The sequence below is a fragment of the Styela clava genome, chromosome 4 (genome assembly GCF_964204865.1).
Source record: "Styela clava chromosome 4, kaStyClav1.hap1.2, whole genome shotgun sequence".
Taxonomy (NCBI): Eukaryota; Metazoa; Chordata; class Ascidiacea; order Stolidobranchia; family Styelidae; genus Styela; species Styela clava.
Window position 1 is genome coordinate 3,732,834 of NC_135253.1, and position 124,890 is coordinate 3,857,723.

At 34.1% G+C, this 124,890-nt stretch overlaps 8 protein-coding genes across 20 annotated transcripts; all 8 read right to left on the reverse strand.

Moving 5' to 3' along the window:
- Positions 1–2,101: 2,101 nt before the first annotated feature.
- Positions 2,102–14,688, reverse strand: LOC120327154 (epiplakin-like). The gene is made up of 26 exons (XM_039393576.2): positions 14,636–14,688; positions 14,338–14,439; positions 14,157–14,243; positions 13,963–14,046; positions 13,636–13,719; positions 13,421–13,525; positions 13,211–13,306; positions 12,641–12,997; positions 12,374–12,509; positions 11,917–12,043; positions 11,666–11,823; positions 11,118–11,567; positions 10,337–10,727; positions 9,952–10,061; positions 9,107–9,247; positions 8,791–8,926; positions 8,357–8,490; positions 8,027–8,195; positions 7,480–7,561; positions 7,071–7,266; positions 6,295–6,457; positions 6,029–6,157; positions 5,509–5,700; positions 5,009–5,150; positions 4,384–4,453; positions 2,102–3,370 (listed from the first exon to the last, which is right to left on the reverse strand). Exons 1-26 carry the CDS (start codon positions 14,654–14,656, stop codon positions 3,126–3,128), a joined length of 4,107 nt encoding a protein of 1,368 aa, XP_039249510.2. The 5' UTR covers positions 14,657–14,688; the 3' UTR covers positions 2,102–3,125.
- A 575-nt stretch (positions 14,689–15,263) lies between these two features.
- LOC120325800 (uncharacterized) lies at positions 15,264–26,063 on the reverse strand. Its single transcript, XM_039391964.2, has 21 exons — positions 25,918–26,063; positions 24,289–24,389; positions 24,022–24,070; positions 23,846–23,904; positions 23,390–23,764; positions 23,029–23,191; positions 22,417–22,556; positions 21,631–21,720; positions 21,460–21,549; positions 20,859–20,936; positions 20,553–20,645; positions 19,952–20,035; positions 19,642–19,737; positions 19,103–19,258; positions 18,840–18,916; positions 18,409–18,518; positions 18,171–18,311; positions 16,509–16,644; positions 15,908–16,041; positions 15,459–15,648; positions 15,264–15,366 (listed from the first exon to the last, which is right to left on the reverse strand). Exons 1-21 carry the CDS (start codon positions 26,012–26,014, stop codon positions 15,264–15,266), a joined length of 2,562 nt encoding a protein of 853 aa, XP_039247898.2. The 5' UTR covers positions 26,015–26,063.
- A 7,379-nt stretch (positions 26,064–33,442) lies between these two features.
- Positions 33,443–35,948, reverse strand: LOC144422242 (uncharacterized). Of its 2 annotated transcripts, none has more exons than XM_078112229.1 (5): positions 35,692–35,948; positions 35,020–35,087; positions 34,772–34,837; positions 34,322–34,411; positions 33,443–33,822 (listed from the first exon to the last, which is right to left on the reverse strand). In XM_078112229.1, the coding sequence occupies exons 1-5, from the start codon at positions 35,931–35,933 to the stop codon at positions 33,647–33,649; spliced, it is 642 nt and encodes a 213-aa protein (XP_077968355.1). In that variant the 5' UTR covers positions 35,934–35,948; the 3' UTR covers positions 33,443–33,646. The 2 variants fall into 2 exon arrangements, with proteins under 2 accessions (XP_077968355.1, XP_077968354.1); XM_078112228.1 differs by having other exon boundaries at positions 33,446–33,822; positions 34,322–34,417.
- A 148-nt stretch (positions 35,949–36,096) lies between these two features.
- LOC120326258 (uncharacterized) lies at positions 36,097–38,979 on the reverse strand. Of its 2 annotated transcripts, none has more exons than XM_039392518.2 (6): positions 38,693–38,979; positions 38,426–38,556; positions 37,754–37,821; positions 37,506–37,571; positions 37,056–37,145; positions 36,097–36,557 (listed from the first exon to the last, which is right to left on the reverse strand). In XM_039392518.2, the coding sequence occupies exons 1-6, from the start codon at positions 38,801–38,803 to the stop codon at positions 36,382–36,384; spliced, it is 642 nt and encodes a 213-aa protein (XP_039248452.2). In that variant the 5' UTR covers positions 38,804–38,979; the 3' UTR covers positions 36,097–36,381. The 2 variants fall into 2 exon arrangements, with proteins under 2 accessions (XP_039248452.2, XP_039248451.2); XM_039392517.2 differs by having other exon boundaries at positions 36,098–36,557; positions 37,056–37,151.
- Positions 38,980–42,964: 3,985 nt separating this feature from the next.
- LOC120326931 (uncharacterized) lies at positions 42,965–46,291 on the reverse strand. Its single transcript, XM_078111880.1, has 6 exons — positions 46,098–46,291; positions 45,838–45,968; positions 44,980–45,047; positions 44,378–44,443; positions 43,848–43,943; positions 42,965–43,368 (listed from the first exon to the last, which is right to left on the reverse strand). The coding sequence occupies exons 1-6, from the start codon at positions 46,206–46,208 to the stop codon at positions 43,193–43,195; spliced, it is 648 nt and encodes a 215-aa protein (XP_077968006.1). The 5' UTR covers positions 46,209–46,291; the 3' UTR covers positions 42,965–43,192.
- Positions 46,292–50,627: 4,336 nt separating this feature from the next.
- LOC120327072 (reticulon-3-B-like) lies at positions 50,628–65,678 on the reverse strand. 9 transcript variants are annotated; one of them, XM_078112019.1, is made up of 13 exons: positions 65,471–65,677; positions 63,467–63,559; positions 62,987–63,019; positions 59,808–59,879; positions 59,333–59,620; positions 55,951–56,073; positions 55,414–55,614; positions 54,127–54,165; positions 52,614–52,628; positions 52,034–52,241; positions 51,707–51,845; positions 51,483–51,552; positions 50,628–51,131 (listed from the first exon to the last, which is right to left on the reverse strand). In XM_078112019.1, the coding sequence occupies exons 1-13, from the start codon at positions 65,580–65,582 to the stop codon at positions 50,971–50,973; spliced, it is 1,554 nt and encodes a 517-aa protein (XP_077968145.1). In that variant the 5' UTR covers positions 65,583–65,677; the 3' UTR covers positions 50,628–50,970. The 9 variants fall into 9 exon arrangements, with proteins under 9 accessions (XP_077968145.1, XP_077968144.1, XP_077968148.1 ...); XM_078112018.1 differs by having other exon boundaries at positions 54,127–54,168; XM_078112022.1 differs by lacking the exon at positions 55,414–55,614 and having other exon boundaries at positions 65,471–65,678.
- A 9,523-nt stretch (positions 65,679–75,201) lies between these two features.
- Positions 75,202–77,766, reverse strand: LOC120326316 (diacylglycerol O-acyltransferase 1-like). The gene has a single exon (XM_039392578.2). It carries the CDS (start codon positions 77,719–77,721, stop codon positions 76,243–76,245), a length of 1,479 nt encoding a protein of 492 aa, XP_039248512.1. The 5' UTR covers positions 77,722–77,766; the 3' UTR covers positions 75,202–76,242.
- A 2,591-nt stretch (positions 77,767–80,357) lies between these two features.
- On the reverse strand, positions 80,358–118,001 carry LOC120325749 (serine/threonine-protein kinase MRCK alpha-like). 3 transcript variants are annotated; one of them, XM_039391894.2, is made up of 38 exons: positions 117,794–118,001; positions 117,286–117,413; positions 116,000–116,136; positions 115,267–115,358; positions 114,190–114,369; positions 112,049–112,197; positions 110,877–110,970; positions 109,091–109,291; positions 108,916–108,986; positions 108,132–108,401; positions 106,517–106,683; positions 105,679–105,855; positions 105,011–105,191; positions 103,885–104,011; positions 102,733–102,865; positions 101,729–101,975; positions 100,597–100,827; positions 100,164–100,311; positions 99,396–99,499; positions 98,723–98,811; positions 98,295–98,611; positions 97,121–97,246; positions 96,308–96,446; positions 95,484–95,614; positions 94,301–94,480; positions 93,544–93,823; positions 92,634–92,874; positions 91,877–92,046; positions 91,176–91,283; positions 90,790–90,870; positions 90,053–90,238; positions 89,329–89,452; positions 88,468–88,585; positions 86,986–87,093; positions 85,099–85,229; positions 84,441–84,555; positions 83,800–83,947; positions 80,358–83,123 (listed from the first exon to the last, which is right to left on the reverse strand). In XM_039391894.2, exons 2-38 carry the CDS (start codon positions 117,387–117,389, stop codon positions 83,023–83,025), a joined length of 5,706 nt encoding a protein of 1,901 aa, XP_039247828.2. In that variant the 5' UTR covers positions 117,390–117,413; positions 117,794–118,001; the 3' UTR covers positions 80,358–83,022. The 3 variants fall into 3 exon arrangements, with proteins under 3 accessions (XP_039247828.2, XP_039247827.2, XP_039247829.2); XM_039391893.2 differs by having other exon boundaries at positions 97,121–97,249; XM_039391895.2 differs by lacking the exon at positions 86,986–87,093 and having other exon boundaries at positions 97,121–97,249.
- Between the last annotated feature and the right edge of the window lie 6,889 nt (positions 118,002–124,890).

The window sequence follows — 124,890 nt, forward strand, 5'->3', positions numbered from 1 at the left end:
CTCAACATATCTTGGATTTTTACGCCTACGCCTGTTACTTCTTTTCGTAGATGCAGGTTTTTAGGAAAACGCCCTGTCAGTCTAAGACCTAAGTGCTTTCAATATAGACTCAAGCTATTTTGCTATCACGCCCAGTCAAGTGTAGCGAGGTGTGCCAGATCATTCCGTAATGTTAGTTTAACCCTAGCTTGTAACTTGGTCATATGTCTAAGTTGTTACTTTAGTAGAAACAGTACGGTTGTTCAGAGTTCATAACACTGTATGGTTCAAATATCATCAAACAGTATCAAGCCTTAATGTTTTGAAATGAAAGGTAAACGTTTTATATTTGACTAAACGGCGTATTTTTTGCCGGTCCGTGAGACATTTTGTTGTTTCATTTTTATAACAGCATAATCGCTTGATTATCAAAAAGACGGAGTTACATTGGTTTATCAGACGATCTGTCTTTTATCTTCAAATTGAGCATTCGACCGGCGGTTTCTTCCCCGAAAAGTCATCATACTTTTCAGGTTCCGATCAGTCGCGAATTGTCTTCGCCATTCTCGTAAAATTATAAAAACCTACACACATTCCTTTGGTCCACATCGCGTCTACAAAAGTGAACAATAAGTATAAAAGTTACATAAGTATTGTCATCTTTAGACAACAAAATAGACAAAATAGTATTGCTCGTTCCAAAATTTACACAATCACTGAATACTGCGTGAATTTACTTGAAATTTAAATCGAAAAAAAGATTAGCGAATTATTTTACCTCAAATGTCTGACCCAGATTATTATTTGGTAGCAAGTAAACTCAACTTTTTATTCAAATAAAAACAATGATTAATAACTTAAAATTCTGTTTTGTTTAGATTTAGTTGAAGCAGTGTCTAAAGATAGCCTTCCTCATACCAAATTAAGCTGCGAGACCTCCCACTTGTTTAGAACGAAATGAATTAGTCACTTCGTTAAACCCAGATTGAAGTTTGAGTCTAAAAAGCAAATTCTGTTACAACTCGAATTAGGTGTTGTATATTGGGTTGTTAAAAAGAACTGAGAGCGTCCGGCTCCAGATATATCATGCTTGGCAATTGAATATTGACGTTGTTATCTCCATCCAGTACTAGCTTCTACAATACATGATACAACAAATAAACAGAATCATGTGGAAAATTTTTCTAAGGCCCGCACACAATTGCATTACTCTTGCGAAACATCGTTGTCGACCCGCTCAAAAATATTTAAAATTCTGGGTAACCGTTTGAGTCGTTTTTTTCGTGTTTTGTGATTTTTTATTGCATGACCAGTAACAAAACATAAAGTTTGTCCCTCAAACACAGGTCGTTATTTCATCTTTCAAGCAATTCGATATTTTGTAACCGATCGGTGAGCTCATTTTATTTGATGTTTCCGGCCCGCGGGGGTAGAGATGTTGGGAAACACTGCTCTGGACCATCGTCCCCCATGAGCCAACCATGGAAGGAAATGGAGTTCTCACGTCCCGAAGCAGAACTAACGGCTTTAAGGAATTTTCAGTCAAAAGTCAAATAAATTCCACCAGAAAATTTCCAACTTTGTTATTGTGTTTTTCTAACTTGTTTTCTTGACTATATACTAGCTAACGTACTTAGCTAGCGTTACCATTTCATGACCAAGCAAATGGCATGCTATTCTCAGCTTTCATATCAAAACCACAACCGACATCAATAAATAAGCAATTCTGAAGTTCATTAATCATATCAAAAATAGACGAACGAAAGCGATTTTGTGAACTGGAAGTAATACTGTGCATTCTCCACAAACAGGATAATATTTAACAAGTTTCCTCAAATTAGGGCGAATTCTATAAATAAAGAAGATATGGCATTCTTCTAGTGCTTCGAAATAACAAGAATAAGAAATTAATAGACAGCACCGAAAGTGTCTTTTTCCAATCTTGAGAGTATTCATTTCCACCTACGGAATAAGATTTAAGAAGCAACACTTATCCTCATTACAATATAATACAACGCCATCTCCGGCAATGAAAATTACGAAGTTCTGTACACAATTCTAAAGCTCCTGGTATCACATTACTCTCTAAATAAAACTATCAAAATAATGATATCATTTAGCTTTAATACACTGGTTTATTCCATGAAACACATGCTTCAGTGATTTGAAAAGTTGACAAAAGAGTACAGCAGTTATATAGCATATATATAATATAATACTACTGTGAAAGAACAGTAGTAGTTAATAGTAGACGTGTGGAACATTTAAAAATTGTGATTGACTTATATGTTAATCTCTATATTCCCAAGTCCCCCTCCATACATCCAGCACGCTCGGGGTCACGCTTCATTCTTGAACCCGACCTAGCTTCTCGTTATTTGCCCTCTTTGAAAAGATTAGTCGTTTTACTGAAGGGGGAGACTGCTTCTAGAGTTCTCGCGACTTAATCTTATTTAATTAAAATGATTGTAAGTATATGCAAGTGGGAGGTCGACTAAATGTAAAAGAATTAGGTTTAATATTGGTTACGGATCAAGTATATTAAATGATAGTGGATTTCAAATAAAAACAGAGAAAAGAATGCATTACTATTGTTGATACAGGTAAATTGCTTTGTGGGTACAAATCATGTAGATCATAGATAGTGGCAGCCGTAATTAGTTCCTCTGCAAAAAGCTGATTAATATCATACAGAAGCGACTGCTGTATTTCAAGCATGTATAAGAAGAATTATCAATATCGACATTAGACAACTATACCAGCTTATTTTGAACTTATTTACCAATACGACACGACAAAATGTGCAAAGTTAGTTATTCGCGTACAAGAAGATTTTATCCACCGGAGACAATAGGTAAATAATTCTGATAAAACGTTTTTTATTGATATCCTTTGAAAATTCTGCACTGAAATATGTTGTATAAACAAACTTTGTCAATGAATTTCGAATCATGCTTGGTATATAATTAATTAGCCAGTATTACCAGATACCAGGTACCAGTATTCTAGATAATTTCAATTAGAAATTAAATTTAAAATAATAAGATTAAAATATGTAGGTTAAGAACGCGTATCAACAATAACGTCGGCACTTCCAGGCAAGGAGAAATTTTAATGTGAATCCACCCTTAGTTGAAGGACACCAGTTAAACAGCTTCTTCGTAGTCGCCTTGTTGTGCCAAAAGTTGACGCGCGGTAGCTTTGTCAATTAGCTTTCTTTTTAACGCCTCGTTGATGTCGATTTCTTCATTAGTATCGGGATCAACGATGATCACTTTCCGACTTAAGATGGATGGTGACGAAGGAGAACTTCCTCCAGAGTCCATTGACGATGTTGACATTCTGCTATCTTTGGTGCTCTTTGATTTCTTAGTTTTTCTTGTTGATGATTCTGTTTTAATATTATTCAAGCGTTATATCCCTGTTGAAAATATGCAGTATCCACTCGCAATATACGGATTATGAATACGTCTGACATTTTAAACAGAGACATGGCCAAACACCATCAAATTTAGTTAATAGTAATCGCAATTACAGTTAGTTTCAGTTATATAGGAGTTACGAGCACCACGTTCACAAGTTAACACCAAACCAGTTGAAAAAAAACAACTTAGGATTATAGATTAGTCAATTCACAATTTTGATTCTTTATTGTGAAATGCAGGGCAGGGCATTGGTACACGCTATTCGGTTGTTTGGAGTGCTGTATGAAATTAAATTCTAGTGTTTGAAAATTATTGTATTATAGGAGGTAAACACGCCGACTATTGCTTCGGTAATATGCATTTCTTGTTGCGATTTTATACAGCACAGCGAAATTAAAAAGCGAGTGATATCATATATCAATGAGAGTGACTCGTCACAAAATAGACATTTTATATAAGATATGAAATGATGTGATAATGGATTATAACATTATTTATGCCTCGGGTCATAACGTATCATATAAAAACAATAGGTTGGGGGATGTAAAACACATCTAGATGAATATCATTACTTTAAGTTATTGATTAAAAAGTAGATTTTTCAGATTTATGTTGCCACATTTTAAAAGCGAGAAGTGAAAAATGATGGGAGTGATTCCAACTTTGCAAGTTGTATGTACTACATATTCGCAGTCACGGCATGTTCGAATTCGTAGAGCAATTTTCTTTCGGAAGAATTTTAGATACGATTGTAACAGTATGAAAATAGTCGATTAGATACATTGTTAAATTAGTATTTTCATTCATGAAAACTATTAAAGTTATATTCAATTCCTGAATATATCAGATATTATACTGACTCCAGTTTTGTATTTTTGAGTCATGCCATTAACGTTCAGTGTATTTATATATGATTATCTATGAAACATGCAGGATGTGGATGAAAACATGAGTAAAAATCCATTTTTTCTTCATTTACCAGATTTACTCTCAGTAGAAACATCTGTAGAAGTTCTTGAAGCACTGACACTTCTCGTAGTTGTCACTTCCTATTTATGGAAAAATGAAAAAAAAATTCACGACATAAACATTATGGAAAAAAATTATTGTATCTTTGCGGATATATCATTTATAATTTCATCCAAAAAGTGTCAACTAAGAGAATATCATCAATTCTCTTTGGACTCGGTGCAACCTGAAGATTGCTCTAAGAATCAGTAGGAAGGGAACATTGTACTGCAGTGAACCTAACACGCGAAGTTCTTTAAAAAATGATAATTCCAAATAATTATATGTATATATATTATGAAAAATTTATTTTCATTAACATATAACCGTTGTGGAGATGACCACTGATTTTGTTATATCGATTATTTGTTCCTATTCTTAATTAAACATTTTACGGCCGAGGCTTAGTATTTGATGTTTGCTCGATCACCACAAATTAATTCAAGGAGGCCTTATACGAAGCCTTGAAAACGGAATATGTCAGCTTACACAATATATAATAGCATTTCTACAAAGAATAAAACTAATCTGTGGATCATGTGTATTGATAGGTTGCTATTTGATGTTGAAAAAATAATATTCTTATTGTGCGGTACCTCTGTAGTTATTCTTGCTGGATTTTCGGACTGCGATCTGATTTTACTGGCATGTTCTGGCTCAAAAGGACGAACATATCCCGTCACTGTGCCCCCTTCAACCATCAAGTATAAAAGACCGGTGTCTTTATCAGTGACGCATCTGCAAATACCAAAACGAAGATGAATAAATCAGCACCCTTTTAGATTGTAACTTCAGTCATAGATTTCTATTTTATGAAATGGCATGCCCTTACTTTTGATGGTTACTTTAATTAAAAAATTTCATAATATTCAATAATATGGATGATGACTTGAAAAAATATTTATAGATGCAATTTAACTTCACTGTAATGTACGGTCTATATATTTTTCGATTTTTTTTTACAAACTATAATCTGATTTTAATCTACATTCATGATAAGCCAATTGACCCATTCACTAAATATATATTTCAAAATTCAATAATAAAAAAATGAAGCTTAGAAATAATATTAGCAATAGTTTCAAATGTTACAAACCTTCCCATCAATTCAGAATAATTCAAATTTTCTCCAGTTACAGGATCGAAATAGCTTTGTGTTGTTTTATTTTCAAGATCTTCTGCAAGTTTAGCATCAACCAATGCTCGCTTCAATGCAACTTCTGGTGTTATGCGTACAGGGCTCTTGATGTCAAAAATACCTCCTGTTGCGATTTGAGCCTCAAGCAATCTAAAATAAAATAATAAAAATAAAACATTGTCACATTTGGTAATATCGCTTGACTGATAGTTCTCCCCATCCTTACTAAATAGCAACAAATCTTCCATATTTCATATACTAACATGAAACAAATGCCTCTAATAATAAGACTTAAGTTATTAGACAGTTTTATCTATAAAAGTTTGCCTTCAGCGAAGTCTATCACAACAATCAACCAAGCACGAAAAAACTACATCACAAATTGCGAATCTTTTCGAAGGCTTGTTGTCACATTCAGCTCATTGCAATCTGAATTTCATTTAACAAAATGGGCAATAAAATGAACTGTGTCAATTACCTTATTCCATGTCTTCGAACCACAATATGGCGATTCATAGCTTCACACAAAGATAGAAGTTCTCGTTTGAAAGGCTCTCTGTAGCCGGTAACAGCACGGTGAGCTCGTTCTACGACATCTTTAAATTCCCTGGATTCAAAAATAAAATATTGGAAAGTGAAATAAATAGATCGGTTTAGAAACCCTAAAGTATCGCTATTTATAATAATACAGATTTTGATGTGTTTCTACTGTGATATATACATCACATATATCCAGCATTCTACCTGTCGATGATTCCCGATCTAATTGCTGTTTCTATCGTAATTACTTTTCCAGTTTGTACATCTATGATTTTAGCACAACATGCTTGAGCTTCCAATAGTTCAAACGCTGTTCCTCGTCTGATCAAACCAGATTTGGCAGCTTCGTAAATACTGAATCGCTCACCTGCAAAAGTTCGTATAATTTTATTACACTACAAAGTCCCATAGGTAATGATAAGGTATACTATACAATACTCTTGATTATATGGTATATAAGGATGTAGTGCAGTGATATTAGAGGTTTACAATATGTTGAAAACGAAATTTTGTAACATGAGGTAAACCTTACAATTGATTACAAACACGGCTGTCCGTGTTAAAAAATTCACAAAATAATAAAGTTTTTTGAGTAAATCAGTTGTTCTTTATCAATGCACTCATTGATATTATTAGATCTCCCTAGAAACCTTCAATACATTTATTTCAACAAAACAGAACATCTGATTCTCCCTTCGTGTTCCTGAGTACGGGTTCGATCCCACCAATAGAATTTAAGAAATAGTCATTGAGGGGTTCAGAATTACAGTACTAGTTTAAGGGTACAAGAACATAATTGCATGGTATTTATAATGATAAATATTAATTTTGGTGAATACATGGTGAGACATTACAGCCACCACAAGCAGATGAAGAAATATCTGACCCTAGATCGTTAACCTACAAATCCAACGTAGTTAGATCCATCGCTCCAGCAATTTCAAAATAAAAGTGAAATTAATAAACAATACTCAACCTACCAGTATCTGTATTGATCACTCCAGCTATGGGCATCGTTCCATCTACAAAAACTCTTAATTTGGCAACCATATTATCTATCTCTCCTTGTGATACCTTCCCTTCTTCTACTCGTTTTGCAATGGACTCATCCACCCTCCTTGCCAATACTAAATCGTGCAATGTGACCTGGCGCCCTGTTCGTGATTGGAACATTACCTGGAAAGATGGACGAATTCGAAAAATATATATGATCAATTATAATGTTGTAATGAATTTCTGTTCAATTTCATTCTAAAATTATATTGATTCACTTCGTTTACTTCTATGCGGATTATTTTTTCTTAGTTCCTGCTGAAAAAGTTGATTATGATTCCACTGAAGTAAAAATACTTTACTAAATAAAGTTGCTCGAAATATCGAATATGTTACCTTTGACCTCTTTGCGGAACTGACAGCCCGATGCGACCGTAGTGGTAACAATCTCATACCGGTATCAGAGTCTATAACACATCTGCCAATGAAAAACAACAATTTAACCTGATTGTTATTAGATTATGCGAATCTAGTATTGATTAAAATTTGAAAGAGATTTATTTAAATTGAGTATTGAAAAATAACCTGTTTAAGTGAAATATTTCTAATTAAACCACGAATGCATTCAAAAAGAAAGTAGTTTATAATGTAATTCAACCTTACTAAACGATAAACACACATGAATTATTGGTATTCTATGTAGGAATTCCCATTCTATGTGCTGCTATATAGGAAAAATCTGGTATGATTTAACTATTTTGATTTTTTTTTCAATTCAGTTTCAAAATTGTATCTTGACCGAAAGACTCGATGAACAGATATTACAACTAAATAGAACGCGCACACTCGTATAAGATTGAAATGACACAAAGCAAATTTAATAGTATATTTGTTTTTTGAAAACCTTCTCCAAATGAGAACTCCAAAGTAGTTATGGTTATACCTTTCCATCAGTTCCAAGTAGGTGAGATTTTCTTCGGTATTAGGATCAAAGAATCCTCTTGTGTCATCACCAGGATCCTCCAGAATCTCATTCATTCTTTGATCGAACAAACCTCGCTCGTATGCGACATCTACTGGCAAACGATGGTTTGCATTGGGATCGATGATTCCTGTCGTAAAGCAAAATGAATTATGAAACGGATCAGAAGCAAGTGGTTAATCTGTGAAAATTCACTAACGTAAATCTCATAAATCATTGGAAAATTTATTGAGTAATAATTCTAGCACATAATACCACCGGTCTTGAGTTATGTATAGTATATTGGCATACCTCCCGTTGCTATCTGGGCTTCTAGAAGTCGAATTCCGTGTTTTTCAACGACGAGTCCTCTCTTCATCGCTTCGAATAAAGAGAAAACTTGAGAGCTCAGACGTGTAGTGAAGCCATACACTGCTCTCTCCGCTCTGTAATAATTTCTTATAATAGCTTACTGAAGACTAACTTACTTTGATATTTCAGTGTAGATTAGGCTCTTATATTATAACAACATTTCTTAAAATTCGACTTGGGGGCATAAAAATAGATTCAAATAACGCAAGTGTGCGCAACGAGTACCGTAATATTTGTATTTAAGGCCCGCCAATAAAAGTGTCGCAAAACAGTACAGGACAACACGTGGAGAGCATATTCAGCATGACTATCGGAGCAAACAGTTGTCTACCGAACGACCTATGTATATATACAGTAATGCCATTTGTGGTCACCTTGTTAGCACCGCTTCAAATTGTCTGTCGATTAATCCGTGTTTGGATGCTTCCTGTACGGAATATCTTGCTCCAGTTTGTGGATCTAAAATTCTTCCAGTTGCTGCCTGTGCTTCCAACAGGCTAATAGATGTCCCTTGATATATAGGAAGTTGGTATATAAGTGTTTATGGGTCTGAATATATTTATATGTGTACATATGTGCACAATATGTTGTGTTAATTAGGTTGAATTTTTTAAAGATAACTTTATAGCGTTATCGTTTTCTAGTTAACCTTTAATACAGAAAGGGAAATGAGATGTATAAATATATTACCCCGTCTTATGAATCCTTTCCTCCAAGCAGCATAAATTGAAATCTTTTCGCCACTATCTGACAACAAAATACCAGATATTGGTTCAGCTCCGACCAAATATTGCTGAAGCTTCGCTTCTACGTCTTTCTCCTCAATTGTACCTGTAAATTGAACAATTATTATCAAGTTGGATATATACGTGGTGCGGCAATACGTCCATCCTTTTTATTTAAGTTGAAGATATTTGAAATCATAGAACAAGTCTTAGCATAAAACATTTAATTTGATTGAGAGTATATATCTTGTAGTGCAGTTGCCATAATAATCAAATTAGCTGCCTACATGGTAACAAAATACCTTACCACAATAGACCACACATCTGACAAAATATCAATCACTTTTAACTGGCTTTACCTGTCCCGAATCTAAGTATTTTTAATTTAGCTGAAAATGAAATATTCATAGTTTTGACAAATCCAATGGGTATTCTGTTGGTTAACTTCAAAAAACTTGAGAATAGTTGATACCTACCTCACTGTGTCTCTTGAATGTCATATCTCACTTATACCAACTGTCCCACGTGATGATACAAGTGAGACAAGGGAACAAGTAATGCAAAAATGGGGGGTATATGTTGCGGAAGTGATTCATGCCAGAAAAATGGGGCAAGTAATACAAGTGTGGGATAAGTATGCAAGTATGAGGCACGTAAGACAAGCGGGACCACGTGGTACACATGGGACGCGTGAAACAAGATATACAAGGGGGAAGCGACATTTTTGACACACTCCTGCTACTATATATATAGTTATACTTATTACTTGAGTAGCGTAATAGTTATTTTCATTTTAGTTTATGTGTTTACCTTCTTCAAGCTCTTTGACAGTTTCTTGAGAAACAACTCCAGATGCAAACAAGTCTTGTAGAGTTGCCTGTCTATTCCATCCCGATTTGAATTTTATGTCTTTACTAGACCTGGTCGGTCAGAAAACATAAAAAGAGAATCAACATAAAACATGAGATTTAATATCTTTTACTATTTCAATATTTAAATTGGTAAACCAGAATTATTTTATATAACAAGCGACATTCGTTCTGCTAAATTTTGAACATCAAAGTTTTAAATATTGGCCCATGTAAATGTATGTAATAAATAATATAAAAGTCATATTCCATACAATAATCAAAAGGTGCTTTGAATATATATATGTTCAATGATAATATATGCCATGAGCTTAACAACACCTTACCTTTTTCTCTGTAATTTGCTCTTGAAAGTTTCCGTCGTTGTTATTATTGTAGTTGTAGTAGACATACTAGACAAAGAATCTTTTGATTCTTCTACAATTACATCTTTCGTTGTTTGTACATCCATTTTTTCATCTTCGGCACTGCTGCTACTTGAACCGGGCTTCTTGGTATCGGACTCTTCTACTTTTACATCAAATTCAACAGGAGAAAATTGTTGAGAGCTCTCGAGCACGACACTCTTTGTAGAAATTTCTCTCGTTTCTATATCAACATCCTTTTCAATCATCCTTGTCATTTCCGAGCGGATCTTACGTTGCCGTTCTTCATCAGAAGAATTCGGTTTCTTTTGAATTTGGGATCTTTTTATTGCGAACGAATCGTCATCATCACCTAGATTTAATATTATGAATAAGTCTATTGATTGATAAGATCTATTAATGTCAAGTACAATACGTGCAAAAATGCCGATGGATCGTTTTGAAAAACTGTTGTTAATCTCGTTGGGATCGTTGTTGTTGCGGTGAAATTTTTTTTTTCTTAGCAGCTAATGGACTATCGACTTGAAATTCCTAGTAAGATGAAAGCTATTAGTCCTATTAGTCCCGGAATGTCACCCCAAATTGTGCTGGTTTACTTGATTCACGGTCACACATTCATGTAAATTTCGGTACAATTGTTTTAACTTTTGGCTAAAATTTTACTAACAATGCCGTGGCCATACAAGTAATATTGACCTTCACGTCCGTGTATATCTGTGCATTGTTTTCTTATGTAGTTTACCTGACATAACTGGTGTTTTAACCAATTCAATTCTCGCGGAAGATGTTTCAATTTCTCTCGTTGTCTTTTTTCGTATTCTTCTCTCGTCTGAGGACGATTCGGATGCTGATGTTCTCGGAAGAGAAAATTCCTCTTTTCTCTCTCTGGATTTGGAACGGGAAGGCGATATGACGTCAAGGCTTGTGGATGAACGTACGCTTACAGAAGTCTTAGGTCCGCGACCGCGTTCTTGAGATTCGAGCGGGAACAAAAGCACTCCTGTTTCAACATCAGTTACACAAAGAGACACAATCTCTTGGTACGACATATTCTTCTGTGTGTTAGGGTCAACGAAGCTCTTACTGTCGTCACTCTTATCGTAGAGCACATTTAGAGTATGCTGATTCAACAACCTTCTTCTATATGCAGCTTCAAGAGGCAGCCTGTGATTTGCTTTAGGATCAATAATACCTGCAATTGGAACAAGGGGTTAGATATTTCGAAATCAGGGGTTTGGATGGATGGTTTATAACTCCGTGAATGAATTCTTCGGTTTAGATTCGGTTTACCTCCTGTGGCCAACTGCGCTTCTAATAGTCGAATTCCTTGGCTTTGAGTAATAATTCTCTTATCCATTGCTTCAAAGACGGAATATACTTCATCACTAGTTCTTGTTGTGTAACCGTGAACAGCTCGCTCTGCTCTGGCTAATGTTGCTTCGTATCCACTGTAAGGTTAAAACAATGATAGTAAAGATACGTCGAAAGAATAACTGACAAAATTAGAAATTTGGGAACAGCAGTTATCTGTACAAGTTTACCTGTCAATAAATCCTTCTTTGTATGCCTCCGCCACTGTCATGGTTTTACCAGTGTAAGGATCAACAATATTACCAGTTGCTGCCTGTGCCTCTAACAATCCAATTGCTGTACTACGGCGAAGTAGACCTAGAACAAAATAAAATCGAGAATAACAGTAATAATTGAGCAAATAAATAAGAAACCGCAATTTTAAAGCATAGAAATATAGAAAAAGGGTAATAGAGATCTCGAAAAAATCATATATTAATTACCCCCAATAATATTTGAGATAAATAACAACACAGATGAAAAAAAATTTGCAGTGATAAACTATTGTAATTTCTCAAGTTGATATGTGGCCAATAACAATACATACAGTAGTTTGTAAATTGGCGAAACGACGTTTTCCGAAATCTTACCGTACTTTTATCGGATTCCTGAATACTTAATAAATATCTATTGTGTTATGCAACATACCTCTTTTCGCTGCTTCAATAATCGAGATCTTCGTACCGCTTTCAACTAAAAGAATTCCTCCAATAGGTCTATTGCTTGTAATATATGGAGTTATAAGTTGCACAACAATTTCATCAGTTGGCTCCATCTGCCCTGACTGAAAAAATATATGCACACGTTTGCGTTAGGTACTCAGACTTACTTATCTGAATTGCGATTTCTGTTATGTATATACAAGGGCCCTTTTCTTTTTTAGGTATAAAAACCATTATATAAATAAAGCCTCACTTCTAGTTTCATCCTCGTGTTTGAATCGATGATTCCGGCATCATGTAAAGTTATGAGATCGACCGTTTTCCCCCATGATGTCGTAAATATAACCTTCTTTGGAGGAGGAGGCAAATCGACTGCAGTTTCTGTCTTGTAATGATCTTCCGGTGCGATGTCAAGTGAAATAGGTTGTAGATCTTGTTTGCGTTCGAGATGTGCTTCAGACGTCACCATTTTGATGTCTTTCTCGTCTGTGTCGGTTCCAGTGGCAACTAAATGTTGATCAATGAGTTTCACGGCAATGTCGCGCTGGGTTCGTACACGGATTCTTCGCCTTCCTTCATCTGATTCAGACAACGATGAAGAAGCCGATTTCTGCCAAAAAATAGAATTTGTGTCTGCTTGTCTTGAACAAAAACATTTGTGAAAGTGGGTTTTCAAACTAACAAAGTTGAAAGATTCTTAAAAAAAGCCTAAATTCACCTACAATCTAGATGATGTGGAAAACGTGTTCGTATATTATTGCAAGTCTTTTGAACAAATTTGTCTGTTATGTCAACATAAGTAATTTGCAATACGTTTATTTACCTGTATTCCTTTCTCATACAAATTAATTACTTTTGGTTCAACTGGTTGTTCATCTTCAGATGACGATGAATCGGATGACGTTGTTGATTCCAATTTCTAATGAGTTCAAAAAGCAATATAGCATAGAGAAGCTTGCATAAACGATTTGAAAATATTTTACAATGCTTGTATGTAGTCGTTTTGCTTAAATATTATACCGCGTTCACTCACCAATGTTTGGGTTTCCGCATCAGCCATTCCCATTACCATCGGATCTTGTGGACCACGTATTACTTTTGGTTTCTTCTTTTGTGGTGTTTTGGTTGTTGGAGCAACCTTGAGCAAGATATCAATGTAATCAAAACACAGCCCAAAATTGTGCGAAATATGAAATTGTGTATTTTGTAAGCAGTAATATCTAGGCGCAATTAGAAATAAATCTTTACCAATGTCTGAGTTGATGTGGCAGAAATTGGTGACGCATCACCCTCTGTTCGCGAAGATGGGCTCCATGGTCTGGGTCCATATCTCTGAAGACAAAATTGGAGGAATATATATAAAAAAAAAAAACTAAATTCTATTCAAATATTTGAAGCAAAATAATTAGTTTGAAAATTCACAATGAAAGTCGATTTTGATTTCCGATGCTACGTCACTCTAATTATTTACATCATTCTACAAAGAATATATAAAACAGAAAATATAGAGTAATGATAAAAAGTAGATGGGAGAAAGTAGGACCTTGCTTCACAAATCAACAAAAATAAATATACCGGTTGTCCTTGTGCTTGGGAAGCATATCGTTGAACTATTTCTTTCTCAGATTCAGAAGATGGCATCGAACTGGATCTCATGCTCTAAATAAAAGTGTTCGGTGATTTGTATTGAAATTTTGATATATTTTCCATAAAGGTGTTTTCTACCAATGCCAAGAAATTTGGAAAAAAATAAATAAAAATTTTCTCACCGATTCGCGTTCAATTGTTGATGATGGTGATGGTTTGTATTTTTGTGATCTAGGCACTTTGCGTTTCTTCTTTTTATTAGGAAAATCCTAAATAAATGTAATGCAATTTAGGATACGCAGAAATGAGATAGACTTATTATGAAAAAAAGTATGTAGTACATAATATATCAGAATATAATACCGCTGTTTGTGTTGACATCTCCCCAGTAATAACTGAAATTTCCATCTCAGCTTCAGATGATGACGACGATGAGGACGAGGATGACGATGATGACTTAGCCATCTGAAGAAAATGCGTGTTTGTAAGGAATGCATGCTTTCGAACTTATGGAACATAACGTAACCAGTGGCTTAAACAGATCATAACAATTTGTCAATATTACTATATATATATATATTTATTTTCTATTATTAATGTTAGTTGCTGCCTGTTTTGTGCAGAGAATTATTGAGCATATATTAATATACATCCTAGTTACCTCAGTTTGAGTTCCCTCCATCGTAACTTGTGCTGGTTTTGGCTGAAATGAAATAGTTTTATTCTTCATATTCATGTGGAATTATTCCTAAACATCAAAAGTCATATATGACACTGATTTGTACATGCGATAGTACAGGGTACAGGTAGCGGTCCTTTGGACCACGGTTTCCTAAACTGGGGGCCGCGAAACCCTGGGGTCCGTGATGACTGCACATGGGGAACACAACGATATGAAAAAAGTCTGAAACATATACAAATAGATCATAATATTATCGCATTGCTGTTAACCAGCCAATTTTTGCGTTAGTATTATTGATTCAGACTTTCATGAGTTTTATTTCGTCAAGGGACACATTATCCTTCCTCGTTGGTTAAGCACAGAGATTGATACGACATAAGATGGGAGACCGCCAAAAATAAGATTCACAAATAAAGGTCCGCGACCCGAAAGTTCGGAAAACCTTGCTTTGGACAGCAAATAAAATATATTTACAAACCGGTGCTACAGTCTTGTTAGCATAAGGCCCAATTGTTTCTATTTCTATTGCCTAAAAACAGTTGTAGGTAAAGTTCGAACTGCGTTTTCCTGTTAGACCATAAACATGTTATAAAAATTTAGTTTAACATTATGCGGAGTTAAGAAATACCTTGGGTTCAGTATCTTCCCATGCTGAGCGACGGGCGTATAAAGGTAGTAATCGCATTCCTGTGTCTGCATCTTTGACGCACCTGGAATAAGGAAACATTAGGAAAAGATTGTCCGCATTATAATGCTAAATTTAATATCGACTAATATGCAGAATATATATTGACCCAAATACCTTCCCATGAGTTCCAAATACGTGATGTTGTCTCCGGTGTTCGGGTCAGAGTAGGCTCGTGCTACATCTCTTCCAGCTTCACTCCTATTTTCAGGATAATCCAACATGTTTGATGTCTTTTTATCAAGCAATCCACGCTTATACGCCACATCCAAAGGCAAACGGTGATTCACTTTAGGATCAATAATACCTAAATGGAAGATATGTGTTTGAGAAAGTTGCGTCAATCATGGGAAGATGGATGCAGGAGAGTCAGTATAAAATAAATCTGGAAACAAAGAATAAGACAGACAAAGAGACATGGTCACTATTTCCGAGGTTTCGAAAACGGCAATCCCTTTTCCCCTCAAATAGCAATATCAACGAATAGAAACTTTACAAATTATTTCCAACAAAGGCACTTTTGCTGTCTATGATCAAAAGGATATAAAACCAGACACGAAAACTACCTCCTGTTGCGAGCTGCGCTTCCAACAAACGGATTCCGTGTGATTCAGGTATATGCCCACGCTTCATAGCTTCGAACAATGAAAGAACATCGGATTCTGACTTGGTAGTGTATCCACACACAGCTCTCTCGTCCCTGAAAATAAAATAAAAATAAGTTCATCACAGGGTTAGAACTTAAACCAGGTTTCACTCGTGTTGTTCAGTTTCAACAATTTGCTTAGAATTTGAAAATCTCAAGGCTTTACAACTTGAAAACTAATGCATGATATATTTGAGAAAACTTTTAGTCTGGAATCCACAAAATTTGCAGACATTGAAATATAGAATAAAGTTTGTCAAAGTGCGAATAAAAAGTTCGACCACTCGATCAAGATTGCTGTTGTTTTTATTGGATTGTTACACGTGATGGTTTATTCTAGTAACCTTGACGAATATTCTATTCAACTCAAATGTTAAAAATCACATTCTTTAATATTTTCGGTTATCTCCAACAGCATTCAATAACCTCAAATGCCATAATGCACATATACTGCAATGGGCAGCAAAAACATCAAAGTGAGTTTCATTGACCACGTCCTAAATGAGCATTTATATTATTACCTTGCCAATACAGCTTCAAGTTGCTTATCCACTACTCCTGCTTTTGTAGCTTCTGCGACCGAATAACGAGCTCCTGTTTTAGGATCAACAATTCTCCCGGTTGCTACCTGAGCTTCCAATAAAGCCATGCATGTTTCTATAAAGAGAAGAAAAGTAAGTAATAATGGAAAAAAGCAACAACTTAATTTTAAATTAAATATGTGTTCGGCAGTATACGATCGACCCCCAATATCCCTCTTTTTGGAAAACTGGAAAATTTGCCAATAACGGTGCAATTGCATTTTGCTAAAATCGCCGATTGTTTTCGTCAGCGTGACGTGTTATTTACGCCGGGTACGCTTCACGTTGATGCTTATTCTCTCTAAATCACAAATTTCCCATAGATTTGTGCAATGATAACAATGATAATTACTTTATTTTCGTACTCGCACAGAATTGTGAATCGGTGAGAGTTATTATACGATCATCGGCGGCGAGATGCTAAAGACAAATGAAGAAGTGAATCCGCGACGCAAATATTTTGATTGAAAGAGCAATATAAAATACTGAAAATAAAACCGTAAATAATATATAACAAATATAAGTTTTGTTGTAGGAGGCCCGCGACACTCTACAGACGCTTCTCTGGGCATTGAAAATCGCAAAATTTTATGTACCTACCGCACACATTATGATTGGTCGGCGTTCAGAGCCATATCGTCACTAAAATCAAACCAAGTCAATTGTGCGCGGGCTTTACCTTTTTACTTATTACTTCAAATTGTCTTCGAAAATTTTCATCCTAACAATATATACAAGGTTGGAAACGCGTCTTTTTCCCGAGTTGTGATGATATATAAGATAATTAAGTATATTCAATCAATTTTTATTGTACTGAAATAAATTTTACTCCGAGATTTACAGCAGATTTTTCGAACGGTTTTATCTTTAAAATAATCTGAGTGGCAGCATTGCGATTGAGCGGAGTCAGTGTTGCAAGTACAGCTCAGATTTGTCGAATACGCAAAATAGCAAAAATACCGATCAAAACAAGATATAATCGGGCAGTTTACCACACATTTTTATTTTTTTTAATGTCCGCGGTTTGCCGTGGTATTTTTATTGTGGTGATGCTTTTATTTTTTTGACGCAACCGCAGGTTAAATTGAAGAAAATGAAATAAATAAAGCAAGACATTTTGAATGTGCCCGTATCGGTGATGGATTTATTACTTTGCACAGCAGAAAAATCATTTTTCGTTGAAAAAGCGGCTCTTTTAACTAGTGGCGTGATCGCAGCGTAATGTTTTTCATTTTGAAGTAAGAACCGCAACCGCGAGTTACGTTGGACACAATTAAAGTAATATATAAGGACATTTTAGAATCTCGTAATTGTCATGGATTGAATATCTTACGCGACAGAAAAAGCATTATACGCTGAAAAAGGCGACTCTTTTAACGAGCGACTGTTTCAGACGGAAATGGGAATTTTCGATTTTGAACCCCCCCCCCCTCTCTTTTGAAAATTCTGGCTGCGCGCGCGCCTGTTATGATCCAGAGTTGGTCTTTATTGTCAATTTCATTTCTACATACTGCTTGGGAGAATGAGCAGTATCATCTAACTTACTGTTAAGTTTAGGGTTCACATTTAGGCTTACTTTCTTTAGAAAGTAAGCAACGATACCTTGTTTAAGAAGACCTCTCTTCCAGCCATCGTAAATTGAGAGCTTTTCTCCTGTTTCTGAAATCAAAACTCCAGCAACCGGTTGTTCTCCGCAAAGATATGGCTTTAGTTTTATCTCCGCGTCTTTATTTGGAAGAGTACCTTAGAATAAATCAAAATTTGATTTCATAAACAAATCACACCTTATGTTATAGTGTCGATGTTAATCTCAAAGAATAATCCAGTACTTATCACACACCTTTGCGCAGTCCTGTTAACGTTTCATCTGGAACCAATCCTGCTGCATATAAATCTCGTAATTTGGCTGGACGATTCCATGCTGATATAAATGTAATATCCGGTATTGCTCTACATCAAATGAAAAAAATTTTGGAACCGTTATTGTCTATTGAATTCCAATTTCTAGGGATGTTGTAGCAATCAAAGTTTAGTACTAGTGGCATGTACTAGTAAAAAAAACATACGAATCAGATTTTATACTTAACAATATTATGTGTTATTGACAAAATTGAAATCAATTGTCACAAAATAATCCGAATATAAAGTTAATGGTTCCATGTATGTACTTCAAGATGACTCAGCTTCGAGTTTTACTTTCGGACGCATCATAACACTCAAATGTTAACTGGCCTATTAAAAGTAATACATACGACCTATAGGAATACGTACTTGCCCTTAATACCAAGATCCACGTCGTCACTGCTGCTGCTACTACTTTCTGGGGCTTTCTTAGCAGTGACGTCATACTGAAACAATCATAATATTTTAAACAAATGTTATATTAGAAAACTTATTTTTGAATTGAATCACTTCACTTTGAATGACTTTACTTTGTATAACTCACAAGTAAGTCTCATCTTATACTGGTTGATACAATTGCAAATGACCTGGATAATTGAAGAGACTATAGATACAAGGGTCAAATGACTTACTGCTTTGACTGGTGATACATAAAGTTCTTGCTTTCGTTTGATAGAATTATCGGAACTGGACGACGATGAGCTGGTAGCAGACGATCTTCTCTTCTTCCGTTTGATTTTGTCTGCCTCGCCTCCCGATTCAGAGCTTGAAGACGAGGAAGATATTTTCTGGGCAAAAGTTATTATGTTATTTTATATTAAAACGTTGCAAAATAGAATATTGAAGTTAGTTGAAGTACTCCGGAGTAACTTGATCTGAAAAACTTCATCCTCGGCGGTTGAGTGTATTTTTTCACAATTGGACTCGTGAAACATTGGTGGCCTTTTCAACGTGATACTTCATTAAACTATTTGGCCAGCATCGATACGTACTGATTTTAATTGCTAATTTCAGCTTATTTTATAGCCTGCCTGGCTAGCCTCGTTTTTCGTGCTCAGCTTCCTGATGACTAGTCATTGTTAGGAAGGAAGTCGAAACTTATGTTTCCGCAAGACTGAATTGTTTATAATTTATATGTACCACCCCCTTTGCCTCTATGCCTTACACTTACGGATGTCTGTGTAGCAATTGGATATTTTGCAGAGGTCGGAGGTGTACTCTTGGTTTTCTTCTTTCTCTTACTTCTCTTTCGAGTTGGGGGAATATCCTTTTTGTAGTAAAGAAATTGAACAGTTTATTTTTCAGATGAGGTAACTGAAGAAATTAATTTGTTATTGTTGTTTGCATTTAGCGCAGTCGCAGCTAAATGCACAAAATTTAATAATCATAAATTTATTATACACTTAAATAAATTGTTCAAATAAAAATGAAATAGAGGTAAAAATAAATTTCTAGCGACTGAGCAATCTATACATACGCACCGCTGTTTGTGTCGATATATCGTCTCCAAGTCGCTTTGCTTTTTCATCGGAATCAGAGTCGGAAGACGACGATTCAGATGATTTCTAAATAAGGAATACATTTTTAGGGAACATAAGAGTATTTCAAAATTACCCAATATCCTATAATTTCACGTAATGGAATATTTATATTAATATTATATATATATATATATAGTCCTGTAGAGTGATCCATTTGGAGTTTTTGTGGATATATGATACTGTGATCTGATATGTGGTTAGTATAAAATTTACGAAATCACCAACTTTATCGACACATTCATAAAACTTGTAAGCGTGGAAAAACATTCATCCAAAATGGACGAAACACGGAATATGTGTTTACACTCATCCATTATATAATTCAACTTTATCATAATTTAGAAAATTCTGCAAATTAGCGTACAGTAAGGATCTTTGATATATGTATATAATCTATTTGGCTAGATAGTACTATATTTTAAGATTTAGCACTGCTGTTTTGCGCTTCTGTGAAATGTTTTGAAAAATGGAATACTCCGATTTTTATGATAAATAATTCTAGCATCGTACTTCACATAACATTGTTCTATTTATATTATACCTTCGCATGTTTGTCTTTACCCACAATCACTGGAACGATTACTTTATCTTCGCCTGACGATGACGAACTAGAACTTTCACCTGGATGTCTCTTCTGAAAATTTTATAATGTGTGCGTAAATATTTTAGTATTGATGGCATATAACGCTAAAACAAACTTCATCTAAATATTTCAATTTGACTTTGTTTAATTCTTCAATATAAGCAGCGCACTATATTACAGTAGCTGCTTATCTGAAGTTTGGAAAAAAGATATATGTGTATATTTACTGACCACATAATTTTAGAACAAAAACAGTTTGCATACCGGTTTTACCACTATAAGTTCACTTCTTCGTTTTTTTGTATCATCATCATCAGATTCTGAACTGGAAGACGACGGTTTCTAAACAATCGATAAATATATTCATAATATTTTTGGAATAGTAAGGAGAGAAGGTCGATAATATCGATATATCAAAAATATTTCACGAGCTTGCTCTCCTCAAGGGTTTTGACAAGCAGAATTCATAGAATTGCGCCTAATATATATATATATATATATATATATATTGCTTCATAGCTTTAGAATCTTTTGTTTTATGTTTTATAAAAGGAAGCAATGATGAAATAGTATTATCATTTCAACATAGGGCGTATTCAAGACAAAGATTTTCATAATTTAAATGATTGAGATTCTTCAGTAAAAGAATCCAAAGCACCCGGACTTAATTTTTACAGAATTATATAAGAGTAAATAATTATATCGCCACATACTGTATTGATAGGAAATTTCGAACTTAAAATGAATTATATATCCGCTCTTTAAAGGGGAAAGCATTAAAGGTGTCTGAATGCAAGACACATCATCTCGATAAGCCCAAATTGTTTTACTCGACAACCATAAATGTCACAGCCAGTCACTTTACCCTGGCTTCTGCGTCTTTGGCTGCAACAACTGGTATTATCTTCTTCTCGCCGTCTGATGACGATGATGAGCTTGAAGACATGCGTTTTTCCTAACAGATAAAAAAAACATTACTTTACATCAGCTTAATTTTTTAGCATGTATTTATTTAAATGCAGTCTATCGTTCCTACTTTATCTTTTTTGTCTCTTGTGACAACGATCGGCGCAGTTTTGTCATCTTCTCCAGATGATGACGACGAACTAGATGGTTTTTCATTTCTCTAAAAATGATAACTTTTAATATAACAACCACTAAAATGCAATAATGGCTTAACAAATCATTTTATTTCAAGGCTTCTCCACTTCAATCCACACAATTTTGAAACTTTTCACAAGAATTTAATTATGTTCAAGAATTCAAGTAAAAAACATAAACTTAATCACTACAATGACTTGGGTAATTAGCCCAATCGTATAGCCAATCAGTTTTGCTAAACGTGGGGCCTATCAGCATGAATCTAATCTTAGGTGCAAATCAGCAGATTATGATTACGTCGAAGTTTACTTATATTTGGTATTTAATTTATATGCGAATGCATTTACACGAGGTAGAAGAAGCGGAAACTGCGAGTATTACACATGACACATTTAATATTAGGCATCCTTTTATCTTTGAAAGTTGTCAATCCATATCTACAACTTAATATGAGGATCCATGTTCAATCTAAGTATTGGCAGTAATTTTTATTAAAAGTTTCTCAGAAACTTCTTAATCTCAATAATAGTTGCACATATTATATATAAAGTATTTATGTGGGTGCAAAAAAATTGAGTTGCATATAAGCCAAATATGTGCTAATTGTAACTGCTATGATAAAGTTGATTAAAAATATTCTCAATTTTAACAAACGCTACGGCAATTTGAAATATTGCTGTTGAATCAGGTACAGTACTGATTTTTTTTGCTCTTTTCTTACCTTTCCATCGGATGGTTTTTTTGTTCTTTGTCTTGGTTTTGGTGGTTTCTTTCTGACATCTGCTGTCGGATCATATTCATCAGATGACGATGATGTTGATGATCCTGATTTTCTCTTGTCTTTTGGAGACCGCTTGCGAGCTGTGATAAGAAGCACATTTGCTTGATTATTGTGTCGCCTATCTAAATTCATGTGCTCAAACATGAGTTGCTGGAACACCACTTCAGGATTTATGAATTCATACCAAAAATGTATACAGCAGTGATTTGTTGTAACTTGTAACGTCAGTCACTTGTAATGTTAAGATAAGGCTTCAGTGCGGTAGGTAATGTCAGATGGACGTCGCTAGATAAGATAGTTATTACTTTTTAACGGCAAAAGTATATCTCTTGACAGAATATGGTTAAAGGACGAATTTTTATGAAGTCAAATGTAAAAGAAAACCCCATATTTAACCAAGTTATCACTATATCTAGTTATGCAATATTACAGTTTTGGTTTGCAATACTAATATAATATGTACACGTATTTCTGGATACGATCCTAGTTATAGGTGGTACTGCCATATCTGTCATTAATTAATGTGTAATATTATTTGCAGAAAATTCCAACCTGCTACCGGCACTATAAGTGCGTTGGTGTCCTTTTTGTCCTCTCCTGATGAACTCGACGAGGAACTTTGTTCTTTCTGCTCCTTCGGTTGATCCACTGCTGCCAAAACATCAGACACAAGATCTGAATCATCAGATTCTTTCGGTTGCTCGTCACGAATGATCTATAAAATGCATCATATTTGTGTTACAAGTTGCATTTCTGAATGCATACTTGAGAGAAAAATGTCACGAGTATTTAGCCGGCGAGCACGAAGTTAATTAGGTTATATTTAAAATTAATTGGATTTTTCAAAACTAAAATATGGCTAGGTATTGGAACTACTTTGGAATAGTTATTCTAATTTACCCTGAGAACTTACACGAGGTTGTAACGGTGGCATTGGTTCGACTGTGTCTTCATCGCTAGAGCTCGACGAAGAAGAAGAGGAAGAAGCGCCAGGCATTTTTGTCCTCTTTCCTTCTTGCTCGGAATCAGGCTTATCTCCAAGCACCGCCACGGATTGTACATTGTCACCATCAGAATCCGAAGACGACGACGACGACGTCGATTTTCCGGATGGTTTTTTGTCTGAGCCTTTTTCATCCTTCTTACTTTCTTTGTCATCATCTGATGACGATGATGATGACTCGTCAGGACCTTCTGGGGCTTTCTGTTCGAGTTGGCCAACATCAACTGCACGTTCTCGTGGCTCCACCTTTACTTCTTTTAACAATCCGTTCTTTTCAGGCTCATCCTGAAATCGATTAACAAACTGGGGTTAAATAAGCATTATCAAAAATTCCCTAAATAATTTTCAAAAATATAGTAACTATACCTCATTACTGTCGGATTCGATATTGACCTTTACATCATTCGGTTTGTCATCTATAGAATCTAAAGAAAAAATTTGATTCAAGTGTGAGTAACGCATATTTCTCTCGCGTATAATAGAACATACATTTGTACATAAAAACATTTTAACATGACATGAACTACAAAAAAAAATCTCACCTTTTTTAGCTGGAGAGTATGGTGGTAATATTGTCCCGTTTCCATCCTCCTAATAAAAACATACAAAGAGAAATAAATATCGACAAATAAACACAAGAATCTGCCAAACTAATCTGGGATTTCAAATTGCAACATATTGAATAAATAGTAGGGCCCGTACACCCGTACACTATACTTGGATGTGCACCAATGCATGAAATAAATACTATTGACTATTTATAAGTCAAAACATGGATATTAGAAAATACGTGAGATTTATAAATATACCGGCATGGTAAGTTTAACATCTCCGTTCTCTGGTGGTTCAGGATATTTTGTCGCAACTTTTTCATCTGGAGTCATGGATCCCTTTTTTGGCTGTTTTCTCCCTGAAGAATAATAAGTTTGCACATTAAACACAAGAACAATGCTAAAATATACAAACATGAAGTCGAAAACGAATAGTACCGATATATAACAGTACTTTCATAGTAGATTATCGGTACCGCACTCTTCGCTACTTCGCCTGACCACTATGCGAACGCGGAACCGCCACAAGGTGCGCAATTTTTATTTTAGTGACGTCATAGCACACAAACAATGACTATCATATAACCCACAGAAATTTAGGAAATGAATTAAAATAATAGCCCTCTAACGACAAAACAATCTTCAACCACTGAAAATTTCAAAGCAATGGGTCAGATTTTTTCATAACAACAAGTAGAAAAGAAATACTAACAACATGATCAACAACAACAACAACAATATGACAACAAAATGATCCATAAGTACTCGTATACTTCCTAACCAAAAATAAAAGGCAATAAAAATACTACCGAATGTTTTTTATATATATATATATATATCAGACTGTTCTACTGAGAACGATTGTTCAGCGTAATGAAAAAACAAAGTATGGTAGAGTTTTGTTTCCAAAAACAAATTCTAACAATCAAGACTAACCAAATTCACATTTGAGCTCAATGAATACACAGTAAAAAGATAATTTGTGTCTTTTTGAAATTTCCATAGCGTTAACAAATCTAACCACCTTATTTATAATGAATTTTTAAATATAGTAAATTGAAATTGGTATTGATGAACATGTAAAGTAGGGTTGCCAACCGTCCTTTATTTCAAAGAACAATCCTTTAATTAGGCTTTTCGGTCCTTGTCCTGTTTAGCATTTAGAAAATATGCTAATTGTCCGTTATTCTTTCCAACGACGTTTTGCCCGATAGTTATAGTACTGTGTTTAATATTGTTCCGTTCTTGAAAAATTGCCTCGGTTTATGTATTTGCAAGCTTTTAATTATTCTTTATAATTTCGCTTTGGTCCGGCTCAAATAGCCAAAGAAATAACAATTTCATTAACATTGTTTGGGTCAATGTTAAATAAACAATAAATGAAAAAAAAATGGAGATTGTTTTAATATATCTTTTTAGCTTGTATATAGTTTTTATTTCATTGTTTTATATTGTTATTTCCTGCAAGTTACAAAATAAATGATGACGGTAATCTATGTCCTTTATTGAAACTTTCCATAGTTGGCAACCCTAATGTAAAGTAATGAGAGCAATTATATACTTCGTTTTGTACGATACTATACGATGGCGTTTCTGCAACGCGCTAGATATATTTTTATCAAACGGCGGCACAGTAACGTCCCGAGGCATGATGTTAATTCAGTTCACATACAAAATAGCAAACCACTAAGCCACGCGAATGCTACGAGTGATTCGAATATTTGAAGTGTTTTTGTAATTTACTCTTCGACTTGATTATGAGAAGGATATCATATTTACAAAAGACAAAAAATATAAATAAATACAAAAAATTTGGAAGTTTTTGGAAGAAAATAAATAAAAGAATACACAACAACAATATCAATACAAACAAATTCAAGTACTCACTGTGTCTTGGTCGATAGAGTAGATATCCAACCAATCCTGATATTCCTAGCATTAGTAATGCCAGAATTACAACAACTGCAATCACCCAACCCTCCATGATGATTACTATGGAGCCCTATTCTGTAGGCCCAGGGCCTATTAATTGTATTAATCCAACTGTCAAAAACATGTGCAATAAAAATTATTCAATATATCTACACAATGTATGTTCGTTCCCCCATGTATGCCCTAATCTTCCTAGAAGTTACTTTCTAAATTTCTGCCAGTATTTATGAGTTCAAAAAACGAAATCATTTTTTCATATATATATCGGTGTGAAAGTAAAACCAATTTTCCAAAATTGTTGGTAGAGACTTTTGCTATAAACACAAAATTGGAAGGAGGGTCCAATGCCATCAATCGCGATTATATTGTTTGCCACGCGTTGTAATATAATTGTCCGATACAATCTCAAAATTGTGATGAATAATATATATATTTTATATTCAATTTGATTCAGTAAATTATTTTGAATTAAATTCATCAATCCATCTGAATCCTATACAAATATTCTTACATTATCTGTTCCAAATGTCTATGATTAGCACATGGCGTATTAAAAATAAGATGTTCTTGTACCCGTCATTGTTTTAATTTTATTCAAACAGGAATCAAAATCCATTAACTCGTAATGTTTTATTCCAAATATTTCATAAAAAGAAACGTGAGAAATATTTGCTTTATGATGACCAATCATATGATCAAATTCTGAATAACAAAGCAAACTATAGAAAGTCATACATTTTTGTGTGATCCCAGATTTGATGCTGAATTTATTTTCGAAAGTGGCAAATAATCACATGTTTCGCCCACTTACTTTATTTTTTAATTATAAATGTTTTTTCAGCACTGATATTTACATTATACATTTGCTTATTAAGAGATTAACATCTTCGTATGATTGCGTAAGGACTTCAAGCATAAATTATCTCTAAATACAACAACTTTAGTATAAAGCGGCAAAATTAACTTGGTTTTAAGTATTTTGCCGATGCTCACTTATAAGTTACATATAACTCACTTCATCTCTAAAATAACTGTGTTCGGAAATAATTTACATTTATTTTTATAAACATAAATTCAAACTGTTTTTGTTATTCACGCATTCACAAGTTAATCAGTTCGATAGCTTAAAAGACAAAGAGATAAAAATACACTAAACCGTACCTATACAACCGTTTTCAGTATCATATCCTGTCTTTGAACATGACTTCATTATCTAACACTACTTCGATATATAACTGACTTTACACATACATTATACAGTTATTATATATAACTTGAATTTATTTACATATATAGAGAGAGATTTTTGTGCGGGTGAAAAAACTAGTTATCATTCACATAACCCCATAGTATTTAAAAACAAAAACAATAAATCAAACAATTCTTAAAATATATACAAGGTTAGGGTTTAAAAAACAATCTTGAACTTTCTTCTCATTTCAGATAAATATTTACACTAACTTATATACATAAAATTTATATATATTTAATGAAAACATCATCTGCTAAGTAACCTGAATTCGTGAAAATCTTCAGCACAAATCTGAATAACTAATTTTCTGCCAATTTTAATTTGACCATTCTTTGAATATAAAATGTTCAAAGACACGCCCAACTTTTTAGCAAAAAGTTCGTTCAGGAAAATTGATCTTGAAAGACCTATAACTTTAAAGCGATTGCCCACGGGGTCTGCTAGATTCTCTCGCCCTCTTATCTCGGATAATTTGATCTCTGAAACCGATTAAGCCTAGCCCGTGAATGGAATACACCACGCGAGTGCAAGTTAACTATTGACCATGTTTGAACAAATATAATATCCTCGAATACAATATTCGAGAAAGCATCTTAGAAAATATTTCAGGTGATAAACGCGATATGTTTTATAAGTAAGGCATCAAAACAATCCATCAAGCGCCTCGAGCTATGCAAATCTAAAAGTTTATGGTTTTGCTAAGTTTAGACTTAAAATAAAATCAAGAAAATATGCGACATGTGATATATTTGGCTTTATTAATAAAATATCAACAACAACCCACGTTACATATACCTGATCCATTCAAATCCTTTGTTATCCAAGTTTAATTTTCTAAGGCCACGTTACGCGTACACATACGTACAATTAATACGTACAATTAATTAATTAAGTTTTGTCAATTAAATATTTTTTGCTTGCATCATAGTTTTTCAATGCCTCATTGATATTGAAGACTCAGGTAATAGAAAAGTTGGTAATAAGAAGAACCCTATCTTGGAACTCAATTTAAATTTCTTTGTTTTAAGATTGATTATTCTAAATTGATCTATATTGTAGCAAAAACTTTACGATTTTATCACAAAATAATAAATTTCTTAGAAATATAAAAAATTCAATATTTTCTAACCAAGTTTTGTTTTTCAAAGATATATATGAATAATTTCGAAATATTCACTCATTTAAATAGAAATAAGGTGAATCATCAGACAACAGACGTGAAAGAAAAAAATGACCAAAATACATTCCTATATATTCGTGTAATTTCATTCTCTCATCCATGTTACAAAACGCGTTTAAATGGAAGGTAATTCCGATTTAAATACTTTCTCACATGTACCAAATCGAGCACAAGTAGCAGTTACATGGAGATATGTTGCAATGCTTATAGTGCCACATAAACTCGCCTAATTATCATTTGTCTAGACCAGTGGTTCTCAAACGCCGGTCCGCCGAATAAATTCCAATATTAATATAATATAAGTGAATTGCAAAATACAAAGTATTGACAGCATGTACATTCATTTTGTGATTTTCTACCTCTTATTGATTCGTAGTACCGGTATTCGTCTAACAACCAAACTTGGTGAGAGGTCATCTGCCCATTTGAACCCTGGACAGCTGAATGTTCGTTAATTCTATAACCTCATAACGGCGGCCAACGTCATAACGGAGGAGTTTGATAGCACATACCGCAGGGGGCGGCATCCTTTTGTCGCTCGCGGGCCAAAATTAAGGGTTGCAAGTCTTGGCGGGTCACACACATTTTTAGAAAGTTGAAAACCGAACAGATGGCGGATGAATCACAATTTATTCACACAGTCACAGATCAGAAGTTGAAATTATGAAGACTGCAACAACTCGTGAACTTAACTCTCTACTTAATAAAAGTACAAATGACATTTAATGTGAAACTTCTGTTGCATCACGTTTGATAGTTTCTCGACATCAGACAGCATGCTGGATGAAGCCAAAATTGAAATATCTTTTAAACGGGCATCACTAATCCGAGTTCTCAGGTTGATTTTTGTAATGTTCATTTTCGAGTGAGTTTTTCCCCATGGTTTGTCAAATTTGGATAGAGTTTTCCTTCCAGAAGATACTCTTTATAAAAATCAAGCAGTGATACATCTTTCGAATAGAATATCGATTTTATTTACCCATTGCATTGAATATTTTCTGCGTCATTGAACCCGCTGCACCGGGCATCAACTTTTTTGGGTTTTGTTAACATTTGTCTAATTATAATTACATTGTAAGTATATAAAAAGAGTAGCTGTTCACTAAATTGTCATGTTATAATATAATTTAGTCTACACATATCTCACAATAATTTCTGTTACGTATAGTCGTATAGAATATAATCGTGAAAACAGCCTTTTTGTCGCTTGCCGACCTTTGACATACCGTGTTTCCCCCGAAAATAAAACCTACCCTTAAAATAAGACCTAGCCTGAATTTTAAAAATGATTTTAATATGAGCCCTCCCCATAAAATAAGACCTAGTTAATTACGAGAATTTTTTTTTTTTTTTTGATATAGTTACTTTAGTCGATAGCAAGAAATCTCTCCTACACGTTTTAAATGATCGATAATCTATGTTTTGCAGTTATTATGAATAGAAAACGTGTTATTTATAGGTAAAAGGCTGTCGGTTTTCATATTTTGTATACTTGAAAATCTCGTAATACTCTACTTTGTAATTTTGTTTTTCATAACTAAAAGTATGAGACATCCCCCGAAAATAACCTTTAGTGTTATTTTTTTAGGAAAATTGAAATGGGACCCAATCTTATTTTCGGGGAAACACGGTAGTACGGTACCTGATTGTAAACTTCGCAGTTCGCACGTTTCGTAATTTGACAGTAGGCCTATAATTTATCGAGGTTTGATAGCAAAATGGAGGCAAACAAACAGCAAAGTAATATTCAGCTCTTTCAAAAGAAACCCAGCGGTGAAAACCAAGTCACTGGTGTTGACAGGACAGAGGAAGAGAATCGGGTTTAAGACGTATAATATCAAAAATACAACAGCAAATTTCTCTTTAAATTGGATTATCTTATTTTGCACCGCCTACTTTTGTCGTAATTTCATTCTTTTGATTATGTTTTGGGTTCATGACATTTTTGGTTAATTTTGAAAGTCCGCCGGTCCGCAAAATTTGTTTTGAAATTTTACCGGTCCGCGAACTGAAAAAGGTCGAGAACTCGAGTTAGTGACTCAACTCTCGAGTCACCTTTTACAAAAACTCGAATGGATTTGAGTCTTCTAAACGAATATTCCGAAAAAATACGATTAAGAATGACAATTGGTGTCTATCGAAATAAATCGAATCGAATTGTAAGACTCTCAATACATGATTGAATCATGGTCAGGGTTTCTTAATAATGTCAGTTTAACGCTAGGTGGAAGTTTCAAGCTTTGGTGTCAATGTTATTTATTAATATTATATTTCTCTGTTCATACAATCTATTATGCCTCGAACTCGGTTTTTGACATTAAACGGCTTAGGCTTATACACAACTTCCCGACGCCCCGGGTCTGTTCAAGGTTTCAGGAAGTTACATAAAACAAGGTTTTCCTATTTTGCTTTCCCCGATCCTGATTGATTGCAATTAAATAAATTATGTGCATCTTCAGTTTTTCCAATATATTTTATCCTGGGTATCAATACAAGTGGAATTAGAACGTTAAAAATCATGATTCATCGAGATTTTTCATGACTTCTCTGTATCGTTTACTCAGTTCAAAATTGGTTCTCACTTTTAAACTATTAATTGTAATTGGCCAACCGACAAAACAACCTCTTTGCTTACGTGAAATCAAAATTTTGTGAACTGAAAAAATAAAAATGAACATTATATAGATACAGCAATATTCATCAACCGAATTGATCGTTTTAATTCTTGATTAAATGAACATACATCAGACTGAGAACATACAATTTTGCACCGCGCACATTGTTTCATTTCTTCATTCAATACATAATTATTCTATCAAAACAATTGTAGTCGGATCACGAGTGAGCTCTTGTTCGCGAACACATTCATTCTTCAACACCATCGCTGAAACAGGCAGCTCGTTCGCAACGAATGCATCGGGAACCATTTGAAGTTGTTTAATTTGTAGGGTTATCGCCATGACAAAAGCATTCCAGTCTGAAAAAAACGTGAACTATTTTACACGAATTGTCGAGATTAAGTATTGAGTGCACAATTGTTATTTCGTTTTTGAATGGTGCACACACAGTGTGTATGTACATGCAACAGCACTCAGCAGTCAATAGCTATAGACGTGATATACCGCTCGACAGCGGCAACAATTACTTCGCCGAAATAGAAAACTAAAAATGCTGAATAACATCGTATCTCGAAACAGGCTTTCGAATAATTCTACTACCCGTAGAACGTAGCCAATTAATTGACGCATTGCATTACAAATGTTATGAATGATATATACTAGTGGTATAAACCTAAAATACTTATGGTAGATGCGGAGGTAAGAGGCACGTCTTCTCTTGAAACATCTTCTCTGATGTTTAAGTTCAAATCATATAATATTTTCAACAATTGAAGATTGCACATTTCTCTGCAGCACATACATCGCTACAGATACCACGAATCCAGTTTTGAATCATGTTTATAAAGTATCATTATCTCCAAGCTATAACTGACTCGAAGTAAAGAACAAAAATGAAGTAAATTTCATAATCCGTAAGAAAAGCCCATTCTGACATCATTTGTAAAATTAGAGTCGGAGCCGCAGTCAAAATTTTTTTGTGGAACCGCAAAGGTTACGGATTTTGGTAGCTTTATACGTATTAATGACTGCTTTTTCAGAGCATCATGCGGAGTGGAGATGTGAAAAAATGCCTTCTGTTGCAACCTGTTTGAGTCTATGGAGTCTCTATACCAGTGGTTCCCACTTTTGGTATATCGCGGCACACTATTGAGCCCTTTAAATATTCGCGGCACACCTATCACGAAACATGAACATTTCTACTCATAAAGCCATTTTGCTTTGAAATAATAATAAACGAAAAAAATCAGATAAAAGGAATTTTATTCATGTAAATACAACAATACCTTGTATTTAGTAACAGGTACAAAATAATAATGGTGAATGTCAGTAGGACTGTTATGCCCTGTGCTTCTTTACTACTGCTGCAATTTGTAGACAAATGTGAGGGAGACATAATCCTAACTCTCTGAGAGGGAGACACTCTTAACGCAGGCGAGGGGGTGGGGCAATAATTTCGTCTATATTTGAACACATCTTGTTTACGCTTTACAAAAGTATCATCTCCGAAACGTACGATGATCGAGCGCAAAGAAATGGTTAATAGTTATCGGTATTATGAGTGTTTTCTTACAATAATGTACACGAAAGCGCCTTCGGAGCACATATCATTGCAAAAGATGCGCGGCCGTACGGGCAATATGTGGTCCTCAAACGCACCGCCTACCACGCGCTTCGGTTTTGCGCGCCCTTCCCCGTTCAACGTTACGCCCTTATTATTACAACAGGTATTCTCACTTTTGCACAATCTAATTCTTTTTTGTTACAATTTGATATGTTTCTCTTATTGCCAAAATCATTCAGCAGTGTTATTGTCGGCACATGCGAGAGAAATAAAAAAAGACAAACAAACTGTATTTCATTACAACAATTGATTATTATCGCTGAAAAACACTAAATTGGTTTAAAGCGGATATCTATAAAGACGATATAGTTGACCTTCTTATGATTTTACTTTTCGCACAATAATTTGTTACCTTGTTTGACATTTTCAATTTTACGAAACGGTGTTGGCGCGCTTTTTGCAAAATTTAGAATTGTAACAAGACCCAAATACGAATTTGTCGTTTCTGTTTGTTAGCAAGAGCCGTGGAGTAATTCTCGCGGAGTTCAACAGATTGGAAATTGGAATCACTTGAAATATATTCAAAAAAGAAATATCTTCGCGGCACACCAAAATCATTTTGCGCAAGCTAATGTGCCGCGGCACGGTGGTTAGGAACCACTGGTTTACCTCATACAACTGTATAATACGCGCTTCCCTAACCACTATCCCAGTTGCCATTTTTGTGTCCAGTATATTTTGGGGATACTAACATTTTTCTACCCATCCCATGATGCATACGACAATTACAACATTTTTTTTAATCTTTTTGCCCATTAACATTTATTTAATTGCGAAAAGTTCAATATCCTACAAGTTAAATTTCTATTTGTAATGATCAACTAACTGAACGAAGGAAAACAATTGAATTGATATAACAAAAATTCTATCATCAAAAGTTCTTTTGTCTGTGTAAAGAATAACTACCATGAGAAGTAAACAGAGACGTTGAAAAAATGAGTTGAAAAGTCTGTAGATGACTTCTTTAACTTCCAGTTGAATGAATTAACATAAAAGTTTTTTACTTCAAATCAATCCATCAAAACAATCGTAGTCGGATTACGACTGAGATCCTGTTCGCGAACACATTCATTCTTCAACACCATCGTTGAAACAGGCAGCTCGTTCGCAACCAATACGTTGGAAATCATCTGAAGTTGCTCAACAGTAATCTGTGGGCTTGATGCCTTGACAAAAGCACCCCAGTCTGAAAAAAAGCGTGAAATATTTTATGCAATACTAAAACCAAGTTATAGATGGCAATCAGAGCAATTAAGATTATATTATCGTATCTTAGTTTTATAATAAATAATAACTAGATCGATACCGACTTTAAAACAGATCATATATCTGACAGCATAAGCATAATCAATCTTTTAAAGAAAGATTTTCCTACATCTTAGTGTAAAGATCGAGCTTATCATCACAGTGTATTATGGTAGTGGGTGTTTGCGTTGTCGAATTAATGTAACTCCCCAGCCTGCGACAAGTTTTTAACAAATGGAGATTATAAAAAAATACCCGGCAACGCGAAAAAATGAGTTCACCATATGAATATTTGTTAAAATATTTAGCTACTTACTAAATATACCCGACAAATACGTTTGCATTACCCTTTGCGGACATGAATTTTGTTTCAGAATGCCTAATTAAATATTTTCAAAACCATGTTTTTATTCAAATGAATCCTCAATCCCAGCGTTTACCTGATTCGAAGTTAAGAACAATAATGAAATAATTTTCATAGTCTGTCAGAAAAGTCCATTCCGCGTCAAGGTATTTCTGTGTTTCTTCATCTAAAACTGCGAGAATAAAAATAAACTTTCTAAAAAAATTGATGACAGAACCGAAAGAAATAACTCGTGAATAAGAATCGAAAAATCGTGTTTACAAATTATCACTTTCATCTGTATTTTGGAGTTTCCGTCATTAAAAAAGTTCTAAATAAATCTGATTGAAGCATATTATGGTGTGATTGTTTTCCCAGGACCCTAGCGAACTAAAGTATATATGCACTCCAAGGTATTTTTTGGCAGAGGATAGTTCCATACTACTATACTGTCGTAAATGTTGATTGAAGTTCCGAACTTATCAGCCAGTATTTACTAGAATCAGATCAACATTTGCATTTAAGTCTAAAGAATGTAAGTACAGACCTTGCTGAGTTTCTACTTTTCTGTTCTGTTTTTCGAAGTCATCATACAAAGACTGAAATGTTGGAACTTGAAAGATAAAACATAAACAATAATAGATAAACATTTTTACGAAGAAAGTAAGCGACAAAGATTTACGAAGGTTTACGATTTACTGAGTTTGCGAAATCCTTATTGACTTCAAGCAGTTGATATTTTATATCAATATTTCAATTAGTTACTGAAGCATTACAAAATTCATCCATACTCACCATTATACTCCAAAGCTCGATAAAATTGAGATCCACGGACTAGGCGAAGTCGATGCGAATTAATTCGTCTGATATAAAAAAGAGGGTTTGAAATGTAAGAAGACATTTTGCCAACAGGTTGAGAATAATCGAAATGTTGTCTCAGTTTCATGTGATTGACCTTTGGTTTTTGATACTTAGTATTTATTCATAGATAAATATACCTCTAATAAATAAATATATCTTCTCAAAAACCTTGATAATAAGCCACTCACTACCATACAGATGAAATTAAGAGTGCTTAAATGTAACTAAGAATCAATATCGTGATTTGGAGATAACTAGAATTCTGGGAACGTAGAAAGTTCAACTAAAACGTGAGTATATTCTTATTTCGAATAGAGCGGATTTTCTGTTTGGATAAAAGGCAAATAAATTAAATATCATTATTTATTTTTCGAAGTATAGTCAGGACAAATAAAACAGTCCAGCATGTGTATTGAAATTTCTGACATACAACTTCGCTTCAATTTATCCAATTCTATACAAAGGGATCTGTATATCACACGGAATAAGTATTAATTTTACGATGGTGCATTGAAATTGGAACTAGGACAGTGTTGCATACTACTACTTTAAGAGTATTTATCTAAAACATGAAATTTAACTAAATTGCGTATTTGTATTATTTACCCTATGCTTGATTCCCATACGGCGGCTGTTATTTCGTCTTCGGTAACTGTGAAATTTTCAAAATTCCAACAACCAAGTGGTTTGCAAAATTTAGAATTGTAACAAGACCCAAATACGAATTTGTCGTTTCTGTTTGTTAGCAAGAGCCGTGGAGTAATTCTCGCGGAGTTCAACAGATTGGAAATTGGAATCACTTGAAATATATTCAAAAAAGAAATATCTTCGCGGCACACCAAAATCATTTTGCGCAAGCTAATGTGCCGCGGCACGGTGGTTAGGAACCACTGGTTTACCTCATACAACTGTATAATACGCGCTTCCCTAACCACTATCCCAGTTGCCATTTTTGTGTCCAGTATATTTTGGGGATACTAACATTTTTCTACCCATCCCATGATGCATACGACAATTACAACATTTTTTTTAATCTTTTTGCCCATTAACATTTATTTAATTGCGAAAAGTTCAATATCCTACAAGTTAAATTTCTATTTGTAATGATCAACTGAACGAAGGAAAACAATTGAATTGATATAACAAAAATTCTATCATCAAAAGTTCTTTTGTCTGTGTAAAGAATAACTACCATGAGAAGTAAACAGAGACGTTGAAAAAATGAGTTGAAAAGTCTGTAGATGACTTCTTTAACTTCCAGTTGAATGAATTAACATAAAAGTTTTTTACTTCAAATCAATCCATCAAAACAATCGTAGTCGGATTACGACTGAGATCCTGTTCGCGAACACATTCATTCTTCAACACCATCGTTGAAACAGGCAGCTCGTTCGCAACCAATACGTTGGAAATCATCTGAAGTTGCTCAACAGTAATCTGTGGGCTTGATGCCTTGACAAAAGCACCCCAGTCTGAAAAAAGCGTGAAATATTTTATGCAATACTAAAACCAAGTTATAGATGGCAATCAGAGCAATTAAGATTATATTATCGTATCTTAGTTTTATAATAAATAATAACTAGATCGATACCGACTTTAAAACAGATCATATATCTGGCAGCATAAGCATAATCAATCTTTTAAAGAAAGATTTTCCTACATCTTAGTGTAAAGATCGAGCTTATCATCACAGTGTATTATGGTAGTGGGTGTTTGCGTTGTCGAATTAATGTAACTCCCCAGCCTGCGACAAGTTTTTAACAAATGGAGATTATAAAAAAATACCCGGCAACGCGAAAAAATGAGTTCACCATATGAATATTTGTTAAAATATTTAGCTACTTACTAAATATACCCGACAAATACGTTTGCATTACCCTTTGCGGACATGAATTTTGTTTCAGAATGCCTAATTAAATATTTTCAAAACCATGTTTTTATTCAAATGAATCCTCAATCCCAGCGTTTACCTGATTCGAAGTTAAGAACAATAATGAAATAATTTTCATAGTCTGTCAGAAAAGTCCATTCCGCGTCAAGGTATTTCTGTGTTTCTTCATCTAAAACTGCGAGAATAAAAATAAACTTTCTAAAAAAATTGATGACAGAACCGAAAGAAATAACTCGTGAATAAGAATCGAAAAATCGTGTTTACAAATTATCACTTTCATCTGTATTTTGGAGTTTCCGTCATTAAAAAAGTTCTAAATAAATCTGATTGAAGCATATTATGGTGTGATTGTTTTCCCAGGACCCTAGCGAACTAAAGTATATATGCACTCCAAGGTATTTTTTGGCAGAGGATAGTTCCATACTACTATACTGTCGTAAATGTTGATTGAAGTTCCGAACTTATCAGCCAGTATTTACTAGAATCAGATCAACATTTGCATTTAAGTCTAAAGAATGTAAGTACAGACCTTGCTGAGTTTCTACTTTTCTGTTCTGTTTTTCGAAGTCATCATACAAAGACTGAAATGTTGGAACTTGAAAGATAAAACATAAACAATAATAGATAAACATTTTTACGAAGAAAGTAAGCGACAAAGATTTACGAAGGTTTACGATTTACTGAGTTTGCGAAATCCTTATTGACTTCAAGCAGTTGATATTTTATATCAATATTTCAATTAGTTACTGAAGCATTACAAAATTCATCCATACTCACCATTATACTCCAAAGCTCGATAAAATTGAGATCCACGGACTAGGCGAAGTCGATGCGAATTAATTCGTCTGATATAAAAAAGAGGGTTTGAAATGTAAGAAGACATTTTGCCAACAGGTTGAGAATAATCGAAATGTTGTCTCAGTTTCATGTGATTGACCTTTGGTTTTTGATACTTAGTATTTATTCATAGATAAATATACCTCTAATAAATAAATATATCTTCTCATAAACCTTGATAATAAGCCACTCACTACCATACAGATGAAATTAAGAGTGCTTAAATGTAACTAAGAATCAATATCGTGATTTGGAGATAACTAGAATTCTGGGAACGTAGAAAGTTCAACTAAAACGTGGGTATATTCTTATTTCGAATAGAGCGGATTTTCTGTTTGGATAAAAGGCAAATAAATTAAATATCATTATTTATTTTTCGAAGTATAGTCAGGACAAATAAAACAGTCCAGCATGTGTATTGAAATTTCTGACATACAACTTCGCTTCAATTTATCCAATTCTATACAAAGGGATCTGTATATCACACGGAATAAGTATTAATTTTACGATGGTACATTGAAATTGGAACTAGGACAGTGTTGCATACTACTACTTTAAGAGTATTTATCTAAAACATGAAATTTAACTAAATTGCGTATTTGTATTATTTACCCTATGCTTGATTCCCATACGGCGGCTGTTATTTCGTCTTCGGTAACTGTGAAATTTTCAAAATTCCAACAACCAAGTGGTTTCTGTATATGAGGCACGTCGACAACATCGAACCACGTTTTTTCATTAACCTGAAAAAAGACACAAATTAATAACTAGTCTTACTTCAATACACTTTTTGTCTTCTCTGAATTAACATTTGAGTGTGTATATTTCCAGGCAACAAAATGTCAAGAAATAGTGCAAAATTTCCTCTTTGAGATCTACCTTTTGCCAATCAATATCGTCCATCCATGATTTTTCACATGTCCTACAAAAAGCATGTGTCACATAACACATAAGCACTGCCACCACAGTCAATTCGAACAAGCGAAACATTTCGTGTCTGATATTTTAACCTACTTCTCTGCAACAATTAAATAAAAAATTGGCGACTGATAGTCGATTTCGTAGTTTCTGCTCCGGAAAGCTTACAGTTCAGTAGCGTCTATACACGTGCAATTAAGGGCAAGCAACAAAGCTGTGGTCAACTACTAAAGCAGACAACTGAGCAAGTCAACGCTAAGTCGAATATGGTAGATGCCGGTGGTGAACTATTTATATACGACAAAATGTTGGAAAGGAAATATAACGCATCATGAAAAGTTTTCTTCATTCATTATCTTTCACAACTTTTACGATCGATCTGTTCTGATGAATGACAATACTGCTTCGCATTACATTCCTACTATATTTGACAAATTGGTTGTTTCCGTTAGAATCCGTGAAGTTTGTATCTGTCAGGTGTTTATAATTAATTTTGTACTGATAACATTACGGTATCAAAACCGTTTCCTATGTCACTATAACATGCTACAAGGCAAAAATGAACACTGCAATCAGCCTGCAGTAAAAATCCTTCCCATTGGTTCCGATTTAATCGAGCGCAGCAACCCTACATTCCAAACAGATTCAGAAAAGAAATCGACTTCAGCATTTAAAACATTACGCATCTTAATTTCTATAGTGTTATCTACAATTAAGAATTAAGTTAATTATACAATTAAGAATAACAAACCGAGCCGATATTAAAAATCAAAATATGAGCATAGGGGCTGTGCGGATTGTCCCAGGTAGAAAATATTCGGGTAGTTTTTCACGTAAATTTTCTAGTCATTGTTATTCTGAAAATATATTGTTGCTCAATTGATTTTATATCGTAATAAAATAATAAAAAACATCCAAACCAGTTATGCAAAACCAGTCAACTTCTGAAAATCATAACAGAATATTATTCCATATCGCGTTCGATTCACAATTGAAACAGGGTGGTATTTTATTACTTGCCTAAGAAGAATGCCAAATATTACATTCGTACAAAACTATTCTCGCAAAAATTAAGCAACGGGTAACCCATACCTGTTCTAGAAAAAGCCGACCAGGCAAAAAAAATTAAACGCCAAAGAGGGTAGGCTATATGCATATAGTCATTGTGCATTTAGTGAAAAAACACCGTTCAAATGTTCAGATTGCTGAATATATTTCTTGGCGTTACTTAATGTATGCTCGAATCTAAGTTATATGAAATATCGGTCTCTATTTATTAAAATGATTTCCGAACGCGTTTTGCTTTTTATTTTCTTTGCAAAATCAAGACAAGTAGTTTCCACATTCAAAATCTGGAAAGCTCATTGCAATACTGTTTTGAATTGGAATTTGTGGAAGTTGTCGATGTTAGAGTCGGAATCGCAGTCTGAATTTCAAACGCTGCTGGTTAGAAGCATCATGTGGAGGAGTGAATATGTAAAATTGCCATGGTCATGCGACGGTGACTGACTGACAAACAAGGTATTCGAGCGGGTTCTTCGTACGTACCTCTGGCACTCTATTGCTATACCGGCATTGAAGATAGCAAAGACTTGCTATGCCTTTACATGCTTTATCTTATAATATTACCAACAGCATAACATAAAACAGTCAAGTATATGCCATGAATGAAATGGAAATTAAACAGTACCACCAAGTCCGGCGAGCACCACGCACAAGACGACAGTTTGAAACTGTTTTCTCACTTTGTAGTACAGTACTTGATCCACGTCGAGTCTCAGGAACGAAATGTCAACGCAATCATCTTCTTCAAGACGACAGTTTGAAACTGCTTCCTCATTTTGTAGTAGGGGCCTTCTTGATCTACGTCGAGTCTCAGAGAAGAAATATCATTTTAAGCAGCGACCAATTCATCATATTATATCGATTGTGATTCTGATTACAGCATGCCTCCAGTTCAAAGCATTCAATTTATCCTTCAACATTCCAAAAACAGTATACGTACATTTTTAAAACAAATTTAACGGAAACCTATATATATGTATAATAATCAAACAGGTAAGTCAAACATCATTCCAGATTCTTTTTCACGTGCCTGACTTTTCTTTACATGATCGTTTTTCGTAAAACAATACATTATAAAAGAAATTGTGTATTAAAACAATAGCGTTTATGTTGCTCCACAGAAATATTGTGCAGTGGACCACTTGTACGAAAGAATATGTACAGAAATACATGTTCTATAAAACAAGCGTTTTTTACCAGTTTTGTATGAAATATACAGGTTTTCTATTAAATAAATTCGACGGCAACAAAATATAACAATTTTCGTCAGAAACCTCTCACTGATCCATAAAATACGACAAAAGCACATCACACTGTCAACAGATCACCTTGATACAAGCTGAAATATCGTGCTGCAAAATGAGGTTTGTTCTTTTCGAAAGTTTCAACCTACTTGTGTACTTTTTCTTAACTTTTTTCAATTCAGAAATATATCGGGATTGTTTAGTCAAAATCCCTTTCCCATAAATCCCAAACCCAATAGTAAATATTTTTGTATTGTTGCTTGTTAAAGTCTCCTTGAGCGTGAATGTGAAAACACGGAATAGAAAATGTGTATTTGTTTCTTCTATTTACACTCATTATGCAATTCTCCTACGAAACGAAGTATGCAAGCACTACTATAATATTTAACTCGAATAGTTGCGATATTCACTACGATATATATCACGTTAAAACGTACTTCGAACTGAACGCTCGTTTTCATTGTGTGCGGTAAAATATCATCATTAGTAAGATGTTGGACATGACAAGCTTATAACAACATGTAACAAAACTTGAAATTAGGAATTCCCAGATTTTTCTCAAGATTTCCTGTTAGCTTTAAACGTGTACAATGAGAAATCACTTCATTGTTTTTTATTTTAGTTTTTAGTCTGGTGCTATTTTTCAGTGTTTTTGATATATAACAGAAATGTGTATACACTCATAATACACTCATTTTAAATACTTTTTTCGACACTAAATGACTTAAAATTATTCAAAAAAGTGTTTTGTTCCTAAATTGATATACCAAGTCGATTTAACGAATAGGCCCTCATATGTAGTCACATATCATAAGCTCATTGTACTGTTATTGGTGAGGACATTTACAATCCAATTATATATACAACGATAGTGTGACAAAACTGAAAATTTTAAATGCAACATTGACATCAATATTTTGGCTGGGAACATTTGTAGGGTCCTATGTAATGAAACGTGTGCAGACGAAAAATTCAGTTATTTTTGGTCCTTTTTGCCTGGAAAAAGTGGAATTCGCCGGATTCCTCGGGATAGCCAAGCAACAAAAACGTCATCAAGATCGATTTTCTTTTTCAGAATGAATGAACTTTGTTTCTGTCACCTTCTGAATATAATTTTTTTCAGAATGCAATTTGGTGTCCTAGGTATCTCGAATAACTACTAGCATTATTTATTGAGAGCTCTAGCCTTCTTTACGATGAAAGTTACAAATACTTATCTATTTGTGAAACTCAGTACAGCTTTAAGCTAAATTGATAAAATATCAAATATCTTTAGTTTGGTTCGAAGCATGGCCTTCGAATGGTAGAATTTCGAATGAGTCTACGAAAGGACTTTACAAAACCTTCATGTAAATGTTGCCATTAGAATTATAGATATCTCATAATGAAAAGTTCATGTTAATTTATATCACAAAAAAAAACATTTAGGAGTAATCCCCTCTCCCATTTAAAAAAAAGCAAAGTTAAAAGAAAACAATATCATTTTTCTTCAGTTTTGGGCCGTAACCAATCAGAAAATAACAATAGGAATAGGAACAAAATGAGTTTTACACAGTGTAATTCTATGTTGATTAGCTCGTGTGTTTATCGCATATTATTCTGATTCCCAATGGACAATATTCCACGTCCTATCTGTTTATTTAAATCAAGTATGAATGATTATAAATCCATTGACAAACAGTTTATACCACCAATTACGCAATGTCAAACGATCCAAACATCTGAATCGAAGGTGTTTTTTTTTAATTCTAGAGTGTTTTAGAATTCAGCCTTGCAGATGAGATTTAATTAACTGTTAAACTCATATAACCTAATATGAAGCACTATCCTGACCACTATTCCAGTTGCCATATTTGTGTCCATTATAATTTGGGGATACTAACATTTTTCAACCCAACCCATTATGTATACAATTAAAAAAAAATTTTAACTTTTTGCTCACTAACATTTATTTAATAGCAAAAAGTTCAATATCCAACAAGTTGAATTTCCATTCGTAATGATGATTTGAACGAAGGAAAACAATTGAATTGCTATCTTTTTTCTGTGTAAATATTAACTACTATTCCGACTAATGACTTCTTCAACTTCCAGTTGAATGAGCTAACATGAAAAGTTTTGCACTTAGAAAATAACTTTGCTTGATATAAAATTATTCCATCAAAACAATCGTAGTCGAATCACGACTGAGATCCTGTTCGCGAACACATCCATTCTTCAACACCATCGTTGAAACAGGCAGCTCGTTCGCAACCAATACGTTGGAAATCATTTGGAGTTTCTCCACTGTGATCTGTGGGGTTGAGGACTTGACAAAAGCTCCCCAGTCTGAAATCAATTTAAATATATTACTTTGTGAAGTAGCCCAAAACTGAATGATAGTCTGAACTATTATGTTTTCTTATCTCCATGTTGGTTTTATATATGCTGATAACGATAGGAAGAGTAATATAAAAAATATATAGCATAACAATATTCAATTTTATACAGACCGATTTTTTAGTATATTTTAGTGTAATGGTCAAGTTTATATCATCATGGAATGTGGAACAACAAATTGCAAGGAGTGCCCGCGTACTGAAATGATTAACATATATAATTCTTTAGCTCTAAAAAACGAGTTATTGTTACAAACACAAATTTGAACAACCATCAAGTTCCGTCAAAAATCATTTAATCAATGTGAAACTTTGTAAAATGCTTATTTGCTGAATACAAGACGATTACGTTTGCATTGAATTCTGTCGACAAAAATTTCATTATAAAATGTTTCTAACACAAATTTTATTCAAAGTAAATCTTTATACCCGATTCGAAGTGAAGAACAAAAATGAAATAATTTTCATAATCTGTGAGAAAAGTCCATTCCGCATCAAGATATTTCTGTGTTTCCTCACCCAAAACTGCGAGATAAAAAAAAAATTGGGAAATTGCTGATGACAGTACGGAAATTAACTAACTGTAAAGACGTTATATGTAAAATGTTATAAATAAAAAAAACTATAAGATATAAGAACTATAAAAACTATACAGTAGTTTTTTTAAGTTAACAAAATTCAAAATGAACTACAACGTAGGATTTCATAGATTGCCGGAACTTCTAAATCCGACAACGATCTCCGACTTTAAAAAATCTTAGTTTAAGAATAGGGATTCGCTATATTCAACATTTTCATTCCTACTGTTATTCCGAGAGTTTAAAATACCACTCATACTCCGTAGCCAATTAAATAAGGTGATAAAAAATGATTTTTGCGTTGTTCTCTTTCAATTCATCGAATTTTGACAAACATCTCGCATTAGTAAATGAATATTTAGAAAATGTGTTGATACCGACCTTCCTTGGATTCAACTTTTCCGTTTTGTTGTTCGAAGTCGTTGTACAAAGATTCGAATGTTTCAACTACGAAGTTATAATGTAAATGAATTATAGTTTGATTGCGTATATGGCGAAAAATATATAAAAAAGAAAAAGATGGTTTTCAGTGAATCAGTAGCCAAAGTTGCTACCGTGTTTCCACGAAAATAAAACCTAGCATGAAAATAAGACCTAGCTTGAATTTTAAAAATGATTTCAACATAAGCCCTGCCCTTAAAATAGGACCTAGTCAATAACGCGATTTTTTTTTTGACGTGGTCGATAGCAAAAAATATCTCCTAAACGTTTTAAATGATTACTTATATTTGACTAATCTATGTTTTGCAGGTATTTCGAATAAAAACGTGTTATTTATAAGAAAATGGATATCGGTTTTCATATTTTGTATATTTGAAAATTTCGCATTTCTCTACTTTGTAATTTTATTTTTGGTAAATGGAAATATAAAACATCTCCAGAAAAAGAGCTCTAGTGTTATTTTTCGGAAGAAAATTGAAATAAGACCAATTCTAATTTTTAGGGAAACTCGGGGCAAAGGTAAATAATTCATTGATACTTACTATTGTACTCCAAAGCTCGATAAAATTGAAATCCACGGTCCAAACGTAGTTGATATGAACGGATCCGCCTGAATTAGGAAAAAAAGATAGATAGTTTGGTAACAGTATGGAAAATAATCAAAATCTTGTCTGAGAATGACCAATTGAATGAATTATTTTGATTGGATCAAATATTAGTTCTTGTTATCATCTATACTTATCATGAACATTGTAAACATATATAACAATTATTCATAAGTTTCTATTTAATACGTTTTCCACACGCTGAGTATTAGGCTTCAGCTCTGCATCCCAGTGGCGTCGATTTGAGTCGTGTTGAGGACATATATTGGGCATAGAGGAGATAAGCAAACCGATATTTAGACTTTCTATGGCAAAGACATTAACTCTGATTTTATTTATTTTAGAATAAAAATTCAAAATGCCGACAAAGCCAAGTCGTTTAATCACCTTTCGCAATATGTTCAACAAGATTTTAGCTTTTGTTCCAAGCTCAACAAACACCAGTACGAAAAAACTTATTTGCTATAAATTGATTTACTCTTGATGAAAAATTTCAGAGACAACCAGCAATTAAAAATTAATAATCACAACTTCCCACCAAGAAATAATTTGCACCAATATAAAAAAGTCCACTTGGATTTGAATTACTTAGCACACGGCATTTCGTAGCAACTGCGCCGCAATTTATCGAAACATCTGCGAAGGGGCTGTAAAATTAACTCCATATTTGCGACGCGTAATTCGAAAATTGAACTGAATGAAAAAATGCTGTGGTCGTATATTTTACTACATTTGAACTATTTTTATACAGTATTATAAAAAAAAATTGATCAAATTGTTTTTTGTGCTCTTTACCCCACGCTTGATTCCCACACAGCGGCTGCTACTTCATCTTCGGTAATTGTAAAATTTTCAAAATTCCAACATCCAAGTGGTTTCTGTATATGAGGCACATCGACAACATCAAACCATGTTTTTTCATTAACCTGGAAAAAAAAGTGTATCCGTTGACATTATCTAAGAACATTTGCCGGATTGAATTACAATTCCAAATATGTCTATTACCAGGCAACAAAAATCGTGGAAAAGTGCAAATGTTTGGCTAAAAAATCTACCTTCTTCCAGTCAATATCGTCGAACCATGATGTTCCGCATGTCCTGCAATACGCATGTGCTACAAAACACATAAACACTGTCACAGCAGTCAATTCGAACAATCTAGACATTTTGTTACTGAAATTGCAACTACTACTTAAATACAAAAATTACATAAAAATAAATGGATAATTAAGAGCAACAACTATAATCAACAGTCCACTGAAGGTGGAGAGGGCGGAGTCGCATTTTACTGAAACAGGTACTGCATATAATTTTCGGCAAGTGAAGGCCCCGACGTCAAGTCAAATAAAGTAGGTATCGATGGAATAGTGTTTATATACCGCGATATATGAAAAGAGGAAATGAAATGTTGTGACTCGATGCAGACACATCAAATGCGGTAATGTGACATAAAAAAATCAAATTGGGATGTAATAGTCTGCTTCAAGATGACAGTTTGAAACTGCTTTATCACTTTGTACCTACTTGGTCCACGTCAAGTCTCAGGAAAGAAATATCATTTCAAGCATCGGCCAATTCATCATATTATATCGTTCGGGACTCTGATCACAGCGTGCCTCCAGTTCAAAGCATTCAATTTATCCTTCAACATTCCAAAAACAGTATACGTACATTTTCAAAACAAATTTAACGTAAACCTATATGTATAATAATCAAACAGGTAAGTCAAACATCATTTCAGATTCTTTCTCACGTGCCTAACCTTTCTTTACATGATCGTTTTCCGTAAAGCAGTACATTATAAAAGAAATTGTGTATTAAAACAATAGTGTTTATGTTGCTTCACAGAAATATTGTGGAGTAGACCATTTGTATGTATGTACATTTGTATGTACAAAAACAGAAATACATGTTCTATAAAACAACCGCTTTTTACCAGTTTTGTATGAAATATATAGGTTTTGTATTAAATAAATTCGACGGCAACAAAATATGACAATTTTCGTCAGAATCCTTAGACTGATTCATGAAATCACACTTTCAACAGATCACCTTTATACAATCTGAAAAATCGTGCTGCAAAAAAATGTTGTTTTTTTCGAAATTTTCAACTTACTTGTGTACTTTTTCTCAACCTTCTCTCAATCCCTTCACCATAAATCCCAAACCCAATAGTAGATATTTTTGTATTGTTGCTTGTTAAAGTCTCCTTGAGCGTGAATGTGAAAACACAGACTATAAAATTTGTATTTGTTTCTTATATTTCCACTCATTATGCAATTCTCCTACGAAACGAAGTATGTATATCAAATATTTTCATTGACCAGCCTATTAAATATGAGAAAATAACTATATATATTTCATATATGATATCTAAACTTCCACGTTCAAACAACTCATGGAACAGCTTACCTATATGTATTTTCGCACAGATATAGGTTTTAGTAGACCTGTCAATGATCGATTTCAGTTCATCGAAACCTATTTGTATGTCAAAGATGTCGCATGCTTGGGTGTAGGCATTCTGTATGATAGCGCTTTGATATGCTTTCTTCTTATGGCTTCAAAATTCCTAAAAGTTGTTATGACAGGCGTTGGGGTTTCATATAATATATATATATATATATTTGCGTGAAGACACGCTATGTAGTTCGTCTTAGGGCTTGAAATCGGAAATGTAGCCTAAATGAAATCGGGGCGTTTGAATTTCATATGACGATGGATAGGATTCGTGACAAATAATAATATTTCAGAGCTCTGCCCAAAATTATCATCGATTCGTTTCGAATTTCGGATATCCAATGCTGCAATTTATGCTTTGGCAGTTTTCCTTTTCGGCCGATATTCGTGCAGTAAAAATGTCCGCCCCGCGCCGTCAACACCATTGAGACACAGCGTTGGATATTTCGACACGGTGTATTGGTATTTAAAGGTACAACACAATAATCACGCCAGTTCTTATTTTTTCAAGAAATATGTCAACTAAGAAATGGACGCATTTCAATGAGCAATTAATTGTTTTTTTTTATGATGATTTAAACAGCTTCGCACCGTTGGGGGATTTGCAACGAATTCATACTCGTATATATATATATATATATCAATTCTATTTTCTACTACCTTGCATAAAATAAGTTTCTCCCTTACAAAGTTTCGATTGCGCCAACGGTTTAATTGTTCCTAATGCAGGTGTTCGACGGCAGCTTGCAGAAAGGGTTGAGGACCACTGGGTTATATAAAAGGGGACCTACAATGCTCGGGCTAATATGTGTACGTGTTTGAAGATCTGACGACTTACTGTCCAGTGTATTGTAATGATTGGACAAGAAATGCACATTACGAATCGTTTTGTCATTGTATATATTATTTTCACTTTTCTAATTATTCCTCTATGAAAAATCGCTTCACTGGTAAACTCTGGCCCAATTACTTTGAAATTTTCAGCGATATAGATTGTATTTTTCACTACGAGGCTATTACCTTCATTTCAAAACTATTTTCGGGCTCCATGACGTGATGCGATTAAATTTCACTTCGAAATTTTGCGTGGATTACTTGTAGCTTACTTCTGCGACCTCTCTCATGTTGCGCGAAAGCTTTTTGGACCGTACCGCAGACTAGACTACTGCTTCGTTTTAGCCTCCGTGTCCATATAAAGCACAGCTCTCTCTTAGGCTTGCACGTAATTTACGGATTTACGGAATTACGGAATTATTTCGAGTTACGGAAGCGAAGTTACGAATTACGTAAAGTCGTAATTATTGGTCGAGCGCTTTCGCGATTGAAACGAGCTCTATTCAGAGCAGTCAATTCCGTCGATTGTAAAAAATTAAAGTTAAGTAAAAGAATTTAGAGTTCCGGTATTCGCAGCCGTTTTTTTCTCTCTTGTTAGGCAGATGGGGAAGGCATAACGCGTCATTTACTAACCTATTATCAACTTATCTAGGATGGCCAATGAACATATTAACCGTAGATAAGGAATAGAATGGTGTTGAGACCGATGGACGTCAACACACCTGGTTTCAACTTCTTCGGGTGAAATGACTAAAGAATGTAAGAGATCAACCTTATAAAACATGGTCTATTCGTGTATGCCGTGATAATTATTGTCGCGCTTATCAAACATCAATATAAAGACGGAAGAGGAATTGCGTAATGATCCAACGCAACTTAGTCTTTTCAGCATCGGTAAAGCGATTGAGACGGCAGAGAAACAACAATACGACGGGATTTTCCGTGTTTATTCTGCGCGAGATCCATTTTCTATTACAAAATCTTGATGTTCTGTTAGCGATTTTATCGTTATATATCTGTCCGGACTTGGCATTGCTCAATATGTTTTTCACAATGCCTCGCAATATGTCGGCCAAATATGATTACCTGTCTTTACCAAATGCGGCAACTTATTTTGATTTATCGTCGACTCGAATACCACCGGCACTCGACCAAACTTGTGTCAATCTTGGCAAATAGGATTGTCGACTTGAGTTAGAAAAATAAATTAATATTTTCATGAGTGCAAAATAAATGTCACAAAATGCATTGTTTTGCGATATAACTTTGTATTTTCGGAGAAGGCATGTCATATAAGTACGGTATTTTGAATAATGCGCAAATAATTAATATTTGATCTAAATTTATCGCAAATAATGTTATAACTTTTAGGCAGCGAAATGATTCAATGTAAAATGAAGCATAGAATTCGGAATATCGTCAAAAAGTCGGCATCAATAATTATTATAAAATGCTAACTAAGTAGTAAAGTCGGATATTGTAAAAAACGGTGAAATAACAAGTCTTCGTCGCGAGGCAAGCGAAAGTATAATCAAACGAGAGAATCCGCTTGTAGTTGATTAATAAATTAGCAACCCGGAATTTTTATTTAATACGAAAGTCGTATTAATACGTTAATACGATTTAAAAAAAAGTGAACTATCGTTTCTTAAATATATTACCAGTGTTGGTAATGATAAAATTGATCGCATAAAATTTGGTGATGAAGTGGATAAAAAAAATCAAAGCTAATACAAAAGATAAAAATCAGAATAAAATGATTTTGAATTCACTCCCTGATATTTGTCTTTAACATCTGTCGCCGGCGTGTAGTACTGCCGGGAATATGAAAACCAAACTTCGATGTCCCATTCGGATTAGAAGTGGATTAAATTGGTTGTTATGATAGGTTTAAATGTGTGAAAAAAATATCGCAATTACGGGGTCATTACGTAATCGATTTGGCCGTAATTACGGAATTGATTTTTGTCAATTACGTGCAAGCCTACTCTCTCTCGTTTTATACCAGGTGGGCATCTTTCTTTACCATTCTACGCCAATCGAGCCAACGCAGCGCAAGTGGTACCAAGACAAAAAGTGTTCCTAGCGTTAAACACTACATGCCATTAGTTGAGGCCTACATAATTGGGCGAGTGAAAGTCACCACCATAGGTTTGCAAAACGAACTCTCCAATACTTATTGAAATACACCCAATGCATTGGTTTTCGTTGACCTCTTTTTCGAATCCTGCATCGGTCCAGGTATATATTAGAATTTGCCAAACGAATGGCATGAATGATCAGTCAACGCCTATAGCTCTGTTAAATTTATTAATTTTTTGACAGTGTTAATCGAAATTATCCTTTCAACCTGCTAATTTATTACTTTTACAAATGGGACAACAAGGTAAACAAGTAGTTTTAAAAACAGGACAAAATAAGGAAATATACAGTTACCAACGAAAAATACAAGAATGGTGGTGATGGGTAATTTGAAACAAGGTTTGCTACGTTTTTATACATATGTGACGCCATACATCTTGATACAAATCATTGAATTCAGGGATAAATATATATGACGGCTTGATAACAAAAAATGATAATGCAATGAGTGGCATCAAGAAAAAAGTTGTGAGTTGGAAGTTCATGACAAACTTATTGTGCCTTTTCTTTTTGAGCTTTCTTCGCTCCGGGAAGCTTAGCTTTGACGGTGGCGGTCAGCTCAGTAATCTTGGATTTAGCGATTCCTAAGTAGTTGTCAATCGGGGTTTGGTATTTTTCATAGAATATTGGTACCGTGAAAACAAGAATCACATCTAAAAGTAAAAACACAGTTTTGTTATTAGTCTCTCAGCTAGATACATATGCATGAAAAATCTCTCGAAACTATTATTCCTCCCTTGATATTTTCACCTTTAGGTAAAATTATTAAAAAGAAAATCCTTTTTTTTCATAGCCTATTAGTCATAAGTAATGAATAAGCTTATTTTTTTCTATTTCTATATTTCATCATAATATTTTATCTTCAAATCATTTTGGTCTTTTTCCATCAAACCTGAACCTGCATTCAGTCTAGGACACCACATTGCTTTTTGCTCAGAAATTACAGCTATAAGTACGACCATCTTTAATTTTATCAGATGATTTTAGTATAATAAATAACTTACCGATGATAAGGAGGGTTAGGCCATTGAAACATGCTCCCAGGTATGTTAGTAACCATAGGAAAACTCCAAGCTGTAAGAGATGAAAGGTTTTAGCTAACACAAACCAATTTCACAAAAGGAGACGAGATTTTTCTCAAGATCCGGCCAAAAAGGAACATGGCAGATGGCACCTCTGATACACATTGAAATTCAATATTGCAAGATACCTAAATTTAACAAAATACCTTCAGAGAGCTGATAGTGTTCTGGACAAGGAACAAGTTACGAGCTCCCGTCAGACAGCAATTGATGTGACAGAGGGCTGAGTTTGTGTATTTCTGAATTCGATCTTGTGACAGAGTCACATCCATATCAAGAAGATCTCTGTAAAAAAAAGGGTGAAAATTGATAACCATATAACTTTACCATCAATGGAGTTACTCTTGTCAGTCATTTTGGGATAGTCAGTTTGCATAAGCGAAATCGAGAGTTCATGAAAACGCTGAAGCAAAAATTTATTAGTCCATGTAAAAAATCAATACACATAAAAATTCAAATAACCCAGAACTTACTGAAATGGATGTGGTTGTTGAGTGCCATTTAGTGTCTGCAGTACAATTTTGTACAATCTGAATGCCACAGTAACAGTAAGAAGTGCAAGGCCAGCATATGCTGCTACAGAAATGACGCTGTAACACACGAGTGATACCAAAATCAAAAGAAGAAACGTGAACACAAACGCAGTCTTCTTCACATCGCGCCAGTAGATCAAATCCACAACTGTAATTGTTAAAATAATTGGAAGATTAGAAGATGTAATAAGTGTGTACACTTTGGCAATTGAGAGTGTGAAAATTAAATCTATTGACTGTGTATTAAGACACAATGTTATCAAAATTTATTAGAAACCAACACAATAGTGAATTTAGCTATTTTGCCACTGCCAAAGAAAACATTTTATTGAACAAATACTCTTATTGATGTACAATCAAAGTAACTTTACAAGAAATCAAAATTGAACTTCAAAACAAGAACTAGAACAATATATAATATGTGGCAATGACTTAGAACTCAAATTCAAACAATAACAAGCCATTGCAATTTTGACATTTTCAAAGATTTATTTTTTTATTTGCTATTATAAACTTTCACCTGTTCCCCTCCATCCTTAGAAAGCATGCAGGTGACAAAATAAAATAATTTTGTAAAATAAAAATATAAATAAAGAACTACCGGTAATCAAACAAACTTGAAAAAATAAAACTAAAAATCTCACAGAAGCATAAAACAAGAATATAAAAGCAAAGCCATTTTGTAACATTAGACTTTACACCCGATCAACCATATGCATGCATAACACATCTGCAAATTAGGACTACAACCAATGATACTTTAGTATGTATACATTGGCCTGTTTTATATTTTCCATTTAATGACCCTAATCGACTATTATTTTGTTATCTTTCACCTACATACTTATTATTTAGTCTTTACAAGCCAGTTTTAATGACACTTGACACAATATTGAGTGCCCTGATTTTTGACAATTGATGTTAGTCACTGCAAGAGCAGCTCAAGTTGAATGTTGGTTTGATTTACCAAAAATGTTTCAGTATAAAATTTGAAAAGTAACTTTCGAAGATTGAAAATTAAGTAAATCTTACAAACTAATGATTTTTGTGTATCATCGATAGTGTAGTCAAAATGACGGAAACAAAAGAAATTTCTGAATAAAGAACTGTGTCTGTCACTTCACGTCATCATCTTTAACCTCAATATTCCAAGGTTATTAATCAATAGTTGAGAGTGACATATCGAACGATAGGAACTAATGCTATGTTCTTATTATGACACATAACTTATACAATGTTTAAACACACGACAGTGGTTGATGGATATTTTGATTAAAATGCATTATCTGCAGCACCACTACACACATCACATTTGTAATATGAACTATTTTACTAATACCAATCTACGAGTCCTATATACCAAACAATCTAGACTGGTGATTAATGTCTTTCTTTACTACAGTTCCATAAAATGAACATCAATAGCAAACCAATTCACCAGAACACCTACATATTTGTCTAGTATTTACTTACATTTTAAAACCAATAAAATATGACTTTTTGTATCATTTCATTACAATTTAACTTTGATCTTTCAAATTGAGAATCATCCGCAACAAAACCATTCATACATTACTTATTTAACATGCCGTGAATTTGAGAATATCAATAAAATTTAGAATCAGTGTAATCACTAATCTTGATAACTGTTGTATACTTGTATTCATGTTCATATTTCAGGCACAGGCAGAAAACAGTTACACCAAAGCTAACTCACTAAGATAACTGGACTAAAATACTCATCACTGACATACAAAGTGATTGTTAAATTCTACATGCTGATGGATGCTTGTATTCAACCAAAAATATAAGAACCTATTTCCACCTTATTTAATTTCTTGAGAAACTTGTTGCCAGAATTTTTATCTCAATTTAAGATATGGCACAAAAATACATCAGATTTTTCAAGAAATTCATCAGTGAATGGCTCTTATATTTGTGGTTGAAAAATGTAGCAAACAAGCTTAAATGATTCTGCAACTGAAAGCTAATGAACAGTAATTTAATCTTTGATCGTCTCATTGTGGAGTTACCTGGATCCTTATCACCCTCAACTGCATCTTTCTGTTCATCTGCTGAGAAATATGTGTCATAATAATTGAAAATATTAAAACTTAAAAACCAAATGAAATACAAGTCTTATTGACCAGGATTAAAATTGGAGTCAGCTATTAGGTAATGGTGGGTCTATAGCAAAGAATGTTGCCCAAAATGAGAATACATTTTTAGGGTGACAATGAAGAGCATTGCTCTATTCAAAAAATCACAGGGCATAGATAGGCCTAGGTATCAAATTTCCAATACAATGGTACCAATATAATATTTCATTTGTTTACCGATGAGTTTTCAAATGAACAAAGTCAATAATTCAATTCACATATTTACTGTGTTTGAGGAATGGTAGATTACTGGAGATGATTTTAGCACAATACACTTGAAGATATTTGCTCCACATAAAGCTCCAAGACTAGGTAGTGACATTTATGTCTTTGCAATGTCATGTTCTCAACTACTATATGGCGTACCAATTTAATCTTCTTGACAAAAGAACTTAAAATAGGTGAAACATGACACATCAGTATAAGTTCCGCAAGTGGGTGAAATATATACATCAGGTAGTGTGGTTGTCAGTGTGAGTGGCATATCATAACAAACAAATCACCAAATGAAATAATATCTTAACCTAACCAATCAGTAAAACGATCATCAAATGCAAAAACATTTAGTTCATTCCAAAAATTTAACTTCAGATTCTTTGTAAGATGGAAAATATAAAGTAGTTAGATATTTTGGAATTGTTTTCAAATTTTACCTTCACTTCTCAATAATTGAAAGACAACCACATAAAATATAAATTTCACGAAGGCATGGCCACTTGCATTAACAGTTGCGTGAGGCAGCCAACATAAATAATTAAAAATAATATTCTTGAGCAAGCATCATATTCTACGTAACAACCTATTGTCAATCATAGCATCTTATGGTTTCATTTTTACTTCAAATAAAGCATGTGAAGAAGAATAATCAAACATCTTCTATGAGAGATATTTATACAAATTAGAATCTCAAGAACGCATGACAAAAAGCAACATTACATTCATTATAGTACAAGTCAAGCTATCCAATGAATGTAGTTTTGAAACACCCTCGACTATTTACAAGCACCAGGATCAATGCCGATAGAAATGACAAAAAAAAAGGTAACAGAACATGGACAAGTAGAACAAATCGAAAGACGTGCATCAGAAAAGTGAAGTAAAACATCATTGTGAGTGCAAGGACGTGCAAAGCGATTCAGTGTTGTGGAATGTTGGAGGTACCTGACGCTGGAACATGAGACATTAGAGGAACCGATGGTTCTTTCTTCGGCTCAATTTCCTCAACAGCTGGTGCAGGGATATCAGGCACCTTCTCATCTTTTATATCAGCGGATGGTACAGGTTCATGTACATCTTGCTGAATGTCTTCCTCATACTCTTCAGATTTGACTTCAGGCTGCACCATCATTTGTGGTTCAGCCTCTGTAGGAAGTTCAGTATTCAAAAATTACCTACCACCAATTCACCCATTCGCTAATAAAGCATTCATTACTATCATTGTAACAGTAAATTAGAAGCAAAAGCCACCAAATACTATTACAGAATGATCACCACACAATTACCACAATACTACAAACAGGCAAATGATCCTTAACCACACATTAAGTCAGAAAAAGATATGCAAGATTAAACTGCTTAAAACATTGAGCGAGGTTAACTTGTAGATTAAAATTATTCACTTTAAGATGTTGGAGTTATCAACGTATTCACACCCAAAGTTAGCAAACAGTATCCAGCCAATGCGCATCCAATTGTTACCTTGTTGGAACTTTGGTTCATCAGGCTCTCCTCCCTCAATCTCAGTAACAGCAGGTTCCTGTTGATGTTCTTGTTCAGAAGACATGTCTACTTCTGATTTTTCACAGTCTTGTGGCTGCGGTTCTGAGTGACCACAGAATATAAAACTACTTCACGCTACACAACACTTATTGCAAATTATGATAACTAAAAATGGCGCATTTCCTGTCAAAACAGATGAGTGATAGCTGCCGCATGCAACCTTTCCTTTTAGTTTAAAGCTGAATCAAATGGCATGACAAAGAAGTTGAATCATATAACATACCAAAGCCTCAATATACAAACAGTGAGCTGGCACATTCTACATTCACCTTTCCAACTAAATGAGTTAAGCTTTGCAATGTTGCAATCACCAACTGATTTAAATGAAATCACAAAGAAGTTTAACATGAAACATTCCGGTTCATTAGGTTTATATAAATGACTCGTTAAGTCGCCGATGTACCGGCTTGATCCATGATACATATAAAAGTTGCTATGCGTATTCATAACCTCACGCTAATGAATAATAAACCACCAACGCATTGATACATTTTGTTCAAGCGAAGAGCGTATTTATTCTACAAGCTAGTTTAAGACACAGCAAATTAAACTTGAGTTATGCGAATTGCCAAAACGTAATAACCACCGAGTGCTTAAACTGTCACTGCATAAGCTGAGCGGAACACACGTGGGTGCTGCCTTCCACGTCGCAAGTTTATTTTAAGCCATCAAACGTACACGATGGAAAATATATAAACGTTGAACTGCACTGTCCACAACGCCAAGCTAAGTATATCACATTCACAACAACACATTTCTCCGTTTCGCGCTTGACGTAGAGTAAATGAGTACGAAGAAAGCCGAAGGCACACACACGCGATTGGTCGCCGTCATTCGTCAGACGCAATACGAGACGGTTTCAACTTTCGAAATACGAAGACTAGCACATTACAAAGGCCTCACAAGCGAAGAACGGCTCGAATAATCACCTATAAGCGATGAAACAAAAACACAATCAACGCGGGAGCCGAAATTGGAGTGGTATTGATGAAATGCTATTTCGAACTGCAAAAAATATTGATACCGAAAAAGCACGAGCACAAAATAGCCTTTTCGGTAAAATAAGAAGTAACTATCTTGTTGCCCTTAACACTAATTTTGGATTTTTTTTTTTTAATTTTCCGATTCTGTTTTCGGTTAAGGCTAGTAGGATAAAAATAGAAGGTCGTGGCAATAATGTAACCTAATCAAACAAGACAGATTGGAAAATTACCGTAGTGGTGGGGCAATTACACAATATCAAAAAAAAAAACCTCTTGTTAGATAGCGCGCAACAAGCATACTTGGCCGAGTACAATGGACCGGTTCCATTACATTTGAACCCACGTACATTTGAACTTATGGCAATTGCACCCGTATGCTATTGCACCTAAGGAATTTTCTTTGTTTCACGGATAGTTAAACCCATACTAACCCTAACCCATGGGTTTTAGCACCCGCATATAGATTGAACCCGTGGATATACACATGGGTTCAAATGTACGTGGGTTCAAATGTACGGTCACCCAATGGACCAATTATGCATCATGCCAACCCTTTTGGAACACGGTAAAACGCATTTTGTGTCCATTTAAATCTACCGGCCTTCGTTCGTTCGGTACCTCTAAATTCGTAGACAATGCTATATATACCATATGTAGAGTTGTATTCAATGAAATATTATACAAAGAATGTTGCTACACGTATCGAATAGAACTTATTCCACAATTATATCGATTTGATGTAATTCGGGCGTATTTCTGTTCGTCAACGTCACGTGCGAGGATTGCGACATATTTTACGATCCGGCTCCGTCGAGTACGTGATTTAGGGCAGCAAACGCGTTTAGTCATAACAATCACGCTTGCTATGAATGCTACAAATATTTGATTAGACGAGTTCGTTGTCTCTCAGAGCTTGAGTCGCCCTGAATTTTGGATGATGTCGATTGTCGACACTCATTAAACAAGTGTTTAATTTAACACAGCTCCGCAAATAAATATTTAGTAGACAATACAAACTAGGCACAAGCAAGGAAATCGGACAATTCATCCGCTCAGAAATTATGGAAAAATGACGGAGATTACAACTTCAGATCACTTGGACACTATTAAAAAATTCACTTGTTATCTTGACTTGGTATCTTCAAATTATAGGTTATTCACATAACAAATGAAAAAAAAACACTACGCGTGATTTTAACTCATTTCATCAATCATCATTTTGCCTTATTTTATTATTGCCTGATTCACTAGAAGAAAAGCGTTATTCACCGGGCAACAAATTTAACACACAATCTCATAATGAATTTTAAACTAAACGCTAAAGCGCAAGAGCTTCACAAAACTACAAGTAATGAACAGATATTTATAAAGAAAAAAAATTAAATACGTCTTGGTTGTCATGGGAAACTATAATGGCCGAATCAAATGAAGCTATGGATGACACCGTGGTAGGAAAACTAAGTGAAGAAATATTCTATTGTTTTAATTCCACTCAGAGTTTTATTTCTTATTCCTAGAATAGGCAATCGAACAGGAATCACCATGTTTAGGTTCAAATATCTGAATCAAGTAGGACAGCGAAGGGACGCAACGCAATAATTTATTCCAGGCTAGTTCTTATTAATTATCCAATTCCCACGAGTACAAATTCAAGAAGTTCGTGGCCATGAGTTTGCGAGTATGAATAAAATGTTACCAAGAATGCAATAATGTTAACTGTAAGAAATCTTCGACAATGATTAACTATAGGTAGTTCACGCCTAACAAACATGATCTAATTGCATTCGGTCGATCGCAAGTATAGGAACCTGAAATATCGGTATTCCCGTAGTATGTGTACCAGGTGAGGGTTAGGCTATAATTTTATTCAGATTTTCCTTATTTTAGTTCTATTACGAGTTCGGTGCTGTCTGTGTTAGCCAAGTTTAATATACCCCCAGCCCATAGGTTTCAGTCTCTTTACACAACTTGATGTAAAGCAGGCAAACAAAATTAGTTACGTCATATTGGTACACATACTTCTGGAGCGCCGAAATATCTGTCGAATCGTGTTAAAGAAGTAACGTAGCATTCACGTATTTGAGATAAGCGTTCCTCGCTGTGCTGGAAATTCCAAGCGTGATATGTGTGTGATGTGACATATGCCGTTTATGATGCAGTATGAATAAACTTTGAAGTAGAGTACACATGCCACGGAGCTAGTCCTAACTGACACGTTACTGACGATGGCATTCATGATCTTCACTGACAAGTACGACACCACATGCAGCAGCATTTACATTGCTATTTGACGCATTAGGCACACACGGTCAGGTTACCTTCTTTAAAAGCCCTATCTTCCAAAATATCACTATCCTGCAGTTGAGGTTTCGAATTCATATCGGACAAATTGTATGTTTCACGTGGTTCGAAACTTGCAGCGGGTGTAGGTTCAAAAGAAGCTAGACCGCCACTTAAGCTCAATTCTGAAGCGAGGCTTCCATCAACTTCAGCAGCCGAATTACTTTCATACGTTGACGCACTTTGTGGTTGTAATATTGACGTGGGATCAGACTGCGGCTGAGAGTGTCCCAACAAATCGCCAGTTTCTCCCTCTCCAAATCCAGCTTTGATGATTAAAAATATATAAAAAAAAATGGAGTAGGCCAAAAACACTCGTCGTTATGAAGCAGTATAAAATTTGTACCGGACACTGATAGTGGTCACTAACAGAAGCTTTGACAAAATAACAACGGTTTCTGGTCCAACGGTCTAATTGGACAAGACTTCCAATTCATTCGGTATATCGTTTACCTGTTTCGGAAGGGAGTTGCTCGTAGTAATCTCTGAGGTAACTTTCAGATGACATACTTCCCGTTTCGGTAGCTTATGGATTACAAGATGAAGAATGCAGCAGATATAAAACAAAGGACAGTATTGAAATAAATGTTTACAACGGATCACGAAAAGTTCTATTTACCATATTATTTCTAAACTACATTTTAAAAATGTAAAATCGGAACACTGAATCAGAAACTAGAGAATTCACTATTTCACATCACATGTTTGTTCTCAATTTTCTGGTCATATTAACTAACGAACAACGCTAATAAAACGGTCGATTTGCAGATAAACTTCGAACTGGATCAGACCACAAACACTCAACTTTATTACTAAAGTACGCCGGATTACTAGGAACTGGATGAAACTGCATAAATAATCTAGTTTAAAACAGATACTTAGACAACAGCGCATACAGATAACGTCGAGACAGCCCCTTGTTCATATAAAGTCTTTTAGAAACAAGCAGCACGTCACTCATAAATATTTCAGCAAGCTATGTCGTAACTTCCAAATCGTTCACAACAGGTGGGGAACGTATTCCCAAGCAAGCGGCATATCAGTCACTGTAAAATTAAGCGATCAATTCCCCGGTCTACATGCGAGAAAGAAACCTGGCCTTGGCGGTATAATTTTTTTCTCTCATGCGACGGTCTCGCGATCGATCAGTTTTGCATTATGCATGCCATCTAATAATTTCCAACAATTTTATGCCCTTGGTTAAAAATAACAAATTCTGACGGAATCCAATACTATTGAAACCAAATACAAAATAATGGAATATAAATTGTGATCAAGTTGAAACATTCACCACGGTGCACTGAATACAGGACATTATTGCACCAGAATATCGGTGGCTCGCTGTGGTATACGACAATATTCAACCTTAAAGAATAAATACCGGTAATATATCGCTATGTGGCACACTTATACACATTTTAACATAACACAACAAAGTACTCCAGGTTCACGGATTACTAGATAAAAGTGCGTCGTCAATAGCACAACCTTCACAAACAATTGAACAGTTGAAATTTCCACAAGGCCGTACGACAGCAGATATTTCTTCTTTTTGTTTGGTCGGGGCAGATCTGCCACATGTCAAATCCGTGGTGGGTTCTTCTGTGACAGGTGAAGACGAGTGTGAGTCTACGAAGTTTGTATCATCAACTGATACAGACTCGTTCCAATCCATTCCTGGCAAAGAAGCAACCTCTACTCTGGTCGATACGTCGTCAAAGCAATCACGTGAACTGTCATTCGAAATACGGCTCTCAGATTCTCGAAGTTTGCGCGGTATCGACAGAAGAAATTCTGTCTCTTCTCTATTTTCGTCGGGGGATAATTGACGAATATTGCAACAGGACGTTGGTCCATCAAGACTATCAGTATGCTCTTCGTCAGGACAATTAATATTGTTGCTTTTGCTCGTAGTCGCCATAGTCACTAATCCAAGCAATTGGTTCAAACTCAGCAGCCAACCGTTAAAATAGTGATATTTCGTGTTTACTGCAAAAATTGTGCCGAATCACGAAAGGAAAACGCCCCGGCCGACGATTACAACAAATCTAGGCGCATCCGCTCATGAAATATTCATCCAGTCCCAACCAAATCATGAGAGTCGCGCCGGACAAAATGAAATATACAATAACAAGATGTTGAGTTACAAGTTTTTGAAATTCAAATCCAATCCAAAAGTTCAAATTGAGTGCATCTATCTATAGCTATGACGAATAATAAAGCTGATAAAGCACGATTATGGTAACGGAACAAAATTGCAATCATGCAAAATAGAATATTTAAGGTTGGGAAAATAAGTGTTCTAAAAGGGAATGAATTGTAGTTTTGTTCCTCCTACAGTTAATTCAAAACTTTGGCTTGTCGCACAGTGTGGAATTGGTCACTAACTTTCTGGCGAAAGACATAATTTAGTAATCACCATTTAACATCCAGGGAGATTTAGACCACGAAATTTGCAATCAAAGTGACAAGGATTCATGTCACTCTTTCTCCTAATGCATTATTTCTTGTATGTCAGCTTTGAATTACCACTAGCTAACTTATGTCCACCTTTAAACACATTCCCAATAATGAGAATACTGCACTTTCTGCAATTAAACTTCGATATATATGAACCTTAAATACCCATTAAATTTACCTGAAATACCTATTTTCAAGATTGGCAGGGATGTCCTATGAGGGTGTCAATGACATGAACTACTTTTCTATCTTCAAATATCACAATCTGCTTTGAGAATGGCCTGTTTGTAAGTCCATTAAGACTCAAGATGATTGGGTGAAGAAAGCAGGGGCAAATTAATAGAACATGTGCAGACGCATTGGTCCAAATAGGTGGGCGAGGAACAAATGAGAAATGTGAGTGATCTAATCCAAGTACAAGGTTATAAATGTCATTGGTGTAATTTGATATACTTTGTACGTGACCAGCAAATGTAATTGTAAACTGGAATAATGTTGTCTGATAAGTTACTCCAAAACAATAACTTTATTTTATAAAAAAGCCAATGCGTTTGTCTGGTATTACAATGGCATATTAGTAAAAAACTTACCATTTATATGTTATTAATCAATAACATTGAAAACAAAGATACAGCCTTACAATTGTGCAAGTTGTTCCAAAGTGAAAGAATCAATACAAAAAAGGAACAAGAACTGTAGTTAATCGAACTGCTGAAGGCCAAACAAGTCCAGGAAATGACCTCAGGTAAGTAATAATGAACTCGAGAAACCTTGGAAAGGACCGATTCAGCTCGTTTACACAACAATGACATTTTGCTACATAAGACTGTATTGTTTACATTACCAACTATAAATCGACATGGCGTTGGTATACCTTTCTATCATACACGATACATCAGTATCAATAAAATTAAAACTTTGTCTTAAAAACGATGGAAAACCAAGAAGTAACATAAACCATAAATCTTTTCATAAAAAAGCAAAAAGAATATACAATCAAAATGCACATTGCATTCCATTGAATCCACAACCATGAGACAAAATCATCATATGAATGATTATCTTCACTTTTTAGTAATTACGAACTCTCACTCATTTCTAAACTATATATCTACACATGCAAAAACTAAGATACCGCTAATTAGAGGGTTAAAATCGACACATTAACTTACCTCTTGGGTCAATTTTATCAATCAATCTTCCTTCTGCATAAAAATATGAAAGTGACTTTATTACATTTAATGTTAGTTGATAAAGTATGCAAACAAATAGAAACTTTACACCTAATTAATGAGATTGGCAGTCTGTACATAATAGATATCAAGTTGAAACCATGGCCCTAAGAATACCAGCACATCGGCCAATTGACAGAGTAAAAGTAATTTTCAGTTGAGTTTTTTTTACCAATAATAAGGACCATTAGAGCCCTACATAAGCAGCCTTTAAAGACCAAGAAACACGACACACTATGATACTTTTAGTAGTTCAAAGTTAAATCGAATTTTATTAAAAAGAGAGAATGATCAAAGTGTTGATAGAAAATATCAATGCTGACTAGTTTTAAATATTCTATTACCTAAGCAATTGCTATGAGTATGTATAATAATACTCCTGGGACCTTCGTTAGGGCAAACAGATATTATTTATAGTACCAGCTGGTGTTTCAGTATGCACTGGAAGTTCTTCAATATCTTCTCTAGGTATATCACCTGCACCCTCATCAAGAGTCGCATCCTCATCATTTACTAAATAAAATAATTGTTTCAAAATTAAATTTCAATTGAAAATACCTTCATCTCTGATAAAGTCGAAAATCATCTGCAGGGATGCTCAAATAGTTTACTTCAAAGAAAGTTTAAATAAATGCCTATCACTTAAAAATGGAATATTAAATTGAGGAACCCAGATACCGTGACACCTCTCAACCATTCAACAAGCATCAGTTCAAGACAGAACGTTAGTGGGATAACATGCGTTGAGAAGTTTTTGTGATTTCATGCTTTTTCTTGCCCTTTGCTGTTGATCATGGCTCCAGAGAAAAGTAGTTATAAAGGCAAGGAGACTAAAAAAACAGTGAGACCAACTACCGAGTTGAAAAATACCTATGCCAATATGATAATATCTTTGTAATCAATGTTTTTTGGCACTTCAGCTTTGATTCCTTCAGTTTTCTATCCCCATAAAGAATTTAGGCCTATTCTGTTCTCAACAACTTTTGAAATTTTTTGTATGGACTGCAATGTGATACAAGGGCACTTAGGCCTAAGTTGCACTGAACAAATTCCTAGAGATGTAAGTTTTGAACATTTCATATCTGAATAAACTATAATGGGTTTATTATAATAACTTTCAAAACTTGACTTTTAAAATTCCCATACAAATGCCCTTTCTGATAAACGTCAGTTAAATGTGGTTCATTATCAATTTGCTGTGATTTTATACGGGGAAATGTCATCAAGCAAAATATCGCAGATTTATGTTAAATGAACAATAAATACTTCGCAATAGTATTCCATTAATGTGCTAAAGCAGTGCTGATAAAAAAAGATAAGATATTTGAAAGCTAGCACACATTTTGATTGATCGAAAAAAATCTAGCGAAACCATTATTGTAGTTTGTCAAAATCTGAAAGTGCGAGGAAAATATTCAACAAGGCAAGCTATTCGACGTTGCAACAAAATAGAATCAAAGAAGTATTGCAAATAGAGCCAAGACATATTTTCTGGAAAGTTTCGAATTTATATTGATTCAAATCTTTTAGTTTGGAAATTCTAAAACTCCCATTCATAATTATGACCTGGGGGGCTGTTAATCAACCCCTCACTACTTAATACTGTAATATTACTAACCCACTTCGATTTTGCCATACCCTTATTGTGTTTTGGCTATTGTGTATTTAATCAATACAACAGAATAAAAAATTAATAGTAAAATTAGATGAATTCTGAAAAGTCATCAAACAAAAAACCCAATATTAAAATGTTGGTTTCAAATCCTGTGTATTCGAAAACATGGAGGATTGATCTAAACATTAGCCTGTCTTTCAGATATATTTATTTTCACCGTCTTTGGAAATTTTGAAGCCTTCTTAGCAAGTAAAATACTTTGATGGTCCAATAAAAAGAGTGAATAAAGCTACCACCAACCAACCGTCTAATAAAAAGAGTGAATAAAGCTACCACCAACTAACTCTTAGTAGTACCTCATTTTTATATGATGAACTTATACTATATTTACTTTGTTTATCATCAAAATTTAGCAGAAAGGAAAGCTTTTCTTTATATATGTATCGTAACGTTTAATTCCGGGTGCTCATCAAATTTTCTGTACCATGGGTTTTAAAATTCCAATCCATATACTGCTTCAATAATATGAAATGACAGAAATTTTTTTCAAATTTTGAAGGCTGAAAATGAGCAACAAGAAAACCCAATTTTCATTATACCATTACCGGTATAGGTTTTATTTGAATCCCTTGAAATAGAAACTATCACTGTATCGTATGACATATTGAAATAGGTACGACACATAGTCTAATACGACATAAATATCAAAAGGATATTTGAAGCTACTTTTTGTCATGCCATGTCAAGTCTGCAAGTACAGAAGTATTATACTATCGTACGACAATACGGTAACTACAGAACTATTTTACCTTTGACAAATTCTTCACTACTATGGCTTGCAGTGCTTCCATTCCCGTTATTACTTCCTCCATCATTTTGTACTTCTGCTTCTTCACTTCTCGCCATATACTCATCTTCCATTTTTGAATGTTATCAATAACAAACGTAATTTAAAAATTAAAAAATAACCCTAACTTGCTAACTTCGATTTAAACTAAAAATTAAATGCATCATTAATACTGTATTTACAGTTTTACTGCTTGGTGCCAAGAACAATGACGAAAATATGAACAACAGAATGTCGACAGGCACACGGACTAGCGAAAGCGCATAAATAAAGAATACCGTTATGTCTGTGTGTGCAGTCAAGATATGGTAACGGAGAAATATTTGTACAGTAACCTATGCAGTTAACCAACTACAGAACTATTAGACTACTTTCTGACTTCATCTACCCGTTATGCTGTTACCGGTACCGATACGGTACGGTATCTCAGTAATACCGGTATCGTATGGGTACTGTGTTGCCGTACGGTGTCCGCCCGTAGATGTGTAAAGGCTCCCGTAGTCATAGCACAGTACGGTACCAGTAATGGATGTTTTCCCGGGCTCCGATTTTCTTCTTCTTTTCCGGAACTATACCGGTAACCAATAAGTCAACAATGACGTAACAATTGCAATTTCTGCAGCCGCTCAAACACTTCTGTCGCCCAGAAAGATATTCAAGCATGGTGGTAAACATTGCCTCGTTTTCGTAGTTTTGCGTGTTATTTGTCAGTTTACTTTATGTATTCTTTAATTTAAGAATATTATTTAATCACAATTCATCCTACAGTTAATTCAACTTTTAAAAAGTTAACGATAGCTAAATAGAATCAGATTCGGAAATATTCGAATCGGAACATTCATTTTCGAAAATAAATTATTCGAAACTAACATCCTAACCATTTGTTTACACTGTGATTATACTCTCAGAATAGATCGTGAAAATATAAAATCAACAATTAGATGGCATATAATTTTTTCGACGATTCGGCACTTTACATCAAGTTTATTGTAGAGTTCTAGTACTTTATTTTGTAGAACGTGGGGTGGCTTTAATGAAGATTTAGCTGCTGATTTCTAACTAAGAATTCCACATTGCAATGGACCTTTTTCCGAGCATCGACTTCCTTGTTTACTTCGTGACATTGGCTAATCAGCAAGATGCAAAAAGTGACGTAACAATGCTCCCTTTTCGCATCCGCTCAGACACTTTTCTCACTCAGACAGATTTTCAAACGTGGTCGTAAACATTACCTCGTTTTCGCGTTTTTAAACTCTATTCGTTAGTTTTCAGTTGTGTTTCGGAAACTTAAATATAAATCAGATATTTCAATAATCACTCTGTCTTCCTAGAAGTTTTGATTTAATTGCAGTAATAAAAAATTAGTCTAGAAATAGCTGTGATAGACTAGGCTAAAATTCTTTACCGGTACTTTCAAAAAACAGATTGTTGCATGCGATGAATCATAATGATGGTTTGAAGGGCATATCCATTTTACTGGCGCCAACTTGCACAATCACCTTTAAAATAGCCCCGAAAATTTTGCAATTGTAAAGTATAGGAAGAATTTTTCGGGGGTCAAAGATCGGGGAAAGGTCCATTGCGAGAGAAACAGACTATAATACAAGGGAGCTATGCTCAAATATGTGGACATGTAACGCCACATAATTTTGATGACGTCATAGCAAAAAATAAAAGTAATAGCCTTCTGGAGAAAAATTCCATCGTTGACCACTGAAAATTTCAAAGCAATTGGTCCAGTAATCAAAGAGAAAGGTGATTTCTTTAAATTTCCCGATTGACTTGCATCATATTTACTTTTTATTTCCTGAATTAAATTCGCTCAGCAAGTCATGATGATATCATCCAATTCATATCTTTTTTTTTTTTTACATTTATTTAACGTCATCTGTTCATCAATAAATCAACACGGCGTCGTTGACACGATGACTTTTGCAGTCTTTCGCGGCTCCGCGTCAATTGCGATATATTGTATGCATGTATACTTCAGTCTTCAATTGATTTTTGTATTATCATTATAATTGTTTAATTGCGTACAATATTTCATGCACGACGAAATAAAACTTCTGAGTTCTGAGTTCTGAGTGTCAAAGAACAAGAACAACAAAACGATTGTTATGTCCACTACGGTGTGGTCCAACACGGTGTCGTTGACACGATGACTTTTGCAGTCTTTCGCGGCTCCGCGTCAATTGTGATATATTGTATGCATGTATACTTCAGTCTTCAATTGATTTTTGTATTATCATTATAATTGTTTAATTGCGTACAATATTTCATGCACGACGAAATAAAACTTCTGAGTTCTGAGTTCTGAGTGTCAAAGAACAAGAACAACAAAACGATTGTTATGTCCACTACGTGTCCAAAAAGACTTTTATCGTTTTAAAATGTGTCTTAGTTTCTAAAAATTACCAACGGTGCCCTATAACTTCCTGGCTAGTTGACCAATATTCGATTTTCAGCCCAGATTATCGTCGATTAGCCAATTATTGAATTATCTTAATTGCCACAAATTTTTAATTACTGTCATCAAGTAATCTGTCATTCAGAATTATCTTTCATTTTGCTATAAGAGCACGAAGCAGGCCCGCGCACAAGAAGGATTTTTCCGTGGTGGCCAGATTGCGACTTGCTTCAATTGAGGTGTTTATTCACCTCAATGCTTGTTTCACCAGTTCGCAATGGCTCTTATTATTAAATTTGAACTAGCGACCATGCTATAGTCTTTATACAGTATACACTATTTATCCGCATTGTAGTGATGCATTGTCTATAGATCATAGAACTAACCATAGAATTGAAATTCAACTGTCAGCAGATGGCGCAAATGTTTTTATGAACTGCTAGATTTGCACGGGAGCAGCTGCATTAGGAATTAAGATTAAGTCAAAATGTCAATGGCCCAAGAAGAATACCTACGAACAGCCTATAAACAAATGTAAATGACATTAAGGCAACACAACACGATCGAAAGACTTTGAATCAGGAATACGGAGAAGAGTATGGAATTGAAATTCAACTGTCATCAGATAGGCCTACCGCAAATGAGCTAAATTCGAAGTCATGAAGTATCTTGTTTTCCCGAAAATAAGACCTAGTCAATAACGCGAAATTATTTTTTACCTAGTCGAGAGTAAGAAATCTTTCCTACTCGTTTTAAATGATTAGTAATCTATGTTTTTAATGCTTTTAAGATAAACAATAATTTCGGACATTTACAATCTATAACATTTTAGTATAATTTGAACACTTTAGTACAACTTCGGACATTTTAGGACAAGAGCTTCAGCAGTTTCATAGAGTTTGAGTATAGCGTTTATACATTCTGATAATGTATACCTTGGGACATGGAAGGCACCTTGTGCAGAATATTTAGCTAGTGCGATATAGATGGACAGTAGTCTGCTTGACAAAATACCATACAAATGCCCCTGGAAGTTTGTCGTTAAAGTAGGCTACTGGTGCATGAGTTTCAATATCTCAATTCGTGGCCGTGGATAAGTTTCATTGCGTTGAATCCATGATACAAAGGATCAAGTTTGGTGTGTAAGGGTGCGTTACTAATTGCTCAGATTGGTTTATTTTGTCACACCGCATAGCTCATTTGGTGCGAATTATTTTCAGTTAAATAAAATCTCTGCTGTTCTGGCTAGCGTACCGACTATGTAGTTAATATGTGATAGGCCTACTCATTTCAACTTATTGTTAATATGTATAGCTAAGTACTTGTAATGACATTCGCAAATGACATTAACAATAACCTGAATCGAATGCATACTTCTTTCATTTTCAATGAGGCAATATAATAGGGATTTGACCTTCTATATTTATTATTACTAGCCATCAAAGTTTATTACTAGCCATCAAAGATGAGTTATTCCTCGCAAATCTTTAAGTCTGGCATGACTCCTCTGATAAACACAGCCAATTGCTCTTCATCGACACCCTTTCGAAGCGTAAAGTGCGACAGAGAAGTAAACAAAATTTACCGACTTGGGAAGAAGATGGTCATATTGTTTGTTACCGTGTCATTGCTAAGCTGTTATTTTTCAGCTACAAGTTGAACGCTAGATGAACAGCATTCTCCATCAAACACATCAACAGCCTGTTTCATATTTCACCATCCGAATATGGTTTAAATATTTCGCGCCAGTATAAGACTAATCTTGTATGATGTCACAGTTATTTCCTCAGGCCTGCCTCTACTGTTGAACATATTTGTTTGCTTGCTTTTACCTGATACACTTTTGTAGCAATCATATTTTTAAGAATGAATGTTCAGATTTTGTAGTTACTTTCAACATTAAAAGATTTCACACTACTTATCACACAACTATATTACAGAGAAGGCTTTGTTATTGAAGTCAATTTGAAAATATTTCTCCTCCCAATCACTTTGAAACGCCCAATTTTCTTGCTGATGTGTGCGAGCTTTCTTTGAATTTGAAGGTTGCTTTGCCATAGCTATATGTTTGTTAGCCTCGAGGCGGAAAGAGCAATACCAGCAAAACTGCCATCTTTTCCAAATTTGGATTCATTTGAGTTCCACAGCATGTATTTGAACTCGAATGTTCTTCCTTCATAAAACTTGTATCGAGCAGAGATAGAGCTCGAGGAAGAATTTGGAAAATTAATATCAATGGAAGTCTCCGTGATTAGATCACACTCAACTGTAATAATCGCCGCAAAATAATCTTGTTTGCATATTTCGGTTTCCGCTCCATATTTATTCCACAGAAGAACACAAGAGGTGAAAATGGAATCATTGCGTTTTTACATTTATGCATCATGTCCTGACTTGGGAAAGCAAACTGACAAACCGGACGTATATATCAAAATAACTTGGCTTCGCATGCGACGTATTGCAACATTCAAATATTTCAATGCCAATGCAATCACTACACTCATCTGCACATATGGGTGATTTCTAAGGCCGAGAATTTCAGGGAAAATGCTTTAACCGTTGGCCGGGTAAAACTAACCGGTTAACCGCAGCGTGATGTTCGATGTACTAATTTATAATTTTGGCTTGTTACGTCACAACGGTTACAAAGCAATACTGGTGATTTTATCCGGTATCGCTCAAAATTATTACGAATGGAGATAGTTTCATAATCGCTCTGCTGCGAGAGATATGCAGCGTGATATGGAAGTATTTCAGTAAAACCCGAATCCGTTATTAATGTCATTTATGTGACAAATTTTCAGTGTTCGACGTGCAAATTCTACTCTAAAATATCATAAAGAAAAACAGCATCAACTGCGCACTTACTTGTTGGATGACATTGGATATACGATTTTGCAATAAATTCGTAAAACTGATTCTGAAATTTGACCGAAAACTGATTCAGAATTTCTCATTGTCAAATTTTCACAATCAGCAATCTTGGTACATCAATTATTTTTCACATTTATCGGGTCCTTACCAATACAGTTAGTGATATTCTTTTGAATTAAAAGCCACGGGAGAAAAATTTGCGATGACGTAATCATTTTTGGAGAAATTGTACATTATAAAGATGATTTGTACCTGAGATGTCAGTAATCGTAACCGTTAACCGTCTAAAATCGGTTACCGATTAACCATTCCCAGTCCTAATGATTTCAATGAGTTTGAATAAGAGAAAATGAAAGATTGCTCATACAGGAGGGCATCTGTTAAGGACCAACGTCATCGATCACCTGTGATAAGACATTATCCAACTTACAAATTTTTACGTATTCTAAAGACGACTCAACCTCGCTACCTTTTATTGACAACATTGATGACGTTTTCGTAACTGAGAAGTTTTTTGAGCTTGCAATGAGAACAGTTCAACCACACGCTACGGTGAGATTGTGCACTGTTATCACAGGGATTCCATCGATCTGGAACCCAAAATAAGGACGACTGGAAAAATTTCTGCATTGTGAGCAGAAATAGCTGGCTTTCCTATGGGCTCCAGGTAAATGTCACAATTACAGACGTCAGAGTGTGCGAAGCACTTACCCTTCAAGCTTCGTTTAACTTTGAATTCTATCCCGTACTCACAAAAAACGTTCTTACGTTTACTCATTTTTCAATTTAGGCTAAAATAACCACCATCACGACAAAACCTAAGGATCGGCACACTAACAATGCTTCATGCCTATCTATGCCTTGCTTTTTTGTGTTCCAAATAAGATTGTGTTACTTTTATGATGCCACAATAAAGCTTTGGCGATAAGACAAACTTCTATTATGAAGTCCAAATAAGACAAAATAAGAATACGCAAGCCAAAAATAAGGACGCAAGCTAAAAATAAGCCAAAAATAAGGACAAACTTAGGAATAAGAACGGTATGGAATCCCTGGTTATCCAGCTAGTTCAGCAATTAAACAACCGATCCAACCGTTTATGCGCAACTTTGGATTGCTGGACATTAAGGAACCACATTTACTCTAAAGGCAATTGCGAGGGGCGTACGACGTACACAGTCTGCAGCCACCTGCTTCGCAAAAGATAAGCAGATAGAAAAATCTTTAGGTTATTAGGCAATGTTCAGTTGTGCCTATCTTTAGAAACACAGGCTTTGTCAAACTTCCATCAAGTTTTCCAAATTCATCTCAGTTTCTTGATAAAATAAATAATGAAAAGTCACAAACGCATCGTTCAGATCGTTGGTCCAATTCTCATCCCGACTCGTTTCAGGTTGGATACCAAATCAACGAACAACAACCAGCATTTATTTATCATACGGAATGCGCTTCCATGCTACTCCTATTGAAGCATCAGTTACATTCCGCTCGTTTCAAAACTCGATTATCAGTCTGCTAGACTCGGTTAAAGAAGATTTACTGATCTTCAGTCAGATCAAGGATTAAAATGACACTTGTCAAAACGTCTTCAAATAAATAATTTCAACTACTGCATTTGTCTATTTCTCTCTCTTGGATGGAAAAACCAGCATTGTCACCCCAAAGAAAATTCCCATCATTTCCAGATTTCAACTCGGCATTACCTCAAACTATACCGCACCATCAAAATCCCAAGCAGTCCACGTTTTGCGTTTATACCAGCAAAGGCCCAGAAGCGAAGGATTTCTAGATTTACTCTGCTGTATGGAACATGCGGATAACATTCAGAAAACCATGATCAATATATTTTTCCTGATTTGTTTGACGACTACAAGAAGAAAAATCACCAGATACGCTGCCACACATATGGATTCGACAGGATTATAATTGAATTAAAATCAGAAGTTTTAACTTTATGTAAAGTAGATATTAAGGATAAGTTACAATTTTAAACATCAGAACATGAATTTATTGCGTTTGATACCAAATCTGAAAAATATGAAGATCGGAATGAAACGGCACTCAAGTCTGTTAGAATCGGGAGGAAATATGCCACACCTGTAGCAGCTCAGAGTTCCATTCGAAATCGAAGGCAGGTGATAAAAGCAGTAAATATATATATATATATCAGACATAGCTTAGAATTCTGAAAATCGTGCCCATGCAATAACCTCGATCTGTCACAACGCAACTTCATGGACGACGTGGAAATATTCAACAAAACTAGGTATTTGAAAACGATGATCGCAATTTCAAGATACTTATTCCAAAGAAGCATTGTTCAAATAATATCATTTTGATATAAGTCATTATTTTCGTGCCAGAAACTTGACACTCCTAATATATGTAGCAATGTGTCACATGCCATATGTAAACTATGCTGTACCATAATTGGTCGAATTATACCAACGTTGAATAGTGTTTTTCTTATTATGATTTTTTCTCCAGACTGTATCCAGCTCTTCCATCGACGATGTTTCTGTAGAAAATTTTAGATCCCCGAGCAATACACCAGTAATGGATTAGAAGACTTATTTAGCAGAAGAATATCTTGACGTACAAGCAAAAGTAATGTATCTTTCATTTGCAATAAATTTTTCGCCTTATTTGTGAAAATAGTTGATATAATACCGGCATACAAAATATTTTAATGACGAGAGAATTTATGATTTGGTTGTCATAGCTTTAATTTGTGATTCGCGTGATGTTTTATTGAGTCCCAGCTTGACAAGTTGGTCGTGATGTATGTGGGACACGACATTTTTGAGACACCCCCCTCAAAAAAAGCTGATATCTACCAGGTTGAGATCTCAGAAAAAACAAAATCCGAACGTTGCTAGCTGAGTTTCAAGCCCAGTAATTCATGTTTTGCAGCATTGTTAAAAGTGCCGACAACGTTCGAAACATTGTTAAAAATTGTCTGTAAGATCGCAAAAGTCGAAAGCCAGTTACAGAAGGGGAGTTTATTAGGAAACCTCATTCCTGTCCGACCGTCGTCGGGTGCGGACGTGTCAACTGGAAAAGACTAGTGAATGCTACGCGTTGCATGTTTCGGTATCTGTAATCTGTATCGCGTAATATCAACATGAGCAAAGCCCATCAACTGGATTTAAAGAAGTTTATGGATAAAAGATTGGATTTAAAGTTAAATGGTGGACGATCTGTTGTGGGTATATTGCGAGGTTTCGATCCTTTTATGAATCTACACGTGGATGATGGAACAGAGCGTAGAAAAGATGGGACCATTGCACCTGTTGGAGTGGCTGAATGGTGGTCGTTCGTGGAAATTCAATATTGATGTTGGAAGCATTGGAACGGATACAATGATTTTAAACTGAACTAACCGAAAACGACAAAAGAACCCAACACCCCAATCCATGATATGTGCATAGACTGCTATGGAACATTCAATCCATTTACCAAGCTTGTTTTTTAGTAAAAAAAACGTCACTGTGTTACTTTTGCAACGTAATTGAACTAGGCCTACAGCATCACCATTTTTCGGCAGCGAGTGTTCTTTAATCCATATATCTGTAGGAAAAGCACATACACGTCTCACATTTTAATTTGAATTTATAAGATATTGCCCGATGTCACTTCGTGTTTTTGTTTTATTGTGTTTTGACTGTTTTGGGGGGACGGGCACGTACTTGTACGTATTTAACTTTATTATTAAGTTATGTCCTCCGTAACCGTCCTCCAGGTTCTCTGTATTTCGTTTGCCCTTTGTTGTTGTTTTGTTTGTATCAGAGTGACCAAATAAAATTGATTGATTGAAACCTTATTTATTGTAGGTTCCATTACGTTTGAACCCACGACAATTGCACCTATGAAAAAATTTTTTACGGATATTTGAGCCCATACTAACACTAACCCATGGATTTTGGCACCCTCATATAGATTGAACCCGTTGATATACGGGTGCAAATGTATGGGTTCAAATGTACGGTTTTACAATACTCGAGTTTTTTGATAAACCATTTAGTAACACGACCTGTGACGAATATCCAATACACCTATAATATCATATATGTTCTTCAAATTTATTATAAACAGTTTCAATAAATAACTAAAAAGTTCGACTGCCGGTAATAAAAAAAGTGCTCCGGCGGTAATAGATATTCGCAATGGAAGTCGCACACGGAAGAGTGAATGTACTTGAAGAATTGCACATTCTTCCGAACTTTTGGTGACACTAACCCAATTGCCCCTGTGCGCGCATGCTAAGATTTTATTGTCAACATTGTTGCGCACAATAATGCAACACCAACTCGCTATTATCACTTTATAGATGCTTGTGTAGTGTAGCGCAACCAACGCAATCATTCTTCCTGCCATGTCGGTGACTCGCCATATCTTAAAAAAGCCATCGATTGCATAACCAATTTAATTTATTTTTTGTTGATAGTGTCTTTATTTTTTGTTGATAGTGTCCTCCTGGAAAAGGTTGGCATAACGCAAAATAGAGTCAAGAAAACTTGCATTAACATCAGAATAAAAACACCAGCGTTATTTACGTCGAACACAGTGTTAAATTAAGATAAAACCCGACATCCACGATAAAAGGTAGTAAATTTATCATAAAGCTACACAGCATGTTTGAGCCGATAATACCAAATAATAGGAACATCTTAAATTATAAAATCCATAAATTCTCTGAAAGACGAGAGATGGAAATTCCTTCTTCTGAACATTTTGAAAACCATAATTGAATAAGAATTGGGTCAAAAGAAATAGCATTCAAAAAGTTTGAATATACATTTGACTTGTTGCTGATTGATTTTTTCATCAGGAATTGAATGTCGAAGCCAACTTTGAACTAACTGGCCATTGTCAACTGCTAACATGACCATTTTTCAGCTCAAACCAAAATTTTGATCTATTGCTGAACTAAAAAATGGACCTACCGTTATATATCCAGGATGCAAAATTTGCTATAAACAAAATTGAATAAAAATACTGTCTGCTGTGCCAAAATCACAACAAAGTGCTTCGTCTTAGTAAACAGATAGTATAAAGTATAAGTTTGAACAATATCATTTGCTAAATTATCTTCCATACAATTCCCATTATACTATTTACACACCAACAGCTGGAAAAATATTTGATTCATTGTCTAGTTTACTCAGTGCAAAAATTATAAAAATACATAATTGTTCATTGAATTGATAATTTTGATAAAGAACAAAAATTAAAAAATTTTGTAAATAAAAAGTATCAGTAAAACGAGCCTGATCAACCAATATTGACATAAAAGGGTAAATGAAAAACCATCAACACAAATTTGTATAGGAAATGAATTTTTATCATAAAAACTGACTGCATATGCTGTTTTCTCGTTCAGAAAATTCACTCGACACCTTCGTTTTGATATAAAAATTACTGTGTATTCTGATACGGAATATAGTTAACATTTATGATCCAATTTGTGTGGTGGGGTTTGTTCCAGCAGCTACCTCTCCATACTGTAAGACATAATACTGGTATACATATGCCAGGATTGCCATTGGTTGACCAACAATTAGAGAAAACCATACCATCATGTTACCATAATGACCTGAGTATCTTGAAGAAACCCAATATGTGACAGCTGACAATGGGATTTGAGCTAACATGCCCATAAACGCCCAGAAAGGGAAAACATGAAGAGGAATCGAGACCATATATTCGTGGAAAAAAGCTGATAGTAGGAATACAGCAACTTGTGCGATAAACTTCGATCCACCTGATTTTAAAATAGGCTTGTAGACGTGTCTCGTACACCATTTGTGTACGGGTATATTCCATGCTTGCCAGAAATAAACAATTGTTTCTGAATTCCACCAATCTCGGTAAAATTCACGATCCGCGAAACGTAAAACTTCGGCAATAACATTTAGAACAGAATGGAAAAACCAGTAAAAGAAGATAAGCCACATAAAGTGATTAGGTATCGCAAGTCGAAGAAGTCTTTCCAACATTCTGCTTCCTTCCAGCTTATGTATGGGGGCGATGGCTTTTTGTAGAGTAGGAACAATCCATTGCTGACAAAGAGCTAATTCAAGTTGCAGTAAAAACAACACTTCTATAATTCTTCTCAAGAGAAAAGCTCTTCGTATTTTTATGCTTCGTGGATAATTCAATTCATAGCATAGAGTTGGTGCGCACATAAAATAGTATAAATTTTTTATTGTTAAATTGTATGGGTATTGGACCTGAATTGCCTCTGGATTCAGTTTTTCATCGATCCTTGTATCTGGCATTGAAGCTGTGCGTCGAAGTTTTCTTTTTTGATTCGAAGCTTTGAGATAATCTTCCCGATACCAGCTATTTGCTTGTGCATAGGACCACAGTTTAACAAAGACAATGATGTACGTACCACATGCAAAGACTGAACCTATTGGGTGAGGTTCTAACATCAATATTTGCAATGGCGGAAGGACTACTACTCCTAATTGATTTATTACATGGAACCCTATGCCAACGCTGTTTGAAATTTTGCTTCGGGCAACAGCTAGCTCTATGTAATATGCAACTACTATAAAAATATTGGAAGCGCACATCAACAACACATTTGGCCACTCATATGGGTCTTGGAAAATCGCTGCAAGCCATTGAAAAGGATCAACCAATATTCCATATTTTAGAACATTTTCAAGAAATAATCTTGCATTGCTAATAGCAAGAAGTATGACACAGAGGTTCAAAAATCCGCGATAATCAGAGAAGCCACTTTTCGAGCTAAATAAAGAGTCTCTCGCTTCGTGACATATCTTTGTACCATAATGTGGCATTTCTTTAACGATTCTAGTGTTTTCCGTCTTTGCAGTATGTTCTGTGCCATTTTCATTTGCTCTTAGTTTAGCCTCCGATATGCTGACAGATCTATTGGTTCTTCGACGCACTGCAGGCATATTGAATAATTGAAGGTATAAACAAATTAATAACTGGAAATGAATGTTATATTTGGTATTAAGATGAATAAAATATCAAATTTGTAAAATACACATAATTGCTCAAGTATAATCAGAAATAAGCTCTGGGCGTTTCCTTATCCAGAATACAATACTAGTCACCTCATGAGCTAGTACTAATATCTAACACATCACTAACAATTATTGCAGTAAACTTTATATTAATGATTAACATGCGACGACACCATACTGAGGGTATACTAAACAAAACATGCCAACAATCAAAACAAATCATAAAATATCATATCAATGTTCAGTTACATAATGCCAATGTAGAATGAACCCAGATATATGCTATCATGTTTTGATTCAGATGAAAATCTCGAATGGTTAGTGTGACAAAAATTAAATTCAACTCGATTGATTATCAAGTTCCCAACTAACCCCAAAATGATGATTTTTGACATAACAGGATGGAGGGAATTCAATAATGATATGCTGAGCCCGATGTATACCCATCCAGAACTGAAATATCTCAGGAAATGGAGGGGGATTCTGTACTAAGTCAACATTAATCAAATCAATTGAAAGGAAGCGTTTACATTAATTGATTATTAAGTGAGAAATGAGTCTCTATTATTTTTGAGTGTGCATTATCTTGCTTTGAGCAAATTCTCTTGAAAAATACTGTAAACAGATATGGGAAGTTCAACATAAATATGTAAATACTGCATCAAAGCACAAGCTTGTCTTAACATATCCGCACAAAGGCTATGTGTTCATAGTGCTTTACAATAAGCTAGAACACATACTGCCTTGCATATATATGGCAGTAATGGCATGCAATAGTTGTGCTAGATTTACCAGGCCATAAAGAATCGAAGAGGGTTTTTATTACTTCATTGCTAAAAAGGGGCCTCACAAATGGCATAGCATAAAGGCCTATCATCATCTAAATCCGGCCCTGAATATAACAGGTAACTTTGTTAACCATTACCCTACATTAAGACAGTTTGCATCGCATGAATGTATAAACATTTAAATACGACCATGTCGTGTACTTTACAATATAATGTAAGTAAACATAGTACTGTAGTACCGGTATTAACTAAGATCAATAATGTAAGAAGAATAATTAATTATTGAAAGAATACCATGAGAATGAATTTTAATGAAATGCCTGAATTGAAAAGCATTGCTTTTTAACCTTCATACACCCAAATTATTAAAGCACGATGAATATCTATAATTACGGAGGATGGCAAACATTTAAGTAATAGGCTGCATCAATGAGATTCACAAGAGTAGAAAAATTGCCTGACTGTATGCTTAAAAAACATGCCCATTTTTGTTGGTTGAACGGTAAATTGCAATATGTCTGTATGTAGAACGCGGGTCTCGTGAAGTACACGCCGCAAGTACCGGTACTTCTAGTTGACCTGGCTCGACAATTTTTGTATATGTCCTTCCTAACTACGCTCATGTGATAGTTGACAAAACATGTTAGAATAACTGCGCTATTTCTATATTTATTATAAAAATAGTCTATAACTCGACGTGGAACTTTCCGCCTCCTTTCGTTACCAAAATTGATAAAATAAAATCAACCACCACAAAAGAATAAGTAATGAAGATCGAATCAATTCACAATCTAACCAGCAACGCGCCTCGAAATGGACTTTGGACCGACTTTCGCATGTTCGGAACACGTACCTAAGTGATTTATCTGACGCAATCTCTAGTGTTGAAGTCGTGACATTGTATTATAATGTGTCTAGGTATGATCTGGTAGTACAATACCTCATGATTGTCAGTTTCTAGTCGCAATAAATATCAGTTTTACGTTGCAATAAATATTAGTTTTACGTTTCGCTTCGTTTACTTTTTGGCGGCGAGGAGTCCTTCAATCCTCTCGCATTTATTATCCCACACGGAATTCGAGGCGATCAAGGTGCGATGGAAGGCGTATTCCCCACGCTTAACCAACCGATTGGTGTGAATATTTCATATAAGAAAAGTACGTTAGTTTGGAATAATCAAACAGGCCGTGTGGGTGGTGTGCCTTTTCCTAATTTGCAAGGGTCGAACCCAACTACATAGCAATCGCCAGTAAAGACGAATATTTTTAGGTCCGGCTATGATCCTTCATCCCGAATCCAAGACACAAGTCATTTGTGATAATTAATATCGAACGCAAACAACAACAGACTCCTGAGACAACTAAACAAGGAATGATTACACATTTACACGAAGTACAGCGGTCACGAAGAACGCTACGGAAAAAGCGGTACATGCATAAGCAAGTTGATTAAAGTTTTTACTTGTACATTTATATAACATGTAATGAAATCTAACGGAAACACTGACTAACTGGCGTAACCTTTTCCCGTTAACTGATCACGGCATTTAGCTATAGAATCCCGGGTTTCCAGCGAATCTCTTTGTACGAATCGGATTCTATCTACAAACCCATCCTAACTTGTCACATGGTGTACATTAAGTGATTATTCAAACCAGCACTGCGTATCCCGGCTTTCTTTCACTTTCCGCTGCAGACTTTTACTGCCTTGGAAACGTGAACCCTCCGGTGACTAGTAATTTACAGTTGAACGGAACTCCAATAAAATAACCCAAAGTATGTCGTGTAGAGGAATTTTATTCGCATTTCCACATCACACTTCATAAGCATTGTTAGTTTTATTGATGTTGATGACTATTTGTCTTTGAGCAAAAAGAGATGTGTGCAAGTGAAACGATCTCTAGCTAGTACAAAGAAAACAAAAACAATATATATAATAAGAATATTGTAATAGTAGTAGTAATAGAAGAATAATCATCATCGAAGGGTAACAATACTAACAGGCGTAAGAAGGTGAACAACGACAATATCATTAAAATTATTGGTAGAAACACTAGAATAAAAATAGGCTGAAAACAAGACAAAATCGGTCAATATTAATTGTTTAGAAATTATAATGTCCATGCATGAAAATAATTTGTGGATTGTCTAAATAATATAAAATAAGCCAAAAATAACAATCACCAACTATTTTATGAAAAAGGAAACAAAATCTGAAATTATATAGTGAGTAACTCAATTGCTTACTTGCTTGCTATGTTCCTTGAGAAAAGAATTTCTATAAAACCAAAATAATATTGTTAGGTACAGAAAAAATCAGTTATTATTGAATAACCAAGCCACTGAACTAATAATGGTGGGGCAATCTATAAGACAAGAAAATTTTATTGATTATATTATACTGGACATACAAAAATTAGCGAACCCAGTATTGTGAAATGAAAACAATTATTAAGTAATCTGCAACATGCATTTAAAATTAGGGCAACATTCTTATTTTGATGAATATCTATATTTTGCATTGAATGCGAATACGAAAGGGCTACATTCATATATGATCCTGTATTTGCAAAATAAACTAAATTTCATGTATATGAAGAGAAAAAGAGAATTAATTGTTTAAAAACATTGGGATGCAATCACCAGCTTAAAATAGCACAAACAAAAAACTCTACATATCTTAAGATGAATGAATTAAGGTGACCTAAACAGTCATTTATAATAACACTTTCTTATAATATTTGGCTTGAATGGCAAACTGAAAGAGAAAACTTTCAACTTGGGTTCATATTCAGTGACCCACGGAATATAAACAAATCAAAATTGCTGAAAAAGTACAGAATTTGCCACTTTTTGCAAGCTTTTATTATTTCAATTGCTTATAAAAATTAATTTATAATTTATTCAACCTCGAGCAATACTTTTGCAAGTTTCAAATAAGCTTTTACTGTGGCGGATTGTGTTCACATTACTGAATTATTGCATAAAAGTATAAATGCAGAGTCAGGACAGGTTTGATTCATCTTATTTTGACAAAAAGTAAAGGGACAGCTTAACATGAATCCGAAATTTGTTACAGAGGCAGAGATTTTCATAAAATTACAACCACCATTTCCAAATAGCGTGCTTCTTTACAGAGTTTTTCAATGCATTATATTTGTAAAACAGCTTAAAGTGAAGATCAATAAACTGGACAAGTGATTAATTTCGTTATAAGGAAAAACCTTCTACTTACAACCCAACTTTCTACAAAAATACCAACGTTTAATACATCACCAAGCATGAACATTCCTTGTAACAACAAACCGATTCCAACATAAATAAACAAAACTATGGTTACTAACCATACCAAATCAATTCTGAAAACCAATACTCAAGACATTCTTCTAACAAATCTCGAACCCAAATATCAATATCACACCAAACAATGAAGATTTAATTTAAGTAGTGCCACTGTGAAATGGTTTGAAAACTAATATTCATACCAAAAAAAAATAAACCAGGATGAAAACACAAGATTGCCAGGCACTACCCAGTCCAGGTTTATCCTATTTATGAAATGCCAAAAATGACTTATTTAACCTTGTATTATCACAAGGCCAATCTTCGACTGACACTAAGAAATTGACCGCTGTTTAAATTCAAATCTATATATTTTCGCTTTTACACATTTAGAATGTAAATATCCAATAGTTCATAAATTTGTTACAAATACTTTTTAACAATAATTTAACACACATACCCATAGTGCCTTAAAATCAATGTAACAGCCATATCATCAGATGGAAAAAGGTAAGATACATAAAAAAATAAAGAAAAAAACAAACTCAAAAATTAAACTTACAGCTGCCAACCGCAAAAATAAGAATTTTAATGATGTCAGTTTGGCAAAGTGAAATGACGAACATTAGTGCAAATTAAAGTATGAATCAGCTTCCTCAAAAGGAATTATACAAGTATATATGTCTCATTCAAAAAAGACATTTTATAATTTTCCAAGCGAGAATAGGTATATTATTTATACAATAAGTGAAAAATCAATAAGTTAATCAAATATACTTTATACAACAACCCACAATAACATGTTCTAGTCCCGTTAGCAAATCCGCTCTTTACAAATGAGGAAAATTCAAAATAATATTTGATGCAAAACGTTACTTCATACAGAAAAATCACATTCGAACAAAGATTGAGAATTAAGGGTTGACAGTTCAGTAGCAAACATCTTGATTTAGTCTTTGCCGCTAAAATATTATAGAGTGTATTCTGACCATTTATACAATTTGTTGGTTAAAACTCAACCTCTTGGCTTGTGACATGGGTACAGAGTATCAATACAGAAAACCACCGACATTCTCTGTTGTAAAGCAATTAAGCAGAACAGGAACACAATAGTTGCAGAGTGAGAAAGTTTTGAAGGATGTGATAACGGACGGTCAAGATCAGGCATCCCACGATCCGGACTCTGAATCCAGAAGATACGTCGTTTTGGGATGAGAGCTCGGGCTCGGAGGCAAACTCAAGTCTGAGCTCTTGTTGGAGGCTAGAAAAGAAAAATTTACGCTCAATGATCGCATTCAAAATTTTAAAAATAGGTTCTCTTCTATATTGAACTCACAAACAACAGGTTCCTCATTTCAGAAAACCACTGAACCTATGGCGAGCTCTACAGCACAAGAACATAGCATGATAAGAACAACTTTAACATTACATGTATTTATGTATGTCACTATGTAGCTACATTAATATGAACTATATATTGATATAATACACTTCACATGAATATAACACATAACTTTCGAAAAGCTAAATAGTGGCCAGAGAATCCCATTACTGTTTACGCTCCAGCAATATCATGTTACCATAATTTAAAAGATTGAATAGCAAGAGATAATATTGCAAAAAGCATGCGAGACATTTGGCAATTCAAAAGTAATTCATTTTTACCTGATAGCAAGAAGATAGTGAACGAGACAAGCAAATAGCATTTATCAAAACAGTCAAGTAATTTAAATGCTATGATTTACAATTTTCCGTAAACTCAATTCGCAACAGAAATAAAACTTGAAATCAATAGTTAGTCATGTACAAATCAACTCAATTCACTGATTGAATTATCTTAAATTTTTTTTAGTATTATATAGTCCTTCATCTTCCCATTAAATTTGAGTAAATTCATGTGACAATTTGAACAAATTCCCAATGTAAAAATGTGTTACCTGTCGAAAGACGAGAGTCTGAATCTTCTCTATCATAAGTTGCCATAGAAGCAGAAACAGAAGAACTTGATACATACTGGTTGTAACTTGACTGTACAGATTGAGACATATTCCAGGGTCCATGACGATCAGGAGATGTAGTTGTCGACTATGAGCATAGATAGACAAAAGTCAAAATCAAACACTATACAGAAATTTCTTTCATCTATACGTTTTCATAATCAAGATAGAAAATACAGATGAATCTATATAAAAGAATGAAGTATCTGCAATCATCTTCTTACTCTAATACAGAGAATATAGTTTTGGAAAAGTTCTGGTGTGGTAACGTTGGTACAATTACAAGATTAAATACAAAAGCTTCACAATGCCGAGAAATAAGCCATAAGCAGTCTTTATGTAGTTCCTGGCGAGCGCTTTACATAGATGCGATTAAATGTCACATACTGTATTTTTTATTATTTATCTTGTTTTCTATACAACTGGCACTGAAGGTGGGGAAGGTGAATTTCCTAAAAAACAATACTGTAGCATACTGACCAACAATAACGAACAACTTCCATGAAACTGGGCAAAATGTAGTTATTGGGTCTATACTAATGTATTTAGCAATATTAAAATTTTGGAACAAAACAACTCACAGATGACGAAGATGAAACTGTTGTGTGATGTTGCTGATATTGGTCTCCAGCTCTGTGATTAAATGATGAAGATCTTGGATGTTGAGAAGATCCAGGAGAACGATGTTGAGGAGAACTGGATAACAAAACAAGAGTCAAACTTGGAAAGATCAGCCAATATAATAGAAATGTTCGTAAGAACCTAGTAACCAGATGAGTGCATATCTCTAAACCTTAAGTTCCATTCACTTAACATTAGAATCCCGAGCCGAGTTCCATGTCGATAGTGATTAGCATAATTAAAACTTACAATAACACCACAAAGTTTTAAAACTACACAACATTGCAAGATAATAATATTCTGAAAATATGACTGACATTCAATCACATATTGACGTTATTTGATAGGGCGTCAAAACTGTTTATATTAGGTTACTGCCCATGGATTTTTTTCACAATGAAAGATTGAGCAACATAGAGCTTCAGAAGAATTAAAGTTCATCTATAATCATCTTCTCATCATTTGGTACAGAAGACACCAGGCACTTCAAGTTTTTAAAATAAATGAATAAAGTCTCCACAACAGTGATAATGACTGAAACAATATGAATATAAAGAAAAAATAGCCAAGAACACAAGTGAGTGCTCTAAACATTTATCACAAATATACTATAATCACCTTTCAGATCTTGACACATGTTGACTGTTAGAAGATGACTGTTGTTTGTACATTGGTCCCATCTTCGGTTCACTAGCTCCTCTTGTCACACTAGCACTAGTCTGTTGCTGCTGTTGTTGTTGTTGTTGTCGCTGTGAATTCGGGTCAATTAGAGAAAATAGTTGGAAAAACAGAATGGAGTAGAACGAAAGGTAGAAATGTTATATATTGGTAAGGAAAATAAATAACAATCTCAACCTGTGACTGGGAGGCAAGTTTTTTTTTATTACACTTAGCATCTCTCTATGACATATTATACCACTGGTTAAATGCCAGGCATATACTATCATAAAGAAACCAGTGAAGCAGTAATATCAAAATAAGTGCTTGCTTTGTATGACTTTGCATAGAAAACAAAATAAATCACAATTATTCCCTCCACCTGTTGAGATTGTTATGTTTGATGATCATAGCACTGTTGTAAGCAAGTACAATATATTCTTGCTAGATATCCATGCATAAATTTATTGCAATTGTGACGGAATAAGCATAAAAGCATGATACACATGACATATTATTATCTGTTTACAGCACATGCTAAGGCAGACTTACAATCAATACATTAAGCTTAGGAACAAATGAAAGAATATAATCAAGCGTAATACAAAAAGACTAGCAACTAGTTCGAAACAAACAATGTATATGAATTTATACATGAAATGAATCGCCATGAGACAGGATATGTCATACAGCAGAAGTAAATTTGAAGAATGGCGCTTGTCTATAAGCTTTAAGAGTCCAAATTCCTGGCAAAATTTGTGGTTCGTTCATAATGTTTTTCATAAAACAAACCAACTGAAAGCATACAGTCTGTAGTGATATCAGTGCAAGAATATTCATGGGTAGGGCAGTACTTCTAAACTGGATACCACAGTATAGCCATAAAAATGTAAGGCCAAAATATTAAGCATATCTTGTAGCATAAGAGTATACACCCTAAATGAAAGAGTGTAGTCTAAAAGTCTAGATGAGAAATTGTAGGATATCAGTAAGTGATAGTATTTGTTGCTGAGAAAATGGGATTCATTTATTAACAACTATGAAGAAAACATGCTTTCAATCACCAATCATGCATAGAAGTATACAAGCAATTTAGTGCAATACTTTGATCATAAATATTTGATTTTTTCATAGGGATCCAAAACGCATTTCACAAAATTAAAAAAAGAAAATACATACCGGTAAGTGTTTTTTAAATATTCAACATTATCTCAGCATAGTAAGTGATAAAATAAATCAAAATTTCATACATATTCAATTTTGATAATAGTTTTCCATTTCTCTGATTTTTAAGCATTAAAACATGATATTACAAAAACTTGATAGTTGATACTAAAAAGAATTTTTGTTATGGGTTTTTTAATGCTAATTCATAAGAGAGAGAGCTGTGAAAACGACGGAAGCCTCATGAAACAAATAGAATCATACAATCCAACAACTATTTTTCAAGTTGATCACAGGAAATATAAACTGACATCAGAAATATAGTAACCAGACTGTCAATTTATTGATAATGTGAAATTGCAAAAAAGTATTCTTTTTATAAATTCTAATATGATGATCGTATAAATTTGCAAAAGCAACATTTTTCACAAACTTGACTAAAATATTCTAATAACTAATTTTCTCATTACAGACAGCACAGGACAAATCATAATGCAGAAGTGAGAAATTTGATTGATGGTAAGCTTTATTCTAGCTTTGTTATTGGCTTGAAGAGTTTGAGAAGTATTAGAGAGTAGACACCATTAGGTAGGAAAAGAGAGAGAGTGATCTGAGCAGAATCAGTTGTGTGAGCCGTGTTGCGTCAAGCAAATACGTTCCGGCACAGCAAAACACCATTCATACCCGTAATTCGACCAAGGACGAATCCATGACGTCTGGTCCCAAGTGGTACACATGATTAAAGTTGGATGGGGTTGAAATCAAGTCATGGGTGTGCGACTGCGGCGGAGGCTGACAGACAAAGGGAAAAACGAATGAATTGAGAAGCAAAGATCAAGCTTGGCCTTGATTATACCATACTTGACAAAAGATATTTTTGAGTCAACATTGATGAATTGTGGGAAATATCGATTACCCATAATTCAACACACAAGAGAATTTAAATTCAAAAGACCATAATGCAATTATACAAAATAATATATGTTACACATGAATTATTTTGATGAGCTAGAAGCAGTGATGACCAAAATCAAAAATATACTACTCCAAATACATTGCTTTAAAAAATAGTTTCCTGAATCTAGAATATTAGTGAAACTTATATAGAGACCCATGAGACGATTATATAACTTGAATTAATTTGATAGTATTTCCGTATTCATGTTTTGGCCATCTCTGCTTTGTAGAATAAAAAGTACCAAACATATAGATATTATCATATCATATCCAACGAAAAACAGACATGTTTAGGAATGGTTGGATTATGACTAACGATAATCTTTAACAAACATTTCAGCCCTTGGTAAAAATCATGCTTTATTAGACAAATGTATTGTACATTAACGAATGTATGTCCTTCTGGCAGGCAATACTACAATGATAATTTGCAATCAGGTGTATTTATTAAAAAAAGATTGAAAAAACTGAAAATACAAAATGACTGTAGCAAGTAGAAGACCAGTTATGTCAATCCCGTTGTATTGGAAATACAATGTACTATATACAACTGTCAAGCGATAATATATGCAATTTTAAGTAGTACTGTTTTACATGAACAATGAATTTCCAGGGGTTGTGGAATCTGAATTTGAGTCTAGCAAACTCAAGTGTCCATAACGGACAATTAAAGAAGACCTGCACACACATCTAAGATAATATGGCCAAAACTTGATTTCCCTGCTTTGAACTGAAATTTCATTCAATCTGACGTAAACAGCAAGACGTAAACCAAAAGTCTGAGCCATTTTTAATATCGTCTGGTACAAATTTCCTCGACTCTGCAGCCCAGTTCAGCAATTCGAAAACTTCAAATTTTTTACTTCAGATTGTTGGCACAAAAACTTTAAGGCAGCCATACATAACTAGTCAAACTAAGTCAAAATTGTGTCAGCCAGAAGTCAGAGCCAATTTTTAAATAGCTCGGGAGTATGGTGCCAATTTCCCCGCCTCCGCAGCCCTGGTCTTGTCTGTTCAGCATTTTGAAAACGCATATATTTTCTTTAGATTTTATACTTCAGATTGTTAGCACAGACACTTTAAGGCAACCATACACGCATACAGAAATAATCTCAATAAGTTATCAACACAAAGTTAAATGAAATCATAAAAATACAATCATGAGAAGGCCTATCAATCCACAAACAGCATTCATGCAATATAACCTACCCCAGGTAAATCCTTCAGAATTTGCATTCCATCTCCTGGTCCCATGTGTGCAACATGGTTGAAGTTGGCTGGTGCAGAAATCAGTTGACTTCGACGTTCAGGATTTTTCAATAACTCACTATATTTTTCAGAGTCAAAATGATGAAAACAATGAAAAAGAGCTTGAAACTATATCTGAATACGTACATGAAGTTGGTATCTACAGAATGCTTCTTACAAATGAACTTGAAAAGTGCTGGGGAATGCGCAGAGAATTTAAGGTTGGTTTAAAAATTGAATTTTTTTACAGATACCGTACTTTTTTTAATTTTTGTAGTGACAATATGTATATATATGTCATGATATTTTTGATACTGTCATCTATTTATATTATTCAAATTCAAAATTAAAAAAAAAGGAATTTCTGATTAAAAAGCATTTCAAGTATACAAAATTAGCCCTGATGTTTGCATAAATTTATAACAATTTGTAGAAACAAGTATTTGACTAAAATTTCCATGTTAAAATGGTTATAATGGCCTGATTCGAGAAATATATACAAGTACCAGTTTAGTACAGTAAGAATGAAATTTATCGTTTTAGTATGGAATTCTAAGTCATTGCTTGCAATTATGTATAAGCCAAATGAGACGAAAACTCCACATTTGATATTGAAATTTCCCCAGGAATAATTCCAGGGAAATAGACTTACTTAACAACCAACTTATTCACATGTTTTGTTTTCTAGTTTGGTTGTCAAGAATCTTGACTCAAGATTATTCATGATAGTAAGTAAGTTTTTCTACTTAAAAACACATACTGTAAGTTAATTTATAATTTTCATTTATTCAAAATGCTACAAACACACAGGTAAATTCTTACGTTCTCAGAGAGCTTCTCAACTCCTCAGGCGGTACCTTGAATGCAAATCGTCTTTTTGTCTTTCCTTTATAATATTGTCTCTTCCCAACGCTTGTCAACTCAGAAAGTTGAAGCTCGTCACCTTCTGAAATTATAGAAAACATTATTTGCCATTCTATAACAGGAAAGATGCAAAATAAAAACATACAAAGACAAAAAAGAGAAACAAGAGAGTAATGCTCAAATATACGGACATTAGGGTCAAATGTCAAATAAAAGTATTTCCACAAATCAAAATAAAACAGCAAAATTATTGATGAAATATCAAGTCCTATACGAGACAGAATTTTAGAAAATATACAAAAGTAATAGCTTTTGAGCAGCTTCAAGTTCAGAAAATTTGAAAACAGTTGATTCATTAGTGATTTTTTATCAGCAACCATTCCGTGAAAAAACATCTAGACATGTACACGTAGTGTCCAACAAATAAAAATGCATTTTCTCAAACTTTGAATGATCTGTTAAAGGATGCACATCTAATTTGGATTACACAAGATTCATGTAAACTATTATATTTGTAGGTTCCCAAAATAAATTACCTAATATATTTGATAGTATGATTTCAAGTGGTGAGCAAACACAAATCCCTGTAATTGACAGGATGTAAATCTTGATTCATATCCTGGGATGCAATTACAGCCGACATGCCACGAACACCACTTTAATTGGTGCGCAACATACATACCGTCATATTTATTTTTCATATACACAAGTTTAGGTGGATCCATAGAACAAGCAAGATTGAGTGCTCCATCTCTTGATAGCGGACGAACTTTTTTAAGTGGAATTGTTTGCAGCCATTCCATTTCCAAGATATCGAAAACATCGACTGCATTCTCGGAATAAACAATCAAGTATGGTGCATTGTATGCTATAAGGAAATGAATAAAGTAAAGATGTTATATAGAAATTGAGAATATATATTTGTGCACGAAGTTAGAGATGTCAAAAATGAATTGGATATTCGAATACATTTGAAATTGATGATTTTTGACATAGTGAATATGACTTTTCGAACAATAAAGGATATTCCATTTAAAGCATTTGAAATCAAATGGTTATATATAAAATAGAATTTGTTCAATTTCTGAGACTGCGATAAATATTTAAACAATTATTACCAAATTCAATTTCCAGCAATTTACAATGATTTTTGCAAATTTCTCTGTTGAACATCAGCAAATTTAAAATATTTAATATTTGGAGATCAGAATGTATTCTAATTGTAAGATATTCGATTTGAACCATATATGCAGCATATATTTCATAGTTGTTAAAATAATCCTAACTGATCGGACATTATAATAAATATCTGAAATATGGTCTATTTTTGGTGGAATTTATGGTAATAATATACTTCCTTATTTTTCTTGCAACTCACAGAGATTAAAACAGGGTCAAAATCCTATTCTTATTACTTACTTATAGCAGATGGTGGAGCAGGCCACATTAACTCCAGTTGTCTTGATCTCCTGCCTTGCCAGTCAGTATAAACCCCACAAGCTATGGAACAAAGAGGTTGAAAAAAATCATTTGAAACAATAAAATATCACTGTCGAAATGATAATTAAATTGTTCTTAGAAGACAGAATGTTTGAAGAATATAGCTTTGAATGCAAGTAAAATTCTAAAATATTCAATATTCAAAAACATCATTTTTCAGAAATTTATGTATTGAATATGATTGTAGCATATGGTGTTGTAACACCAATTCATTTATCTAAAAAATAGAATTGAAATTTAATGAAATACCAGATATATAGCATGCTGCATCATTAGACCATCTTGCTAATAGAATTGTTACTTACTGGAAAAGCAGAGAAGATATTCTTTATGGGTTATTTCAACAGCGCAGTATGTATCGACAGGTGGATTGGTTAAAAATGCTAGTGATTTGTCATCGCAACTCATCAGAGCTGAAATAAGTATGGAAAAATAAAATTCAAAATTGTGTGATGTCAAGGTCCAGTCGAACACATATTCTATAAAATTGGTCGCCTGAAATTCTTCTAGGATCGCCTGTTTTTCAACAAAAACCCAATGTTATAGATTTAATTTCCAGTAAATTTTATTATTCATTTTATATTTGGTATTGAAGCGTTGCTCAATACTAATTGTCAGATTGTATATGTGGGAAGTAATCCAGCGTTAAAATTTTGCAGCATCTATTTTGCTTTAAGTAATGCCACACCACAATTTAAAAAAATTTGGTGGTGGCAAAAAATCACTGCTTTCTCACTTTGTGGCAATTCCTGAGAATAGAAATGCTATGTAAAAATGATCGTTTCATATTAGTCATTTTGCGGCCATAAAAACTCTACATTCCATTTAGTATTCTAGCATATCCTTGGGTCGCAAGATTTTACCAAAATATATTTTTTTAATTTGGGTCGATTGGAACACAGGTTGGTAACCCCTGCTATACAGAATGCATTATTAATACAGCATGCCCACTTCCAAACGCGAGACCCCATACCTGATTTTTAATAACAAGAAAAAATGTACTTACGAACAGGACTATTATCCCCTTGTATACTGAACAAAGCAAAACCAGAAACATATCCGGCACATAATCTCTCATTGAAAACAGCCATCCACTGTGCTGGGTTGGGCAGCATGATGTCTTTCACTTTTTTATGACGAGTCTTTGTTGAATTCAACTCATACACGTTGACATGTCTAGATAAACAAGCAATAACTAAAGTACTTCTCTCTAAAGTACTATTTTTCTTCAAATCCCCAAACTTGTAGTTCCATAGACAAAAATAGAAACAATTTACCTCAAGAGATTCAAATTTGCACCAGAGGGCCAAAACCGGAAAATGTAATATATTACCAATAGATTCTGAAATAATATTTCCCATTATGAAATCAAATATATCAAAATGTAGTCTCTTTCAAAAAAGAACACATAGAGAGAAGTTGATGTATTTTCCATGAGTCTGGATTTGGTATTGCAGGATGGTTAAGATAAGCAATTTATTAATTGGGTTTCTATTTTTAGTTTTCAAAAAGCAAAGGACCAGGTTTGAATTGCACCAATGTTGAGCTACCAAAAACAAAGATTCAAATATATTCAGTCAAGTGAAATAGTTGATTTTGACCATCGCCGGTTATATTCAACCGGGAGAAAGATATATTTGTTAATCTATGCCAAATAGGTAATTTTTCAGTCTCCCAAAACATTGATGCTACTCGAGTATGACAAGGTATCTGGTGCTCAGCCTTCCGTACATTGATAATGGAAAAAGAAATTAAAAACTTACTTTTTCATTGCTACACAGAGACAGGATGTTGTTCCTTGTCTTACAGTTCCAGAACACAGAGCAGTACATGCTTTTGTGTCTTCTATTTTTATAGCTGTATCATCGTGCATTGATCCATCGAGAGCTCCCCATGTATGGAGTCTCACATGTTTGTTTCTTCCAGATATGACAGCAACCAATAGAGCTTTTGGTAAAACTTCAATGGCATGAACCTTCTTGGCATCTCCGACTTTGACAATTTCTGCGATGAAATGAATGAAAAATAAAATTGAATAGTTTTTTGACTCAATCCTGATTCCTAACATGTGAGCAGCTTTGAGAGATGATTTTTCAACAGAATTTCCCCAAAGCAAAGACATGTGATGTGGACTTGCTCAGAAGGGTATTCCTGAGCAAGGATGCGGACGACCACTTAAACCCCAGGAGAAATTGAGATCTAATACAATACAGTAATATTTCTTTTGGATAATGTCAAAATGCATAGGAATCACATGTAAACACAACACAATATTTGATATGGCTATTTTGAATCTGTGGCCAAAAACAATGACAATCTTTTTCCCCAAAAAAGCATGTAAATTTTGTGAAAAGGGAAGATATTATTCCTGTTTATAACTTTTGTACTATCTCATTTCAGCACCCTTACAACAAGTGCTACATGCGGATCCGAATGGGAGGCAAACAAGCAGAAGTTGTAGCTCAATACACAATATCCTAGTGTCCTCTGGCTCAGAATAAAAAGCATACGAGGGGCTGCATAAAGACATGCTTAATAACGCAACAGGTTTTTAGGTACCTAGGGTCTCATCATACACTTTGGGCAAAGAAAGCTTGAACATCAGGCAAATGATAAGAGCAAGAACATGGAGCTACAGCAACAACATCATCAAATGTTTAGTCATGAACTTACCATCAGTACGCAGTTCAATTACATAGAGACCTTCCTCATTTCCGATAGCTATCCTGTCTCTGTCAATGATAGCTGCACTCATTGCAGACTTGACGATTGGTAATGTAGAATCGTAAGCTTCGAGAGGTTTAAATACTGATTTATCTTTGAGTTGATTTCTTCTTAAAACGCGATGAAGTTCAGAAAATGCTCCGATCCATTTATTCTTATCAGATTCTGTGTCGGCAAGCATAAGTACTTGAGTGCGAAGTTTGGGCCGAGACATACATGATGCAACAACCTAGAAATTGTGAAATTTTCAACATATGGAGCAAAATCGGCAGTCATAGAAAAATCTTTTTAAAACTTTACAAGTAGGCATATAATGTTAACAATAGGAAAATCTTGAATAAAAATAAAAAAAATGTTTACGCATAAAAATTAGTTAAGTTTGATAATTTTGTGACTAACAATTTATGACTAATTTTGGTCAATATGTACTATGTCAAATGAACCATACGGCATAGAAAATAGATGTATAATGATCTTCAGTCCGAGTACACTTTCCAGTTAACAAGGAATAATATGAAATCGATCAGCCAAAGCATTTTTTATCAGATATCCAGGCGAACGAGTACAATAAGAAAATTAAAATATATATAATATTCTCATGCCATTCCATGGCAAAAATGACCATTCGGGCTACCTGTCACCAGCTACGTAACTGACTGGTTGACTTACAGTAGCCCTCAATAAAAAGCTTCCACATAATACATACACTAAATATGCAAGGTATATCCTTCTTGTTAGCATGTATAACATCTGATTCCGTCACTGATTTGACTTCAAACTGTTCATCTCTCATATCAATGACTTGACTGACAATAACACTAGGTTGATGAGAACCAGGTTGTCCACCACCACCACTTCTATTTTCATTTAAATCGTAGAGAAAGAGCTGAAAATAATCATTGAATTCTTTTTAATTCGAAAAATTCTAATTTACCCAGTTATTGTGAACATTGAGTCAAAAATTTTATTTTTATATGTAACAGAGAATGTTGTCACGCTGTACCGAGAACAATTTTCATGCTGAAGGTGAACTAAGCTGCGTGTTCATATTTTACCATTCAACACACGTCTTCAGAGAAACAAAACAACCATTGCCATGTAAGAAAAAATTGAAATATTTAAAAAATATGCTTTTCATATCATTTCGCTCCAAACATGACTCTGCACAAGGAGCTAATGGACCTTTCCCTGAGCATCGACTTCCTTGTTTACTTTGTGACATTGGCCAATCAGCAAGATGCAAAGAGTGACGTAACAATGCCTTCTTTTCGCATCCGCTCAGACACTTTTCTTACTCAAACAAATTTTCAGGCGTGGTCTTAAACATTACCTCGTTTTCGCGTTTTTGAACTATATTCGTTAGTTTTCAGTCGTGTTTCGGAAATTTAAATATAAATCAGATAATTCAATGATCACTCCGTTTTCTTAGAGGAGTTTTAATTTGATTGCAAAAATAGAAAATTAGTGTAGATATAGCTGTGATAGACTGGGCTAAAATTCTTTACCGGTACTTTTAAAAAAGAGATTGTTGTATGCAATAAATCATAATGATGGTTTGAAACACATACCCCATTTTACAAGCGCCAACTCGCGAAACCACTCTTAAAATAAGCCCCGATAATTTTGCAATGGTTAAGTATAAGAATAATTTTTCAGAATTCGAAGGTCGAGGGAAGGTCCATATATTTTGGAAGGACTAATTTTATTCCGATTTTCCTTATTTTAGTTCTATTACGGGTTCGGGGAATGTCAGTTTTAGCCAGGTGAATATATCCCTGCCCATAAGTTTCAGTCCATTTACACAAATTGATGTAAAGAAGGCGAACAAAACTAGTTCTAGAGCGCGGAAATGATAAACCTAATCTGAATATATGTTAAAAATCACATACCTTGAAATCACAGACGACTGCCAATTGTTTTATCCAACCTTTTCTAACTCCCATAGGCTTCGGTATTTTGACGAAACCTTCATAAGCAGTTCCAATACCTCTCTGAGGATCAATACCTTTTGGTCTTTTAGCTGGTAAAAATAAGAATGCATGAGAAACTTCAACTCAGAATGTGTGGGATATTTATAATAAAAACAAAAAGAATTTAAATTCTGAATTGAAGGTATTTTGAAGAGTTAACTTAATTAACATATACACAGTATCGAAAAGATGTGTGCAGCGGAATTAAGTACAATATTATCCCAGAAAAGTACATTTGAAATACGATAAGTTTAACTGCTGCTGCCAATTTCGAATTGAAATCCTGATTGATGTTAAATTTTATTACTATTGACGATGTGAAAAATGAATATTCAAATGCATTTGAAATTGGATGTATTCAATATAGTAAATTCATTGATAATTTAGAAACAGTTCAGATAGGTTTCATTTGAGAATTTGTCACTTTCTGCATTTAATATCTGATGTTAAAGACAAAAAAAATAGACTAAACTTCCGCCAGTGCAAAATAAAAATTCAGTCAGAATGTTTATTTCAACTAAATTTACATTAAATTGTACAATTTGATCTGCTGAGCAAGACTCATTTAGAATATATTGTTTTGTTAGTTTTATTTTTTATCAGTATTTATTTAAGTTTTCAACTTTATTTGATATATCTGTAGGGGCTAAAACTATCGATTAATGTGCATGGCCTTGGATTTTTAAAAAGAAACTATTCCAAACAACCATAATTGGTATTGTCATCAAACCCAAGATACTTACATTGCTCCCTTGGAATAGGACAAACTGCAGGAGCTTTTGAAGCACAAGAGACATGGCAAGAAAACTCACAAACTTCACACGTAGTTCCTTGTCTCATTAATCCAACCATCAATGATGAACAGTGATTACATTTGGTTGGCTGAAATCAACAACAGAAGATGCATGAAAACAATGGTTAGTGATGAGTGACAGAGACTGTAATAGAATTCAAAGTATAGGAAATCCCATGTTCTGTATCTCACAGATTCCCCAAAAAGCATGATATACCGAGTCTTGCAGAGTTCAGTGGTTAAAAAAAGTGTTGGTTCGAAAACCCAAAAGCCAAAGTCAAGATAGTCACAGTCTTTAGTCAAGTCAATCACTGAAGTCTCACGCGCGATTAGTTTGAGTATGAATATAAGTTACTCAATTAAAAATGTAGATGAGTCAAGTTTCTTCGATTCCTTTATAAATGGACACCTGAGTTCAACTCGAGTTGAGTTAATATCTTGTGTTTCCCCAATACTGGTCAAAAACAAATTCCTTCTGAATTAAAAAGTTCTGAGCCATTTGGAAAATCCAAGAAAGGTCATCTCACATGCAATCAATCAAGAGAGGGAAACAATACAAGTGACCAGTGAAATGCATATGGTGCACATCACCTCATCCCATACAAATATGGTGGTGCATTACAGCAAGTAAACATCATTTAATTCAAGAATTCAAGCCAACATGATCAGGAAAACAGCTACCAGGTAATGAATTTCACATAAATCTTGCAATATTCATCCAAATAATATGATAATCCAACCATGAGAACATTAAGTCACTTACCGTAGAAAATGTCTTCACAATGAACGCATGAGCTTTCGGTTTAGGCACCTGTTGCTGAATTGGTTTGAAACTTGGAACTCGTCTGGTGGGAGATGAAGAAGAATGTGCTTTTGAGTTTTCAATTTCCTGCTAACGGAAAATTGCAAAGTGTTAAACTAAAAAATGAAGCCAAAAAATAAAATAAACAATTATGGTCCAGATAAGTTGAGTTAGGTATTATATGAAAATGGTGTCGACAAGTTATAACACGAGAATATCGGTCACAGACCGAAGACTTATCGATTGAAAGTTAGGGGATCCCTCAAAACAGCGCTCTTACTCCATAGTGACACCTTGTGTCCCATCACTAATTAATTAATAACTCGCTAATTATCCGACATAATTCGCCCAAAATCAATAGGCTTCTCGTCCGAGATATGATGAATGCACATGCTAAATCTGGAGCAGATTTAATCTCACTTTCGTGAGATATCGCGTGCTTCTAACAGACAAACGAACAGAGACAGACAGACAAATACCTATCAACATACTTACCGATTAAAATCGATAATACAAAGATTATTGTTTTTCCATGGAGCATTTATCAGCCTTTCTCTCCAAACAAGGCTCTGCACAACCAATCACTGATATGTAATGGGAGCGTGGTATTTGAACCCAAGATTTGAACTTGCAATGCTATGATATTTGAGTTCAATGCCTCAATCACAAAGCGACCGAACACCGTACAAAATTATTTCCTAATTTCATACTCTTCTGTAATTTTACGCAACAAGTTGAATCATTAGGAATCATCCTTTTCTTGGGTAAATGACAGAATTCAAAATCCATTAATTTCATTCAGGTCCATCCATTTAAACAATTACAAATGATAAAAGTGATATCGAATATAATGACTGAACTATTTGATTTGTCATCTCAAAAGCAGTTGCAATATGTAACGTAACTGTCAATTCTGATATTAAGACAAACTGAACTAATACTTATCACTTTAAGTGAGTATAAGTAAGTTAACATTTTTAGTTTTTCTGTGGATTTTGATAGTGACAATTATGTTTTCAAAATATAGCCTTGTTCTATCATGCATTAAAATTTGAAAAACATTTATTATTCTATAATAAAAAATTTTGATGAAAAAAAAAATATTATAGTAAAATAAAATACTAAAAACTCTTACCTTAATACTACTAGACTCTCTACTACGTTGTTCATAATGATTATTTTGACTGGATTCCTCACTTGTTATAGATGAATCCGACCTCATAGAGCCAGATTTATATCTTATTTGTGACCTTTGTTGTTGTTGTTGTTGGTTAGGGTCGTGTTGTTGACCTGATTTGATGGATTCAAGGCGTCCCAACTGGTTAAAATCGATATTAAAATCCATATCAGATTGCGTAGGTTCGTAGTTGTCCACAATATGAGTAACAGGTGAGGGAGACGAGTCTTTGAGGAAGTTTAAAAACGAGAGTTGGGAGTGGCGACGATCTGATTCTGTGAAGAAAAAAAAATTTATATCTTCAAGATTAAAATTAAAGTACTAATTCCTGAATAACTAATTGGTTAAAGTCAATTATGATGATCGAAGAAGAAATGGAGACTAACGTTTCTTTGATGTAGAATCATTCTTTTCTCGTAGATTTACGTTTTCATCTTTGAGCTCTTCTATTGTGATGTTGGCTTCTTGCAATTCGCTGCAATGCGGATATTATAGAAATGAAAAGTTATGTTGTGTACATCGTAGACGGCTCATCCAATATTGTAAAATTGTAGCATTGTGTCTTATCTACTATACTCGCGAATGTTAAGAATAATTCGATGATAAGTATGACTGAGCTATGAGTGAACATGTTTACATGTTGAGCGAAAGAGGAAGGGGATAAGAGCATGTTAAAATTATAGCAAAACTTGTTTTTTTGTGAACAGTACCTGACCAAAATATGTTCTTATAGCCTCCCCAATGTAATCTTCGATGTAATTAAAATCATTGACAATCACCAAGATTACCGGTAATTTTTTTTTAGATTACTGGTGGCACAATACATGATAATTGTATAGTCCTGTAAAGAGGCAACAGTACATAAAATCATAGAATATTATTATTAATATCAACATTTGCGGAACAATAGTATACTAAATGTATAGCATATTTTCACTGATTTCCATACCTTTGATCAACCAAACACAGTTAACACGTTTACAGAATTCAAACTCATAACTAACCTGAATTCAAGTGATTCAGAAAATAAATTGATCAGTTAGGAATGTTTATACTTACTTTTCAATAACGAGATTACGTTCCTTAGCACGAGTCAATTCTTCTGATATCTTTTGTTTGGCTTGAATTTCTGATTGTAGATTTGATTGCAATTCAAGAATTGCCTGGTATAAAGATAAAAATAATATTATCATGGCATCAATAATAGTCTGAAGTGGATATGATTTTCATATTGACCCAGAGAGAAAGGAATGACAATATGGCAGCTTAATCCTACAGCACATCACGTTCTCTCGTCCGGTTAACAGTCTATATCGGGTATGAAAATAGTCGACCAGTTATTTGTTTCAGATGCAAGTACCATACCCAAACCACCCTCCAGCGATCATCCCACACATATTTACACAGCCTCACAGGATAACAATAACGATATGCCAACCACTGAGTGGTTATTAAAATTTTCATCCTTTCAATATCAATGCACAATTGTACATGTTTATTCTACTTTCAGGACAAGTAAACTTTGCAGTTACCCCAAACAATCTGGTAGCCAACCTGCGCCCAAAAGCCTCTCATGCCGTGACCAATTAGGTAGGCTGAACAACTGCACTAAAACAATCAATCTGACCCCAGCCATTCCTAAGAGCATGTTTGTGGAGGGATTAGAGGTAGAACGAGGTTGGGCAAAACAAATTTGTTTTTTTTGAAACTCAATAAATATCCATGTGTGCCAACCTTTGGAAGAGAGCAGTTTTTACCACAAAGAATCTTTTGGCGGACATATTCATAAGACATAGGGTATTAGGTGGCACTTAAAAATAGAAATACCTGACGATCCACTTTTTGTCTTCTTTGTGCTTGCCATTTGTCCATGGTATTAGCTCTAGCACTGGTGCTTTTTAAAGTATCCAATTCTTCTGTCATTTTACCAGCTAACGCCTGCAGATATCCCCGAGCATCTTTTTCATCAGAAACCCTGAAAAAAGTAGAAAGTTGTTATATGGGCTTGACAAATGAAGCTATTTCAGTTTTGAATAAGAGTGAGAAAAATATAAATTTTTCATTGAATTGAATATTTCAAATTTTTCAACGCATACCTAATAGTTCTAATCTACAGCCGTGGCCAGGATGCAGAGGGCCGAAATTCCCATTGGAGAATATCGAAAAATTGAAAAATAGTTAAACGTCAATAGAATATTTTCCTAGTTTTGGACATTATTGAATTGCCTAAGTCATATGCAAGTCACAAGGAGCAACGAACCATTGAATAATTTCAGCTATTTGAGCTTCCCATTGCTGAACGTCTTCTTTTCTTTCTTTGCCTTCTCGAATGTCTTCTTCCAATGCTTTAACGCTTTGTTGAGATTTCTCAAGTTCCGACGTTAATCTTTCAACTTCAGCTTGTAACGATACAGCATTGTCAGATTCGAGTTTGATTTGTTTTTCATATTTCAACTTGACGTCTTTTATGGCTTCTTGCTGTTCAAGATTGCTGTGGTAAATGACAAAAGTTAAGTTGAAAGTGAGAAATTTTTGACATAAAGCAGGGATGTCACAGAACAAATCTAATATTTGAATACCAAATTCCCAATAATTTACAATGACTTTTGTAAATGACCGAATTTAGTATTTGATATTGCTCATTCAAAAATATTATGTATTAAGAATGATGAGTCATTTGATTTCAGCCGAGCTGCCGATTTTCCTGCAGGAGAGTTTCTGAAGTTCAATTAGATCACTGCCAGTGACTAAAGATATTTTTACTTTGAACACTCTGTTTTTAATAATCACATGAAAGGATTAGGATTTTCTAATGGTGAAATGAAACTTTCCAGAGAAAAACTAATTAATATTACATTTTGCAAAGTAAATATGGCATATATTTTTTATTTCATTTACATTTACTGCTCCACTTAAATTCCTTTAGATTATTCAAAGTTAAAACTAAAACTAATCAGTATGGGAAATTCTGAAATAGTGAACTATTTGGATATGGCAGTCCCGATATTTACTTGATAAAAATACTGAAAACAAAACAAATATCAAAATCTATTGGGAATTTTATAGTCTTATGCACTGTCTGTTGGATTTAGAAATATTCTTAGAATAATTTCAAATAAGTCGTTTTCAATAACTTAATCGATATCACCATAAGGATAATAAACGAAGGCAATTTGAAATACTAGTCATTTGGAATTAATTGCGGGACAGTACGTGTGTAGTTTGCAGAATTTTACCATGACACTGGTGCTTAAAAGCATTAACATTGTTGAAATCAAAGCTTTTAACCCTAGATCATTATTTGTAATTCCATGTTTCCTTAGCATGTTTGGCAATATATTTATTTCCTTTTCATCTTTTTTTTATCAAACTATCCACGTAATCCAACTTACTTTTCTCTTCTTGTCTTTTCCACTTTATCTTTGAGAATCATAATTTCTCTTTGTAAAGCGACATGCTGACTTTCTGCCTCCAGGATTTTTACTTTGAGGTGTTTTATTTCAGATGCATGCATCGTGTCTTTTCGGGATAGTTCCTCGCGCTGAGTAACATCCGATCTCTCTGCATCTTGTCGTAATCTTGATACGGTCTCTTGAAGTTGCTGAATTTGTTGTTCATGAGAGGATGAAGGAACATCGGCTGAAAAATAACCAGGAATGTCAAATATGAAAAGAATGTTCTTGATGCATTTGAAATGGTAAATTCTTGATATTAGGAATAATTCGCCATAGATTATATTATTTCCAAAATATGTCCCACTAACAGATACTTGAGGGTTTGAGGATTTTTGAAATGTACCTGGAGTTGTCATTGGGCCTACGCTACATGTCTATCGAAAGCAACGTCATCAATTCCAAATTGAAAAAAAGTTTTATGCTTGAAATTGAACCAAGGTTTGGAAGTTCAACTTGACAAGCTTATAAATAGACACAAGGATTAGTTTGGTCATTAAAACTTTTACTATATTAATACAAATCTATTTTATGACGTGGGTCAAGAATAATTTTGACACTAAAAATGGGCCACAAAAAATAAAGGTTGAGAACCACTGCTTTCGAGCATTTGACACTTGAAAAAAGACTAAAATAGATTTCCCTTCACTTATATTACATTGAATATACAATTTTTTGTGCAAGTTTCATTATTTGAACATGGCAAATTCAGAATATATTTCATTTTCTATGACGATGCCAAATTACTTAAATTAAAAATTGATGCTATATTTTATAAATTCAAAAGCATGGACTCACTGAGTTATTGAGTATAATCAAAATAATGTTGTTACAACAGATTTATTTCAATGATCTAAATTGAAAGTGATTTCAATAGAAAAATAAGAAAATTGAACTTGTATAAATGATTTTTTCAAATTTAAAAATTTTCCAATGGCACATACCAGCCATTGACTTTTGTTTTGACCTCAATTCTTCAATTTCCTCCTCAACTTGTCGAACTCTCGCATCACCCAATTCTCTCAGTTTAGTTTGTTTGAGGACTTCTGTTGTTTTCTGCTCTAGTTGGTCTTCCAGCTGTGATGAGTTTACAAGTCAAATTTACATTAAACCAGGTGTGGGCAACATTTTTCGTCGGATTGCCATATAACCATCATCAGAAATCTAACAGTACCATACAAAAAATTAACTTTTTCCATGTATATAACAAAATAAAAAATTCTTACAATGCAAAATTTTATTTATTTAATAACATATCAGGGATACTTGCAATTTCAAGTTCTTACAACATTTGTTAACAGAAGAAGAGAATGCAGCCATCCACCCATGCAGCAAAAAACATTATGTATTTTTACCCACGTGAGCGCCTTTTTAGACATAAACTGTCGGGTTGCGATTTTATGCTTCATGGAGAAAATCTGAGTGTTGACAAGGGCCACACTGAATGACATGGTGGGCTGGGTTGGAGCCCGTGGGTTGCCTGTTGCACACTTCTGCATTACACGAATCTCATGAATAGGCTCATTAATACGATTCAGAGTATAAATTTCCTTTTCGGTACAATGTTAATCATTTTGATAAATTGCGTTTCAGTTTTCAACTGATTTCCTCAACTACTGGATTAATCAGTTTCTAATTTTTAGTACTTGCAAATATTTTACCTCGACATCTTTTCATATTGTCTATATGCTCCTATTGTCTATATGCTTACATCAATGAGTCTGTTGAGTGAGTGCTTCAATAAAGACAACACTGGAACACTAACCCAAAGATGTCTAAATTCACCAAATACTCGCACCAATTGTGAATGAGTTATATTCTATATATCGATTTCTCGATTCTAAGAAAATTTAGAAGTAGTTCCATCTGAAAAATTTGCATTATGGGAAATTAAAGTAACCAAAGACATCATTTAATTTCTGAAAATAAAAAACTAAACAGCTAATCAAATAAATGTTTCTTTTTCATTTTTATTACCTACTTTAGAATATATTTAAAACTTCAGATCAAAACAGAAGATTACTCTGTCTCATCCACCCCGCCCTGTAACTTCATATTTTAGTGCTTTTTCTTGTCTTTTCAAAATCATTACTTACAGATGTTTTAGCTTTCTCTGATCTTCTTAAGTCTTGTTTAAACTGACTTGTAGCAGCTTCCAATTCTTCATCTTTTTCCCGAAGTTGTCGAGCCAATTTCTTTTTCTGAGTTCGTACGTCTGTTAACCTAATCAAAAATAAATATAAATAATTTCTGTGTGGTGCGGTTAAAGCGTTAATACTCAAATGTGTGAGCATCGCAGATTACACATCCCTGGTTAAAATACCATGACTGCACCAGTGTGCCCAGTGTCCAATAAAACTGAAGCCAAACTGAAGAGATTAAATATAAATAATAGAAGTTCCTTACAAATCATTAGATTTGAGCGGATACTTGTATGGGACCTTGTTTGAAGCGGAAGACGGAAACATACACAAAGTTAGATGGTAAGTTAGAAACAGGATGCCTAATCTCTTAGTGAGGGCAAGTATGAAAGCTTGTTGAATATAAACTAGGTATCCCAACATATACATGTATAAAGTAAATAGTAAACAAACAAGTATATCATCGACATTGAAAGATTTATAAATTCAAAGCTTTGTTTGCATATGCTGCTTTGGTTGAGTTGGAGCTAAACTCAACATAATAGATAGTGCTGGAGCCGAAGCTACCGGGCATTTTATTGACTTTAGCACCTAAACATCTAAATACTTTTTCAAATTTATAATTTGAAAGTTTACAGTCTCAATCTAAAATTTGAATATGTACAATCATAATTCCAAGTCCTGTTTTCACAAAACTGCATTTGGGCTGATGTTCATGGTAGTGATCATAACCGAAACACATCAATTACTATGGAGCTGGAGAACTGCTCCACATACAAAAAAGAAAGCCACAGAGCTGGTTCTAAATCTGAAGCCATTGAGATTTCAATCCAGCTTCCCAGCCCTGTTTTTTTGCAATTGTTCTCAAATTGAAAATGTGTTTTTAGAGTCAAATCCAATCAAAATTAGTACAATTGTGTAGAAAAGAAAGCAGTTTGAAACTGTGAATATTCATTTACGTGGGTACTTGATTCATTTTAATTCTCAAATGTTCAACTACATTTTGCAAAAGATATCAGTGAATGACCCCAAATCGCCAGTTGAACAACTAAAATATCCCTCTGCTTAATATCTTTATTACCTTTCATTAATTTCAGTAAACTCTTCCATAGCTAATTTCCTCTGAGCATGAGTATCTTTGAGTTGTCGACCTTGCTCTCTCGCTCTCTCTTTGACTTCAACTAGATCTCTGTGAGTGTCATCCCGTTCTTGTTTGAGATGTCGTTGCTGACGTTCTAAAGCCTTTACTTTTTGGTGAGCATCTAATTAAAAGGTTTTTTATAAATGCACTACATATGTACTGATAGTGGCTATGTCAAAAACGCTATGGAACATTATATTATAAATCATTCTTTGAATAAATCTTGAATTTTAAAGGCAAATTTCAAGTGAGAAGTTATATTTCATTTTTCAGAGGATTAACTTTATTTTTCAAGAAACTTCGCTGAAAGCAAGGTCACACACTCAATCAAAATGGAAGGACCAACCAACTCTGAGCAAAGTTACAGACAACTGACGTGCCATTGGATTCTAAAAATAAGTACGGTAGATTTATGGTGAGGCATTATATGCAGCTAATACCACGATATACAAAATTTTACTTATATGTCAAATTTCTACTTACTTGATAACAGAGGGCTAATCCTTACTACCTTATTCCAAAATGATATTTAGAATATTTTTATGTCGTTGAGAGTGTTTGCCTCAACTGACCTCAATAATGTTGAATATAAATAAATACTACAATACCTTCCAAATCTCTCCGTAATACATCAGCAGCTTGTAATTCTTGATCAGCTGCATTTAATTTTTTATGTAATAAATTTATTTCATCTTTCAATTTCTTTGATTCATCTTCTCTTCCAGTCTGTGCCAGTTGATCATGTTCAACCTTTGTGCTGGCATTGTGATTGTTTTTCGCTGATTCTGTATTCAATGTTAACATAATTAAAATGAAAACTCAGAGAGATCAAAGTTTTAATAGTTTAAAGCTGACTTCTGTAAAGAAGAAAAAAATATGACCATGAAAAAATGTGACGGTCAATGCTTTTCACCGTCGGTGCTTTTTTAAAATGATTTTGATCAAGAATTTTTTTTAACAGAAACATCATGTAACCTCATTTAGATGTAAAGAGTATTGATTTCTGAGCAATGTTACGGATGACCACTAAAGTGTCAAGAGCTTCTGAAACGATAACAAACTATAGTGTTTTTGAATTTGGTTTGGGAGAGGGTTGTGCAACATTTTTAGTCGATGGACCATATTATAACCTACTCCAGAAATCTATCTGGACCACAAAAAAATAGTTTTTCCATGTGCACAACTAATTAAAAAATTAGCGACAACAGCGCCACAGGAAAAGCAAAAGAAGAGAATGCGGCTATCGCTTAGCCTCACAGTAATAAAGGCAGCGGGGAAAACGGCGAAAGATTTAACACGCATGGACAAGAGCAAAAAAAAACGTTCATATACTCCTGTGATCGCATTCTTTTAAACATAAACTTCTGGATTAGAAAAAAGTTGACAAGGTTGGTGGCTCGGGTTGTGTATTTGAATAAGGTAAAATAAATCTTCTACATATCATACCAGCTAATTTTCTTTCAAGATTCAATTTTTCCTGTTCAAGTCTGTGCACTTTTCTTTCAAGTGAATGAGTTGATGCATTGCTTATTTTTTCATTCGTATCTCCTGCTGCACCGTTGTCAATTCGAGATCTTTTGCTGATGGAACCACATGAAGCATCTGACAGAGATCTGTTAAATTCGACATATATCAGAATTTTTATCACATGCTTCCAGAGACAGACAGGACAGAATAAATACTAAAATAACTCTTTTAAATATGAAATTTTGAAAACACTGTGTCAACAACACATAGAAGGCATATTCAATGAGTTTGTTTTATAAAAAAAAAAATTCTAAATACATAGGCCTAGTGATTTGGTTTACTATTTTTTACAGCTTTGGAAATTAAAAAGGGTTTAGTAATACTAGGAGACAACGAATAGCTCAAAATGATAAGTTTCATATAAATCCATATTTCATTTGCTTCATAAAACTCATAAACTGAGAATTTAAAAAATTGAATATATTCAATTTCAAATTGATAAGAATATTCAATTTGTTTTGGACATTGTGGTCATGCCTCACACAATTGCTTCAACAAGGATGCGAAGAATTGGGCACTGACACATTTTTTAGAGCTGGTATGAAGTACAAAACAGCACAATATCTCATTACTTCAAAAATAAGACCATTGAACCATTCTTTGAGCATATTGAGCCACTGCCCACTGGTAAACTTATCAGAGACCAAATCTGTTTGTATTGTAATCAAACATGGCTATGATAATAGAGGCTTTGTACCATTTTTACTTGAATCTGTACGATAACCACCTAAGCATATTACAGCCTATTCCAATTATATTCCAAAAAGTGAACAATAGTAATATATATTTGATTTATTTGATCTCATCAACACGTATTGCGGTAATCATGTTTGATTTGAAGGTCAATATTGAAATTATTCAAGTCGTTTTAGATAATGCTTAGCATTAGATAATATACATCAGTCTGAAATAAGAGATCAATGTATTCTCAATGCATGTTGTAAAATTGTAGAATATTTGGCTTGCTACCTCTTATAGCACTAGCTTGTATTCAAAGAGTCACTTTGATTATTATTTTGTGGAGAGGTTTTGCTTAATTGATCTAAGTATTGTTGCTAACTTGTGTTTACTAGTAAATAATTAAAATACTACTATTTTTCATTTATTTCAAATTTCTTCCATCAGAGCTTGTTATTTTATCAAAATTTTGCAATTTTTGTGAATATGGTGCAATTATGTTGCAGAATGTCGGACCAGTTCATCATCTTATCAAAAAACTCAAAGTACTCAGTTAAAGGACTAATGGTACCAGTGTAAATGTCTATGACAGCAGGCCTGATTTTTAATCTTGATTTTAAGAATTTGAATATTCACATTCAGCGGTGCTGTCAGAGTTCGTCCCCAACCTCCTCTTTTGAAATTTTCAATAGTTGCAAGTCGCTATAGCTTGTACGATGTTCACAGTGCTGATTTTGTTATAATCACCATGACCAGCAGTAGTGCAATTAGTCATTTAACCTTCATGCTCATAAATTTCAGTTTTTCTCTCATAACATAAGAAAACAAAATTGAAACAATATTTCCAAATACTCACGAATTTGATGTGTAAGTAAATCCGATAAAAGGTAAATGATGACCAGAAAAAGCTCCCATAGATGAATTTGGAGGGGCTGCATCGCTAGAATGTTTTGAGTCCATGTCATCGACATCGAAATTTGATGTATCTGTGGGTGACGAATACTCCGGTATATAAGGTGGTGTCATGGTGGTTAGATTCTCCCAATCAATACCAGTAAAGAATGGATGATCCCGAAAATCCTCAGTTCCCCTTTGACCGAGTCTATCTTTGCTGTCACATACTAAGCTGTTAATAAACATTTGAGACGTTATTAAAAGTTTAAAATTCCCCAGAAATAATCTAGATAAAAATAAATTAAAATTCAACTGTATTGTTCTTTGGTGTAATGTTGTTGTTGTGTTGACTAAGTGTTGTTGTTGACTTGTGTTAACTAGTAGTTGAAACGCTACTATTTTTATTTTTTTAAATTTCTTCCATCAGAGCTTATTATTTTATCAAAATTTTTTTTGATAATGCACAATCATTTTGCATAATGTCAGACCACTTCATCATCTTATTGAAAAACTCAGTACTCAGTCAAAGGACTAAGGGTACCAGTGTGAATTTTAATGACAGTGGGGTCTGATTTGCTATTTTGATTTGAAGAATTTGAATATTCAGATAACGGACTGAAATATTGAAATGAAATATTATGAATTTTTTTAATTTTATACTAAACCGATGAATTATATACGATACCAGGGCTACTCAACTATTCGGACCGCGGTCCGCCAGTTAGGTAGCCCTGTACTATACTGACCTGCTCATCAAACTCTTTGCTGCATCAGAAACTTCTCGATTATAGGCGCCAGAAGGAAATCGAAACTTTTCCTGCAGAACAAGAAGATATTTACCAATTTCATAAGATTTCTCACAAACTTTCAGACGAGTGGATATCACAACATCATTCCAACAAAAAAATAATACATAATTACCTTATGTGTCATAATTTTTCCATATGTTTCGACAAGCGATTCTGCATAGAAAGGAGTTTCTCCATATAACATTTCGTACATACAAACGCCGAGAGACCACCAGTCACATTCTGGTCCATATCGGCCCTTTCCATCTTCCATAGCTTGCAGGATCTCCGGTGAAATGTAGTCAGGAGTCCCAACAGCTATGTTGGATTGAACCTGTGTATAGAAAAAATCTAGAATTAATAAACTGTGCCCTACTTGTGAGTAAAAATTCCAATGCAAGAAATATGAAAATATAGATAGTCAGGTCCCTGGTAATTAACAAACTGGGCTGTCAGTATATTGTCATCATAACGCTGATGACAAAATCAGGACAAAATTCAAGTCACTGGTTGGCAATGATTTCTGTCTTTATTAAAGAAGTGATGAATAAATCTTTCTCAAAGCTTAAAAATTGAGGTTACTAATAAGAACATGACAAAACTGAATTATACATTTTGGAATATTAGTAAATAAATTTGCGTCGTGTTCAACAAATTACAAATAGAATTCAGTATATATTTGATGAGAGTTTAAAATGTACAGTGATTTGATTAATTAGTTCTCTTTTATTCACATCTTTTCGGGAATTTTGTTCAAGCAGTGAGATTCCATTTGCAGCCAATGATAATATTTCACATGAAATTAAAATCACAAATTTTGAATATACCGTAATTAAATATTCAATTTGTTTTGGACACCCCTGAGTACACCAAAGTGTTTGTATATAATTAGGGTAAGCTTCAATAAAAATGGTTACGAATGAATCACCAGCCACAATACATTATAGATAGTATACTGGTATCCTATGCATTGACCGCTTGATTGGGGTAACTCGAGTGTAGGATAAATAATAATTCAATAAATAATATTGACGTCAATGAAAATATCAACACGAAAGGTCGTAAGATTGAACCAATAAACGACTTTACTAATGTAGTGATCTCTTATTAAGCTTGATTAAGTATGGTGAAAACAACACTACATTTAGGAATAAGAGTGAGAATGCGTCATGGGAGTTATAAAAACTGGCCAATCTCTTTGCACATGACATTCTGCATCTCGAGGGAGAACAAAACAACATGTCACCTAACGGCAATACTGATTTAAGAAGCTTTATTTGCTTTAGGTAGCACCTGTCGCCAAGTGCATCTGTCTAATTATGAAAGCACAAAGAGGGATGTTCAGTTCAATAATTTTATCATAAAATCAAAAATTACATACATGATAGAACAGTGTGATTGCTAAAAGTGTTCAAAAATAAATTTACATTTAATTCTCATTATACTGAAATTGGCATATATTGATCCCAGTAAGATAATAGGTTGAGTATGAGCCAACTATTCAATCCACATAAAACCAACAATGTTTGGAAATCGAGGGTCGATAAGAACAATATGAACTTGTTGAAGGTATACAAATAGAGAATCGCAGTATCATTAGTCACAATCTCGATCAGGAAATATTAAAATACATGTTTGGAGGAAATTATATCAAGAAGGTAACATAAAATAGATATGACATCATCGTTTTCAAAACAGTATCATTTTATGCAACCAATACTATAATAATAAGATGAACTACCATTTATATTGGAACCAAAGTTGGCAATTGACAAGAGCAAAATATAATGCACTCAGGGCAAAAATCCAAATATCAATCCTTATTAAGTATATTACAGCTTTGAAAGTGTTGATCGAGTATGTTATATAAACTTATGCTAGAAAGTAGTAAAAATATCAGTTATTTTGTTCCAACTTACAGTGCCATCCGGTAATAATCGTAAACATGAACCAAAGTCGGCAAGACGAATATGACCGTTGACATCGAGTAGTACATTGTCAGGTTTGATGTCCCTGAAGTGAATAATAGTTTGATTCAGATATTTTGAACTCCATAAATTTGTTATAATGACAATTGCAAAATGGTACTGGTGAAATTATTAAATATAACAGAAAACACAACCTTATTGTTACAAATCGCCAATAAAACAAAATGACCAAATGTTATATTTTTTGAAGAATATTATGATTATTAATTCATGAAATACAAATCATATCCAATATGAAAGAAATCCTGATTTTTCGATTTTTTAAATTACAAAATACTTGAAAAATTAATGTTTAATTTGTGACAATTCCACAATGTTACGTTTCCCATATGCCACAAAAATTATCCGTGTTATTTTGGTACAAACAAAATTGAAACCAGTATGAAAGCATGTATGAGAACGATCCCAGATCAATAACATGTATTAACCAAAAAAGGGCAATCAATAAACTCAACAACAAATGTTTTAATTCTTCTGTTTTGAGAATTTCATTGATAAACCTCGAGTCGATATGGTGCACAATCAAAATGTGCAACATAATGACTGTGTTCTATCTAACAGGTCACAGACTTGATTGATAAAGGCGGCAAACGAATGAATATGGAGTAGGCAAACATGACTGAATGTTATACAATGACATCAAATGACATGAAATTTTTAAAATGAAGTTTTTGTCACATTTAGTATTAACATCCAAAAAGAAACATTTTCACAAAAAAAAAAAATATTTCCTTACCAGAAATAAAAAAGGCTATAATGTAATATTTCTACCTTCCTATGTTCGGAAAAATAAAACTGAATCCTATCATAAAAATATCACATTTTTCAAGTATCAAATGAGGTTATTAAAAACAAATATTTAAACATCACAACTATAATAGTTTGCTTAATTAAAGAAATGTGAATAAGAAACATGCTTCGCCTGGACAGATTCGTTCAATGCTTGAATGTAAATCAAGCGACTATTATTTTTCAAGAATTCATATTTGTTTTCTGAGATGAATTAATAGTCTCAGCATCATTTTGCTTCTTTCTAATTCTGACTGTAATAGTATGGTTGATGACATACAAAAATTAACTAAATTATACGAGGAAAATCATACCTATGAACATATTGAAGTTTATGTATTGAATCTATAGCTAGCACCATTTCAGCAATATAAAATCTTGCCATATCTTCAGGTAGCCCTTCTTCAAATTTGCTTAGAAGTGTAAGAAGATCACCACCGACATAATAGTCCATAACAAGATACTGTAAAAAAAAGTAGAGCTTAGTTGCATGTTTACAACCCGGGGAAGAATTTTGCATGTATTTTCTGTAGTAGCCTATTCCTAATATTCTTTAGTTCTTTATTATTATTTATTTATGCAAACATTATTACCTACTGTACAAAAGCTGGGGTGAGACTTGCGCATGACACTAGCTAAGGATCTATTTAAGATAGAGGACAAGAGTTTTTATACGCAAAGTGAGGGATGAATAAAGAGTTTTAAAATAAGCAAAGGCCTTTTGACACCTTTTTCCTGATAGCAAAATCAATATTAAGTGTTTTTTAAATTAAGAGAACCACAATATAGAATTTTTATGAGAGGAAAAGGATATTAAAAAATTATCATAACTGTAAAATTTTTTTTTTTTTTACATAAATTTATCTACAGTCATTAATTTTCACTCCAGATATCAGTAATATAAAAAATGTGCAAAAACGGTTTATATTCAACAATTTTCACCACAGATTAGAAAATTTATATTTCAAAAATAGTCATGGTAGAACAAATTTCAATTGGCAAAAAATGTACATTTTTCCAGAATACGCTCGTAGTTGTGACTAATGTTGTAATAAAATGACCCATATCGAGTTGATTCACTATTTAGGTTTGGTCATATTAGAGTTATTTCCTGAGAGGTGTAAAAATAAAACATCTTGAAACAGAAAGCTGGTATTGATGTTATTTTTAAAATGACTAAGCTGAATGACTGTACATTTAAACTATTTTATTCTCCAATAAAAGACATGGATATCATCTACCTAAAAATATATAACAGTTACGATAAATAATGAACAGGTTGTCCTGGCTCACAAAAAGTACCCAAAAAAATCAACCTATAAACCCAAAATTCCTAATTTCTTGTAGAATTCTAATTTATTTAATACTTTCTATTCTAAAACCTAGGGTTCTTTGCTCAAAATTTATGTTCCAAAGTTTTATCTTTGAGGTCATCCTGAATTCAATCACATGCATCAGTGGTTAAAGTCAGACTTGTTACTAGAATGTGATTTTTAGACATATTTTCTGAGATTTAGGTTGTCTGATATTTTTATTGCATTAAAAACAAAATTCATAACTTTCAAATGCAAAAAGTTTCAATTACACAAAGCTTTTGAAAATATATTTTTTGTATAATTAATACTAAGTGAAAAACAGCCGCGAGTGGATTTCATAATTGCACCGAATTTTTTGATATCAATGTTAACTTCAGAAACATATTCAAAATTACAAAAATAACACTGATAACGCAGTATGTGAAGTACGGTGATATTATACTCAAACTAACTGATGCTTTTTGTTGTCATATTTTACACAAATTCTGTCAATGACAATCCAGAATAGAGCCCTTGTATTAAGTTTGGTCGCATGAAATCCGATTAGAATATTTTGGCAAGAAAACCACAGGTGGAAATATATAAGACATCAATTGTGTTTCTTAAACCATATAAATGGCTGATGGCTATCTATCACACATCTACGTCACACAATGTTAACAATTCATGTTACATAAAAACAGCAAAAGAAGCCAAATAATATAAATAGATGGATATTCTGAATTTTATGTTTTATTTTATGTTTATGTTTTATTCTTTTTATGGGCCATTCCAAGCAAATGTTGAATTTCATAAATTTCTTTAAAAAGTGCAGTAAAAGTAATTGTTTTGTCATTTTTATATCAAAAGACACTTGGAGTTTATTGGACTGCTTTGTTTTGATAGAATAAGTTAAAATTTCACCCAGGTTTTTGATGGTTTACACAAAATGGCCTGAAATGTAGAAATTTTGATATAATTGACATTTTTCGTGGTGACTCGTAACAAAAAGTGTTTGATTGTTTGGTACAGTCATTTCATTTCAAAAAGATGCACAAGACTTAGGTTAATAAAGATGAATCATGTCCCCATAACATACTTTGTGTTTTATGCTTGATAACATACTGGCAGAAAACGCAAAAGTTCTACATATGTCATACCAAATTATTATCATCTTGAAAAGCATAGTGAAGCTTCGTAATCCAGTTTGTATTTCCATGTACCAATACATCTCGTTCTTCTCGAAAACATGCTGTTTCGGCCCGCTTTAACATTTCCCATTTGTTCAATATTTTCATGGCATAAACATCATCTGTATTTCTCATTTTGACAACGGCAACCTTCAAATACGAATGTTATTAGGTTGACCAAGACAACATGATAAAATGAAAAAAGCCTGAACTAACAAAATTGACAACAACTGCTTTAAATCAATACATAGTATTTCAGAAACAATAAAAAAATTTAAAATTTGATAGTTGTTATTTTAAGGGTCATCAGGAAAAATCTGCCAATGCAATGTCAATTAACATTTAGTAGTAGGTCTATTTGCACTGCGGCATAAAGATCAGCTGAGACCTGGGATATAGAAACTGTGTGGGTCATTAATCATTCTTCTTATCAGCAGGTGGGCACAAGGAAATAAAAAATCTCAGACAGAAACTGAAACTATTTGGTACCTAATCATACATTTCACACCAAGAGATTTTCGTAGCTATTTGTAATATATCATTTTTTTATGGGAGAACCCCAATTAAAATCATTCTAAACAAAGAAATTTTAAATCAGAGAAAAATAATGCTAAGGATCAAAGTATGATGAATTTGAACAAATCAAATTAAAATAAGTGATTAACTATGCAATGCATTCAATTTATGGAAGCCCTTCAGAAATCCTGAATAGCAAAATGCTCATTAAAATCAAAGATGAATTGAATCAAAGATGGCCACAGGGTGGATTAAACTTCAAAGCCAGCCCTGAGGCAAAGTCCTACAGGCCTATTCAAAACGATGTTTAAAATATATTCCATCAACTGTTACCAAACTAGAACACAAATGGGAAAACACAACTACAGAATCAATGTCATATGTTCAAGACTACTGATGTGTATTTCCTTATTGTGATAGAGCAGATCAAAGAATTACGAAAGAACTTTTGATATAGTGAATCATCATGCTTGGCTGAGCATAAGCACATAAGAAAAATTTAGTGACACAGTAAATAGTAAACTACTCTACCTCTCCAAATGCTCCTCTTCCAATTACTTTCAAGAAATCGAAGTCGTCTTTGTGCAATCTCGTTTCTTTTATTCTTGATGTGAAAGGTTTTGCTTGAAGAGAAAACGTTACATAGTATGTTATTAGTAGTGAGGTACTGTTACAAAGGACCACCATTGTTGAAAATGCTTTCTGGGCCAGCACTGCTGAGAGTATTTAATAACTATTTAACAAATGTTGCCATGTGGATGACCAGATAAGTGCAGTTGGAACCAATGTAATTCAATAATTGGCATGAAATGGACATAATTATGAATCATATCAATACTAATGAAAGTAAAAAAAATTATCGATAAAATCTGACAATTTAGAATGGTTAATAAATTGAAATTTTTTTTTATGTATTAATAAGTAATAAATCAAGCAGTTAACAAGAGAACTTTAAAAACGCTATTATGAAATAACAATATAACTAAAAAAAGCCTAGATTCTAGAAGTATTAAATGGTGGAATATATTTATGCTATTTCTCCTATCATTGATTAAAACAAGCTTGTGAATATGGATATCTCTATAACTCACTAAACAAACATGATAATACCACTAATGGCCCGAGATTAATTGAAAGAATCTTGGGATATTATAAAGTAAGTAGGCCTACAAAAAGAATAACAGCAAAAAAGCACCCATAAAATCATAAACTGTACTTCTTTTGAAGTTAATGAAAAATTATACCAAAATATGAAGCAGCTTACCCCATTCTATGAAATCGATAACACTTTTTTCTCTTCTTAACGTGGAGTTACCACATTCGTCATATAATACTATAAGTATATCCAGCAGTGTTTCTACACTCAACCACTGTGGACTCCATGGACCATCCAGGATAAATCTGTTAAACACCTCCTATTTAAGAAACTGTTGTTGAATGTTTCTATGCCAAGCATAAGAGCCAGCAAAAAGTATTCTGAGTTTTGAAAAAAACAATTTTCGATAATGAACGGGAGAATGAATCACATAAAATATAAGACTAAATATTTATCAATAAGGGATGGAAATTCCAGCAAAAATACTTTGGACCAACGTTCCCTCTAAGCTGCGTAGCTGGCCGAGAATCCCCGCGCAGTACTTTCATTCTGCCGCACACTGCATAGGATTAAAATGTTTAAAATGTTGTGTTCTTTTCAATTTTTTCTAACGGTCTTCAATTCCGCGCAACTAAGCAAATCTTAGAGGGAACATTGCTTTGGACCACCAGCTAACCATACAAATTGACCATTGACACAGTTCACAGCTGAAATTATGAATTCATGGAATTCAGGACTTGTAATAATATTATTAATAGCTTATATTTATTTTCCTACAATCGAATGCGCACTTCTTAAAATGCTGTTGAATAAAGAGCAATATATTATGATCAAATATGCACTCATTCATTGCCACATTCGGACCACAAGCATTAATACTTCTGGATTTGTGCTACATTGTGTAGTGTCTACTAAGTGAAATAGAGGTATTCTTCGGAATAAATTTGTGGCAAATATTCTACTTTTAATAAGGTGAATGCACATAAGATGACAGTAAATGATCAAAAAATAATTGCAATCATTAACTACCTAAGATTGGCCAACAATTCAACCAGTTAACCATAACCAACCCTACTTATTAACTAGCTAAACAAGGGTGCAAAATACATAAAATCAATCAATATGACAACATGGAAGAATTTTATTACTAAACCATAAAATATCAATGAGCAATGATATGCAATGCTGCAGTATTTTTGTCAACTGGGATAAATAGTGAATTATCTCTATACAGCCATTTTGCAAACCGAAGAAGATTGTTTTTTATGGAATGGGGGTGTTTTATCATAGGTACATTGGGAGAAATGTAAGCTAATTCAAAATTTATTATTATATCAGTGTTGAACTTTAAATATCCTGTGGTCAAATGAATTTCTAGTTTGGTGTTACAAAAAAAAATTAATCCAATAAACCCAATTCCATGAAAAATATATCAAACAATGATAAAAAAATACTTTTCTAATTCTTTGATTCTCATATCCGCAGTTTGATTGCTTGATGAAATTGAGTTAGCATCTTGGCCATTGCTTTTGTTATTTCTCATTTTAACGGCACTCATGATGTGTAATTGTTTTTGTTTAAACTGAAAATGAAAGTGATGAAAACAATATAAAACTAGGCAACTTTGGGAAGAATGTATGAGCCAGACATCGAATGCTAGTTTTGTACATTGTTTAAAAAATATTTTACAGAAAACTCTCTATCTCTGTAATGACAAAATATGGAATACTTTTTACCCGATTTTATAATAATGCTTGGCCACATTATAATTCATGCATTAAAATACTAAATTGCATTCATAAAGCATATTATACTGCCTCATAAATAATCTGATAAGTTGACTTTTAGGATCAATTTTTGTAGATTTAGGAGTTTTAAAAATGTGCAGCCTAATATGTATAGCCTATATCAGCTAAATCTAGAGTTAAATTACAGTATTCCCTGATAACAAACTATGCTTACCTTGCTAAAATGTATCCAAAAACTTGCTACAGACCAGCTGCGTTGCGTGCATTTGTTTACCACAATTGACTACATATATAATATATCCACTTCCGACAATGGTGCAATATCATGATGTTTATTCCAGATACAAATTAATACCTGTAACTTTTTTCTAAATATTCCTTGACATCAAGTATCATATTTAAACCTAAATATTATGGCAACCTGAATAAGGAACATAATTGTCAAAGGTTGGTAGAGGATCTTAAAAGTTTCCTTTTTATTTCCATAAACTTTTTTGATGATTTTCCTGAAAACTTTGAACCCCATTTCCATAGAATTCCAATATTTTTATTAGAATTCATATTATGTAGGAAGGTAACAAAGACAATAGCGAGAATATCGGTCGGAGACCGAAGACTTATCGATCGAAAGTTAGGGGATCCCCCAAAACAGAAACTGCGGCTTCGATTCATTCGCTCTGACTCTATAGTGACACCGCGTGTCCCATCACCAATTAATTAATAACTCGCTAATTATAAGACATAATTCATCCAAAATCAATAGGCTTCTGGTCCGAGATATGATGAATGCACATGCAAAATTTGGAGCAGATTCAACCTTGTTTTCGTGAGATACCGCGTGCATCTTACAGACAAACAAACAAACAGACATATACCTATCAACATACTTACCGATCAAGATCGATAAGTAATTATCATTATATCTGATGTTCACAAAACATGCTTTTTGTAATTTCTTTTATCACTTTTTCAAAATATTTAATGGAATATATATGCTAAGATATTTTCTGTGATTACTGAAGATAAATCATGCAACAGGTACATGTGGGGATGGCCTTTTCTACCAATTTAACATATACTACTACGGTAATTATTGGTGTCAAGGAGTGACTTACAGCGATTTTGCAATCAACTGATTGCAACAATGTTCAATTTTTTTCTTTTTATGATAAATGATTTTTTGCAGCTTATGTGTTTTCTGAAAATAATGATATAAGAGAAGATCCAGGCATCCACAACATGCCCTTTCCATGAAGATAAAATGTAACTGAAAACGAGGCATTTTGTTGCATTTATTTCCGAATTTATGTGGTAGTCTATAGGCAATAAATTAGAATAAAGTTGCCATATGCAGTAAAGTCACATATTATTAAACATATTCAAAAACGGAATTAGTGAACTAACACTGACAAACTAAAACTGGGTGTCCTTTGTTGATCATAAAATCCAACATCAACCACCTTCAGACCTTCCACAGGACTGCAGGATCAAAATTTGTTTGTACTGAAACAACAATGTTACTGCACAAATGCCAACAGCAAGTAGGCTACATATATCAGTACGCACACTTTACAGATCGCACATTGTCTTGTTTCAGAGAATCCCATTTCACCGATGAACAGACACCTCCGTCCTATTGGTAAAAATGCAGTTGCGCAACAAACTGGGAAAGGTGTAACTTGAAACCACTACCATTGGATTTCTTAGGGAAAAAACAATCCGATCTCCCAAAAAAAAAAAATTACCAAAGCGTTGGAGAAAAATGAGCAAAAAAGGGCATGAAAGATCTTCGTTGACGGCACTGAATTTCAATCGACGCATGCAGATGCGCATCAGCCTTCCATCGACGCAAACCTTAGCTTGGTGTGTTTCTCTCGTAGATGAACCTTTTATTTTCATTGCAGATAGGATGGCGTGTTAACGATAACACATGGATCAAAAATAATAAAAATGACATTTTGATAACACCACCTTTAATTTATAAAACAATAATTCAATCCAATGCCACAACGAGGCTTCCATATGCCACAACGAGGCTTCCATCTGCCGCAAATGTTCAACTTGCATAATCAGTGAAAAACAAGAATCAATTTAGCAAAAAAATTTAATATAATGCCACATCGATGAATTCATATGCCGCAAATGTTCAACTTGCGTAATTTATGTGAGAATAAATTAATTCAATGCCGCATCGAGACATTCATATGCCGCAAATGATTAACTTTCGTAATTTATAAAAAAATAGATCGATGAGAATCGAGAGTCACATTAGCAAAATAATTCAATCCAATGCCGCATCAAGGCATTCATATGCAGCACATTATTGACTTGTGTAGCCTAATTAGTACAAGAACTGTTTAATCCAATGTCGCGTCAAGGCATTTATTTTACTATAAATTGTCGGTGTCCAAATGCAAATGAAAATTGCCAAGTAAAATGACAATGAAACCCATTGTGCGTTCTGGAAATTTCCATTCTAAAAAAATCGAAGATGCTATGTTCAATTGTTATAATTCTGTCATTACACATTACACGTATAGGGTGGTGTAGCCAGTCTGCTGACGATTTCATTAAAACCGCTATAAAACAAAAACCAATATTTCTAACCCGTTAATTTTTTCCCCGTAGGTGCATTAGCATTTATTCTACTCGCTAAACCTCGAATTAACTTTCTACGACCAGGGGTTAAAGCTATACAGACCACCAAAGTATGACACTCTGGAGACGTATTTGCGACCGAACGACCAGTGTGCGACCACGGATTTCAAGCCTTGAACATCGTTTCTGCTGCGTCGAGACTAGGGCATACGCGGCCATGCATGGAAAAAATGGGCTTCTAATTGCATTTCTGACCGTCATATATTTTAAGAACACGGTTATTTCGAACAAAACTCGTCAAATTATAAATAAGCACTGCATCACAGCAATCAAACAGACAAAAACACGTTGGTCACAAATTGGTCGACAAAGATATCATCGACGTATTGGAAATGCGCACCCCCATATTTCCACTCCTTTGAATGTAGAAACGGGAAAATTTGAAGATGGTTAGAAGAAACACAACTCTACCCACCTGCCAAGTTTCATCGTCTTATCTCCTTTATTTGTATGGATTTTCAAGTTTTTTCAAAGGGACAATGGGTAGTTGGCGACGTTGAAAAATGGTAGTTTTTTTTCTTCGGCAAGGTTTTCGGTCGTAACTTTTTTGTGTGTGGCCGTATTTTAGTGTAATTTCGCAGAGCTATGAGGGATAAGTGGACGATAACGCGTGAGAAATATTGTCGCGGTTCATTAATTTTTCCAGCATTAATTTAATCGATGAAGTTGATGGTTGCAAATAGGTTGTGGCCGCAAAGTGGGTAAGCCACCCTAGGCCGACATAAAAAGTTTGTTTAACTATAAATCCAACTAGCCTATTAAAAAAAATTGATTTCGGGCTTCGTTTTGACTTCGTTATATATGACAATTTAAACGAGCAATTTAATATTGCTTAGAGACCAGAGTCTGAGAGTATTCAGGTATTGTATCATTTACAGTACGGCACACTATCCACTATTCCAAGAATGTTCCGTCATTTGGTTCAATAAAACAAACACTCCACGTGTCTCACAAACGAGGGACGTCTGGCACAACGGCAGATGCGTCATATCGCGCCATGCTTGTCTCGATAATAATCTAAATTAATCGCAGTCGTATCGAGACCAAAATTGCCGTTTTTTGTTCATAACTCTCGAATGCCACGGTAGAGAATTTTTTCCTTCGGTAAATCAGATTATTTTTTCCCGAGGAATTCAATGATGACGTTTTTAGATTGCGCTTCTTTGAACTTTTTGCGCAACTTCAATTTACTGTAGTTTTACCGATATTGAGGGACAACCATGACCAGACGTTCCCCAAAGGGGGGCAGGGGACGTCTAATCATCTGTAAAATGGGTTCCTCTAAAACGAGACAATGTCACTCGATCTGTATAGTGTATCATACTGATTTCACTATCCTGCCTTTCAGCCTTTAATATAGGCTACAGATAGGGCCTATAAAGTATCTTTTTGATTAAAATTTTTTTCGATATGTCTTTCGAGAGCGTTAAGACGATTCAATTGAATTACCGTATTCTTATAGGATAGCAGCAATATGCTAAAGGTACTGGTACGGTACTACGTTACCGTACCGTACAGCCGTACCGTACCGTACCACGGTTCCGGTAGTCTACCCAAAGCCCTAAATTCCATTATGTGTCTGCATATGGTAGGTATGATGTCCTGTTTCAGTGTTTAGTAGTTGCAATACACAGAGAGATACCGTACAGCAAAATGAATAAAAGATCGGCCAACTATGAGACTTTGTATAACTGTGTGATGCATACCAGCATACGGTATCTATTAGGTACCGGTAAGGTACCGGTACCGTACCACCAAGTTATTTTGACCAAGAAAAAATGAAAAACAATATACTTTTCGTTGATCTACGTAAAAGAGCAATGCATGTCAAGTTCTTTTTAAACCCCTTCTCCCAAATCCAGTACGGTACGGTACCTAACTTAGGCTATTTAGCTTTGCGTAGTCCGATAGTTTATAGAAAACAGACAGGGAGCGACACTTCAACACAGTTTCTTCATTTCAAGGCTGAGTGATTCGGTTGCATTATGGGAAACGGTAATTCACTGTAATATCTTGGGGACGGGACTTCAGATCATTTATTCTTGTGGGGTGGAGACAGTGAGAATTTATTCGTTCGTCAAATCAGAAAACAGTTCAAATGTATAAAATAAAGACTTAAAGTTTCCAGTATATGACTGAATGGTGATAACAATACTACCGTTAATTAAGGTCTCCAAAGTCGGGCATAGGGTTAGTTCGGATACCTATAATTTATACTATCCGGATAACGGATATATCCGGGTATTCCGTATTTAACTATCCGGTTAACCGGGTAGTTACTGCTAATTTTAGAGAACCAATTTCACAAGATTTTTACGGCGAATTGACTAAAACCACCACACAGTTCTATTGTTAATACGTACATATATATTATTCTTCTCGAATAAAAATGATTGTGCATTTTGATGTTGCATGTGTCAATGAATGAAAATTCAAGTTCTGTAATCGTACAGCTGAATAATATAATGAAACATTTTTTAAAATACTGTGTCCTAATTGTCTTTTCCTCGACTGCTAAGTTATTTTCTCCTATTCAAATCATATGTAAAAATTTATATTATTTCTTATGTTGTTGTTAAATTTTTTGGAAGTTTCTTTTTGTGTCTAGAGTATTTTTTCTTTAAATTTTGACTTGTACTAAATTTTGGTGTCGCAGACTCACGATGACCATTTCTTAAGCTTTTAAGTTCAATTAGTTTAACATACACCTGACTTAGATAGAATAGATTTATTTTGGCTGGTATATCTATTGATTCGGTTGATACATGGAAATTTGAAAAACATATATATATATATATATATATATATATATATATATATACCAGAGTTAAAAGCAAGCATAAAATTTTGAAATGCTACACAGAACATGGAATCGGAAGTATTGTGAAATAAGTCCTCGAAATTCAAACTGGTTTATTTCATCATAAAATGCGTTCCTTCAATACACGCAACAACTAAAAGCCACACCCGACCAAAAAGCAACAAACTCACACGCACCCATCCAATGCTTTTCAACTGAATTCGTTTAAGTTAGTCTTGCTTATACTGCACCTCCAATTCCAATCTAACTTTATAAAGCGAATGAGCTCTTCTAATAAACGCAATAATCACATTTGTTCTGCCTGCGTGTTTTGTGAATTAATAGTGAAGTTCACTCCAGCATTCCACGTATGGTTAAAATATAGGCAGATTAGTGTGAAAGAAGTTGTTATTATATGCTCTGAGAGACGTCAGTCGCCACTCGACAAAAAATATGAAAATCGCTAATGTGCATATGCATTATTCATACTGCTCTATTATCAGGTTAACCGTCACAATAATATCCGGATACCAGATAACAAAATAACTCTTGGTTAACCGGTTAACCGCTATCCGGATAATCCAACCCTAGTCGGGCATCATCCAAACACAAGTACATAAACAAGAAAGCAATGCTAAATATGTACAAGGAAACGAAAATCAAATACCTTCACTGAGAGCTTAAACGATTATTGTATTCGTTTCATATATCTAAATATTAAGAGATCGTAAAAGTGTGCGATACTGCAGCAACCAATTATCTGGTACAAGCGACTGTTATCAAACACACAAATATTTGATTGTTCGAATTTTTTAAACGAAGCCCATAAGTTTATTTATATATTGCATTTCATTTGCAAAAGTAAAGGTTAATTTATTCATAAGTTTATTATTAAAGTTTATAAAACTAATTGAAACCCTATTTCAAATAATAGCTATACAGTATTCCTATAATACTATTATAAACAAGAGAGCAATGCTTAAATATATGAACACGAAAGTCAAAATGAACCACACGGTGCACAGTTTCAATCAAAGAAAATTCAAAGTAAAAAACGAATCCCATAGAGCCCACAGGTATTTTTGAAATAAAGAGAAGTAAAAGCCGACAACAACAATCTTTAACTACGGAAAATTTCAAAGCAATTGATCCAGTTGCTAGGCTTTCACAACAACAACAAGAAAAAGAAGAATATACTAACAACAACAACAACATAATGATAATAAAAACAAAACAACCCGTCGGTCCAATTCGTGTCCAAAATGTTGTTAGTAAAATGGGTTTGCGTAAAATATTTATTCGACATCATGGCATGTATGTACTTCACAACAACAGATTTATGGTAATGGTGGCTCATGTTACTGTTTGTTTATTTGACACGAAGTAGACATGTGGATCGTTTTGTTGTTATATTGTTGTTGTTGTTAGTATTCTTCTTGCTGTGAAATTTTTTCTCATGACGCAATTCACGACGGTTCCGCGATTGCGATCGTTGCGATAAGTGATCAATCGAAGTCTAGAAAACTACGGTAGGCTACTGGTACTGGTAATGTAATATATTTAGAATGGGATTTATATATTTACCCCGAGGAGAGGAAAACCGATAAGACGGCTCAATCTGTTTTTCGTCCGGTAACCAGTCCATGTCGGTTGTTGGATTAGTTAGCCAAATATTCGTTTCAGATGCATGAAGCTTGATGGGGAGGAAGCCGTAACCGACCGGAGGTTACAGCGACGCGGTGTCCAGCGATCTTATCGCACATAATCATCGAAGGCTGGATTCGAACCTGCGAAAAGTGAGCAGAGGTACGGGGCAAGCGTATTTCTAACGCTTAGCACGACGCGCCAGTGTA

What these genes read in the sequence shown, in the direction of transcription:
- LOC120326258 (XM_039392517.2), bottom strand. Translation starts at nt 38,803, where the DNA reads ATGTTTCGCTTGTTCGAATTGACTGTGGTGGCAGTGCTTATGTGTTAT. An exon ending in ACGATATTGATTGGCAAAAG is followed by an intron (nt 38,557 to 38,692) that starts GTAGATCTCAAA and finishes GTCTTTTTTCAG; the next exon opens with GTTAATGAAAAAACGTGGTT. An exon ending in TGTTCTTAACTTCGAATCAG is followed by an intron (nt 36,558 to 37,055) that starts GTAAACGCTGGG and finishes CGCTTTTTTCAG; the next exon opens with ACTGGGGTGCTTTTGTCAAG.
- LOC120325749 (XM_039391893.2), bottom strand. Translation starts at nt 117,389, where the DNA reads ATGAGTGCCGTTAAAATGAGAAATAACAAAAGCAATGGCCAAGATGCT. An exon ending in GAAGAGGAGCATTTGGAGAG is followed by an intron (nt 114,370 to 115,266) that starts GTAGAGTAGTTT and finishes TCGTATTTGAAG; the next exon opens with GTTGCCGTTGTCAAAATGAG. An exon ending in GACAAAAAGTGGATCGTCAG is followed by an intron (nt 99,500 to 100,163) that starts GTATTTCTATTT and finishes TCTTTATACCAG; the next exon opens with GCAATTCTTGAATTGCAATC.
- LOC120326931 (XM_078111880.1), bottom strand. Translation starts at nt 46,208, where the DNA reads ATGTCTAGATTGTTCGAATTGACTGCTGTGACAGTGTTTATGTGTTTT. An exon ending in TCGAGCTTTGGAGTACAATA is followed by an intron (nt 44,444 to 44,979) that starts GTAAGTATCAAT and finishes ATAACTTCGTAG; the next exon opens with TTGAAACATTCGAATCTTTG. An exon ending in AAAAGTTGAATCCAAGGAAG is followed by an intron (nt 43,944 to 44,377) that starts GTCGGTATCAAC and finishes TTTATCTCGCAG; the next exon opens with TTTTGGGTGAGGAAACACAG.
- LOC120326316 (XM_039392578.2), bottom strand. Translation starts at nt 77,721, where the DNA reads ATGCCTGCAGTGCGTCGAAGAACCAATAGATCTGTCAGCATATCGGAG.
- LOC120327072 (XM_078112018.1), bottom strand. Translation starts at nt 65,582, where the DNA reads ATGGAAGATGAGTATATGGCGAGAAGTGAAGAAGCAGAAGTACAAAAT. An exon ending in GCATACTGAAACACCAGCTG is followed by an intron (nt 63,020 to 63,466) that starts GTACTATAAATA and finishes ATTTTTATGCAG; the next exon opens with AAGGAAGATTGATTGATAAA. An exon ending in CAACAACCACATCCATTTCA is followed by an intron (nt 51,846 to 52,033) that starts GTAAGTTCTGGG and finishes TTTTTTTTACAG; the next exon opens with AGATCTTCTTGATATGGATG.
- LOC120325800 (XM_039391964.2), bottom strand. Translation starts at nt 26,014, where the DNA reads ATGGAGGGTTGGGTGATTGCAGTTGTTGTAATTCTGGCATTACTAATG. An exon ending in TGCCACCGTTACAACCTCGT is followed by an intron (nt 23,192 to 23,389) that starts GTAAGTTCTCAG and finishes TGCATTTTATAG; the next exon opens with ATCATTCGTGACGAGCAACC. An exon ending in ACTTATAGTGCCGGTAGCAG is followed by an intron (nt 22,557 to 23,028) that starts GTTGGAATTTTC and finishes TTCTTATCACAG; the next exon opens with CTCGCAAGCGGTCTCCAAAA.
- LOC144422242 (XM_078112228.1), bottom strand. Translation starts at nt 35,933, where the DNA reads ATGATTTTGGTGTGCCGCGAAGATATTTCTTTTTTGAATATATTTCAA. An exon ending in GTATGGGAATCAAGCATAGG is followed by an intron (nt 35,088 to 35,691) that starts GTAAATAATACA and finishes TTTTTATATCAG; the next exon opens with ACGAATTAATTCGCATCGAC. An exon ending in TCGAGCTTTGGAGTATAATG is followed by an intron (nt 34,838 to 35,019) that starts GTGAGTATGGAT and finishes TTATCTTTCAAG; the next exon opens with TTCCAACATTTCAGTCTTTG.
- LOC120327154 (XM_039393576.2), bottom strand. Translation starts at nt 14,656, where the DNA reads ATGGAGGGAACTCAAACTGAG. An exon ending in TATTGAAGCAGCGAAAAGAG is followed by an intron (nt 12,044 to 12,373) that starts GTATGTTGCATA and finishes ATTTTGTTCTAG; the next exon opens with GTCTACTTCGCCGTAGTACA. An exon ending in AAAGAAGGATTTATTGACAG is followed by an intron (nt 11,824 to 11,916) that starts GTAAACTTGTAC and finishes TTAACCTTACAG; the next exon opens with TGGATACGAAGCAACATTAG.